The 101,144-nt window shown below is 41.7% G+C and overlaps 1 protein-coding gene across 2 annotated transcripts; it reads left to right on the top strand.

Annotated features, from left to right (window-relative positions):
- Positions 1–30,109: 30,109 nt before the first annotated feature.
- hspa12a (heat shock protein family A (Hsp70) member 12A) lies at positions 30,110–87,970 on the top strand. Of its 2 annotated transcripts, XM_022765126.1 has the most exons (12): positions 30,110–30,407; positions 47,000–47,076; positions 48,222–48,349; positions 52,860–53,046; positions 54,296–54,400; positions 54,708–54,824; positions 67,435–67,606; positions 79,436–79,522; positions 80,627–80,731; positions 80,810–81,068; positions 85,108–85,211; positions 85,590–87,970. In XM_022765126.1, exons 1-12 carry the CDS (start codon positions 30,365–30,367, stop codon positions 86,219–86,221), a joined length of 2,016 nt encoding a protein of 671 aa, XP_022620847.1. In that variant the 5' UTR covers positions 30,110–30,364; the 3' UTR covers positions 86,222–87,970. The 2 variants fall into 2 exon arrangements, with proteins under 2 accessions (XP_022620847.1, XP_022620848.1); XM_022765127.1 differs by lacking the exon at positions 79,436–79,522.
- Positions 87,971–101,144: the final 13,174 nt, after the last annotated feature.

Here is a 101,144-nt window from a genome sequence, read left to right as displayed (position 1 = left end):
ATAGTGTTTAGCCTACAGCTTGCCTCAGGGAGAGGAACAAGTAGGCTATAGCTTAGTTTTAGTTTTGTTTCTGTTTTGGACGTGGGACAGGGTCAGGGAAAGGGACACCCCCAAATATTTGCAACTTATGTTCTTCTTTAACTCTAGACAGAAAACTAATGAAGCTGTGCACTTTATCACAATCACTTCTGTGCTACTACTGGGGTTTTTTTTGTTTGTTTTTGTTTTTTTTGGTGTCTTATATTTTGTTTTAAAAAAATATATATTTTCTAGTTAAACATGAACAATAGCGTTAACGCAAATAAGGCTGCTGTACAATTCATTAGTTGGAATGTTAAAGGTTTAAATGGGCCTGTAAAAAGAGCTAGAATATTCAATCATCTTAAGTACTTAAAATGCAATATTGCATTTCTCCAGGAAACCCACCTACTGGTTAAAGATCAAGTCAGACTAAAAAAAAGGGTGGGTGGGTAATGTATTCCATTCCAATCTGAATTCCAGAACATGTGGAACAGCCATATTGATACATGAAAAAATCCAGTTCAATGCGACCACTGTCATTTCAGATCCACAAGGACGATTTGTGATGGTTTCAGGGCTCCTCTGCCACAGGCCTGTGGTTCTGGTTAATATTTATGCCCCAAATTTGGATGATGATAAATTCATTGGAAAAATAATCTCATTAATTCCAGATTTGAACTCACAACAATTTGGAGTTTCGATTTTTGGAGTAAATTTAAACTGTGTAATTAATCCAGCACTAGATCTGCAAACCTTTCAAAAAAGGCCAAGGTACTATCAGTTTTTATGGATCATATAGGAAGTGTTGACCCTTGGCGTTCTTTATTTCCATAAAGTAAGTAATTTTCTTTCCTTTCCCCCGTACATCACTCATATAGTAGAATAGACTACTTTTTTATTGACAGGACCCTTCTTCCCTTTGTCACAAAAGCTGAATACTCAACTATAACTGAATCAGATCACGCCCCTGTATTATTAGATCTTGCATTTCCTCTTTACAAATTGGAACGCCCCCCTTGGAAATTAGACAGGAATTTACTGGTTGATAATGCCTTTTGTGAACTGATATCCCAAAAAATTGATGACTTTATAGAATCGAACAAAAAAGATAACATTTCCCCTTCCCTTCTTTGGGAAACACTAAAAGCTGTAATTAGGGGTGAGATTATATCGTATTCTGCTAAAATAAATAAGAATAAAAATAAACAAGAGGAACTCATTAAATCAATAACTATAGTGGATGCTCAGTACTCTGTCTCCCCCTCCCCTGAACTCTCTAAAAAGAAGCTGGACCTTCAAACTCAGTATAATTTGTTATCAACTGAAAAGATGGAACGTCTCCTGTTAAAATCATGGGGGTATGTCTATGAACATGGCGATAAAGCTGGCCGTCTGCTAGCACACCAACTTAAATGCCGCTCAGTCTCTCAACAAATCCCACAAATATGGAAGAAGAATGGTGAACTAACTCTTGACCCAGAAGAAATTAATGAAACATTTACCTCATTTTACTCCAATCTATATATGTCAGAGATGACAAATGACAATACAGACATGTAACATTTCTTCAGTAATCTCCAGGCTCCTTCTATAAACACAACACATAGGACTGAGACTGAACTTCCATTAAAACATATAGAAATCATTAATGCAATAAAGGCAATGCAAAATGGCAAGACGCCTTGCCCTGATGGGTACCCTATAGAGTTCTTTAAAAAGTTCTCCAATAAATTATCCACAATTTTGCTTGATCAGTCCCAGGGCTCACTTCCACATACACTGACTGAAGCATCAATTATCCTCCTGCTTAAGCCAGGTAAAGTTAACACTGAATGTGGCTCATATCGAACCATCTCTCTCCTAAACAGTGATGTGAAGATCTTAGCCAAAGCTCTTGCCTTACGCCTAGAAACCACAATGCACTATGTGATCTCAGCAGATCAAACTGGTTTTATTTTAGGGCGTCATTCCTTTACAAATACCCGCCAGCTTTTGAATGTTATTCACTCTCCTGCATCCGGTGTGGTACCCCACATGGTTATTACGCTGGATGCAGAGAAAGCTTTCGATAGGATTGAATGGGGATATTTATTTGCATGTTTAAAGATATTTGGATATGGTCCTAATTTTATTTCATGGATTAAACTCTTGTATGTCTCACCCAAAGCCTCTGTAATTACAAATGGATGGGGATGCCCTATCAGTCCACTGCTATTGCCTTCGCCATGGAGCCCTTATCCATTACACTCAAATCATTGCCATCAATAAATGGAATTCATAGAGGGGGAAAGGAGCATAGAGTATCTCTATATGCAGACGATTTATTAATGTTTGTATCGGACCCTGTTTTAAGTGCACTTCATATTGTCCATGCTCTGAGGAGATTTGGCACATTTTCTGGCTACAAGCTAAACTTTAGTAAAAGTGAATGTTACCCTGTTAATGACTTGGCTCTTCAAATACAGGACAATGCCTTACCGTTCCAAATGTCCAGAAATGGCTTTAAATATTTGGGCATTAATATTACAAGGGACATGCAGAAGTTTTATCAGGAAAACTTCTGTCCACTATTTGAGAAAGTCAAATTAGATCTGAAGAAATGGAAAACACTTCACTTGTCCTTGGCAGGAAAAGTGAACTGTATTAAAATGAACGTGCTCCCCAAATTTCTTTATCTGTTTCAATGTATCCCACTTTATCTTCCTAAATCTTTCTTCAAATCTATTGATAAGGCTTTCATTTCATTTATATGGGATGGTAAAAAAAACCTAGAACACGGTTAGAACTGCTACAGAGGCCTAAATTACAGGGTGGCCTAGGTCTTCCAAATCTCTGTCATTACTATTGGGCCACAAATGTTCAAAAAATCTTATATTGGCTCCACACTCCTGATACAGACTGGTGCCACTTTGAAGCCACATCTTGCATCTCAACGTCTCTCAGAGCCCTGGTCACCTCCAGCCTTCCCCTCTCTATCTCACAATTTACTGACAATCCAATCGTCATAAATACCCTCAAGATATGGTTTCAACTTAGGCGGAACTTTGGGTTTAAAAATTTTCTCCATGCAAGTCCTATACATAATAATCACCTTTTCCCCTTGGCTAGATTAGACTCTGAATTTTCTCTTTGGTAAAAAGAAGTGGCATTTATAAATTTAAAGATATGTACATAAACTGTATTTTTGCAAGCTTTGATGACTTATCACACAAATTCGGTCTCCCTCGGTCTAGCTTATTTAGGTATTTCCAATTCCGCCACTTTCTTCAGCGTCATTACCCCAACTTTCCATACATATCTTCATTCTGGTTTAGATGATCTGTTAGAAATTCCTTTCAACCCAAAAAGACTAATTTCAAGAATCAGTGACTGTATAACTTCTTTTAAAACCACAACCCTTGCAAAGATCAGGGCAGACTGGGTGGATGAGCTGGGGGAGGACTTGGAGGAGGACACTTGGAACAGCGCTCTACAAAGAGTGAATGACAGTACTTCCTGTGCGAAACTAAGTATAATACAATTCAAGGTTTTACATCGTACTCACTATTCCAAAGCAAGACTGGCTAAAATATATAATATATATAATATATATATATAATATATACCCTAGCACAGATGCAAGCTGCGACAGGTGTCGAAACATTCCTGCCAACTTAACCCATATGTTTTGGTCATGCCCAGCCCTGACAACTTACTGGTCTGTGATCTTTAAAACACTATCAGAGGTACTGCAGCATCGGCCATATTTGGCTTCACAGATAGAAGACATACTGCAATAAGGAAAAGACATAAAAGCATCATCGCTTTCACAACACTGCTAGCATGCAGAAAAATATTACTACATTGGAAATCTAAAAATCCTCCTAATGTGTCTTTGTGGCTGAGTGACTTGATGCAGTTCATACAGTTAGAGAAGGTAAAATACACACTCAGGGGGTCCAGGGACAAATTCTTCTCTATCTGGGATCCTGTGTTGACATACTTAAGTGGTCTTAAAACCATGCCCACTTAGTACCACATAGCAACCCTTTTCCATTTATGATAATTTGTTCATGCAAACCATAGTACACAGTGTACAGCTTCAATAATGATAAAATTATGTATATGTTTTCTCTTCTCATCTGGGTGGGTGTCCTACATGTTCCGGATGGGTGGGACGGGTGGGCAGCTGAGTTGTTACTTGTGTATATACAACAAAGGAAACAAGGGTAGAAAATAATAATGAGAATAATGTGTGAGCATTGTTCCAAGGATTTTTCCTATGTTTTATTCTTGTGTACATACCTTGTATCATTGATGCTCAATGAAAATATATTGCAAAAAAAAAAAAAACTCTACAGACTGTTGTGTGTGAAAATCCAGGAGATCCGCAGTCAACACTCAAACCAAGAATCATGTCATAGTCAAAGTCACTGAGTCACATTTTTCCTCATTTGATGAACATTAACTGAAGCTCCTCACCTGTAATTGGCTGATTGCATGGATAAGCAAGTGTACAGGTCATCCTAATAAAGTGCTTGGTGAGTGTATAGGTTTGTGCAACTGTGTGCAGATTTTCTCATGATGATGAAGTCTGAGGATCTAGTATCAATCACCTCTGAATATGCCCGGAAATAAACTAAAACAAGCTGAGTAATTCAAGGAATTCTCCTTTAGCATATAGCTACAATGGTTTCACAAAGTATTCAGAGCCCTCACATTGTGTTGTAGATTTCATTTTAAATTGATAAGATTGCTGATCTTGACCATCAGTCCACAATCATTGACCCATAATGACAAAGTGAAAACTGGTTTTCAGAATTGTTCTGCAAATTTATTAAAATTCAAAAACTGAAGTCTCATTTACAGCAGTTATCAGACCATTACTTCAGTTCTTTGTAGAAGCCCCATTAGCAGTAGTTACAGCTCCCAGTCTTCTTGGGTAAGTCTCCACAAGCTTTTCTCACCTGGATTTGAGCGATTTACCTCTTCCTCCTTGCAGATCGCCTCAGGTCTGTCAGATTGGATGGGAAGAGTCTCTGGTTTAGGTCTGGGCTTTGGCTGAGCTTGTTCAGCATTGTCTTTACTGTGTGTTTTGAGTCACTGAACTGCAACAATAGGGAGTAGTGACCTATATGTAACTGACCTAGTAGTTTAACTACATTCAACAGTAACATGCTGTTTGTTCAGCTACATTCATATGTACATAGTGATTCAAGTATTTAAATTACTTGTGTAGTTAAGTACTAAAACTACAAACAATTATGGTCCATGAAATATTATTATTATTTTCTCCACTATAATCAAACCCCTTTGACCAGCCCCCACTGTTGTGAAGTCATGCAGGCAATACATTTGTCAGGCAGTCACCACCACACACTTGATCTTTTTGTAGCTCATGTGCAAAAGCCACACATCATCATCATGAATAAATCTCCTAAATCTCAGGCTGAGAGAGAATCATCATGGCCGTACTTGACCATGGTAGTCATTGTCTACAAAACCAAAGCTGACATTCAGCACTTTCCCATCAACAGTATTTTACTTTTTTGGTTTATGTTATGACCTGTGAACAAAATGGCACTTTTTACAATAAACTCAACTGAGTGGTATTTTTTGCTGACATGGAGAATCTATGACAAGAAACACTGAAGCTGTTCCTGATGCTTGTAGTAGAACACCTTACAAACACACTTAATACCATAGTTTTAATTTTAATTTCTCACCTATGTGAATATTTTGCATGTAAGATCTTTATGTGCAAAGTACCATCTAATTGTAGCTGTCAAATGCATGCAATCAAAGAACCATATTTACCTCTGAAATGTTGTTGAGTAGAAAGAAAAAGTATCATAAAATGAAAATGGAAACATTCAGGTACACAACAAATACCTGAAAATGCAGTCATGCAAAGTATTTGAGAAAATATATTGAGTTACATTTCACCAGTGTCTACTTTATTCTGTCCTTTCAATATTCTAACAAGGCCAGGTAAACCTGTGGCCCCTAGGAAAAAAATAGCAGATACCCCATTTGTCTTGCTCTGTGCATAATGTGAACAGTCTTTCTAAGCTCCAGGTTTGATTTAACATTTTTGTATTAACAAAAAAAAAGACAAAACAAAAGCAAACAAACAAATAAACAAAAAACAATACAGATCAGACCCATATAGCCCTATATTAACACAAACAACATAGTGTATATAATCAGGCATAACAACATAATTAACAAAGACATGCAGCCCTCCAAAGCTACTGCAAGGACTCCAGTTGCAAAATGCCTTTTTGTAGTCTTGCTCTTTCAGTAACACTTCTAGACTTTGCTGACTTTACTCTTGACTGAAAAGTTTCTATGTTGAAGATAACTTTATTTACAATTGCAAGTTTTATGTAGCTATGCACTAAGTTGATGGTTAGCTATAATGCTGATAATGTTACTGATGGTTCACTTTAAAGGAGCTAATTTTGTGTTGTTCTCTTCAAGTCTTTCCACATCATCTCGTCTCGTCGTCTCCCGCTTATCCGGATCTGGGTCGCGGGGGCAGCAACCTCAGCAGAGAGGTCCAGACAGCCCTCTCCCCAGCCACTTCCACCAGTTCCTCCGGGAGAATCCCGAGGCGTTCCAAGGCCAGCCGAGAGATATAATCCCTCCAACGTGTCCTTGGTCGACCTCGAGGTCTCCTCCCGGTGGGACATGCCCGAAACACCTCCCCGGGGAGGCGTCCAGGAGGCATCCTAACCAGATGCCCGAACCACCTCAACTGGCTCCTCTCGACATGGAGGAGCAGCGGCTCTACTCCGAGTCCCTCCCGGATGACCGAGCTCCTCACAAATGAGGAAACTCATTTCGGCCGCTTGTACTCGCGATCTCGTTCTTTCGGTCATTCCCCAGAGCTCATGACCATAGGTGAGGATTGGAACGTAGATCGACCGGAAAATTGAGAGCTTCACCTTCCCGCTTAGCTCCCGGACCGATTCAGCGTCCGCATCACTGCTGACGCCGCCCCAATCCGCCTGTCGATGTCCCGCTCCATCCTACCCTCACTCGTGAACAAGATCCCGAGATACTTAAACTCCTCCACCTGAGGCAAAGCCTCCCCCCCGACCTGAAGCGGGCAATCCACCCGTTTCCGGCTGAGAACCATAGCCTCAGACTTGGAGGTGCTGATTTTCATCCCAGCCGTTTCACACTCGGCCGCGAACCGCCCAAGTGAGAGCTGAAGGTCGGCGTTCGATGAAGCTAGGAGAACCACATCATCCGCAAAAAGCAGAGACGAGATCCTCCCGCCACCGAAACCAAACCCGTCCACCACCCGGCTGCGCCTAGAAATTCTGTCCATAAAAGTTATGAACAGAACCGGTGACAAAGGGCAGCCCTGGCGGAGTCCGACCCTCACCGGGAACAGGTCCGACTTACTGCCGGCTACACGAACCAGACTCACATTCCTTTGGTACAGGGATTTAATGGCCACTAACAAGGGGCCATCCACCCCATACTCCCGGAGTGCCCCCCACAGGGAGCCCCTGGGAACACGGTCGTAAGCCTTCTCCAAATCCACAAAACACATGTGGACTGGATTGGCAAACTCCCATGCTCCCTCCAGCACCCTAGCGAGGGTAAAGAGCTGGTCCACAGTTCCACGCCCAGGACGAAAACCACATTGCTCCTCCTCAATCCGAGGTTCAACTATCGATCGGACCCTCTTTTCCAGTACCCTGGCATAGACCTTACCAGGGAGGCTGGGGAGTGTAATTCCACGGTAATTGGAACACACCCTCTGGTCACCCTTCTTAAAGATGGGGACCACCACCCTGGTTTGCCACTCCAAAGGCACTGCCCCCGATGTCCACGCAATGTTGCAGAGGCGTGTCAACCAAGACAGCCCTACAACATCCAGAGCCTTGAGATACCCAGGGCGGATCTCATCAACCCCCGGGGCTCTGCCACCGCGCAGTTGTTTCACTACCTCGGCGACTTCTGGCCCGGAGATTAGATCATCCATCCCCAGGTCTCTTGGCTCTGTTTCCTCCACGGAATACGTGTTGGTGGGATTGAGGAGCTCCTCAAAGTATTCCTTCCACCGTCCTACTATATCCTCAGTTGACGTCAGCAGCTCCCCGCCCCCACTGTAAACAGTGTGAGCGAGTTGCCGCCTTCCCCCCCTGAGGCGCCGGACGGTTTGCCAGAACCTTTTTGGAGCCGATCGATAGTCTTCCTCCATTGTCTCACTGAACTCCTCCCACGTCCGAGTTTTTGCCTCAGCAACTGCCGCAGCTGCACTCCGCTTGGCCCGCCGGTACCAGTCAGCTGATTCCTGAGACGGCTTCCCGCGCCGCCGGTGTCCACCAGCGGGTACGGGGGTTACGGCCACGACTGGCACCAGCCACCTTGCGGCCGCAGTTTGCAACAGCCGCCTCAACAATAGCAGAGCAGAACAAGGCCCATTCGGACTCAATGTCCCCCACTGCCCTCGGGACGCGGTCGAAACTCTGCCGGAGGTGTGCGTTGAAAATCATCTTGAGGGGTTCTTCCGCCAGGTTTTCCCAGCAGACCCTCACAACCCGTTTGGGCCTGCCAGGTCTGCGCGGCGTCTTCCCCCGCCATCTGATCCAACTCATCACCAGGTGGTGGTCGGTTGACAACTCTGCTCCTCTCTTTACCCGAGTGTCCAAAACATGCGGCCGCAGGTCTGATGAAACGACTACAAAGTCGATCATAGACCTGCGACCTAGGGTGTCCTGGTGCCATGTGCACCTGTGGACATCCTTATGCTTGAACATGGTGTTAGTTATGGCCAAGCTGTGACTAGCACAGAAGTCCAATAACTGAACTCCGCTCGGGTTCAGATCAGGCAGGTCGTTCCTCCCCACCACACCCTTCCAGTCACGCTGTCATTGCCCACGTGAGCATTGAAGTCTCCCAGTAGGACAATCGAGTCCCCTTTCGGGGCACTTTCCAGCACCCGTCCCAAGGACTCCAAAAAGGGTGGGTAGTCTGAACTGCTGTTTGGCGCATATGCGCTGACAACAGTCAGAACCCGATCCCCGACCAGAAGGCGCAGGGACGCAACCCTTTCATCCACCGGGGTAAACTCCAACATACAGGCAGAGAGCCTGGGGGACACCAAAAAGCCCACCCCGGCCCTCCGCCTCTCACCCGGCATAACTCCAGCAAAGAGGAGAGACCAGCCCCTCTCAAGGACGTGGGTTCCGGAGCCGACGCTATGTGTTGAGGTGAGGCCGACTATATCTAGCTGGTATCGCTTGACCTCTTCCACAAGCTCCCGCTCCTTCCCCGCCAGAGAGGTGACGTTCCATGTTCCACAAACCAGTTTCCGTAACCGAGGATCGGACCGCCAAGGCCCCCGCCTTGGTCTGCTGCCCAATCCACAATGCACCAGATCCCTCTGACTCTTCCTGCAGGTGGTGAGCCCACTGGGAAACGAACCCATGTAGCCGGTTCGGGCTGGGCCCGGCCGGGCCCCATGGGCTAAGGCCCGGCTACCAGGCGCTCGTCCACGGGCCCCAACCCCAGGCCTGGCTCCAGGGCCGGGTACTCAGGTTCTTGATAGTATTTGTCATAAGGATCTTCTGAACCATTCTTCGTCTGGCCCTTCACCTAGGACCAATCTGCCTTGGGAGACCCTACCAGGGGCAAAATGCCCCCGACAACATAGCTCCTAGGGTCATTAGGGCTCTCAAACTTCTCCACCACGGTAAGGTGACGGTTCAAGGAGGAGTCTTTCCACATCATGTTGCAGCAAAACATTTTTAATCAACACATTTGTAAACATCACTTGTGACAGCACATTCAAGATGATACTATACTACAGCATATGACTTATCATATTTTAACATATCATATTAATAACACAAGAACATATATATATAAGACAGCCCTGACCAGGGCCTAGACCAGAAAAGGAATCCTGTGCTGTTTCTTTGTGATTAAAACTTCTTTGAAATTAAGGGGTTTCTCACAGTAAAATCAGTTTCTGACAAAAAACATGATGGAATGTAACATGTCATCTCTAAATAACTTCGGACTTTGACTCCACAGTGTCCTAACAATGGCTCCATTAGATAAAGATGAGGCAGAAGATTCTTCACCAGAGATTTTGTGGAAGATGGACCACAGAAGATGGTCTGAACTGAAGTCCATGTTTGAAGGTTTAGAAATAAAGAAAGATTCATTTAGTTTGAAATGTTTGCTGTGTTCACCACGACCAGACAAAATTACAAAAAATCTTGAGAAAACCTGTTGAGGTCTGTAACTTTGTTTAATTGAAGATAAACTTTTTAAAAAACAGCTTGTAGTAGTTGGCTGCTCTTTTGTTGATTCAGTTGTTTTTATGTCCATGTCTCGAGTCTTTGTATTCATATTCTACAGTCTTTATATTCTACAGATTCTACAGTCAGTCAGTCAGTCAGTAGGTTGTGTCAGTCATTAGGTTCTGTAAATGTGGAACAATATGAGTTGACATACAAAGTGTACTTTTGAATACTTAAGTATTTTAAAATCAAGTACTCCAGTACTTTTACTCAAGTAAAAATCTGACTGAACAACTCTCACTTATATTGGAGTAATATCTGAGCAGGAGGATCTATACTCTGACTCCAGTAATGGCACTGTGGACTTTGTCCACCACTGGAAACACGTCACTGACTCATTATTATCACACACCTACTGCAATCATGAAATTATCATATTCTATGTTTTTTATCAAAACATATTAGAAGTTCTGTATTTCTCAGTGTGGCTCACTCGATATGAGAGATCATTAAAACTGTATGAAAATCTTTTGAAGCTTTACACAAAATATGACAGGGAGAAAAAATCCAACCTGGTTTCTTTGTCTGTTCATGACAGAATGAATGGGACGCATAGCACTCCTATATAAATAAATAAATACACACACACATATATATATATATATATATATATATATATACTTATATGTTTATGTCACTCCATATAGATAAGACAATAGAATCGTAGAAGAAAGGACAGCTCTCTCTTCTCTCTCCCCGTCCCGCTCTTTCTCCTCTCCCCCTGTCCCGCTCTTTCTCCTCTCTCCCCCTGTCCCTCTCTTTCTTCTCTCTCCCCCTGTCCCCCTCTTTCTCCTCTCTCCCCGTCCCCCTTTGTTGACATTTAGATGCAGGTTTCTGTATGTAACCTTGCTATCATAAAAAAAAGAGTATAACGTGTAAAGCAAGAAAACAAGCACAAATGACACTCAACTAATAAAGACATTTTTAAGCTATATGCAGATACAATACACAGAAAAGACTAAAGAATAGAAAGAAAGACTATACAGTAAATTAAAAGTAATATGTTGTAAAATTGTGTACAGTCTTCTCTCACTCTCTTTATCCTTCCTGACATCTCTTTTTATCTCTCGGCTGTAGTTGCGTACTTCCTCGTCTCCTCCTCACTCTCTGCAGGTGCCCCTCAGCTGCCTGACTGACACAAGGATGAAATGAGACAACCTGAAAAATTTTTTATTTTCAGCTTCTAGTAAATACAGAAAAGCAGCAACACTGAGTCTGAAGAGTTTCAACACACAGTGACAACACTCAAGAACAGTGGGACGCTGAACTTCTCATAGCTGGGTGTATCAAAGCCAAATCAATGTGTATTCGAACTATCTGACATGAGCCATGACGTCACAACTCATATGATGATTTCTTTCTCAAACTAATCATACTTTTTAACCATTTACTCACAAAATGTTTAGTAGTTAGAATAGTTTTCTCACACCCCTAATACTAACAAACATGTATTTCAAGTCATAGTGAAGATCCTGAATATGACAGGATGAAGTGTGGAGAAATGTGTGTGAATTTATGAAATCTGTAAAATTTCCATTTATTGCCAATATTTTCTATAAAACAAATGATGGTGAGTCTTGAGTGTGACTATGAAGAAAAGATTCATTCATCATGAGCTGGATGTTAAGCCAAGCGAAATGACACAAAGCAAGCTGAAGTTAACTGTTGCTGCTAGCTGTTACCAGACTGTGGGGTTAGCATTAACTGTTTTACAATCAAGATCAACTGCAGTTGTTTGTTGTTGCATTGCATTGTTGCATTAAATGGTCAGGTGTTACAAAAACCAAGATGTGTGACGCCTGGACTTCAGGGAACCCAGGCGTCACATGGCGACCTTTCAGTCTAATTTGGTGATAAACACAACAGGACCAATGCTGTCAATGCAATCTCTCATCCTTCCTGGACTTTTTGCACCTTACCTCCATCACTTATGAACAACTGCAACAGCTTTTTGCATCATTCATCACAGCCAACCTACAGACTGTCGCACAGTATAACAACAAGTCAAGTTAAGTTAAAGGTCTTATGTGCAAGATCGTGCTACTTGCTCCACCTCCCTAGGGGGCAGCATTTCACCTCTTCACCTCTGGTGCAGTATCCAATAAACATATTAACAGGAAATAACAATACAAAAGGTAAATATTGAAACAGTCAAAAAGATAAATAAACATGGATACACGTATTTAAAAAATAAAACTATGAAAAAAACTATGTACAAAAGTGTTGACAACCCCCTGCTGAGCCGGATGTGCAAAAGATCACAGTACAGACAATATGTGTTCTGTGCAGGGATAATACTCCAAGGTGTTACTGTAATGTGGTTGTTGATGATTGATGAGGCCAGACACAGAAGAAAAGGCAGGTGCTGGTCCATCACTGGGGAGGACTGGACTGGAATTCTGGTCCTGATACAGACAAACATGTAATAGGACAATTAGTTTAGATCATACAAGTTCTTTATATTCAAACATGTTAGGTCTATTGTGTGTGTATAATAAATAGTAAGGATAGATATGAATATGCTAAAATAAATACAGTATTAGGCAGTGGATCCTGAACAGGCTGGTTCTGGATCAAACAGTCTCTTCGTCTTGTAAAACAAAAGTTACTGACGCATCTAGCTGGACAGCAGCCGCAGGAACCGACTAAATTCTACTACATCAATAAAATGTCAACATTATACATTTATGCCACTTGAAGTGTTTGTCAGTACAGTTTGTCATTTGCACTAATGATACTTTATGCTACAAACCAACATTAGATGTTACTCACCAGTCTAAAAGAAAAGTCTCATCTCTTTACTCTGTCTGAGCTGTCTTCTGTGGTGGAAAAACACACCAGCATTCACCCATGTTTTGCTTCTTTGCCGTTGAACATGGTTTCTTGTCGGAGCGGTTCTTTGGGATAGAGATAAAGATTGCTTACTAGGCAATTCAGACATCTCTGCGTTTCTGTGATGGTCGTTGGCAGCTTTTCTTTTTTTTTTTTTTGTCAGGAGCTGTGGCGGAACTTTAAGCTCAGTAGGAAGCTCTTCTTCTCCGTGGGACTGAGGGCAGACTAGACGCTACACTGACTCACACAGCATCTAGTGTGTCTAGGTGGTATTACAACACTGTCCGGGATGCGGCTAGTTGGTAAGCATGCTCATTTCAGTAGATATCTCTGAAATACAATGACTGGTGGTCTTGGTCATGACATCATCACTGTGGCTCCTTCACATACTATTGATGGTGTTAATTTGTCATTCTTTGAACATTTTAAACTAAAATTCTGTCCAGATCTTACACATTGCACCTTTAAACTTCAGGGATATCAATCTGTCCATTTAGGAAGCACAAGTGATTGTGAATCAATTTCACCTGCTTTGGTGCAAATGCAAGTGACAACAGGTGCGGAGAGGCAAAAGCAAGACAACCCCCAAAAAGGAAATGGTTTTGGATGTGGTGGCCACAGATAGTTGCTCTCTCCTGATCCTGCCTCACTGATTGAGGCTGAGGTTTGTGTTTTGCTAGTGTCCTTGTCACTACTGGTAGCATGAGGCGGTACCTGCAGCCCAATCAGGTTGCACAGGTATTCCAGCTCCTCCAGGATGGCACATCCATATCTGCAGTGCCAAGAAGGTTTGCTGTGTCTCCCAGCACAGTCTCAAGAGCATGGAGGAGGGAGGACTTCCGGTTTGGCAATGTAGGAGAGAGACGTAGGGTGAGGGGGGCTCCCGTTCAACTCTCTTATTAATTAATTAATCAAAGTTTTACACACAGCGCCGTAGCGGCTTGGACCTACTTATACGTAAAGTACTTCACTTATATAGCTGCTGAACCTTCGCGACGGCGAAATGGAAACCAGACATAGCATAGCTAGCAAGCTAGCAACAATGGCGGCTGCGTCCACCGATGCGGAAAAACCTGGCGACAGTAAGCATGGAGATCCTGTCTCCATATCTGAACTGATTACAGAACTATCTAAGCAACGGGTCAGCTTTAAGGAAGATGTGGCCACGTTAATTCAAGAGTCAGTTCAGCCTCTGCAAGCTTCAGTGAATGTGCTACGTTACAAAGTTAGCTCCTTTCAGGGTCGACTTGTGGCGGCAGAAACCCTGATGGGTGAAAACTTTCAACGGATCTGTGACGCTGAAGCTACCGTCAAATCCCTCCAGGCCCAGAACGCATCCCTGCTGGATCGTCTTGAAAACCTGGAAAATAGATCTCGCAGAGCCAACCTTCGTATCCTGAATTTGCCTGAAGGAAGTGAAGATGGCCACGACCCTACTATTTTTATTTCAAAGTTGCTGAAAGATGTCATGGGGGATGACATATTCCTGTCCCACCCAGAGCTGGACCGTGCTCACCGCGCAGCTGGACCTAAGCCTGCAGCAGGACGACCCCCACGGCCCTTCATCCTTTGTTTTCATCGGCTGTTTACCTTATTTCTAAATATCTACCCACACAGTAATATTGGATTGTGTATGGTCTTGTTTAGATCACTACCACATTATTTTAATTACCTGTTTTGTTTTATTTTCTAACCACCTTATTTAAGGCCCAGATGTTAATCATTTTAGGTTAAAGGACCATATGTTTAGTTGCTCTGTTTGATGTGCTGCATCCAGACAGCTACACCGTTAAGTTAACTTTAACCTGAATCTTGGCCGCTAATCATATTAATACGAGGTTGATTATGAGGCTCTTATGGCTAAGATGCTGCCCTGAAAAACAGAAGATTTCCATATATGACACAGTTTATAACCACTGTTACTGGTTTGGTTTATAGATTAATAGTGTAATTTCTGCACACAAAGTTGATCGGGAGCCCTCCCAAGTTAGTTAGTGAGAGGATGGTCTATCGGGAGATCTACAAGTTATATAGGGGGGGTCAGCCCTATGTTCCCACAGCCCTATATTCCCACATTTCTAAGAATGTTTTGAAAATTAGGCCCTATTTTCCCGGAGTCTTATATGTTCCCATAAGCCCATGTCCACACTAACCCGGGTAATATTTATCCGGTTAGCCCTTCCGTCCACATTAGAACGGTGAATTCCGAAACTGAAAATGATGCTTTAGAAAAAAGATCGCTGAGGTGGATAAATGTGAAGACGCCGTGGAACGTGGATGCAAAGCGTTCTGAAAACGATTAGTGTGGATGGAGATCGTTTTCATTGTGAATCTGCATTTTTATATTTACCCGGGTTAATGGACAAGGCCTAAGATTTTTCTCAAAAGGAAACCCTATGGTCCCATATTTCTTAACATAGGGCTGTGGGAACATAGGGCTGTGGGAACATAGACACGCTCCCATATAGGGAACTGCAGTTTGCTTCAGTTGGGGAAGCAAAGGCACAGTTAGGGTGGGTTCTGTTGGGGTTCAAGTTCAGTGCTGTCATATCGGTTTATGTGATTCATTTGTGTTTGTTTTTGTTTTTTATGATATTTGATTTTGTGGATAAAATGACAGGCTTTCATGTGATGGGCTTTCAGTTGAGGTCACTGGGTCACGACAACCATAAAATTGAATGACCATGACTGACTTATCAAGCAGCGATGTAGGGATGAGAAGTTCAGCAGTACGTTTTACTAGCTGGAATGTAAAAGGCATGAGAGGGCCGGTGAAACGTGCAAAATTTTTTGCCCATCTTAAAAAATTAAAAACAGAAATAGCATTTTTACAAGAAACACATTTGGTAACAGCAGACCATATGAAACTTAGGAAACCATGGGTAGGACAACTATACCATTCACAATTCAATACCAAGGCAAGGGGAACAGCGATATTAATATGCAAAAATGTACAGTTTTCTCTTAAGGAGTCCATATCAGATCCACAGGGCCGATTTGTCATAGTGACTGGCTCCCTCTTTAATATGCAAGTTGCACTTGCCTGTATATATGCTCCTAATTGGGATGATGCCAGCTTTATATCTAGGCTCATCTCTGCTTTACCTAACATGAACACTCATCGTTTGATCTTTGGCGGTGACATAAACTGTGTTATGGATCCGACCTTGGACCGATCTAGCCCCAAGTCAGTGTTTCCATCCAAGATGGCTCATGCCCTGTCTACATTTATGAATGAGGCAGGCTGTGTAGACCCTTGGCGCTTTCTTTTTCCACGTAATAAAGAGTTCTCATTCTTTTCACATGTACACCAATCATGTACAAGAATTGATTATTTTTTCATTGATAAAACATTGCTGCCCTTTATTAAGAAAAGTGAATGTTCAGCCATTGTGGAGTCAGACCACGCGCCAGTATTGCTAGATTTAGGCTTTCCCCTTAACCAAGCTCAGCGCCCCAGTTGGAGATTGGACTCAACTTTACTAGCTGATGAAAACTTTCATAAAAGAATATCCACCGCTATAGATAATTTCTTACTGGCAAATAAATCAGACTCAGTATCACCGTCTATCTTGTGGGAGACATTGAAAGTGGTAATTAGGGGCGAAATAATATCTTACACAGCAGTCTCGAGGTTTTATATACGAGCATGGTGAAAAGGCAGGCCGTCTTTTGGCCCACCAGCTTAAATGTAGATTGGCGGCCCGGCTCATACCACAGATTCAGAAGTCTCCTGATGAGCTAACAGTAGACCCTGTTGGGATAAATAAGTAAATAAATATTTTTAAGACATTTTATTCAAACATATACACATCTGAATTCCCAGAGGGTGACATGTTAAATTTTTTAGATAACTTAGCTACCCCTTCTATTAACCCTGATAGGAGGAAAGATTTGGATAAGCCCATTACACTTAATGAAGTAATCAGCTCTATTTCAGCTATGCAAAGTGGCAAGGCTCCCGGACCAGACAGCTACCCAGTCGAATTTTACAAAAGATTTTCATCCAAATTAGCCCCTCTGTTACTTGAAATGTTTAATCATTCACTGGATCAGGGATCCTTGCCACAGACCCTCACAGAAGCTAATATTACACTTCTGTTAAAACCTGGGAAGAATGCAGTTGATCGTGGCTCCTATAGGCCCATATCACTTCTAAATGGCGATGTTAAGATACTAGCCAAGCTTCTTGCTATTAGGTTGGATAATGTTATGATGGACATAATTTTGCCAGATCAGACAGGCTTTATCAGGGGTCGCCACTCTTTTTCTAATATACGAAGGCTCCTCAGTGTCGTTCACTCTCCCGCATCCTTGGAGATTCCTGAGGTGGTGGTCTCCCTGGATGCGGAAAAAGCGTTTGATCGGGTCGAGTGGCCCTATTTATTTGCGGTACTGGGAAAATTTGGATTTGGGCCCAAACTTATATCTTGGATACGGCTGTTGTATGCATCACCTAAAGCAAGTGTAATCACTAATAAATTGCGTTCTAAGTCCTTCTCACTGTCCAGGGGTACCCAGCAGAGCTGTCCTCTTAGTCCACTTCTCTTCGCTTTAGTTATCGAGCCTCTCTCCATTATGCCGAACACCTCACAACGCTTTAAGGGAATCTACAGAAAACAGTTAGAACATAGAGTATCCTTATATGCAGATGACTTATTGCTTTACATCTCAGACCCAGTGTCATCTGCCCCTGACATTGTGAATATGTTACTCCGTTTTGGCAGGTTTTCAGGATATAAATTGAACTTTTTTAAGAGTGAGTGTTTTCCAATCAATAACTTAGCCCTCCAAATTGCAGAAACAGAGTTGCCCTTCCCTCTCACTAGATCAGGATTTAAAAATTTGGGAATTAATGTTACCCGTTCGTTCTCTGGTTTGTATGACAAAAATTTTACTCCTGTAGCGGACACTGGTGGACGCCAGTGACCGGACACCAGAGTTATGGTAAGGATACTGGGGTGCTCTGGAGGATATGGGGAGCCTCCCATGTCCACTTTCCCATCATCAAACTATCACTTGGATAGAAAACAGGGACGAAATGAGTTCCCCTCACCAATAGACTAGCTTTTAAAGATACCATCGGAATTCATGGCTAGCTCATGGAACCCCCCCCGAACCAACACTCCTGCAACAAATGGGAGACAAACACAACTCTCCCCCACAGACTGACACTGTTTTCATGTTGCATCCCTGACACTCATCTGGGATTGATAGGTGGGTGCCACCTCTTATCAAATAACATCAAGGTGCTAAACCACCAGGATTCACACTCTTGACTCATTTTTCTCTCACAAGAGAAAACAACACTCTCACCTTTAACACCCTTTCTTACCCAAAGGGGGGTCTCATGAGGAATCACAGACCCCCACCATAAAACCATCCTACATTCCAAGCCGGACTGATGAACTATTCCACATCTATAAAGCATGATTGAAATGTCATTGAACCGAATGTCCTATCACCAGGTAATTCATGCAGTATTACTCTTGAAAGATTTTCATAAAGTATGATCCAAAGTTCATTTCTGTAGCCCAAAGGGAGACTGAGATAGGTTTTATTAGTTCTAAGGTACATATCCATCACGTTACAATACTGCCATCTAAGGACAATTGACATTACTGTTTCATATTGTAACTTAGCTATATATTTGTGTGGTTACAAATTGCTATCCTTTCATTAATCCATATATTCCATGTGTACTATTAACCATGATGATGTTATTAGTTTATCTTGTATAGTCCAAACTTTAGCTAGATAGTTGATATAGGCCGTTGTCAAAATGAATGGGCCATGGTGGGAGTAGAATACGCAACACTTGCGCGTAAAACCAAATTAAACAAATTAACATAAGGTTTTATTTCTCTCTTTCTTTATTGAAACAAAGAAAGAGAAGGCAGACCAAAGGGGTGGTGACAACTGTCAAGCCCCCCCGGCTACACACACCCCGAGGATAAAACAGCAGGATCCTCCAGGGTTCGACTCGCTCTTAAAACTTTTCTACACCCTTCTACGCTTCGTACTTTTTTTTCACAAGTTTCGTACAATCTTATTTTCTTACAGTCACTCTTACGTCTCGTCTTGCACACTAGCTCACGTTTGTTTCTAGCCTAAACTTTACTTGTTACTTTGGTACCAACCTCGTGTTCTTTGTCCTAAATCTATATACTTTTGTGCGCAATTTTTGTTTTGCTATTTCAGCAAGCCAAGCCTTCCAAATTGAATCACACACAGGTGTGTATAAGTAATTTTGTTGTTTCCTTTTCGACAAATCCAACTTTTGTCTAGAAAATTTTGAAGGTTTTGCGTTGTTTGGCCAACACCAACTCCTTCCAACTTATCTGGCAAATTAAATTAAATACTAGCGTTTATTCCGCCGTCAACCTCCGTCCCTCCGGCTACAGGCCACACCAGGACCGGCTGACCAGATCTCGAGAGTGCCTACGGAAGAAAGTCTACTGGCAGACTACGCGCTGTTTAGGATCTCAACAGCGCGCCGCAACTCAAAGTAGGCAACTCTATCCTTTGCTCCGAACTGGGTTAATGTCGGAATAATACTAGTCACGACTTAATAATTTCCCACCGTTACGAATAAATGCTATACACATAACTAAATCCATTCTCTTTCACCATCGCCCAAATTACTGCTAGTTCAGCTGGTAGATACAGTTATTGTTAGTTATAGATTCATGTCATTATCATTGTTCATTGTATTACTCCTGTGTCTAGTTAGTTAATAAATATTATCAACGTGACCCAGTTGTTGCCCTGTGTTTCTTTGAAGTGAAGATCGGAGATCCCTGTAATCGAGAAATCACAACTTTGGATGTGAGATTGATCAGAATAATCTGTATTTTAATCAAATTGTCCTCCCTGAGGACTGGTGCCCCATTCTTTTAACGAGAGCAAAATTCAAATTGTGGTATTCACGTTACACTCCCCTGATTAATAATCTGACTGAATCTGAAAAAATGTGACCTTCAGAAGTGGAGTGTTCTAAACCTAACCCTAGCAGGAAAAATAGCATGTATTAAAATGAACATATTGCCAAGGCTTTTATACCTCTTTCAGAGTATTCCAGTCTTCCTTCCAAAGTCATTTTTCAGACTGGTTGATAAACTGTTGTCTTCATTTCTATGGGCTAACAAGCATCCCAGGATTTGTAAGGGATTCCTTCAAAGGCATAAGTCAGAGGGGGGTATGGCTCTGCCCAATCTGATGTATTATTATTGGGCAGCAAACCTACAAAAAATAGTTTATTGGATTCACAGACCAGATGCTGATTGGTGCCAAACAGAAATTAATGCCTGTATATCATCATCACTCCCTGCATTAGTTACGTCAAAGCTCCCCCTCTCTCCCAAACAATACTCCTCATGTCCGATTGTAATCTCCACCTTAAAAATTTGGGCACAATTCCGACAAAACTTCAATCTGACAGACTTCTCTCTTTATAGTCCCATCTGCAATAATCATGTCTTTACCCCAGCCAAATTAGATCATGTCTTTGTCCAGTGGCAGAGGGCAGGCCTAAGTAAATTCAATGATCTCTATATAGATGGTACTTTTGCCACATTTGATGCTCTCTCCACCAAGTTTAATTTACAGCGCTCTAGTCTTTTCCGCTATCTCCAAATTCGCCGGTTTGTTCGTACCATCAGCCCATGTTTTCCTAATTTACCTCCAAAAAAAGGAATAGATATCATTCTGCAAATTCCCATGCGCTGCAGAGGTCTCATCTCACAAATCTATAATAGTATCACATCATTCAATAAAGTGACGCTAGATAGGATCAGAGCAGACTGGGTAGAAGAACTGGGAATAAATATCTCTGATGCAACCTGGGATGATGCTTTATATACAGTAAATGGGTCAACCTCATGTGCTCGCCTTGGCTTGATTCAATTCAAGGTGCTCCATCGAATCCATTATAGCAAAGCCAGACTCTCTAGGATCTATTCTAATGTCAGCGAAACATGTGAACGTTGTCATGTAGCTAAAGCTGATTTGGCCCATGTGTTCTGGTCCTGTAATAAACTGTATAATTTCTGGACCACGAAATTTCAAACTTTATCTGAAGCTTTTGGCAGAGATATCCAACCTAGTGCTGAAATGGCTATATTTGGAGTCCCAGGGGAGGGTTCATCTATGACAAATAAAATTAAAAACGTGCTTGCTTTTTCAACTCTCCTGGCGCCGAGGAGAATCCTGTTGGAGTGGAAATCAGGACATCCACCCAAATATTCCTCCTGGATGAAAGACCTGATTTTATTCCTAAAGTTGGAAAAGATAAAATATTGCATTAGAGGGTCAACCCAAAAATTCTTTGAAACATGGGCCCCTCTACTATCTTATTTTGAGAAACTTGAAGTCCTCCCACAAGACTGAAAATTAAGCAGGCATAATTCCATATCCACTTCTTCTGTTATTGTATTTTTATTTATTTATTTTTTAAAATTATTATTGTTATTATTATTTTGTATTTTTATTATTATATATTATTTATTTGTTTTTTATTATTCTTTTTATTTTTATTTATTTATTTTATCATTAAGTATTTAATTGAATTTTCGTGTTGGCAGCATGGGGGTGGGTGGGGGGAGAAAATAAGAAAAATTATGTACGTTGAAATCTGTGATGAATGTTCATTTCTTCAAATAAAAACATGTTTAAAAAAAAAGAGCATGGAGGAGACTGGCCATTACACAAGGAGATCTGGACAGGGCCATAGAAGGGCATCAATCCAGCAGCAGATTTTTTTTATAAAAAGAGATATGGAAAGAGAATATTACTGATCTAAATAATATCAAACAAATGACAAAAATAATGATGATAGATTAGATCACTTTAACTTACTTCATCAATGCATCCTTAATCTGGCTTTCTACTCAAACAACACAAGGATTAACTCAGGTATCTAGTATAATGAAATAAAACAATTACTCTCAGACAAGATGTTGCAACCAGCTCGTTAGGGGAAAGGGAAGTAACATAAAACCCACGATGTAAAGGGTTAAATAAGGTTATTTATTAACAAAAGTAAACAGGGTAAACAAAAAGGGAGGCGGCACACGAAAAACAAAGCCACCCAATAACGGAATTAACACAAAAGGACACAAGCAAATAACAAAAGAAAAGCAAACCAACAAAACACCAGATCGCAAACAGAGCTGCACTTAGCTTTACGCTCAAAAACCAAAAACACACACAACTCTTCACATGGTTTCACTCGGCTCTATCAATTATCGCAATCATACGAGCACTGGTACTCAGCGCGGAGGCGAGCCTGCATACGGGCAACACAGATCGCCACGAACAACCGAATGACAGTCCTTTTATACTCGGGGTGGAGACGAGAGGCGGGCCCAGCTGATCAAGGGAGATGGCTAGCAGCTGGAGCATCGAAGGCGCGGTGGAAAGGTGGAACACTCCCAGGAAATCCCGGTGACGTCATGGGTATCCCCTCTCGCAGGGTCAAACTGCAACCATAGGCCAAGACAGGACACAACAACCACACACACACACACAGGGAAAGATGAAGATCCCCCGAATACGGCCACGGCCGTAACACAAGACAAGACATGCCATATCAATCAAACAAATCAATTATTTTAGGGAAAAAAGTCTAACTCATAACTCACATCCATCCTCTCTTTGTTCTGGCTGGTGTTTGGAGGGAAATAGAGAGGAAGTTGCAGGCCTAAAGGGCTGACCTAAATAGCCTTGGGGGTAGTGGCCAACTAAGGATTGATAGGGTGTTGATACAGGAAGTGAAGAGTTGTGATTTAACAAAAGCATTGATGCCATTGACTGGCCCTCATGTTCCCCTGACCTAAATCCAATTGAAAACAGTCCAGGAGCTCACTGATACCCTGATCCATGTCTGGAAGGAGATCTCTGCAGGACACCATCCGCCAACTCATCAGGAGCATGCCCAGACATTGTCGGGAGTGCATACAGCCATGTGGGGGCCAAACACACAACTGACTCATTATGACACATTATGAGTTGCCGTGATGAAATTCACGCAAGTGGGATCAGCCTGTGATTTCAATTTTTACTTAGATTTTCGATGTGACTGTGAATCCAGCTCTCTCAACCACGGGTTGATGATTTTGGTTTCCATTGACCATTGTTGTGTCATTTTGTTCTTGACAAGTTAAACAATGTACATCAGTAAAGATTTCAACTTGAATAATTCGTTCATCAAAATCTGATGTGTGATTTAAGTGTTCCCTTAATTTTTTGGAGCTGTGTATATATGGAGTATTATTTTTATATTGTGGTTTCTCATGGCTACCATTTATATTGTTATTTATACTTGTTACTAAAAATTATGTCACTTACCTCTATCATGCAAACATGTCTCGTGACAGTGAAGTTCACCTTTACCTCTATCCACAGCTGTATTTTTTATTTGTAATTGTTAAATTAGTATTACACTACTTATTGTACGCAGTAAGTAAAGGTTTAAGTTTGTTGATGGTGAAAACACTAATTCACCAGTGTCCTGTTAGATCCATTATGAGGCAATGTTAAATTTGTAAAGACCAGGAAAATGTTCGGTAGTCTATGGAAAATGTTCTCAGTGCAATTTACACAGGAGGTTTAAAACTAATACATACTAGTACATTAGCTTTACTACACCTCCAACTACTTTGAAATGTAACTGTCAAACCTTCAGCAGACACTAAACAGTCTGTATAGCTAATACATCCATCTAAAGAGGTAAAATCAGCACACATCTGTTACAGGAGTCCCATTTTGCTCCTGGGTGTTCTGGTTGGTAAGTTCCAGCTGTTTCCTGCTGAACACTGTTTTGATGTTAATTGGTAAATACGTTCACCTGTGGAGGTGGTAACTGAGCTAAAGTTGATCCATCACTTTATCACAGTTTAATATTTATAAATTCTGTTCTTAAAAATGTCCAAACATCACCGATCAACAATAGCTGAAATTGAGTCACAGGTGAGAAACTGAATCTGTGAATACTATAGCGTCCCTCAATAATGAAGCTACGGGTCTTGAGCTTGTTTTGCCGGTACTTTAGTCGTTCACTTAACACAGGCTACTGTGGATTGTAGCCAATGCCAAAACAACAGAACTTAACTGCTCTCACCGTGTCATCTCAGCGCTTTTCACAACTTTAACAACTTCCACCATAGACTAGGTCCTGCTTCCCAACTAACAGGCACAACAACAACCTGTCCCCACACTATCAGCCAATAACAGGTACGTTGTCATCACATCAGCCCCACAACTCCACATTTCACATGTGGTTGCACTTGCTCATTGTCCTGTGCCTCTTTCCTCTTTTCCAGCGTTGCAGGGGTGAGTGCGTCAGCATTTCAATGTTGAGCTCCTGGTCTGTGGACCACAGTGAAGTCATATACCTGTAGCTCTTCGATCCAGTGTGCCAGCTGACCTTCTGGCTCTCTGAACTACATGAGCCACTGTAAGGCAGAGTGGTCTGGTCCTCACTGTGAAGTGGAGGCCCCCCACGAAATAAGGGTGGCACTGACCACAGCGAGCAGCTCCCGCTGGGTGACACAATAATGACATTGTCATAATGAATGGAGGTCTGGACCCAGAATGCAGACAAGACACTGAATGGCTGTAGCAAAAACAAATGTTTATTTTACAAAGGTTGGAGCGGCTGGAGCGGGGCAGGGGGTGCTGGGGCTTGGGAGGTGTCCAGAGGTAATCCAGGTGAGTCTGCAGAAAGCGGAGTGAGGCCAGGTCAGGTGGAGTGGCGTGCGAGGTCCAGAATGGTAGCGGCAAAAAGCAGGACCACTTAGGTAAGCTGACAATCTGGCGAAGAGCTGTGAACTGGACCAGGGTTATATGCAGAGTGGAGTGAAGGCGACTTGATTGCTGATGGCTGGCAGGTGGCTTGATTACCGACGGCTGGCAGGTGTGCAGGTGAATGGTGACTTCAGCTCCGCCCAGCTCCAGACAGAAAAACACTAGGATCCTGACAGACGTTCGGCCTTACTGAATGTCCTGCTGTGGTATGCCACCACTCTCTCTCTGCCAGGCGTCACCTGGGCCAGGACAGCACCTGAGCCACCACTGCTGGCATCTGTGTCAAGAACAAAAGGCAGAGTGGGATCAGGTGGGAAAAGAACTGGAGCCTCCACAAGGACTTTCTCCAGTGAGGTGAGTCCTGCCTGGCACTCTTCAGTCCACGAGAATGTCTCCCCCTTCTGTAGCATGCGGAAAAGAGGTGCAGTGATGCAGGAGAACCCCCTTACAAACTTCCTGTAATAGGAGTCTAGGCCCAGAAAACCTTTCAGGGGGTTGGCCAGTCCCTCACTGTTTGGTTTGCACCTTCTCATCCATGGTGCTGACACACTTAAACTGCCACAAGCCCTTGCTCGGGATGAAGGCAGTCTTGGGCCTGACATTGGGAGCGAGGGGGACCTGCCAGTATACGCTGCACAGGTCCAGAGAGGAGAACCAGGAAGACCCCGCCACTGTGTCCAGGGCCTCATCAATGTGCGGGAGGGGGTAGGGATCCTTTTTGGTCACTTTGTTGAGGGGTCTGAAATCCACACAGAACCTCCAATCGTCCTTCACCTTTTTGGGGACCATGACAACTGGTGAGGCCCAGGAGCTGGTGGAGGGTTCTATGAGTCCAGCCTGTTGCATCTCTCGCAGGGCTTTGTCTGCCGCCATCTGCCTGGCCAGGGGAAGATGTCGGGGTCGCAGGAACAGTAACAGTAGTTGCTAGCCGTTGATGGAAGTTAGCGAGCGGTGTAGGAAGCTCCGTAGGCAACATTTTTCTTCACTTCTGACACCAAATGTAGTGTCCTTCAATAATGAAGCTATGGGTCTTGAGCTTGTTTTGCCGGTACTTTAGTCGTTCACTTAACACGGGCTACTGTGGGCTGTAGCCAACGCTAAAACAACAAACCTTAACTGCTCTGACCGCTCTCAGCGCTATTCACAACTTCAACAACTCCTGCCGTAGACTAGCTCGCGCTTCCCAACTAACAGACAAAACAACAACCAGTCCCCACACAGGTACGTTGTCTCACATCAATCACTGTCGTAGGTTCTTGAGATAACTGACAGGCTTCACAGCCTCTAAGCATAACACACATTCACTGACAACCTGTAAAACTCAGTATCTGCAATTATGAGCCATCTACCTTAACTGCACTTAACATCCTTAACACAGTAACCCTAAAACAGAACAGTTACGTTAACATGTCACCCAGTCTGTTACAATACTAAAGACAGAGAGTAATACATAAACTTTAGAAGAGTTAGTCCGTCATTTCATTAGAGGAAGCTGAACTGGAAGTGGCTTTCTGGCATCATCATCATCATCATCACAGCCCATTTGAGATTTTAGGATGTTGTCCATGCAGTCTCCCCTTTCCATAACCAGATGAATGACAGTGTATGCTGCTCCATACATGACTTCATTCAGCTTTCACCTTTCAAATAACATGAAAAGACAAACCCCTGAGTTGAAACATGGTGGATCACAGTTAATCATATACATAAACCAGCTGTCAAGATAGGTGCAGGAATGTCTGCTGTAGTTGAGGACTGTTGTGAAAACTAAATGAACAAACTCTCCATTGTATATTGTACATAAGAACACACTTGTAACTTTTATGTGAAATAATTTGAATTTCTAAATAGAAATTCTGACATACTGTATATGAATTATCTTGAAACATAAGGTCTTCAGACTGAACAGCAGACACACTGAAGAACAGCATCAACAACTATGGTTCATTTCAAAATAACCATTTCCATGTACTTTAAAAAAAGAGTTGCAGTCAGTTGTAGTGTAACTACTTTGACCTTATTCTGGATGTTTAATCTTCCAGTCTACAGAACAGTAAATCAGTCCTGTAACCTGTAAATGATACCAGCCCAGCAGGGCCAGGTCTCATAGCAAATGCAAAGTTATCAGCTATTGCCAGGACTAGCTAGCTAGCTTGGTTAGGTGCTGTAGGTGCATCTGTACTTTACTGTGACTGTGATATTTATTTGGATGCTAATTTTCACTGGCGAAAAACAGGCTTCAAACAAAATGTACTTACCAAAAAAATTTTGATGAACTGAAAACACAAAGTAAGGTCAAAGCTCTGACGCTGTATCCTGATTGAGAGGCAGGTCGCTGTGCGTGTCTGTCAATCACATGGTCACCACGCCCTAATGCAGAACCTGCTTTATCGTTTAATTTACTCTAATTTACAAAATGAACATTTGAAACTAGCTGAGACCAATAACTCATTAGGAAAATGTTTACTGAGGTAATAAATCAAGTAAGAAGTAGGGTCATTTTCCCATAGACTTCTGTACAAACTGACTTCTTTTTGCAACCAGTGGAGTTGCCCCCTGCTGGTCATTGATTTTTCAGACCTAAATTCTATCTCTATTTTGTACAGACTATACTGAAGAATCAGACAAATCAATACCCTGACTTTTCTTACAGCTCTGAGCTCTAGTCAGCACATTAACAGTGAACACATCAGGATGACGTTGTGCAAGGTCATCACATTCAACTCAAGCAATGGGAACATCAACTGCCACAGGAGCAGGGTACCTGTGTGGTCATTTCCCATGATGAAATCCACACCATCAATAGGACAACAAGGGCAAAGAAACTTAGACTGAACATGAGCTTGGGGGAGTAGTACAGGCACTCATTCCAAACATTTGGTCACTGAAAAGCGGTAGCAATATGGTCAAACACACCAATGTAGGACTAAACAACGACCAAGGAAACACTTTCCCTCACATCAAACACTGCAGTAGAAATAGATGGCAAACACGCAGCAGCAGAAGAGGGAACCAAACCTGACTGCAGCTTTAACATATCTGTCTCTGCCTCTGCCTCCAGTTTCTCTCTCACTCTTGCTCTGCCACACTTTCAATCTGCTACTTTTTATACCAGGAATAAGAGCATGCCCCTCACCTGAGGATCCGATGGCCATACCCCCAGCCAGGAGATGCTGGTATGTTGAAAACCTCTTTAGTAACTAAAACCTCCAGAAGAGCCACTTTCAATTCCCTTTCAGTAAAAGTGCTAAAGACTGGAAAACCATGACATTGAGTTATTTCACCCAAATTAGCTTTTCTACACCGCAGACTCACCCAACACGCTGTGGTCATGTTCACTAAGTGACACACAGGACAGCAGCGAAACATAGTCTGGCTAAGCTAACTTAGCTAACTTTACAGCTGAAGCAAAGGCTGGGACTATGGCTACTTAGCCCAACGCAACAACCTAGCTCATTACAATAGTCCACACCTACAATGACAAACACGATAAGACTGATGTCAGAATACACACTATAAAACTACAAACTATCTTAGTTCCTGCCTGACCCAAACCTCACCTGACTGTGTTCTGGAGCATGATGGGCTCATGGCTGAACTTCAGAGACTGAGGCCCTGACAGGAAACTGGATCCTCGTCCAGGATTACTCCTGGCAAAAAAACAAAAGCAGACAGACACCATGTTATTTTTAGAGAGCACGTACTTCCTTCAAGGTAGAAAAATCCTCTGATCTGTCTTTAAATCTGATCCAGATCCACAACAAAAAACTATCACTAGTTCCTTGCCCCGTGATCTAAATTTCCACAAAATTTTACTGGAATTTGTTACAATTTTAGTTAGTTACTTACAAGATACTTACATATTTAAGTTTGGTTTCAAGATGGATTTCTGTTCATTTTTTTAAGTATATTTTTTTGGGCTTTTTATGCCTTAATTGATAGTGCAGTAGAGAGATACAGAAAATGGGGAGGCAGAGAGAGGGGGAATTACATGCAGCAAAGGCCGTCCGATGCGGGACTTAACCGGGCCAACTGCAGCGAGGACTGTAGCCTCTACACATGGGGCGCCTGCTTAGACCACTACGCCACACGACGCCCCAAGGATTTCTGTTCATTTTACAAAGAGGAAGTACAGACACATCTTTGTCCCCATGTGAGTCTTTAGAGGTTATTGGCTGTTTCTCCTGTTTGTCCCACACAGGCTGCTGTGAGGTGGGATTTGTTGCTGAGTCACTACTAAAACTGAGGCTGCCACAGGCACATTCATTTTCAGTGTGTTTTCAGTAAGATTGCTTGAATTGTCAACATGCACTTACAATTGTGTGTTCACTTTCTTGTTATGGGGCAGCTACATATTTCAGCAACTACATGTTGCTATGGTGCAGCTAGGATTTGAATTAGAGCCATTCAGCATAGGTTCTTTTAGAGATGTGTCATAAATTGATGTGTGTCATCTGGTTCTCCAGTGACCAAGAGCCACCCTCCTCAACACAGGGCCACAGAACTGGGTATTAAAGTAAGACTGTTATCATATCTGGTGATATTGTGCTTTAGTGGTGCATATTCCCAAATAGATTTTCTATTAATTAAGAGAAAGTGATCTTCTGTTTGATTGGTTGAGCAAAATTTAACCCACCCAGCCACCATAGGAATTACATATACAGTTATTGACAAAAAATAAATAATAAAATATAATAGTAAATAAAACGTTTAAACAGACGATTAACAGAAAGGTATACTGTAAATGTGAATAAAAATGACCCAGCATATATCTCATTTGGGAAACCCAGTGGAACTCAAATGGAAACCCATGTTCAAAGACTGGACTAGAGGGTTCCTGCAGGATCCCTAATTTACATGTCCTCTTTCCCAAAAATGTGAAATATAATATTTCAACACCCTGTCCTGCATATGACTTTATTGACATGGGTTAAGGTTATTGTCTTGAGTTCGTCCTCTCACACAGAGGTGTGGCTTCATGTTTATGTGGAGGGCCCAGCAGCCACAGATGTCCCGTGCAGAGCTGCAGACTGGGCAGCAGCAGGACTCCCAGCCAGGACGGCCGTGATGGGAGGGGCGGACAGAGCAACCGCCGCAGCAGCAACAGCAGCAGCAGCCGCAGTCTGGGGTCCAACATCTAGCCTACTCCTCGTTGACTCACTGACCCCCCACTTCTAAAACCTCCGGCCCCCAAATGTTCATGTGCTTTTTAACGCTGTTCCGTGAAGCAGAAAGCGGCAGAGCGAAGTGAAGTTGACGGAGTGACCGAGTCAGCGGCTGGAAGGTGTTTTTGTTGATGTTTTTCCTCTTTGGCCCGGAGTACCCGGTAAACCAGGAAAATTGCTTGGTGTAGCTGTATCGGAGAGAAGGCTCGGGAGGAGGTGAAACTGCGGGACATGATGACTGAGAAACAAACGGCGGCAGAGAAGATAATAACAGGTACAATCAGTCCGTGACCTCTAAACTGGGGCTTCGTAGTTTATAGCGGCGATTATGTGATTTCTGAATTAATGCAATTGCAGTGCGCAGATCGTGCTTTGGTGTGGCTGTCCGTGGGACGCGTTCACGGTCACTGTGGGGGGATTTGTGAGGTTAGCAGTTAAAGTAAAGGCACACAAGCTGTTGTTTCATTACGATATGATTGAATCTAAACCGTCTCTCCGACACCTCTACTGCAGTGCAGGGAGGCTGTACAAGCCATGAAGCAGCTTTCAAAGGACAGCCGCAGTGCACAGGACCTCGCCTACCGGCCTGCTCAGAGCCACGCTCTGCACACCAACGCCATCATATTACCACTTTATTAGTTTGGCCCGTTTGTTCCAGATGATCGCTGACGGTGTGTCGGCTTTGTCATTTTAAGCTGCAGTACATACAGCTGAGATCGTTCCCCTAAATCGGTGCAGAGTTGGGTCACATGGCCCGTCCCACAGGAGTTGTGACTCAATGCAGCAAAAAAGTCTGCACCATGTCCTCAGGTAACGCAGTGTTCGTCAGCCGCCCAGACCCCGGAGAACACTCACCTGCATCTCACATCACTGTCATTAATGTCCGGCCTTTCTGTAAGGAGCATGTGTCTTTAGATGAGAAGTTTCCCCTGATATCACTTTCTCCTGTCTTGAGGACATGCGGTACTGTAAGGACAGTCAGCCGAACTCCTTTGGAATTTCTCTAATTTTATTGTTGCTCAGTTGTTTCAAAGCACAAACATTTAGTAATTCCGAATCATGATGTAAAATCTTTTACAAGCACTTCCACTGTACAATTCGGCATAGACTCATTACACGGAGAAGCATTGATTTTTAGCATATTTAAACATTTATGCTTCTCCATCATTTCACGCCATAACCCTCTGCTGAGGGCGATAGTGAGCTATGTGTGCCATTCCTAGAAGCTATGAATTAAAAAAATGCTGCCAAGTGGTTCGCTTGTACCTATGCTTTGTTTCAATTGTTATACTGATTTGTATGACTTCATATTTCTTTCTTGAATAGGGTTTTAATTAGCCAAAAAAATACTGTCTGGTTGGTTTGAAGTTCTTGCCTCACAAGAGGTACTAGGACGAATCTTGGCAACACTCCAGCGTTATGTAATGAAAGTGATGGACTGCCATAGAGACCTGATGATGTCCTACAGGGATGGGAGCTAAATACCAGACTTTGTGTCACTCCTGAAGCTAAAATGCCTGCCTGTGTTGTTGAAAGCTGAACCTCTGACTGTGTTTTTAAAACCAAGTCAAATAGTTGCGGATGAGGTGCTTTTTTCCATCAGTTTCTTTGTCGTTTTTTCCTGCCTCTGTAATTCTGTCTGTCCTTCACCCATCATCAGTACGTTTCTTGCTGAAATACCTTTATTAAAGTATAACAGGAAAACCAAGCACGATAATCATAGGTCACAGCTTCCAGAGTTCAAACTGTTGATGCAGTTGCTTTGAGTGATTGTGATTTTTGCTGAGCAACATTAATGCAGTGTCACTCTGCTGATCATGCTCAAATGAAACTCCATTAGCTTGCGGGAGGCTGTCATGATAAACAACCGGCATCTCTCATGGTAAAAGACAACACTCAGCTCAGTGTAAAACTTGAGAACATACGACATCTGGCTAAGTGATTTTTCTATCTGGGGATTTGCATGACATTTCAGATTATTTAAAACCACTTCTCATTAGATCCAATATGGCTGAGTTTCAATGTCTAATATTATTTACTTTGGAACGCAAGAGCTTAATTTGTGTTTATCTTGTATTTTGCAGCAGCACTTTGAGGTGAGGATAAAACAGGCCTTTGTTCATGATTAGTTCAAGTTGATATGCTGGCTGTGTATGAAGGGAAGGCTCTTTTAATCTCATTGTCCATACAGTGAACCCTGATGCTTATAGTCTGTAGCTGTATTGTGTCCAGTTTACTTCTGCCAAATATAGACAAGTTCTTTTTAAAGTGCAAAATTACTTAATCTCAGTCCCTCTCCATTGCAGGAAGTTAAGAAGCATTACATGTATTCGTTGTCACATGTTTTGTTTTGCTTTTCTCCATGCTCTTTGGCAGCGAGTTCCTGGAACTAAATTTGGTTCTTGTTCAGGAGATGATGGTGAAGGGGGCTTTAATCCCTCCAAGCTGCTTGTTGGATGGTTGGATAACTTTGGAAATCCCTTTATGTGCTTTCTTGACGAGTTGGTTCAAATTGCTGGATACTGTTTTGATCCACCAACCAACTCATGCCTGCAACATAATCCTTTCTTCATAGTTTTCTGTGCAACAGTCACTTACTCCAGCTGCCCACTAAACAGCACATTAATATTATTGTAATATAACTGTTATATATATAAAAGCACAGTGCATTCACAAAGTCCTAAGACCCCTTCGATCTTTTTACATGTTGTTATGTTGCAGCCTTTTGCTAAAATAAAAAAACCCTCATCAGCCACAAATTTATTCAAAGGTAAAAAATGAAGTATCACATTGACAGTATTCAGTATTCAGACACTTTACTCTGACTTTCTAAATTTAGCTCAGGTTCCTCTATTTCTCTGGATCATCTCTGAGATTTTTCTACACCTTGACTGGAGACCACCTGTGGTAAAGTCAGCTGAAGACACACCCCTGTCTATATCAGGTCTCACAGCTGATGATGCAGCACAGAGCAGAACCGTGAGGAGGGGAGAAGAAGGATTGTTTGTAAAGAAGCAGCTAAATGATTCTGAGACTGAGAGAAACCAGATTCTCTGGTCTGATGAGACCATGACTGCCATGACTGAAGTGTTTGGTCTTAGCTCTAAGGGTCATGTCTGGAGAAAACCATACACCGCTCATCACCTGAACACAATCCCAACACTGAAGCATGGTGGAGGCAGCATCAGGCTGTGGGGGGACAGGCAGATTGGTTAATGAAAACCTGCTCCAGAACTCAGACTGGGCTGAAGGGTCACCTTCCAACAGGACATTGATCTGAAGCTAACAGCCAAGACAACACAGGAGTGTTTTAGAGACAACTGTGAATGGCCTTGAGTGGACTAGTCAGAGTCCTGACTGAACCCAGTCCAACGTCTGCAGAGACCTGAACATGTCCCCATCAACCTGACAGAGCCTGAGAGGATCTGCAGAGAAGAATGGCAGAAATTAACCTAACCCAGGTGTGAAAAAGCTCTAGTGCCTGGCCCCTTCAGACTGGAAGCTGTATTCACTGACAAAGCTACTTCAACTAAGAACTGAGGAAAGGGTCTGAATACTGATGTCAATGTGATATTGCAGTTTTTCCTTTTTAATACAATTGCAGAAGTAAAATGTATCATCAGTAAAATCTATGTGCACACATCCAAATAAAGCAAACAAACACCTCACCAAGGATTAAAAGGAGCTGTCAGAGAGGGAAATACAGAGCAGTGGTGGTGGTAGGATCTCATTTTTTAAAAGTAGAGAATTCTAGGTATCCTTGCTGGAAGTGGTTCATGTAACAGTGGAAAGTTTCCCAGTTTAATTTCAAATTTTTGATAACAAAATCATATAGAAAAATTATTTAAAAGTCCAAATTGCTGAAATTGTTAAATAAAGTAAATTTTAGACCCCGACTGCAGATCAAAGACCAGGAAGGTGATGTTACTACTGTTAATATGGTGGCAAGTTGATGCACATTAGTCAACGACCTGACCACTTGATCAAATGTTACACTGACTTCATGAACAGTTTCATCATGTTGAGAAGATTGCAATCCAGCTTTCAGTTCCATCAGCACAAGCTGTCCAGGTTCAACAGGCTGCCTCTGTCATGTTTCTATGTAAATGCATCACAGGTAAAGAAGCGTCAGGAGAGTGGATGATGAATGAAACTGGAAACCTTTAAGGTGGAATGTTTTCTTGTGTGTTACTCAATGCACGAGTTGATGATGTGAATCAATCAATACATCTTGAAGTTTGACAACTTTGACCATATCATCTGTTTTTATTGACTCTCTTGCAGGGGCGTTTCTAGGAATTTATAAAGTCTGGGGCTGAGGTCAGTGTGTGTGTGTGGGTGTGTGTGTGTTTGGGTGGTCCCTGCTATTCTGCCTGGCTGCTGACTTTGGTGACATGGTGTGTGACTGATGTGCATGCAGACTCATGCTCATGCAGTTTAGATGGGGAGAGTGTAACCCAAGTTACCAATATTCCCCAAACACCTCACAGGTGTCTGCACACAGAGACGCCTCTGGTCTCCACTCAGTTACTGCAGCAGCTCAGACAGGCGAGGAGCATAAATAAGGTGTTAGGTTGAAGCTGGGTGGGTTGGGCCAACTAGAGCCTCTGTGTGGGAAACAGAGCTCTCCTCTCATTCAGCATTTGAAACCAAACATTTGGACTAGGGCTGCACAATTAATGTAAATATAATCAAAGTTGAATATGGCCAAGTGCAATTTAAAAAAAGAAAAAAAAAAAGAAAAAGTTATTTCCACATATTGTATGATACATTGATGATGTAATTATGATGACAGGCCCAGATCAGAGCTCTGAGAGATTACCACTGTCTGATGTCTGTGAGCTGAGCTTGGTTTCATGTTATGACAGGTATGCAGTTTTGAAGCTTCCAGTCTGAATGAGTTTGATAGAAAACATTTACTTCATTTACACAACAGTGTCAATAAGTAAGTATTCAGACAGACATTTGCCCTATGGTAAAACAACGTGTGGGGTGTGTTTCCTGTGTGGGAGGTTCAAGTGGAGGAATGGACTTCCATGTGTGCTTGCAGATATGTGATTAGCGAGTGCAGCCAATGTTCCACTATTTTGCCTCATGACAAAGCCTCACAAAATGTTTCTTCAAATCGCTAAAGCATCACATGAAGCTGAGGGCAGTGATTCAGTGCTATGATGCTACTGCATTAGCCTCCCTCAAAATCACAGGAATCATGCTTGATTCCCGTTTTGAACACACTGGGGGTATCTATCTATCTATCGATCTATCGATCTATCGATCTATTAATCTATCTATTTGTCAGAACGGTTAGCGTATTTAGAATCTTGTATTTGTTTATGTTGTTTCTTAGCTTGTAACTGGCAGTAGCTGACACAGTGTTAGGGGTTGTGCTAATGCTAACGCTCTCTCTCTGTACTGACAAGGTTTCAGGTTTATTTAGCCCTGTCCCCCTACTGCACAAGTTGACAGGATTGGTTCCTTAGGTTTGTGACGTATGAAACCCTGGCTGTCTGAATCTGTCTTTATGAGACCGTCATTGGTTCACTGCAGTTCAAGGAGGAAACATTCAGTCATGGTGTTGATGATTATTTCACTCATCATATGTCTGTATTATATAAAAACATCATATGGATGTAACAAGGTTAAATACCTGATTTTCATCAGAGGAGGTCTTAAACATGTTAACATGCTTTAATGTCTCTTAATGACAAACAAAGTGACTCATTGACTCACTAGTTTTCAACAATTGTCAGACTGTTAGCAGTCTACTTGTGGACACCAGTGGATAGAAAAAAGCCACTGCCTGTGCACAGTTCTCAGACATTATGGATGATAAAGTACAAAAGATTGGCACCAAGTTTAAATTTCTTATGTATTTTTTTATTAGTGCCACGGGTGCTCAGCTCCGAGGCACTCCTCTACAGCTAAAATAACTGAGAGGAGTGCCCCGAGGCATCTATTAATTTTCCTTTGGGCTTATTATTATTCTTCCGCCAAATTTTGGCACGTAACTCGTCCCGCAGCTTTGAGAAAACCCCGGTAATATAAACATCAAAACGTGCGTCTTGATCCCGAAAGAGGTGCTATGACTTTTGGTGTTAAAATTCCAATTTTTCCCAAAGTTATTCCCAAAATACTGGGAATAAATAATGCATTAGGAATGCATTGGAATTTTCTTTAAAAACCCACAAAATTTCACCTTTTTTCTACAAAATTTCACCTTTTTTCTACAAAATTTCACCTTTTTTCTGAGTCACCCAGCTCTCTCATACCTGCACGTAGAAATGTGATTCAAACTATAAAACGGAGGAAAACTTCTGCTCTCTCCAAAACACAACAACTGTTTTTACATGACATGTAAACTTTTCAAACTATGAGCACTCAAAGGAGGAGTGGAAATCACTTTTTCTTCAAAGTTAGAGTGACAGCGTCAGTTGGCTAGAGTGCGTGAAGCAGTAAAAAATAACCTTTATTTTTATTTTTAACTCGAGCTCACGGCCAAACCGTAAAAAGGAGACAAATAATTCTTTCTGAAAATGTAGACATAGTTGTTGGGATTCATAAAATGTAACTTTGACAGGCAGGGTCTGCACAAAATTTAAACGGGGGTGCCGAGTCCGGCAGCAATACCTGTCTCACTCTCATTGACACCTAATGTAATCGTCTTTTTTTTTCAAAAGAATCTCACTCTGTCTTCGCACTGAGCTTACTCACTCATTTTAAGGAATATCTGAATAAAATAGAGACTGTAAGAAACTTCTGGCTTCAGTGTCTGTCACGGTGTTTTCGGTTTTTGAAAAGAAGTAACGGTTTTCTCATAATTTGCAATTGTTTTAAGCCATGTAGAAGCCAAATTCTGGGCAGATTTTCACATTGCCATGGCAACGGCAGCTCCTGACCTGTGTGCGTGTGTGCGTGCCTAGCAACCAGATAACCAACTCTCCAAGCTCCGCTAGCTTTACATTAGCCGCATGTTAGGTCTTAAATTACATTTAGTTAGGTCTTAAATATGTAAGTCCATTTACTGCTTCCTTTGTTGCTTTTCTTTTTGTTTTGTTAAATGAGTGAATGAAGTTGTGACGGTCTCCGCTGAGACAGAGGAGAGGAGAAGCTACTAGCCCTCTCTCGCTGTCACTTCTAGTCGCGTTGCTCTCCTCCCCAGTAATGTTAAATTTAGCACGGAAAAAAACATAATAGTGGTCATTTAAATAGCGGTTCATGGGATTTATTAACCCTCAGGGGTCCCTCTATCCTTTTTTGGACATTTTCTTCACTTTTCTTTTTTGATTTGCTGATCATTTTGGCTGTGTTACAGCTGAAGGTATGGATTTCTGCAAGGAAGTGTCTTTTTTGACATATTTTTAAAATCTAATGCCAGTTACTGTTACAGGTCTATTATACACTGGTAACACATTTTGTACCCTCTGGGGTTCCTCGCGTCCAAAAAAGGACACACAAAGAAAATGCTATAAAATCATCATATATCAATATTTTTTTCTGCTTTTTTTGCATACATCTCTTAAACCACTTCAGTTCTGCTCAAACCTACCAAATGTTTATTAGTTTTCAGGATTTTAACCCTTTAAATGCCAGTTTGAAGACATGTTGCCTCTTGTTTTATTAAAAAAAACAACACAGAATATGAGATATTTCCCACATAATACATGATGGAGGGATGTGACATTGTTTTATATCAGAGTCTTTTATATCAAGACATTTCTCAAAACCAGAATATGATCAGGGTGACTTTTGAACACTGGAAATAAATCATGTACTCATCCCGGCAGTAGCCCCCGTGGCACTGAAAATTTCCCTGGAATTTTCTAGTTTTTGTTTACTATTCATTCATATTGTTATTGGTAATGGTTATGATGAGTGAGTAGTTTGATTGTGTTGTATTATCTTCTTTGTTTATGTTGTATATTTCTTGTCCTCAGAGGAATAGGAGGAGACTATACACAGTTGGTCACTACAAAGGAATGTTGGAGGGAAAATGGGAGCAGGAGGCCATGTCTCAGACATGTGCCATTTGGAGGTGGAGGTCTGTGGACGAGTGGGAGTTACAGGATGTGGGAGGTGGTGCTCACAATCACATATAAGCTGAGAAGGAGGGAGGGGGAAGGGGAAGGGGGAGGGGGGATTTGGGGGGGCAGTACAAATATTTGTATGAACTGTGATCATTCTCTCTGCAGATATTGTGGAGAAATCTTTCCTTCTGTTAACCCATCAATTCTTTTGAAAACTCTTTCACTACTAACTGTTCAAGTTTTGATCTTAAATGAACTAAGCACAAGAGGCTCTGATCTGAGCACATGTAGCAAATAGATTTAAAGATCAAGAGTTTAACCTTGTTAACATTTGTTCCATTTGTATGTGGTGTATCCACTGCGTCAGGCCAGCTAATCAGCAAACAGCCTGTCCTATGTCCATCATTTTACCATGGTGTTGAGACCAAAACGCTTCCACACATGACTTTTCAGATGGCTTGTTGTCAGGATTCATTGTTAAACATGCCTTCAGCTACAGTACAAAGCAGGGTCCGTATTCACAAAGCATTTTATCTCACCACTAAGAGTCCCCTAAGTCACGCTAAAGGTTTTCTCCTAAGTCCTATTCACAAAGCTGCTGAGACCAACTTTTAGTAAGGAAAAGTGAAAACTCCTGAGCTAAGAGTGCGACTCTGTTGCTATGGCTGACGTCACTTTTCATGGACAAGCTCCCTGCAGGAACCACAGTGATTGGTTGATGAAAGACTGGTGTGTGCTGTTGAAAACGCATGCGCAACATCCCACAGTAATAATAAAATAATAAAAAAAAAACATTGAGAAATAAACAATACAGATGAAATCATAACAGATTAGGAGCTGTTTCTCCAAAATGCATCTGTATGATCAGGTTTGTGTCGACCCAGGAGAATTTACTAGAGTTTACTATAAATTCTCTCAATGGAAAAATTAAAAAAAAACTCACCTGTCCTAGATGACCACACAAAGCTAACTTGTAGCCTATTAGCCACAGCCTGCTGTAGCTGTACCTGTTGTAATGTAGCTGTGGTCCCAGCTGTGGGTTGAGGTATGAGAAGATTCCCACTGTCCCCCACCAGGTGACATCCAGCTGGAATATGATCCTTTCAAACAGCTGCCTCAGGTCACTCTCCATTAAGATCCATGAATCGTGTGTAGATCCTGGACACTGTACAACAATGTCTAGAACTACACAGGCAGCATCCAATACAACCTGTGTTGATGGTGTGATTTTCTTTTCCTGTTTACAAAATACCTCCTCGTCTCGTGATGGTGCAATCATTTTTACATTTGTTCACTCTCTGGCACCGATCACACTGGGTAGATTGGCAATTGCCATGAAGCTGCTTCTCTGAAGTTGTTGAACATCTAAAAGAAATTGTATGAATTGTCCTATGATGTCGGAGTGCATTTATTGTTTGGTGAATAGATTGGCTTTTCTCTGTTGGCAAGTAACGCAGCTTTGCCAAACACTTAATTTCACACAAACTCCACAACCATCATTATTCCCTAATGATTGAGGTGTATTTTTTAAGTAATTCAGCATCATGTAAGGTTTCCAAAACACTGCGACGTAGAATGACAGCAGCCCCTTAAGATTCTTTGTGATTTGGTCTTAGTGAGTTAGCCACTGACTTTAACTTCTCCCAGACTAAGGTGCTACTTTTAGCGCTAAGTGGCTTTGTTAATTACTCTTAGTCAGAACAATTAGGAGTCCTAAAGTTAGAACTGACACGCCCAAAAATCCTAAATTGGCAAATTTGGAAAATGCTTTGTTAATATGGGCCCAGATCATTACAGTTTGAATATTAATTATTATTTAGACATTTGAACCATTTCCATCAATGATTTTTTGTTTGTCTAACACCCACATTAATGTACCATGTTCATCTGACCTGCATGTCTTTGTACTAAGGGAGGAAACTGCATCTGTGAATGTAGACACATGCAGGGAAAATGACAGTCATGGCTCTGTGCTCCCATTCTGTGCAGAGCTAGAGCATCTATGTGCATTATTCAACTAGTCTGCATCTTACAGTCTGTAATGGAAAAATGCATAATGCATCTCCAACTAGCAAACACACCAATGTTACTGAGACAATCCAACCTTGTGTCTGTCATATAACAGTTTGAGTGAGAGGCTGCCTGTCTGAGGTGAATCTGTTGGTGGAGTGATGACAGCAAAGAGCAGCAGCCTCCTGATCAGTTATTAGTGAATGTGAAGCCAAATTAAAGGCTTCAAAAGCTGCTTCTCTTGGATAGAAATGTGAAGCTGCTCTGCTGAACTGTGAACACTCCCTCACTGTTGAATAATTCATAGGCTGTTTAAATATGCACAAAGCCCCAGAAAAGCCTGTCTGCAGAATCAGATCTGAAACACGCAACACAGGGTACATAAAATACCAAAAGATCTGTTCATCCTGCAGCTATCAGGAGGTTAGCTCAGCTGCTTAAGATATCTGAAGAATGTTTTCATGTTTGTAGCCAGAGAGGAGTTGGTAATCCAGATGTGTCAAAGATTACTACAAACAAAGATGTGTTGAAGTGGATGTCAGCACAATAGTGATCTATTTTTGTCTAGTCTGGGTGAACAGAGTTGTATTAGTAATCAGGGCCTGTTTCAGCTGAGCTTTGCTTGTTATCAGTTTTTCCATTACAGACGGCAGGAAGGAAAGCCATTGTAGCAGAGAGCATCAAGGCATTTCCTCAGTGGGACTAAAACGCTCACCCCTCTGCAGGAACCGGTCTCACTCTGTCTCTGTCTCGCTGCAGATTCATTGTTTCATATAAAACTTTTGTGTCTTTGTTGAAACAAAAACTGTCACACTTGGTTCTTTAAAACATCTGTTTCATTTACAGTCTGTCATTCTGTCTGCAAAAGAGATGCAGAAATGTGAAGCCAGTATGAAGGTAGAGAGGAAACAGCTGATTTAAAAAGCTATGTATGACTGAGTGTCTGCTTTTGATCACACTGTTCGTCAGCGACAGTGATGCATTTTTGATTAGTCAAACAGATGTGTCATTACATCATGACAAACACAACAGTGACCAACATTTTACTACTTCATCTGTACTGACCAGGACAACCAATGCTTCAAGATGACCCTCAGTAGTATTTAGAGAGGAGACCATTCAGAAGGAACCGGGACCAGCAGGTACTGACCCTAGCAGTACCCTGGACTCACATTTAAGCTTTAAAAAAATCAACAACCCATGTTGTCTGTCCCACAGCTGCTTTACTCACCACCCAAGCATGCATAAAGATGATGTCGTTCCAGTTGGTGCCTTCTGAATGAAGCAGATTTGTAAATTACAGTGGAAACACAAGGAATAACCTCAGACCAAAGTCTCACAAGGTTGTTAAAAGTTCAAGTTCTGTTACAGGTTCTGTTGTGAAATCCCTCCCTATGTTTGAAAGCTGCTGAGGCTGACTTCACTGCCCTGGTTTCTCTGGCTTTGTTCAGACCTGGTATTAACATCTGTCTTAGGTGATCAGGTCACAGACGGTCAGCTCTAAGTTCAGGTGTGAACAGTATTTCAGTGTGTGTTTAGTAGTGTGAATGCAAATGTGTCCTGGGCCACATTGACAGACCAACTACTTAGAAATGGCACAGATTACAATGATTACAGTGCCCTTGTCAGAATCACATCTCCAGCACCTAAGACATCAAAACAAAAACAAGCACCGTCATAATTTTGGCTTCGGTTCTCGTGACATCTGTAGTTAGGATGAGAGAACATTTTGTATGATGATAGAATGTCTCTAACCTTATCTTATAAAAAAACATGCATTTAACATATGGACTCACAGGCCTTGGTTCAGGAGGTCTGCAGTGCGACATTGTACTTTATTACCCCTCACCTCCACAGTCACACTGATCTGTTTACAGCATCATGAAACCACTGACTGAAATACATACCTGGATTTACTGCAATGTAGTATAGTGTGTGTAGTATCACATACATTCCACTAACTGTAGTTAAATGATGTCCCTTGTAGGATGAGACTGATGTGTGAGGCTGGTTGAATATTTTAGAACAGGTGTCTGGTCATTGAATCACCAGGCCTGTGATTAGAAAATCAGCCTCTGTCATTCACAGTATGAGTCTGAATGTCCCAGGGTTTCTCAGAGGATTTATCCACCATGACAACGATGAGGAATGTTTGCTGTGTAAATGATTATAAAGCTACTGAGTATCTACAGCTAGCAGCAGTTTAATTCTAAAATATGTTGGCATTCATCCTCAAAAACCCACATCACTGTATATTAGTGTGTTTTTGCAGATCTCTGTGTGTTTCTGACTGTGTGACTCAGTGTGTGTGTGGTGTGTGTGTGCGTGTGTGTGTGTGTGTTTGTGTGTGCGTGCTTGCGTGTGCGGTGGCTGCAGCTATTGTCAGGCTGTTTCTCTGTGTGTCTGGGCTGACAGCCAAGTGGATGTGGCTGGCTGGGGAGAGGGTCTCTCTCTCTCTGCATGGCCTGAATGAATGGGACCTCAGATGGGAAGAAGAAACAGCACATTCTCTTTTGCCTTATGAATGTGGCTCTTTGATAGTTGATTTTTTTGTTTGTGCCTCTGAGTTTGCCGCAGTGAATTTAATGAGGCTCCTCTTCTGCTATTGTAGGTAACAGTCTGTGCCTGGCTTTGTATCTGTCTCTGTGTCTTAGACACCACTCTTTTCAGAGACAGACTGCCACTGTCAGTCAAGACGTCCCACAATCCTCTAGGTTCATTAACAAGTTTATGAGCATGTTACATTTTAAATATTTAAACTAGATACAGTTTAGTGGATTAATTATAGTTAAGCTGCTCTTTGTAGCTTTGGGGCTAAACTGAGGTCAACTTGTAGAATGAGGTTGTATTTGCATGATGAACAGGCCACGGACACAATGTTCTCAACAAAACCACACAAACATTCATGATATACTGTTTGCAAACAAGAAAGGATAAATGATCAGAAAATCCAAACATACACTGTGTTGAAGTGTATATGGTCCTTGTTTCACATCACCATCTCTATCACCAAAGCAGCTCATAAAAACACCAAGAAGAGACCAAATCCATCATTTAATAACACTGTTCTATAAACCAAGTGGAGCCCGGTTGGAGCTCAGATTATACGTTCACGTCCATTTAGCCACGAGCGTCTGCGTGACTTACATTTTGTCATCTTATCTCTCACACTTCTATGTGCAGTCCACACTTGTGGCAAATTCTGAGCTAGACATGAATGAACAAGTCTGTATATCTGACGCAGGTGTTGAGCGTCTTTTTTCCTTCTTTACACAATCTCTTCTGTCACTCCTCTGTCACCCAGGGCAGCACATCAGATTGTCTCAAAGTATGCACTGTTATCCCCATATTTGAATGAATGTTGCAGCTGGCCTGTCTCTGTTATGGCCTGCTATTCACCCCACCTGTTCCAAACAGCTATATGCTTCTGTCTTCCAGTGTGGTTAGAGAGCATGTCGTATGAACCAGTAAAATTCGAGCATACCTATGTCTTAAGTCCTGCCATGCTGCACCAACCCCTGATCACTTGTGTTTCCACTGCAACCTCCTGGCAGGGATAACCGCTGGGCTGGTCATGGCCACATCTCCAACATGTCTGCATGGTGTCTGATGGACTACCTGCTGCACTGCTGTAGCTTGGCTTGAATAGCAGGAACCCAGGCACAAACATAATAAGGTAGCTGATGGTAATAGACAGATTAATACTTTATTTTACCAACATTTCAGAAAAGTGGTTGAAACTTGGACATTTTACTGGAAACATACAGAAACTCTTCTACCAGAATAGATGTTGAGTGATCAACAGTCAGACAGAGCTGTTAGTGATGTTGTTGGAAATGAAGCTCAATATAGACAGAGTCCAAAAGTCTGAGAACAAATTAGTTAAAAATAGTCTTATGGTGTTTAAAGGTGAATTGTTACATGGATTTCTCTCTGAATTGGTGTCTGGGTGACAGTGGTTGAAGAGGTGCTGCTGTTGTACTCCTTCCCTTGAGGGCAAGTTAAAAGCTGCTTTTCTCCTCAGCCTCTGTGAAACTAACCTTAGTTCAGCAGATGAAAAGATGAAACAATGTCTAAGAAAGTTAAAGACTTCCCTCATTTACTGATGTGAGTCTGTTAAACTCAAAGTGTTTGATCATTTCACTGACTGACACACACTGACTGTGGCTCAGGCCTCTGGGTAACGGTCGTTTTGGGAATAGATGGAATGTGAGGCCGAGAGGAAGTCACTGCTCCTGTCTTCACATCCCTCTCAGCTGCAGAGGAAACATTGTAATGACAACATGAGTTCAGTAGACTTTTCAAAGAAATACGTTTGCTGTTTAATTTTACCCATCAGCCTCCACTGTGTGGATCCCTGCTCTCACTTCTCCCATTCATGCTGTTCAAAGTAGTTTTTCATATGTATTTTGTGTAGGAAAATCAACTCTTACAAACAGGGGCGTAGTGTGGATGAAAAATTGGTCCAGGACTTTGACTCTGACTGGCCCCCAAACCCATCTGGAGACAACATCACACTCAGCCTGTCACACGTTATATGAAACAGTAACATGAATTATACTCCTAGTTTTGTAATGTTATAGTTAAAATGTTCTTTACACCGTTCAGTTACAGATGATTTTATTACTGTACAAACACCAACTACAACAACACAGTGACAGAAATAGTAAGTGAGGTCAGACTCTTCAGACTCTTTATGACTTAGTTAGTTAGTAACTAGAGAGTGTGGGGTTACAGTTCAGACTAGACGCTACAGCAGTAAACACAGCAGTAGACATTTTAATATTAGTGGTAGAGATGCACTGATCGGTTTTCAGTATGATCAGCTGTGATCAGACTCAGATAAACGATTCTGTGCCGCTCGCATTTACACTCATGCCACATCATGGTTCAAGTCACACACACAAAAATGACGTGAAGCCTAAGCACCATACACAGTATTCATTTGTATGAGTTCCCCTCTACTTAGTTTTTGTATTGGGTTAGAAGTGGGATTGAAAGTTGTCATTCACAGCACATTGCTGCGTGTTCAGAAAGTAATGAAATTTCTTATTACATGGAGGTAAACAAAGTCAGCTCGCACAATGGAAGAGAATGGCTTAGCCAAAGTTCTGTAATACAGCACTTAAGATACTATTTACTACAAGAGCAATCACTTTACTTCTCTAATTGTGATTAGATTTTTATGGCCATTGTGTGGAATAAAAAGTCAAGGTTGTAAAGGTGATTTTTGGAATGGGCTACTGGGGCCATGGAAAGATAGGCTGCATGGTGGTTAGATGGAGTCTAGCCACAGGTGGTCTGTAATTCTGCACCGTAATTGCCTGGCAAAGTGTATTATGGGTCTTCAGACCACTCATCCACTCCATAGGGGTGGACAAGAAAAAAGGATGAGTGAAGCGGAAAAATAGGATGGATAACATGATGTCCTGTCGTGAGACAAATCTGCCAGACACTTACAATACGTCGAGGGAGTATTATTATTGTGTGGATTCAAAGAACACTTTCTGTGAACGCTATTAAGCCTGACTAATGAAAATGATGGTAGCGAATGGAGAGATAATCTCCAATTCAACTGAAGTGTCATTGTGTTTTAAAGACAGGTGCGACAGACGCTTTCTGCTGTTTGAATAAAGTGGACGTCGTCAGTCTGCAGCTCTTCACCAGAAGAGTAGGTGTCTTCACAGGCTGCCAGTTCTCAGAGTTCAAGGACAGAACCTCTGGAATCAAGTGGTGTCCAGCCTCTGGTTCTGGGCCAATGTGGCTGTGCTAGCAGCACCCACTGTCCAACCAGCACCTCATAATAGCTCCACAGTGTTGTTTCTCTCTTGCCATTCATTCCATCCAAAAGGCTTGTTATAAAAACCTGTCAGCTTCAGGGATCAAACATGTTTAGTCACCCAACCAATCAGCTTCCATCGCATCTTGCATCTAATTTCAGAACTGATTCTATCATTTAACCATTTTTCAACCAAAAATGTCACATATTCTCTGGTTTCAGCATTAATATAGTATTTAGAAGGTAAAGAGGGTATATTTTATTTTTTAAAGACAGAATATTTTACTCCGCTTTCATCTCCTCACATCTCAACTACTGCAACAGCCTCTTCACCTGCCTCAACCTACAAACTATGAATCAGCTCCAGCTGTACAGAACTCAACAAGATCCAAGAGAAATGAAGTAGCCTCCTTGCACTGGCTCCCAGAATGTTTTAAAGCTCTCGAGGCCTCTCTCCATGTTATATATCTAAACTCTTAATTGCATATGAACCAGTTGGTAGGCTGAGATCCTCTGGCAGAGGCCTTCTAGTTGTTCCTGAGAGCTAGAGGTGACAGAGCGTTCACAGTCAGAGCCCAACTCTAGAACGAATTGCCTGAGGAAATGAGCTCAGCAGAGTCAGAGCTTTCTTTTAAATCTCTAAAACAGACTTTTCTCAAAGAGCTTTTCCTGATTTGAGTTTATTTCATTGACTGTCCTCATGACTGGATTCTAATAGATTTTTACTAGTGACAGTGTTATTAGTTCTGTCTTTATTGACTGTGCTGGTTGCTTGACTCTTAGAGTGTTATTGATTCATTGATTGTTTTTGATTGCCCTCTCTCTGGTGACACTGCATTTGGTTGTATTTGTACTCTAGTGTAAAAATACAGCAACTGTTTCAATGATCTGCCTGTTTCAACTCTGTTGCCTTGTTGGACCTGTATGTCTCATTCTGCGTAAAATAAAGATTATTGTAATTATTATTATTATTATCATTATTCAAGCTGAAAATCCTTTAAAGGCAGAGTGTGTGACGCTGACTTGAATATGTTTGTTTGTCTTTCTCTACAGATGCGATGGCCAATCCTTCTCCAGCAAAGAGCATGGGTGACCCTGGAATCACTCCACTGTCTCCTTCACACATTCAGGTGACTCAGCTCTTTCATACACACACTCATTTCTGTACCTATTGTTAGTCTGTATTGTGTTGTCTTTGTGTGTATGACATGTGTAATCTGCTGTCAGAGTGGGTGTAGATCCTTACCCTTATTAGTAGTTATCTCACCCGTCTGGTTCCATCTCTAGTTAGTGACTGAGAGGTCAATAACAGGACAGTCACTATGTCCATATATTATAGTTTATCTACGCTGCAGAATTAGTTCTTTTCCCTCCATGGTGTGAAAAATCAGAGTCAACTCAAGTCAATTTTTATTTGTATAGCGCCAATCTCAAGGCACTTTCCAAATAGAGCAGGTCTAGACCTTCTCTTTATAATATTATTTACAGAAACTCAACAATTCCCACCAAGAGCAAGCACTAGGCAACAGTGGCAGGGAAAGACTTCCTTTTAAGAGGCAGAAACCTCAAGCAGAACCAGACTCAGGGTTTGCGGCCATCTGCCTCGACTGGTTGGGTTGGAGAGAGAGAGAGAGAGAGAGAGAGAGAGAGAGAGACAGAGAGAGAGAGAGAGAACAGAGGAGGCTGCTCAGTGCTCATTATGCCTCTCATTGTTCCCTCTTCCTTACTCTTCTATTTTACATAACAGTGTTCAGAGGATCACAGCAGAAACCTGCAGAGTAGAACTACAGAAGAAACCTACTGTCTGTACCAGTGACTTCTCCACCACTATGTTACAACATGGTTTAGATCATGATTATGTTTCTCATACTGTACAGCTGACCAGGGCCAGACATGCAGGAACCAGCTGTACATATTATCTCAGTGTATCTCATATTATCTCAGTATTATCTCAGTTGCTGTGTGTGTGTCTGTCTTTGTGTTAAGTTGTATGAAATGTTTGATGTTATTGATCTGTTCGATTGTTCTTCTGTTTTCGCTTTGGAACTGTTGCTGATGTGAATGAAATTGTTCCAGTTTAGATTGAATGTGTGTGTGTAAGAGAGAGAGAGCTAGTTTACCATTTTCATAGGGTCAGGGTGAGTCATTCAGCTGTCCCCACACATATAGTAAGATGAGGATATTTGTGTGTGTGTGTGTGCGTGCATGTGTGTGAGAGGGAGATAATATGTGACCACGTGTCCTGACCCTCTCACACTGTGTGCTCTCTCTGCAGCAGACTGACACTGACCAGGTCGAGTCACAGCTGTCCTTTGTGGTGGTGGTTGCTATTGACTTTGGCACCACGTCCAGTGGTTATGCTTACGCCTTCACCAAGGAGCCAGAGTGCATCCACACCATGAGGTGAGCCAGACACTTAGTGAGGAGAGGTGTGGGGTGATGTTATTTTGCTGATAGTGGTCTACCTGGAAGGTGTTTTGCTTTGCTTAAGACATTTGTTGGTATGTCAAACTATTCCCTCTTCATGTCGGTCACAGTCTGACTCTATGATCTCATCGTGGTACCAGCTGTACTAATATATTTTATGTACCACTACTGACACTACTACATTCATCTGCTGAGGTGTTGATTGCACACTTGAGCCTCTGAAATTCTTGGTTGACATTTTTGTGAATATTACTTGGCCTTGTAAATTCAGAATCATAATTTATATACATGTACATTCGCTTGGTTCCACTTTATAAATCTCACTCATTGAGAAATTGGACGGGTGTGCATCAGCCTCATTTCACTCCCACAATAACTGGATGAAGACTCTCCCTTAATCAATCAGTTTGTATAAAAAACACTGTCTCCACCAAAAGTGATCAGACACAGAGAAGAACAACGAGGATGAAGAACAATCTCACTGATTGTGAAACTGGGGTAAAAACCTGCGTCAGTTTACTTTAGTACAATCACTCTAATGTAAAGTCCTGTTTTACTCTGAACTTCATTTATTGGAACTAAAGAGTCTTAATGAGGCTCCACAGGCTCTAACACTGTGATCAGTATATATTAGCTGACTCCACTTAACTTCTGTTCATGTCATTAGACATGATTGTGAATGAACAGATTGTGTCTGTTCATTATTTTAAGTTGGACAAGGATCAGATCATGTTTTGAGATATGTTTTGAGAAATTTATACATAGTCAGTCAGCACAGACTAGCTAAGTTGTTCTACAGTTGCTTGTGTGTAGACTAAACTAACATTTGAAGACTTTGGCTTTTTTTGTTAAATAAAAAACATTTGTGGGAAATTATGTTAATATTGCTTGGAAATAAGTTATGGAAAAAAGTATTGTTTTGGTACTGTTTTAGTATCAGGTGTCATATTGAGCACAGAAACCCCTGTAGTGAGACAGGCCGATATAAAAACACTACATTTTGATTTAGTATGGAAGATATGGATACATTGTGTCTGAAGTGATAAATGTGGTGAGGGTGTTTTAGTCTTTACTCTTTGGCATAATAATAATATATGCTAATATATGACATTATAATTAATTGAAAGTATTGAGCTTTCGTCTGTCTGGTGCTGATATTGCTGAGTTTGTTGTAATTCAGGACTATAAGCCTGAGAGTGGTGTAACCCCTCAGGTTGACTCTGTTGCCCTCAGTACCAGGCTCCACAGGGGTTAACTACTTCCATCCCACCACAGGCTGACAGGTGTTTAAGTTGACCTGCTCGTGTGTGATGCTTCACATTCCTGGAAATGCTGTTAAAGCTGCACCATCATGTTACCATCATGACTTCATGTTACAATCCATTTGTCTAGAACTGCACGATATGCAAAAAAATCATATTGCGATTATTTTGGCAGATTTCAATTAGAATGGTTGTTTTTTCATTTCATTTTCATTTTTAAAAAATGATTATGTAAATTTTATTGGGTCTTATACCAAACAAACATGTTCCTTTATGTCTGGAGAATATGATATGTAGGCTGAGGCGTCTTTGTAGCACCACAACACTGATGGTGCTAACAATGCACAACAATGTGACACATTTTACCTTTATCAAAGAAATTGCGCCTCCTGTGAGTTTTTGCAGCTCCTGTGATTTGGATATTGCACTTGACCACATTGTGATTTCGATTATATTTCAATCCTCTTGGGGCTAACCTATAGCATGCATGTCCCACAAATAAAGCTAAAGCTGTATTGTCAAACACATTCAGTGAACACACACTGATGATGTGAAACCACCAGTAGACCTTTAACATACGCACACAACTCCTGTACTTTACTTCCAACCCACCTGTTAGGTGAGGGTTTCTCTCTCTGGTCATCACTACATACTGTATGGCACTTTTGCGCCAGATTACCAGGGCAACAAAATGCATAGTTTATTTATTTATTTTTTTACAATCAGTGTGTTTAAGATCAACGTCACTCTCTATTTCATCTTGAACATGACCCCTACCCCTGCAGTGACCCAATATGCCTTAGTATTATGGCTTTAGTATGACAGAGGCAGGTCAGTCCAGTCATGACAGGCATAGTAGGACACAGGTGAAGCACATCAGAGCCGGGCAGATAAGCACAAAGCGAGAAAGCTAAACAAAGACAGGAAGTAAATCTTCAACAGACACACAAGGTAAGCAATATCAAAATAAAACAGGAAATAATAAACACAGAGTGCAAACAAATAATCACTAACAGGACAGGTCAAAGCCATACTTCTCAAGCACCTTCCATAAACACTGTAATTATTCTGCATCTAGTAACAGCACAGGGTGTAACACAGGAAGTAATCTGTAATCAGTGTTTTCCCTCGCCAAACAGGACTTTATAAAACTGGTTTTATGCGTCTAGATCCTGGGGGCCAAGACTGTGGCGTACACCTTCACCTCACGTAAAACTCTTCAGGAATCTATAGCTACTACATAGAGTGGTGTTCTGTATAGTGTACTGCTACTACAGACTAAAAACACTGGATCACACAGAAACACACACTGAACCGAGAGAAAACTGATAGCAGAATCAGAACAGTTATAAGGATCTAGCAAGTACAGCGTCAAGATCAATAAAACATGGAGTTTCGGGATTGTCTAACCCTTACCACTACAACAACGACATAAAGTTTGTTGTGAAATTGTACACAGGACAGGATTTTAGATGGAAATGTAGCCACTAAGTCCATAATGTTCATTAGCTAAAAGCTGTCACATCGAGTTTCTACCAGATCTCCAGAATTAGTCCTTTACTCATCAGGTGCTCTCAGTGAGATGACCTCCATAATCCCATCATGCACTTCTCCCAAGGAACAGAGATAACACCAAATATAGCTGCAAGTGGCAAGGAGGGGTTTCTAACCTTGTTGCGTTCAACAGCAGCAACAAGCAGGTTTCAGGTTTCAGGCAAAGTCACTGCAGCTGGTTGAATTTTCTTTAAAGAAGGAGTCACACATTTACTCCCCCTTTGAGCTTAGAGCCCTAAGAATAGCTGACCTCCATTTGTCCAGAAATACTGTGGTAGCACAATTAGCCTAGAAGCTGAGTTCACACGGCTTTCCTCAGAGAACTGAGGGACTCGGTTGAACCCAATCAAAGTGTTTAATAGATGCAGTACTTAGTGCTTACACCAAGGTCTCCTACTGCTCTGAAGCTGCAGTGATGTCCCTCACTGTCAGTCACTTTAGATAAAAGCATCTGACAGATGAGTTAATGTAAATGTGTTTTCAGCTTATATGAGAATATCACAAATTAGAATGAACTGAAATGAGTTCTGACTCTGCATATATCTCTGAGCAGCACACAGGAGACAGATGTGCCTGAGGAATTCCAGGCAACCATCCCCCACCCCCTCTTAAGGACCAGTTCCTCTCTCACAGCTGTAAGTTAGCTGTGAGGACATTTGTTGCTCTGAGCAGGACACCAGACCTGGCCCCTTGTTTATTTAAAGATAGATCAAAGCTTCTTGGAAAAGGCAGAAGAAAAGATCAAATTAACAAATAACTGCTAATGGCCCTGGAGGGTCACACTGGAGATTCCACAGGCCCCTCCAACAGCAGGGGGCTGCTGCCCTGCCTTGACCAGAACCCCCCTTCAGTTCACATGGACTTTTATAGAAGAGTATTTTAGCAAAGGTTTTCAGCAAACCAGTCCCATATCACTGCTGGATGGACATAATGAAGGATCTGTCTGGGACTGGACATATGTTCACTCTGAGCTACTCTTTTAGACACATCTCCCCTTGACAGTGAAGCTCCCCCTCCCCGTGACTCCCCCTCCTCACCTCCTCCAGAAAACATGTGTGATCTAATGCCATGACTTTATCATTGTTCTTATTGTTTTTATATGTACACTTGTTTTCTTACTTGTATTAAATATTTTCTATCATTTGTAGTTGAATGTCTGAACATTTGTTAATGTTTCCATGACCATTAGAGATAAATATGTTATGTTTGATCTCATTGGAATCACCTGATCATCAGGACGACATCTTTATTCCTTTCAATTGATCAATAGCAAAATACAGTTACAGTTAGTTACAGAATCTTCATCTACATCATCATCATCATCTTGTGCCATGCTGAATCAGCTGTCACACAAGTCTCTCCCTTTCTGCTAACCAGGTGGAAACCTGATTCTAAATTGACCACCACTGTTACCAGCTGGTCGCATCAGTTTGGTTCACTCACCTGTTGCATATTTCCCCTGTAACTCTGGATTTGTGTTGTTGTTGTGTCAGTCATTCTGTAACTTACTGTCAGTCACTTTATGTATCTGATCTTTTGTTGTGTTGTCTTAAAGTTAGTTTGTGTATTAGACACACTCTGGACCCACTGCCTCAGCTTGGATAACACAAAAGCAGAAATCACACATGTATTGTTCATGTATTGATATTGACTGACTTGCCTCCTCCTAGGCGTTGGGAAGGTGGAGACCCTGGTGTGTCCAATCAGAAGACTCCAACCACAATTCTGCTGACTCCAGACAGGAAGTTCCACAGTTTTGGCTACGCAGCTCGTGACTTCTACCACGACTTAGACCCCAGCGAGTCCAAACACTGGCTCTACCTAGAAAAATTCAAAATGAAACTCCACACCACTGCAGTAAGGACACAGACACACACACAGTGAATACATGCACAACACTTCTTCTTCCTCTTGCACATATGCTGACTCTCTCTATTCTTTGCCTTGGTGGGGGCATCTCTGCCAGTGGCTGTGGCTTTACTGTTTCATCAGCACTTCTTCTGTGTCTGCTCTGGTGTTTAATTAGACACGTGGCCTCAGTATGATAACACTATGTTACCCTGTAAAACTCAGGGCTTGCCCAGTTACCAGTTTTCATCCAACCACAATAAACATGTTATAGTAGTAGTAATTATAGCAACATATTTTGCATAAAGCTGATGATAATGTTGTAAATGCTGTTCATTTCATGACTCACTGAGTATTCTAAGTTTAAAATTACCAAATTAATAATCTGAAGCCTCTTGTTGGCCCCTAGTTTCCCCCATGGTTTTTATAACCCATAATATGAACGTGTTGGAAAAAAGGAACAAAATGTATGTTTTTCCTTGAGGGTTGGGCAGGTGAGGGGCTTATCTGGTCACTGTCTATGTGGGAACAAATTTCATAACAGTTGCATTATGAAATGTTTTGTGAGCGAAGTTGACACTGAAAGGTTAAGGCTGACAACAATCTATATTTTATATTCTATATTAATATCAAATATTAAACATTTAAAAAATCTTATATTTAGATTAGGGATGCCCTGATTGATCGGCCGCCGGATTGGACGATTTTCATTAAAAATACGTGATCTGTAGATAGATCTGAATTAATGTGAATGTCACCGATCATCTTAATACCGATCACCTGTGGTTAATACTCCGATGTCTGCGGCTGAGAGAAGCACTGTGTGCTGTGTTGTGTAGTCCCGCCTCCAACCTTGTCCGCGACGGGTGACCAAAACAAAACAACATGTCGGCCGTGTGGAACGTGTGGAAGTGTGTGAGACTAATAGAACATACGCCATCTGCAATGAGTCATACTGTTGCACTAGATGACATGTTCCTTCAGTAACATGAACACACATTGTAGTTTATTTTGACTCGTTTGCTCTTTAGCAGGATGATGGGGGTAGAGCAAAGGTCGAGGGGGCCACAAAAGCCATTAGGAATGGCTTTGACCATGAATGACCATGCCACTAAAAAATACAAATAATAATATACTGAGTAGAGTATCACATATCTACAGTTTGTCAGATACCCCCACTGTAATGAATGAATCTTGTGTACTTTTCTTCTTCACCAGTCGTTTTATTCAACTCAGTGTCTTTTATCTGTGCAATCAGAATTTGTCCATTGACACTGACCTCCACGCAGCCAATGGGAAGCGAGTGAAAGCTCTGGATATCTTTGCGTATGCATTGGCCTTCTTTAAGGAGCAAGCTCTCAAGGTAACATACCTGTGTCAGCACTACATTTTCTGTTGTATTACATATGCAGTATATTTTCATATTTGGTTTATATTCTATAACTTTTTTTTTTTGGCCCAATCTGAAGCCAGTCTATCTATTTACATCATTTTAATAAAGCATATGAATTGCTCAACAAACATTTAATCCATAAAAAGGCGACTGGTAGCACTGACCCAGTAATTACTTGTTCTGACTCTAAAACCACTTTACCATGATAGTCTGAGCCCCAAGTGTGACACTTACCTGCCAATGAGTGTAAAAAACAGTCTGAATGTTCACTCTACAGGAGCTGAGTGATCAGACAGGTGGGGAGTTTGACAACAATGATGTGAGATGGGTGATCACGGTTCCTGCCATCTGGAAAATGCCTGCAAAGCAGTTCATGAGGGAAGCTGCCTATAAGGTAGGCTGAGACGCTTCAGTCACATCTACACTCTCACAGTCATTTCCTGTTTCCAGCATCTGTAGTTTGCAAACCACTGATTTCTAAGTCTTGAAGGAGGAGAGAGAGATGGATGGTGAGTGCCACTCACACATATAAAGTCAGTGACCTCCAGACTGTGTAGGAGGACACTGAGAGGGAGTCAGACAGAGATCAACATAGAGACACTTTGGTCCTGTTCAGACCTGTTCAGACCTGTTTATACAGAATATTTTACTATTTCAAATGAATAAAACTATATTTCACTGTAGAGCTGTGAGCAAAGCAATAATTCACTCAAACCCTTGCCCCATGCTCTTTAGCCCCTTTTCCACTGGTCAAAAAACTCACTGATAAGGCTTTTATCTGCAGTGTAAAAGGGTTCAATCAGCATTCACACCTGGGTCAAATGACTCAGCAGTAGAAGCAGGTATTTATCGGTTCTGGCTCCAATCGACATTGATGTAAACACAACACCTGGTTGAACTCGCTGATTCTCATCCCCTTTTCCGCTGTAACGTCTTCAGCGCTCAGACGTTGTTGACAGATCTGTCACCCTAGTTTAAGGCTAAGATGAATTTGTCTCCACTGGGGCTCCTCTATGTCACTCATTACAGATTACAGTAAAGAACACATTGGTTGTGGAGGGGTCCATGTCAGTGAATGTATAGTCTACCACAGTATATGCAAGAGCTGAGGAGTAAATCTTCATAAAGAACCCCCTCTGAGCCTACCATTAACTATGTACAGGCCTAAGGTAGAGACGACAGAGACGCACCAACTCCCTGCAACTGTGATGGTAATGGTTGGTGTGGTAAACAGGGGGGACTGACTAAACACGTGATTGTTGCCTTGTGGGTCAATGACATCAGGTTGAGTGCCTGTTCTTCAATTCAGCTCTCCTGTTAGAAGAACATTTCCCTGGGCCTGGAAGCAGGTGATTTCTGAATGGAGAGTTTCTTCAAAGGAGAGAAGCTTGTTTGTGTCTGAGAATCTCTAATTGCAGTCAGTCAACAGGACCACCCGTGGGCCCTGCTTTCAGGCTGTGTGGAAGGAAGCTGTGATGGGCAGAGCTGTTGGCAGCTGGCTGTATGGATGTATCAGGAGGTGCCAGGATTTTGTCATTTTGTGTGCAGAGCAGGGAGAGTGGGGTTTGGGACACTTTCATTGTGGGGACTTAGGAGAGCAGGTGTGTCAGGTGTTGGACTTGCCTGGTGAATCTTTCTCTGTTCTCAGCATTCTTTTGTACTTTGGCCAACTGAGCACAGAGCACACAGACATTTCTTCCAACTATGGTAATGATCTTTGCTGTATTATTCCAAACAAAGGGCTCGTGCAGCCTAAGTGAGAATCATACCCTTAGACCAACGATGCACTTGTATAGATTATAGACTGTAAATAAAGATGGACATAGCCTCAGTGACTGCTCAGAGTGAGGTGCTCATCATTGTCAAAGAGGTCTCTCTCTCTCTCTCTCTCTCTCTCTCTCTCGCTCTCTCTCTCTCTAGTTTTATTCTTCTTATAATTATCTTACCTGTTTAGGACTCAATAGCTGCCATTTTTAAATACTCTGAGGCTCCTATCTTGGTGACAACAGTTTTCTGGTGGTCCAGTACCCTGCACGCAGTAACTCTTCCAATCCCTTATCTGCAGTTGTCTCTCTTTTTTTAAGGAATCAGAATCAGGTGGTCCAAAAATGCTCTTTTACTGGGGTCAAAAAAGATTCTAAAAATAAGTCACTGGAGATGGTCAGAGTCCAATGCAATAGAAATTATTCTTTCAAAAGAACAAAAGCGAGATCAGATCCAGATCCAAACTGAAGACAGAGTGCCTGTGCAGCATTATATGTAGTTCCTTCTATGTGGATTCTCCACCTATTTTCTAAAGCCAACCTATCAACCTGGGAACCTGAGGATAGATATCCTCAACCTGGGCCTTGCTACACCATTACTCCCAGGGCCTTCAGACCATTTTTTTTTACTTTATTTCCTCCAGGTTCCATTCTATAACAATCCTACTTCAGTAAAGGCTGGTCCACTTACATATCTGACCTCAGTTGTGAATATAGTTATTTCATTGTATTATATAAGTTTAACATCCAGTATATTAATAATGCATAGTATATTTTATTGAACATTAACTACAACATTTCCCCCCTTTGGGACTAACTAGTCACACATTCACACATTATCAAGACATACATAATGACAGGTTCAAACATAAACATATAAAGGATTGCAAATGGATCCTGTATTATCATTCTTACTTGTTACAAAACCTCACACATTGTGACATAGTTAAGGGTTATGCAGTAGGCTTGCCAAACACATTTGGCAAACTTGGATAATTTAAATTGTCATTTAAATTATCTACACTCCCAGATCTGACTCGGTACACATCACAGCAAATGGTTATTTTAGATCCAGAGAGAATATAAATTTAACAGCCAGTGCAAATTCAAAAACATGCATAATACTTAGTGTGTATACTCTCAGTTCAAACATAGTGTTCATTAAACATTGTGCTCTTTATGTGCTTTTCAAACATACTACTCTATGTAATTTTCAAACATAACACTCTTTATGTGCTCACTAATCTATTGTTGGAAGTGGTGGTTCTGGCTGTTGGACTGGCATCTTGCCTTGGAGCAACTGGTACAGTACTGAAGGCTTTGGTGGAGGTGATGTCGATGGGAGTGTAGTGGGTCCTCCTTGGACTGGAACTGCATATCCTGAGGCAGTTGGTTGCTTCCCCAACTGAGTCCTGGGCCTTCTGACCATGTCATTAGTACACTTTGTTTTACCAAACAACCTTCAGTATAGTCCATATAATGTGAAATTGCATGACTTTCCCTGCTAATGCATAGTTATTCAACTGTCCTTGTTTTCTGATTGATTTAAGTCTCCATAATTTTGTATTAAGACCCCGTATATTAGCAAAACTATAATCTGTGTTCCTAATCTCCATAATGTCTTTCCTCCTGTTACTCTGTCTCTATGTTCCTGCTGGTCCTGCTGAGTCTGATTCTGCGGGGCTCGTGAGTTCATCCTCTGTGTCTGATCCACTCCTCTGCCTTGCTGCTAATGATCCACCCCTTGGTGTTTTGTATGCGTTTGATAATCTTCACCCTTGCACAATGGTCAGTGCCATTCGCATTTCTTATAGCAAAACACAACAACGAAACAGGCAACGCAAAATGGCCATGAGAACTTCTCCACAAACTCTTTTGAGGACCATCTCTTGTGACCTTGATAGCCCCCTTTTTCAACCACACCAACTTCTCCAGCTACCAACAATGGGCCTGTAGTTGTGCTAACTGCTGCACATTTTGCAGCTTCATCTGCTAAATTATTGCCCTCTGCAATTAAAAAGTCTGTCCTTTGATGTGCTGGACACTTAATGATAGCGACAGCTGTAGGGAGGTGCATTGTGTCTAACAGAGCAGAGACAGCTTACCCGTGCTTTACTGGGGTGTCATCAGCTCTAAGAAAATTTCTGTTTCTGAATGTTTCCATGTATGTGACACACACCATATGCATAAGTTGAGTCTGTGTATACATTAAGATGCTTTCTTTGTGCTAACTTAAATGCAGCTGTTAACACTTTGATCTCTGCAAGTTGTGCAGAACATGGTTGTGCAGCCTTGGATGCTTGAATTTCTGTAAAGATATTATCCTTATCTAATTGTACAATGGCATAACCAGCATGGTTTTGTGTAGCATCCCTGAAACAGGAGCCATCTACAAACAATGTGAGATCCACTGTGATTGGTTGTTTATACAGATCATCAAATGCTTGCATGAAGGTGTCTGTTGTTTGGACACAGTCTTGCGGCGTGCCATCCTCAGGCAACACTACCCTGGTTGCAAGATTCACTGTGTTGCATCTTGGGATGGTGAGTTCAGGTGCTGAAAGTATAACTTCATAACCGGTTTTTCTAGCTTGAGTTAGAATGAACCGTAGGCCTGTGATCAAGGCATGTAATTGGTGAGATGGGTATAAGACAACCTTGTGTCCCATGGTTAACGCTGAGGCCTCTTGAAAAGCAAAGGCTGCTGCTGCCAATCCTCGATAACAGGTTGGCCAGCCTGATTCAGTGTTATCCAATTTGGTGTGTAGTAGGCTAATGGCTGTTTACATGTTGGTGTATCTTGCAACAATACTGCACTTGCATATCCAAATTTTTTTCTGCAACATATAAATGAAACAGCTTGGAATAGTCAGGGTTTTCCAGTGCTGGGGCAGATTGCAGGTCTCCTTTTAGTGCATGGAAGGTATCTTTTGCCTCCTCTGTGGAGTGGACAGAGGAGGAGTTGTTTGTTTATCCTGCTGCCCATATTAGGGCTCGCAGTGGCGCTGTTTTGATAGCATAGTCACAAAGCCACGGACAACTGATCCCCAGAGAGCATTTGTCCCACTGTTTGTGGTTTTGGAGCTTTAGCAATAGCTTCTAACTGTGAGGGATCAATTAACCTGTTATATCCACACATTGTTCTGTCCAAATATTCAACTTCTTTTTGACAAAATTGAAGTTTCTCTTTGATGACTTTATGTCATCCAGCGCTGTTAGCACTGCAATCAAGTCTTTTTCACACTGTTGTTTGGTGGGACTACAAATTAGCAAACCATCCACATACTGGATTACAGCACTTGGAACGTCTAAGTGTTGCAGATCTTGAGCCAGCACTCTGTTAAAAATTGATGGGCTTTCTCCATAGCCCTGTGCTAGGTGCTGTCCTTGATAAGTGAATGCAAACAGGTGTTGTGAATCTAGATGCAGTGGTACACTGAAAAAGGCTGAACATAAATCAATAACTATACCAGTGTGTATCAATTGGAATGTTTGAGAGCAGCGTGTGGGGGTCTGGAACAACAGGTGTCTCAGCAACAACAATGGAATTGATAGCTCTAAGGTCATGCACTGATCGATAATCATTAGAGTGTGGCTTCTTGATTGGGAAAACGGGAGTATTGCAGGGGCTTTTTGTTTTTACCAAAACCCCTGCCTCTGTCAGGCCTTCAATTGTGCTTGATTCCTTCTATAGCATGCTGCTTCAGTGGATATTGTTTTCTATATGGCAACCTAGCTCCTGGTTTAAGCTTAATATGTATAGGTTGCACTACTTTAATCCTACCTACATCAGTTTTGTGTTTTGACCACACTTCTTGTGTCAACTGTTCTAACAGGATTTTATGTTCTGGTATTAATGGCATAAGTGTAGGTGTTCTTTCGTTTACTATGAGCTTTTCTGCTGTCCCTTCATCACATGCTCTTAATGATATTCTGATGTATGGTTGTCCTGGTGAGATGTGAATGTACTTATTCTCTGTAGGTTTCCACTCTTGTATTCGTAATGCTGTGTTCACCATTGGGCCAATTCATGGGTTCATGTCTTATGTCACTAGCAGTGAGACATTTGGGGTGGAGCAAACCAGGAACCGGTCTTGTAATTCAAGACTACCAGTACAAGATGTCCTATATACACATCTTGGCTGACCACATAATATGTTTTTTTATTTTTTAGTTCTTCCCAGCATTCCTCATAATCTTTATGCTTTTGTTGTTCATCGTACAGAAGAGTGCAATGAGGTGGCAGTTGTGGTTCATCAGCATTTCCTAACTGAGCTTGTGCCCATGGTTTCCATGTTTTCCACTCCTGGAGCAGTTGAGATTGTGGCATCAGTCTGGGCTAGTACATTAGGGGTTGGACCAGGTTGATGGCTTCCTGTTGTGTCAGTAATGGCATTATTCCAGCTGGTGGAGCCTCAGGGAAATCTATATAGAGGCCATCTTGTGTGAACATGATGTTAGCTTTAAGAGGGCACAAAATGTCTCTCCCTAGGAAGTTGACAGGTGTGTTGTCTGAATATAGCAGAGGTGCAACTATAGTTTTTCCTGCTATTAACATTGGGACTGGCTGAGTTAGGGGTGTCACTTGAATTTTCCCAGAGAAGCCTACAGTCTTGATAGATGAGTTGGAGAGGGGGGGGGTTTGAGCCAGTCTTTCCAGTACATGAATGTGTGGCTCTCATCCCTGATTATATCTGCAGCAACTTCAAAATAGTAAAAACAAACAGAATACATTTTCTACTTTTAGATGATTTATTCACTGTATGTCAACAAATAAAAATACTTTTCTCCTGTTTTCATAGGAAAATATATGCAGCTAATTTTGTCCCATAGCACAGCAGATGCAACAATAATTACAAATTTTAACATATAAGAAAATACATAAGTTATTTTGGTGGAGAATGAAATGGAGAAATCTAACCTATTTTGAACTAAATATGTTGAGAAATACTGTTGTGTGGTCTTGCAACCATCCCCACCCTATCATCCATGATTCAAACTAAGTAAGTTTTGATGAATTCAAACAAAAGCTTGGGATAGTTTGACAAAAATACAGCTGATGAAACGTATTACTTTCATTGCTCCAAAATAACAAAGCAATGAGCATATGTAGTATATATGTAGAGTGTCATCACTCTAGTGTGTTTTAGTGTCTCCGCATTAGATCCTGTTGTGTTAGGATATCTGACCAGACAGCTCATACAGAACATTTTTCATCTAATTTGTAACAAAGGGCTTGTCCAGGATTTTACAAACCTAAGCGAGAATCATACCCGTAGACCAATGAGCCTCTTGCATTAGATTTATCTCAAGAGAAATCTCAGCTGAGCTTTTCAAATACAACACAAACGGCTTACAAAAACCAAATCAGATACTCATGTAGTACACTGTGTACATAGTACACTCACATGTAGTGCACTGTATACTCACTGGCGCAGTGTAGTGTTGTCCCAAATCAAGCACTGTAGTGCACTTACTGGAAATGATGATCACAACACGTGACCACGGTTGTCTCCCGCCTGCTAGCTGCTTTGCTCGCTTAACTTGAAAATGACAGTTTTACCAAAGAGATAAAACTCTTCAGTACTTGACAAAAAAAACATAAAAAATAAAGATCCTTCCAGTAGAGTCCAGACACCACGGCACATTGAAGCTATTCTGGTCCTTACTGAGAAGGTTTCTGTTGGTTCTTCCTTTAATTGTCACCCACTGGTTTATGATAGCATATGTTATGTCATAGCATCAAAATAACACAACCAAATAGCTTGTCTGGTAGGTCTGCTCTGACACTGACCAACTATTCTGATTTCCTTTGTTAATTGCCTTTTTTCTCACCATTATAAATATATCTAATATATACTACTATACTTATGCGGTGTATATAGTCAGAGGACAGCTTTGATGGGTGAGGGGGACCAGGGCTCTGCATGTGAATGTGTGTGTGATTGTGGGCTCTTTTTGGACTAAAGTGCACAGTGCAAGTGCATTTAGAGCGTGTCCAAATCCACTTTTTGTGTTTTCGGCATAACATGCAATAAACCAATCAGAATGCCAACTTTCCCTTTAAAAGCCAGGTACGCTTGTACCTTGGCAGATCACTATTATAATAGTGCAGTCTTCAACACGTGTATGCATGCTGCAATACTTGTTGATCACAAGCTGGTATATGATAGTATATACTAGCATTGAAATAACACAACCAACTTTCTCATCAGTTGTAAGCAGTTTCACATTTCCACTCCAAATACCTCAGACTGTTTCCTTTAAATATGTGAGACACACAATTAGGCCTCAGTGAACAAATCGCTGAGCAGTTAGACAGAGACTCATACTTTACGAATCATAGAAACATTTGGGTTTGCCAATGACCATCACTGTATTTTTCCAAACAATTGGCTCCTCTGGGATTTGAACCCGAGACCTCTTGCAAGCTAACTGACATACCCCTAGACCAACGAGCCACTTTTCTTAAATGGTTTATGTGAAGAATGATGTGACAGAGTCTGTTTATTGACAGTGTTTATTTTTTATTGTGGCCACAAACATAATTATAGCATCAAGGGTGGCACTGCATTTATATATATACTGTATATATATTTATACTATATATATATGTATATATATATATATATATATTTATACTTATGTATTTAGTCAATTTCTCAGGAAATAATGTTTGGATCTTGATGTAAAAAATCTGACTTATTTATTGTTTTGAGATTTAGGACTTGTCTGCTGTGTGCTGCTCTAGTTGTATTTTTCTTTTTAACACAGAGATTGATAATAATATTAGATTCCAATAAAAAAGAAAACTGCTCAAACCTCTTCACAGACATTATGAATACCCCCTGTTCAAGCAGATGTGCTGACAATGATAATTTCTGAAGCCCCAACATGTATTGTACCTCATGTCTGTCATGAAAATCATCCAGAACAAAGACTTTAGAACTTTACCAGTCTGGAGATGATTTATCAGTGATAAACTGTATAAACAAAAGCTGAACCATATATAACTGCAACAAGATGGCTTTACATTGGCTCTGTTGTAGCATTTTGGTTTTTCCAGGTAGAATGTGATTCACATCCACAGCTAACTCACTGTAGATTTGAGTCTCCCTCATTTAACCACCGTGTGTGGCCTGAGATGTGAGTGCATCAATTATTAACTCAGCCACAAAAAGCTTTAGGGAAAGCCTAGCACACTAAAATGTACTTAGATGGTCCTGCAAAATTAAAATTGTTGCCAGACATCATCCACATCTGCCTAGGAGACTAAAAGAAAGGAATGCAAATGTCAGTTGATCTGGAAAAACATTGAAAAATAAAAATTAAAAGACCTAAAAAAAGTCACTCAAGAGCGTCAATGAATCTCTGAGTTTTAAAGGTAAACTGCTTCATAGGTGTTTCTACTGGTTTTAATCCCCTGGTGTGTTTGTTATGGAGAGGAGGACACCTCTGTGGATAATTCAGCTGCTGGTAAAAACCTGCTGAACGTCTGGTTCATAAGTTATCAGAGAAACAATCACAATAAAGCTTAGCATCAATCTCAGCTCCAACTCTTCCCTGAGTCTCTGTCCTCCGTACAGCGTCGCTCAAACACTGACTGTAAATGTCAAACTGCTTTATTCAGTGTTTTTAATGGTTGAAATCACCGGGTCTGTTTGATTTCCTGAACCACTGACACAGAAGGAATCCAAACCGGGAGGAGCTTACGGTAATGGTGATGAAGACAAGAACTCCCATGATCCCACGCTATTTCATGACATCAACCAATGCTGTGTTTTGTTATTGTTTTGATTGAGAGAGCCCTAGAGACAGAAGGTGCACACTGTGCATTTAAATTCAGGCAACAAACATTGACTCATCATGTTTTCACTTGTCACTTATCAAATAATGTCATGATTTCCTTTTGCCTTGATACTAAATTGTGATAATCCACCTTCTCTCTGCAAAGTTAAAAAGTACACCTACATACCAACAACTGGACAGAAATGTAAAAATGACAAATTGTGATTCATGATGTGTCATGTCATGATGTGACTATTTTGCTGAAAAACAGTTTACCTGCCTCTGACTTCTGTGCAAAGTCTTTGGCTGTCGGTGGGTGCAGGTTTTTGGTTTTGCCTATGGGACCAAACCTGGCAACCTCCCTGTGACAAGATGTCATGAAGCTGTCAAACTATCTCTCTGTCTGTCAAAACCAGCAATCCAGGAATTTTTTTTTATCACTTTCTGAAACTTTTTGAGATGTGGCTAACATGTTAGCAAATAAGTGCCTATTTACATATCCACCACACTCAAAGCAACAGCATCATTCAGTGGGAATCATATTGCCAATATTCTTTCTGCTTTGACCAAAGTTTTGGTTTCCACCAACTTGTGAGAAAAAGCTGCTAACTGCTCCACCACGGTCACCAGTTTGTCTCTGATTGTGGTTCTGGGCAGGTTGTGGAGCTGCAGAGTTACTGTTAGTTCTCTGTGACACCCTGCACATTACACATAGATATATGATCTATTGATTACGTAAAAACTATGGACTATAGACATTAAATGAATACCTATCCTCTCATGTAACTGGACAGTAAGAAAATCTTTTCCCTCAAAGATTCCAGTTGTAGAAATGATATCAAAGTAACAGTAAAAATCACCTGAACCTGAAACCAAATTCACACTTTCAGTCTTATGAACAGTGGTTCTAGACTGATCCAGATTCCTGTCCTCTCCAATGATGTCATTCTTTTGTCCCGATCATATCCCTCGTGTGCATGCTAAAGGAGTAAGGATGGTGTGGGGGAGGGTGGGGATGTTTATTTGCAGTGGGGCTGGAGCTAGGAATGGAGGGATGAGCTGACAGAGAGAGGGAGGGGATGTGATTAAAACACAGAGGTAGAGAGAAAGGGGGAGCAGAGTGGAAGCTGGGTATCTACAGTGATTTAGCGTCCAGCAGTGCAAGCACTGTTACCACTCCTCTGATCACATCATCCGTCCGTTCTCCAGGGACCATGACACAACCCATAGTCCTTTCTCTTCTGACCCATCCCTAACACCACGCACCAAGCACTGGGTCCTGTTCTCAAACAGCAGTTTTATTTTGTAGTTAGTTTCCTTGTGTGTCTTGATGTTTTTACTTCCTGTCTTTGTCCTGTTTCCCTGCTTGTTGATTGACTGCCCCGCCCTAATGTGTTTCACCTGTGTTCAATCACCCTTGCCTCCCTTGTGTCTATTTAGTCTCTGTGCTCCCGTTCGTCTGTAAGTGTCCTTGGTGTTATCTTTTGTTGTCCCCTGTGGTTCCTCGTGCTTTGGCTGTCTGTAATTGTTGTTGGTGTTACCTGTTGTAGTTCCTTGTGTAACCTCGTCCTTCGGTTTCCTGTTCAGTTGGTTCACCAGTTTTTTGGAAGTTCTAAGGTTCGTTAAACATTTTTCACTTCTCCCTCGTGTTGGTTGCATTTTGGGTCCAGCATTACCACAAACTGTGACACAGAGGTCACATGTAAAATAAGAGTGTGATATATAACTGTTGTAATTTTCAGTTTCTTCACCAGCAGCTGTTAATCGGAAAACTAAATGACATCTTCCTCATATCATGAATAATGTTTTGCATTTGTCAGGACACAGACTGGGCTCCTGAGTTCATGGTTGTATCAACTATACAAACACTGCTTCCTGCTGCAGACTTCATATGAACCTGACAGGGCTTTAATGATAAATCAAAGTAGTCTAACTTTTTAACATAACCACGCTTCAACATAACAAGTCTTAATGAACTTAATGAGTTTATATATATGAACTAAAGTTACAGTAGTAACTAGGTTGCGTTTCCCAGCATGTTGAACAACACCTTCTTAAACTAATTAAATGCTGTTTCTCAAACAGAATCACTTGTTCTCTTCAAAAATGAAAGTCTTCTCTATGGGCTCCAGGTTTAACCACATTCTCCGTCACAGCTCTTTACTGCACTTCTGCCTCTAGGAGTCTCTTCATTAATACAATAACAATAGATGGCATTGGTCGTCGTTATGAAATAGCGTGAGATCATGGGAGTTCTTGTCTTCACCATTACTGTAAGCTCCTCCTGGTTTGGATTCCTTCAGTGTCAGTGGTTCAGGAAATCAAACAGACCTGGTGATTAGAACTGTTAAACACTGAATAAAGCAGTTTGACATTTACAGTCAGTGTTTGAGCGACGCTGTACGGAGGACAGAGACTCAGGGAAGAGCTGGAGCTGAGATTGATGCTAAGCTTTATTGTGATTGTTTCTCTGATAACTTATGAACCAGACATTCAGCAGGTTTTTACCAGCAGCTGAATTATCCACAGAGGTGTCCTCCTCTCCATAACAAACACACCAGGGGATTCAAACCAGTAGAAACACCTATAAAGCAGTTTCACTTTAAAAATCAGAGATTCACCAATGCTCTTCAGTGGACACAGGACAGGACGTCTCCAGCAGCTGGGAGCTGAGCTGTCTAACATTTCCGCAGCTTGTTTCTCTGATAACTTCAGATCCAGACGTCCGACGACTAAAATCCTTCATCTGGTTCAAATATAGAGCTGAAAACCACCAAGGTGTCAAAAGTGTATGTGGATTAAAACTAGATAAAAGTTAATGGTGAGCTTCTGTCAGACAAACACAATAATGACACATGATCATAGAGGATATGATGTCACTGACAGGTGACCAATGAAAAGTTACCATGATTAAAATCACAGATTTCTCTTGTTTGAGAATTGATGGAAGCATTTGGGATAGTGCAAAAACACAACTCATCAACATATAGAACATATAGTACATATAGTTTGTTTTTAGAGATTTTAAAAATTACAGATTATAACTTTAACTGCAGATAACCATTAATATTGGTTTGGTTCTTCTTCTTTGGTTTGTGCAGGTTTTTGTGTGTGTCATAATTAATTTGTGATCTCAGACATTAGTATTACTGTATTTATAGCAGCTAGTGTAGTGACTGTGACTGCAGGACCTCAACAGCAAGAGCAGTATTACTTTTCATATACACAACTCTGAGCATGTTGTGACCCAAACAATATCACTGTGTTCAGAAGTCATGAGCTCTTCTACGGCTGTTTAAAGTTTAGACCTGGACATGAAGAACAACTAGCGTGTGGTTGCCGTAGACAGTTTCAGACACAGCCTGCTGTAGCATTATGGACATTTTGAGCATGTCATCATTATGACACTTATGTTTGAGAGAAGCTGAAAACAACTTTTCTGCCCCTGTGTAGTCTGGTCTGGTGTCCCGGGAAAACCCAGAGCAGCTGATCATTGCCTTAGAACCCGAAGCAGCATCAATTTACTGCCGCAAGCTCCGCCTCCACCAGATGGTGGACCTGGGGACCCAGACCTCCCAGAATGGCTTCAACGCTACTGACAATGTGGGGAGTGGAATGACCCAAGGTAAGTCAAGTAGTGCTGATTGTTTTTATCATGACGATGCTCTCACAGTATTTATCACCTCTGACTCCACACTGTGTCCACTACTAATTATGCACACCATCACACCACTACACTGAGGAGAGGTTTCTGAGTGTTTCAATTTTGTCTTCCAATATTTCCTACAGCAGTGCTCACACCGTAACAAACTGTGAATGTTGTCTCTTCAGGTTGTAGAAAACATGTTTTCTTCTTCAAGTCAAACTCATTGACTTTTCATTTTTTTTTCCAACCATCACAGTTTATTTTGCCCCTGCTTCATTTCTGAGATTCTGTCCTGCACATTAACAATTAACATTATTCACATCAGTGGTTTTATTAGAGACTTCCTCCCAGCTCACCACTGATGTTTTCAACTGTGTTGAGTTTCATGACATCAGAGCAGAGCAAAGCTCTGGGACTTTTATATCACATCCATGAATGCAGTAACTACCTATCCTAAAAAACACAATCAATCAGCCAAACTTTTCACACAAACAATATAGTTCTTTACATAATAAAAGGAATAAAAAAATACCCCCACCTACACACAGAGCAATAATTGACTATGTTATAAATAAAAACAATAAAAAATACAACAATAATAACATGAAGACTGGAAATCAAAGATAAAGATAAAATAAAACAGAGGAGATATATTGAAGTGAATAAAAGCAGAAATAAAGGGTGGAATGTTAGAAGGAAAACAATCCATAAAATACACATACAGTAAAGGACATGTCAGTAAAGCAGCTTGAAATGTAGAAATTAGTTTGCTCCCATCAGGTCTTTAGGGAGGCTGGACCACAGTAATAACAGGACCCCTCACTGTGGGTTTGTGTTTAATTAAAAGATCACAACCAGACAACCTGAGGGCCCCCGGGTCCAGAGGGTAAAAGTACCGGGACCATTAAGAGCTTTATAAACCAATGAAATAAAAATCAAATGCATCTTTAGGGCCTGAGCACCGAACGGTTTACCTCGCTGTTTATTAGGGCCCGAGCAGTGTGCAAGGCCCCAACAGTCCTTGGCACCAGAGGTGCCAGGAACCTATTGTTTTTGGAAAGATTATTGTTATTATTAGGGCCCAAGCACCAAGGGTGTGAAGATGCTATTTAAACTATAGTGATCATCATTATTCCGACCGGAAGATAAATCACCTTTTTGAGGGCCTTCCCATGTCCAAAAACTCATGAAACTTTGCACATCCATCAGGCCTGGTGAAAATTTTAATATTTTATGGGTTTTGTACATGGGCGTGGCAAAATGGCTCACTAGCACCACCTGTTTCACCTACAAGTATGAAATTCAGTAGATATATAAAACATGCCAAGACCTACAAAAAAGTCTATGGCACTTATACTCTTATATGCAACAAGAAGTCAGCCATTTTGAATTTCCTGGCACATTTTTGCAAATTAAGGGTCACGTATTTTAACAAACTCTTCCTACAGATTTGATGAGATCTACATAATATTTGGTCAGTCTCATCTTAAGACCTTTGCCATGTTAAATTGTGAAGCTTTTGACTTTTCGTTGGAGGACCCACCCATGGTGGCGCAGCAAAGTTTTATTCTTCACCATGAAAAATCAACTCGTTCTCATTCCAACACAAATTGTCCAAACTGCCTCAAGCTTTCTGTGTTTGATAAGAGTCCTGCCCTGAATACACCTATATGCCCATATTCATTGATGGTCATAGGGCCTCCTTGTGACAACAGGCAACAGGAAATGTCATGTTTTACCATTTAATTTGTGTCTCCTACAGGGTTGATCATAACCATCTCAAATTTGGTGACCAAATGCTTAAGACCTTCCTGATGCTTCATTGTGAAAACTGTGAGTTTTTGATGAACGGCGTGTCCTGAATAAATTACTCACTATAACTCCAGCATGCATTGTCCAAACTGCCCCAAACTTTATATGTTTGATAAGTGTCCCGCCCTGAAGACATCTACATGCCCTTATCTAATAATACTCATAGTGCCACCTCATGGCAACATGTGACATTATGTTTTACTGTTTAATTTACTAGCAGGTTGAACTGGCCCTCTTTAACAGGGTCAGAAAATACTATGCAAATCCTGATGATGCTTTATTGTAAAAATTGTGAGTTTTCATTCAAGGGCGGGGCTCTGGCAGTGAGGTGAATATGAACCAGGAAGTGGCTTTATGTCTATGACATATTGTCCAAATTGAAACCTCGGTTTATTATTTGTCTTGATTCATAAAAGCAAAATTTCCTTTTTGAGGGCCTTCCCATGCTCAAAAACTCATGAAACAATGCACATGCATCAGGCCTCGTGAAAACTTACATTTGATATGGGTCTTGCACATGGGTGTGACAAAATGGCTCGACAGCACCACCTAGAATATTTCAACAAGGCCCTTCCTATACCCTTGGTTTAACCTACATGTACGAAAATCGGTAGGCACATGCACTATGCCATGATGCACAAAAAAACCTCTTGCATCCATAGACAACAGGAAGTCCGCCATTTTGAATTTGCAATTTTGGTGCCGTTTTTTGCGATTTAAGGGTCATGTACTTTAATAAACTCCTCCTAGGGGATTTATCCGATACATACCATATTTTGTCACACTTATCTTAAGACCTTTGCAACGTAAATTGTGAAGCTTTTGAGTTTTCATTGGAGGAATTTTGATGATTTGCCATAAAAATTCAACTTGCTCTTATTCCAACACAAATTGTCCAAACTGCCCCAAACTTTCTGGTTCTGATAATAGTCCCGCTCTGAATACATTCATGTGCTCATATTCAGTGATACCCATAGCGCCCCCTTGTGGCAATAGGAGATTTAATTTTTTTCACTTTGATATACTGCTCCTAAAAGTTTAACCACACCCACCTCACAGTTGGTCAGGAAATGCTTAAGAACTTGATGATGCCTTGTAGTGAAAACTGAGCTTTCGTGGAACAGCCTGCCTGTGGTGGCACAGCTAATTTTGATCCTTCGCCATGAAAAATCAACACGCTATAACTCCAGCATGCATTGTCCAAACTGCCCCAAACTTAATATGTTTGATAATTGTCCCGGCCTCAACAGATCCATATATTCATATTTAGTAATGCTCATAGCGCCACCTCATGGATACGTGTAACATTATGTTTTACTTTTTCATTTACTCTTCCTAGCAGGTTAACCTGCTGGGCGTGACTGGGCGAGGTTAATATGAACCACACAGTGGCTATATGTCCCTGACATATTGTCCAATTCCAATATCATTGTCGGTTTAATCTCAACTTCAGACCAACGCAATGCTTAATTGCGGAGCTTTTGAATTTTTGTCAGAGGGACCACCCGTGGTGCCATGGCGAAATTCGATACTTTGCCGTGAAAACATCAACTTGCTATAACTCAAGCAAACATTTTCCAAACTAGCCCAAACCTTATAGCTCTGATAAGAGTCCCACCCTGGAGACATCTACATGCTCATATTTAACAATACTCATAGCGCCACCTAATGGTAATATGACATATAATATTTTACAATTTCATGTACTAGGAGGTGGACCACATCCTCATCAAAGGTGTTCAAAAAAGAACGGCAAATTCACAACAAGAAGTGGTTCTAAATCCATTATGCATTTTCTAATGTGCGGCAAACATGTCCAACCAATCCTTCTCACCCTGGTGATCCTACAGTGTAAACAAGGTGAGTTTTCACTTAAGGGCGTGGCTTTAGTGGTGGCGGTGAATTATGAAAGAGGAAGTGGTTATAACTGTAAGATACTTTGTCCAATCTTTTCCAAACGTGCTCAGAGCATGCTTTACACCTAGATGATGTTTCCCTGTGAATATTGTGAGTTTGTAGAGCACATTCAATTTTGATGTATGATGTGCTCTGATCCGACTCTGATCTGACACAAAGCCACATGTGTGCTTATTGTATGGTCTCTGGCTCCACCTGGTGGACCCAATTAAGAATGACAGCAAACATTCAATATCTTCAGTGGCTTTAACTCTATTGTATATTGTCAAATCTTACCCAAATTTCACATGTTTGATGACAGTCTCACACTGTAGACATCTAGTAATATTAATATTCACAACGCTACCTACTGGAATTATCTCCTGTGCGACAATTATTTAATTTACGTGACATTTTCATTGTAAGGTCTGATACAGAGCCTCATGTGTGCCTATTGTGTGGTCTGTGGCTCCACCTAGTTGTCACAATTAAGAATGCATATAAAAATGTTTTAAATCTTTTTTGCTGCCACATGGTCTGTGCAATAAATCTTAACCAGTGAGCGCAGTGTCCAGCAGTCGTTATGATGTACAACTGCTTCAAATGGCGTGCTGCAAGTCCCCCTTAGGTGCGCAGGAGTGCAAGGGCCCAATCAACGCTGCTTGCAGCTTTAATTAAACTGTGGGTCTGTGTGGGTAATTTCTGCTGCACATGACCCTCGACTGTCCACACAGCACATGCACAAACTGCATGTGCTCTACTGAAGTGAACTGGAGGCTCATCTTTACTGTAATTTCCGTCCTTGAGTTTTCACACACTGTTTTCATGTTGTTCAGCCAAATAGAAAATAACAGAGGAGCTTTCTTTGTGTTGCCACCATCATGTCCACATGCAGCTCCTCATCCTCCCTGGACCACGATCACGCCTTCATAATGAAAATCAACAATTTCACTGTTTGCTTTGTTTCAAAAACTTACCCACACTGAAACCTAATTATACAATAATTATACGGGATACAGGATCTGGAGAAAGTTACTGTAGGTTACTGACATGCATTACTTTAACAAAGTCCAGCTTACGACCTGGTTACTGATAAACCATAATAAACCACATTACATTTCTAGTTATAGCATCTTTGTCATTAGTTTGTCTTTGGTTCTTGTGTGTAAATTAAAAATCACATTGAGGCCTCGAGGCCGACCAAGGACACGCTGGAGGGATTATATCTCTCGGCTGGCCTTGGAACGCCTCGGGATTCTCCCAGAGGAACTGGTGGAAGTGGCTGGGGAGAGGGCTGTCTGGACCTCTTTGCTGAGGCTACTGCCCCCGCGTCCCGGATCTGGATAAGCGGGAGACGACCAGACGAGATTATTTATATGAAAATAACTATTTTACAATGTCAAACATGCAGATATAGATAAAGACAGAAGCTGAAACCAAGCTGACAGCTATTATTTACCAGCATGTCAAGCAGAAACAGTAAACTCCCCACCTCCCCCTCCTTTTTTTAGACCTCTATTTGAACAGTAGGGTCAAATAAATGAAGATTCTCCTCTGTAAAGACAAGTTGAACATCATCTCCCTGTGAACATCATGTGCCCTCACAAACTCTGTAGATGTGTCTAATCATTTTAGAGTTTAGTAAGAAGCATTCATCTTGTATCTGATTCATTAACATCTTCTTCTTTCTCTCCCTATAATACGCTGCACATTTTATTTTAGCTGTTTCAAGGTTTAAAAACTCTTAAACTGCTTCAGTGTTCCATAAGACTGTTGTCCTTCATCATCTAAAGGAAACAGATCAGAAAGAGAAGAAGAAACACAAGACTAAGCTACACTGAGTGTGAAACATTGACATTGTCTGATGAAGAGCAGGTGTGAGGAACAGTCTCATATATTAAATGGAGAAACTCTGAGGGAAGAGAACTAACAGTTGTGGTTTTGCAGTGAACTGGATTCACAATTTCTTCATATATGAAACAGTGTATGATAATGTTTCACTACATGGTACAAAAGACATATGTAGTTAGTTTAGAGAACAGACATGAGTCGTAGCAGTAACTAATCAGCATCACTGAACACTGAGACATCACATCCTGTCTCATTACTTCATTACCTCACCATTCGTTAGTGTTTCATTATGAACTGAACAACATTCTGTATCACACTCTCCTCATGTTTGTATCTGGAACAGCGGGCTGCCCCATTTTTGACCAAATACCTCAGTCACCATGACAACCTAGGAACCAAATCAGGAGCTAAAATTCCCTTTTTCCCTATTTATTTCTGTGCTCATTTCAAATGCACCTGAAGAGCGAAGAGTGGAGGCAAAATTGTTTGATACTGCATAAAAAACAACATAACAATATATCAAAGCAACTTTCATAAATGATGTGATGTGTCTGACACCTAGCAGCACCCTAATGACTATTTAACACTAAACCTAGGCACCTCCCATGAGTTTGTGTACGTCGACAAACCATGCACATCTGGGCGAGGTGGTGGTCTTGCAGTGCTCTACCGCTCAACACAAGGTTTCAACTATGCCTGTACAGCAGACTACGTCATTTGAATGTCTTGCCCTGAAATATACTGGCTTGCAGCCTCTGTTACTTGCTTATTTACCGTCCTCCCAGAACATCCTCTGTGTTCATTAGTGAACTGTCTGAGCTACTCACATCTGTCTGTTCTATGTATCATTCCATTTTGTTAGTTGGTGACCTGAACATTCACCTAGGACTCTAAAGAATGTTCATTTGCTGCAGAATTCATAATCCTACTTCATTCCCTCGAATTTTTCTCACACGTCAACTTCCCCGCACATACTAAAAGTCATACACTGGACCTTGTCGCTCCTCTGGGAAGGCTGTCCTTTTCAATGTTGGTATCCCTGTCCCCTCATATCGACTTCATTCCTCTCACACTATTACAGGAACATCACAAGCATTAGCACACCTGTTCTTATGGACATGTTGGAGGCTGAGCTCACCCAAAATTACACAAACTCCTCTCAGATACCTTAAGTCATCTTGCTCCTCTAAAATCACGCACTGTATCCTTCCATCATACTGCCCCATGGTTTACACCAGAGCTGCAAAAAATGAAGGTAGCTGGTTGCCAACTAGGGCGTCTCAGCAAGAAAATTGGTTTAAATGTACATACACTAGCATACACAGAGCATATCAGAGATTATAAGGAGGCACTAAGCAAGGCAAAAAACACTTACTAGTCAACCATTATTTCAAAAGGACAAGGCAACCCCAGAGCTCATTTTCTCACTGTCAACAAGCTACTTCAATCAGCAAAACAATTTCCTCTAGCCACCTCTACAAAACTGCTTTGATTTCATGGACTTTTTCCAGAACAAAATCATTTCCATCTATCAGCAGCTACATAGTATGTCCATGAAATCAAATGTTGTCAACCCCTCCCTCCCTCCCCTCCCTGTCAGCTGTTTTTCGGTTTTCTCCCCTGTTGATGAGCAATATGTAACCAACCTTGTCAGAAACTCAAGGTCTACCATGTGCCTTCTTGACCCCATACACACTCCTCTGATAAAATCATACCTGCCTGTCCTCTGACCCCTGCCGACACAAATCATTAATACATCTCTTCTGTCTGACTTTGTTCCTCCATGTCTAAAAAAGGCTGCTATCACCTGCAGTCCTAAAAAAAACCTGGAAGTGACCTGGATGACCTCAACAACTACAGACCCATCTCCAACCTCCCATTGCTAGAAAAACTCCCTGAGCGCACTCTGGCCAGCCAGCCCCTGGCTCATATATCTGACAACAACCTGTGGGAAGAGTTCCAATCTTGGTTTAGGACAAAACATAGTACAGGAACGGTCCTCACCAAAGTGACAAATGACCTACTCATAGCCTTGGATTCTGGTTATCTCAACATACTCATCCTGTTAGATCTCTCTGCCGCTTTTGATACAGTCAGCCACAAACTTCTTCTGGATCGATTAGAACATTTACTTGGTGTCACCGGCACCCCATTATCCTGGTTCAGGCCCTACCTCACAGCAAGAAAACAATGTGTCCATCAGCAACCTCAGGTCTCCCACATCCCCCCTTTCCCATGGTGTTCTCCAAAGCTCAGTTCTATGGCCTCTACTTTTACTTCTTGGACACATAATTCGTTGACATGGCCTCAATTTCCACTGCTATGCTGACGACACACAAATCTACATCCACACCAAGCCCCCAGACACTTTGCCACCATCTAACCTGACAGACTGCTTAAATGATATCAGTGATCGGATGACCTGCAATTATCTCAAACTCAACCAAGATAAATCTGAAGCCATCCTCAATGCTTCCCCAGCCACACTTTGCAAAGTTCCCCAGTTAAATCTCAACATCCCTGGGTCCATTACATCATCTGTAGCTGAAGTCATAAATCTCGATATACCTCTGGATTCCACCCTCTTTTTTGACACACATATTAAAAATATCACCAAAACAGCCTTTTTCCATCTCAAGAACTTTTCCAAATTATGCCCTTCTCTTTACAATTCTGTTGCAGAGACCCCCATCCATGCTTTCATTACAACCTGACTCAACTACTGTAACGCTCTTCTCTTCAGTGTACCCTCACAGGCTTTAAATAGACTCCAGATTGTTCATAATTCAGCTGCAAGAATACTCAGTCACACACGGTCCTGGGAGCACATCACCTCCACACTTCAGCAACTACACTGGCTCCCAGTTAAATACCGCATTCACTTAAAAAAAACTCCTACTTGTCTATAAATTTCTCCATGATCCGGCACATCAATACCTAACCAGTCTTCTCCACCCCTACAAACCCTCAAGGTCCCTACGTTCCTCTGATGCCCAATTAGTCCACACTCTCCCCTCCAGACTGTGCACCATGGGCGACAGGGCCTTTAGTATAGCTGGCCCTAACCTTTGGAATGCTCACTCCCAGAGTCTGCGCCAATGCAAAGCTGTTTCTTCTTTTAAGTCTCAATTCAAAATGCATTTATTTAGACTGGCCTTTCCTGGTGCCCTGTGAGATGTACTCATTGCGATTGTTGAATTGTTGCTTTTTTATTTGTGATTATGAGTACGCACATGTGTATGTTTGTGTGTATGCATGTGCATGTATGCAAATAAAAACAAGATAGACAATGTATAAAAATGAAATATACACATTATATATATATATATATATATATATATATATATAATATCTATTATGGTTCCTAAAATATTTCCTGGGCCCCTGAGCTAATACAGAGTGTTTTCCCCTCTACTGTCTCTCCACTGGTTCCAGTCATGTCAGAGAACGGACATGTAGGTTTTACTGTCTGTTTCATCTCTGACCTCCTGCACCGCCACATTTTCTCCTCGTCTCTGAGATCATCAGACCAAGGGCTCAGGGCTTAGGGCTCAGGGGAGGATCCCTGCATCACTTCTATACTGAACATCTTCACATCTTTTTGCTTTGATTCATCTGCCGTTGGTTTAGTGTGGCTGTGTAACTGTTGTTTTGTTTTCTGTTGTCCACAGTATCTCACTCAGCAGCTTCACTGTACTTCATCAATATGTTCATCTGATCTAACACTTTCTACACAGCAGAGCTGGGGTAAAATCCACAGCATCTTTCTGCTGTGTTCACTGATGAAAAGACAGAGATCAGGTTTCAGGGAATTTGGTATAAACGTTCACTTGGACTCAAGGATGAACTGATGAGAGGTCACTGTGACTGCACAAAACATGTCAAGAATGTACACACTGATGAAGTGCAGCTGGACTGGATTGTAGTTACTCTAATTCATTTCATTGTGATAGATTTGCAGTGATTTGAGGTTTTTATTACAATATTACAAAAACAGATTCAACACAACATGTTGGAAGAAAACGTCTCCACTAAGACTCATCTCTTGAGATGATAGTTTAAGTGATGTTGTTGGATGATCAGTGTGGTGTCAACTTAACTGGAGACCTCTCTCATGCCCTCCGCATGCGAGTTGGAGAGTTTTATTTCCGTCTTTATTGTTTCCTTTGTGTCAGAGGAAATGTCCCTCTGACAGGTCTTCCTGTTATCATCCAGTCAACTCCGGGTCACATGACCTTACGATCCTACAGGTTAAAAAGAGGTACATTTTACATTTTAGACTTTTCTTTTTATAAAAACAGAAAATATTCACCTGTTAAATAGACTGTTTGTTTATTCTTGTGTCATTTAAGATGAAAACTAACTAACTCTTCTGCAAATGAAGAATTATGAATCTCCTGTGTTGATGTTGGATGGGTTGGTCTGGACTTTCACTTATAGTCAGGGTAGTTATTTGTTTATCTTTAACTGAATGTGTTTGACTTGGTTCTTGTCATGCTGCCTCTTATGAAAGTCAGATGTTTTATTTCAGTGAGTCTTACAAGGTTAAATAAAAGTTTGATAAAACATAATGATAGTCTTGAACCTGCCAGGGTGTTGGTAGCTTTTTAAAAAATTTTCAAATGTGGATACAAATGCTAAACCTGGAATAAATCTCCCTTGGGTATTACTCTTTTGATAATTTAAATAATAATATGAATGAATGAATGAATAATAAATGAAAATTCAAGATGGCTGACATTTCTGGCAAGTAAATGTTATTTTTTGCAAGTAGTACATCCAGTATTTTTTCATATGATATAATCCAGGTTTCAGATCAAACATTTTAACAATGTAGAGGGAGAAACTTAGTACACTGTAAAAAATGAAATGAATATAGTAAAAGTTTTCAGCAAAACTCTTACTCTTACTCACAAAAAAGCTTACTAACTAGCCTAGTGCTAGCAAGTTAGCCTAGCAAGCTAATATTAAGACAAGTAAACAAGCAGACTGTCAACTCTTACAGAACTTTTGGTTAATCACTCATAATAAATGGTTTGCAAATAGATTGTGTTTTATGCAGAGTTTTTCACATTAAATATTAGATATTTCACAAATAAAGCTCTGAGGAAATGTAAGAGATAATTTGACATCCTCATAGTCTAAAACATAAGATTACATTACATAATCATTGAAATCTGTCCTGTAAAATTCTGTGGTAAAGTATACTGTATGTTTCCTATGACAGAAATGGCGGTCATCTTGAAATTTAGAAAATTTCAAGTGGCTAATGGGATTTTTCAATTGAATGATCCCAGGGGGATAAACATACCAATTATGATGCTTGTGTCCACATTTGAAAGATTATTGCAGTTATATGCTGCACTGTGACATAATCTCCTCAAGGCCTTTTTATAGTGGTAAATACTCTGCAGAATATGTGTATGTAGGGGTGGGCGATATGACGATATTAGATCGTGAAGGATTACAACGTGAAGACGATCTTTCAAACTGCAGAGATCGTGGGATCGTCTAGGGCACATTCTATAAATTGCAGTTCTATGCTGATGCACCGACGCACCAGACGTATTGACGTCGTCAATGTGACCGACCAATCATAGCGAATTACAGGCAGTGACGCACTTTCCTACCCGCCTCCTTGTTTGTGTGTGTAGCGGTAGCACATGGAGAGCGATGGCTGAAAGCCAAACGGAGTCGGTCACTAAAAAAAATTCCACCTCCATTATATGGAATTGGTTTGGATTTTCCGCAACTGATCAAGCGCAAGCAAATGTAATCTGCAAAGTTTGCACAGAAACTGTTCGCACGTCGGGTGGTAACACAACGAACCAGAATGTTGTTGTTGTTTACCTTAAACTTTACGTTGTTTGCACATGCAGGCAAAACTGCGACTATTTGAAATAAAATCTGTTTAGAAAGGTTATTTGGTCTAAATTGTCTGTTTTTCTTTTTCCAATTTAAGATCGTGATAAAATCGAAATCGTGATTTTATTTTTAAAAAATCGTGATATGATATTTTTGCCATATCGCCCACCCCTATGTGTATGTGTTGATGGACAAATTATGTTTATTATTTAAATGTAGCGTTTCTTGACTGTGATCAGAATCAGACTAGCTCTCAGTGTGGTGATACATCTCAGCCTGCTGCTTGCCTCACACACCACTGTACATATGGCACACAGCTTCACACAGCAGAGCTTCACGCCTTCATCACACTCACAAGAACATTCTTTCTCTGTTAACAACCAGCCAAGGAGCATGTTCGGCGCAACCGGCAGAGCCGCACCTTTTTGGTGGAAAATGTCATAGGGGAGCTTTGGTCGGAGCTGGAAGAAGGTAGAGTCTTTATCTTCTTTTACTCATCTCTAATGATTTCCTTGTCCTCTTCGGAGGGTAACTGCTCTTGCCTTACCTGTGCTGCAAATCTTTAGATATTAGAACACAGAGCATGTTGTAACCCAGAGATAATAGAAAATCTAACATTTACAGAAATAATGTGTATATTTTCACATAATCTTTTATTTTTTCATATTTTATCTCACTGTGTGACCAAAAGTAGTTCCACTTAATTCAATGTACAGATGCCTGCATGTGTCTGTTTTATCTCCTGCTCTGGGGTTTACTTCTAAGGTCCTTGAAGAAAAATATTATAACAATGTGGGTTTTGTTTGGGTTTGTCACTGCCTCTGTCAGCTTTGATGACATGACTGACTTCACTAATTGGTAAGACCTGGGTCAGGTAGCAACAGGCAGGTGACCAACTGCTCAGTCAGAAAATGAAGGTGAACAGTTGACACACTGATGTCCTGACTCACTGTAGTGGTGCACACAGAGTTTTCCTGTGCAGTGAGGAATTACAGGTAACACTTCAGCTGTTCTCACTTTCAGTTTGACCTCAAATTAGCATCCAGTGAATTGTACAAATAACCAGGATGTCTCAACGACTTGGTTTGTAACCTGTTGGATCGTGTGTATGGATTATGTGTAATGGCTGGAGCCCAATTAGTCTTAGAGTCCAGTTGAAAGTAACTGCTCTGTAAATCATAGGTCCAGTGCTCATCTCATTTTCCCCAGAAAGGAAGAAATTACTGTTTTATATTTGTGTAGAAAGTCTTCAGATGTCATCTTGAATGTGTTTCAGTGTGTGAATCATCTGTCCACAAGCTCGTCTTTGCCCTGAATCCAACCATTTACCTCATCCAGTTTTCCTCTGTCATCACACCAATGAGCTTCTGACTCTCCAGCCACAGACAGCTGATCTCTCTGTGTGGTTCAGTACACTGAAGAGTCACGTCCGACCTCCTGTGGGAGTGTAAAACAACAGGCTGTGGTAGATAAGAGGAGTGGATGCAGGTCAGAGCAGTGAGTCCTGTCAGGAAGGAAGCTGTTAGATAACTCACTGCACACACACTGCTCCATCTCTGTGTGTTCTCTGTGCAGGTGACCGTTATGTGGTGGTTGACTGTGGTGGAGGAACAGTAGACCTGACTGTTCACCAGATCCGGCTTCCAGAGGGACATCTGAAGGAGCTCTACAAAGCCTCAGGTAAAAAGAAGCATAACATGATATTTCTTCATCCTGCTGTCCACTCATCGTCTAAGTCACAGTACCTTTTTTACCCAGGTGGCCCCTATGGCTCTATCGGGATTGACTATGAGTTTGAGAAGCTGCTGTGTAAGATCTTTGGCCAGGATTTCATCGACCAATTTAAGATCAAGAGGCCGGCCGCCTGGGTGGATCTGATGATAGCATTTGAGTCTCGGAAAAGAGCAGCAGCTCCTGATAGAACCAACCCCCTCAACATCAACCTGCCGTTCTCCTTCATCGACTACTACAAGAAGTTCAGGGGCCACAGTGTGGAACACGCCCTGCGCAAGAGCAAGTGAGTACATTCAGAAAACCAGCAACCACACCCTGAACCAGGGACTACACCCTGAACCAGGGACCACACCCTGAACTAGGGATGCCCAGATTAATCATGATCGGCCGAATTTCATTAAAAATACCTGACCGGTAGATATGAACTAGAAAATTCCAGGGAAATTTTGAGTGCCACGGGGGCTACTGCCGGGATGAGTACATGATTTATTTCCAGTGTTCAAAAGTCACCCTGATCATATTCTGGTTTTGAGAAATGTCTTGATATAAAAGACTCTGATATAAAACAATGTCACATCCCTCCATCATGTATTATGTGGGAAATATCTCATATTCTGTGTTGTTTTTTTTAATAAAACCAGAGGCAACATGTCTTCAAACTGGCATTTAAAGGGTTAAAATCCTGAAAACTAATAAACATTTGGTAGGTTTGAGCAGAACTGAAGTGGTTTAAGAGATGTATGCAAAAAAAGCAGAAAAAAATATTGATAAATGATGATTTTATAGCATTTTCTTTGTGTGTCCTTTTTTGGACGCGAGGAACCCCAGAGGGTACAAAATGTGTTACCAGTGTATAATAGACCTGTAACAGTAACTGGCATTAGATTTTAAAAATATGTCAAAAAAGACACTTTCTTGCAGAAATCCATACCTTCAGCTGTAACACAGCCAAAATGATCAGCAAATCAAAAAGAAAAGTGAAGAAAATGTCCAAAAAAGGACAGAGGGACCCCTGAGGGTTAATAAATCCCATGAACCGCTATTTAAATGACCACTATTATGTTTTTTTCTGTGCTAAATTTAACATTACTGGGGAGGAGAGCAACGCGACTAGAAGTGACAGCTTTTAGTTGACTTGATAACAAGTTTAGAGTTGTTTGCAATGAACGGGCCACATTGCTTACACTATGCACACAACATGGCTATCATACTGCAACCACGGGTACTGAATTAGTTCGGTGTATCTGTCTATCCCTGTCTGCACCTACATTCTGATGAAAGGTCAGGTGGTCTGACCGACTGCACCACCAAAACAGCCTAATGACTAATGATCATGCAACGACCATGTGTCATTTTAACTCACAAAAAATAGTCGCATATGCGTCACGGTTTGATGCCCTGCAATGTCTGCTAAAAATGATCGGTATCAGCCATGGATCTGCCGATCTCACTCATAGATTATCAGTATCGATATAGGTGTTTAGGAAACAAAACCTTTTTTCTGAGAGTGAGATGAGAAAATGGAAATCTGTATCACATCTGTGCATGAAGTAGAAGTGGGGTCCAGACCTGGTTGGCCTAGCTTAGCATAAAGACTGGAAGTAAGGGGAAACAGCTGTCCAGTCTGTCCAAGTCCAAAAATACACCTGTCAACATATCTAAAGATCGTTAATTAACATTCTGTGTGTTGTTTGTTCAATGTGTAGCACAGTCATCTGCATTGGCACTATGACTCACTGTAGTAAGTTTATCATGTCCTGACTCCAGTGTCATACTGAACACACATACATGAGACTAACAGACTGAGCGTGTTTACCAACATGTTGAACTGTTCGTACTTTTATACTCATATAACTCACTAGTTTTTCATTCTTAATCTCACAGAGGTGAATAAATAGAAACCTTAAATTAAATAAAGATCTCCATCTTAGCTCAGTAGCTGCAGTGCACAACAGTCTCCAGCTGGTTCCATATTATTGTAATGTGACATATTACAGCTTTTTTTTTCAATACAACCTTCTTCTTCATGACTTTATTGAACTGTTTCCTGATGAAAACGTTTCCTCCACTGGGATCTATACATTTTTACTGGATATCATATAGTGAATGAAGTTGGTGCGCTCTTCCACTGGAGAGACATGGATCCTATAATCCACCACAGGCCAGACATATAACACAATACAGTTTATTTCTACGTCCATGCATCTTTCACATTGTATGACATGTGAGCTTCATTTTAGCATATAGCTCACAAGGTGAACCTTTAACTGAGGGAAGAGCAGAACCACTAACTATGAAACACAACATTAGAGTCCAGTGACAGACAGAGTTGATATTAATGATGACATCACTTTTCACTTTCAGCTATTAGGGTAGTAAAAGGACTGAGGTCTCGGACCAGCATGCAGTCTAGACTTTAATGGCCCTGTCTCATTGTCTGTGCGGATGTTCATAATCCCACTGTGAGTGACATTAAATACATTTATATGGCTAACACTGGAGCCTCAGTGGCCTCAGAGCTCCTCTGACGCCTGACTGAAGTACTCAGTCTGTCTCCATGTGCTGGAGAGCCTTGGGTGGGGCCACATTAACATTACACACTTAAAGGTGCACATATTTCAATGAACCACACACATGGGATCATAGCAGATGGAGACTATGGATTCTATGGATGATTTAGCAGACAGCGTCAGACAGAGAGAGGTGTGTTTGTTGGCCTCCAAAGACAGGACTGAGACAGAGCAGGAAAAAATTAATGACCTTGTCCACCCAGAGCCTGGGCTGCCTCTGCTCACTGCCTCTGCAATTCAAGCTGGGACAAACAGTTCAGTGGCTGATGAGAAAATATTCCAATAGAATGTTTCAAGCATGATTCCGATTCATTTTATTATCCCAAGCAGGAACTTGAATTGTAGAGCTATAAGTTGCTAATATTTTTCAATTTTCATATTTTTCACTGGAACAGTATCATGGTCACTGAATATTGTGTTATCATTTTACAAACTAACGTAAAAGATTGTGAGTAATTTGTAACTGATGTGTGAGTCCGGCAGCAATACCTGTCTCACTCTCATTGACACCTAATGTAATCGTCTTTTTTTTTCAAAAGAATCTCACTCTGTCTTCGCACTGAGCTTACTCACTCATTTTAAGGAATATCTGAATAAAATAGAGACTGTAAGAAACTTCTGGCTTCAGTGTCTGTCACGGTGTTTTCGGTTTTTGAAAAGAAGTAATGGTTTTCTCATAATTTGCAATTGTTTTAAGCCATGTAGAAGCCAAATTCTGGGCAGATTTTCACATTGCCATGGCAACGGCAGCTCCTGACCTGTGTGCGTGTGTGCGTGCCTAGCAACCAGATAACCAACTCTCCAAGCTCCGCTAGCTTTACATTAGCCGCATGTTAGGTCTTAAATTACATTTAGTTAGGTCTTAAATATGTAAGTCCATTTACTGCTTCCTTTGTTGCTTTTCTTTTTGTTTTGTTAAATGAGTGAATGAAGTTGTGACGGTCTCCGCTGAGACAGAGGAGAGGAGAAGCTACTAGCCCTCTCTCGCTGTCACTTCTAGTCGCGTTGCTCTCCTCCCCAGTAATGTTAAATTTAGCACCGAAAAAAACATAATAGTGGTAATTTAAATAGCGGTTCATGGGATTTATTAACCCTCAGGGGTCCCTCTGTCCTTTTTTGGACATTTTCTTCACTTTTCTTTTTTGATTTGCTGATCATTTTGGCTGTGTTACAGCTGAAGGTATGGATTTCTGCAAGGAAGTGTCTTTTTTGACATATTTTTAAAATCTAATGTCAGTTACTGTTACAGGTCTATTATACACTGGTAACACATTTTGTACCCTCTGGGGTTCCTCGCGTCCAAAAAAGGACACACAAAGAAAAGGCTATAAAATCATCATATATCAATATTTTTTTCTGCTTTTTTTTGCATACATCTCTTAAACCACTTCAGTTCTGCTCAAACCTACCAAATGTTTATTAGTTTTCAGGCTTTTAACCCTTTAAATGCCAGTTTGAAGACATGTTGCCTCTTGTTTTATTAAAAAAAACAACACAGAATATGAGATATTTCCCACATAATACATGATGGAGGGATGTGACATTGTTTTATATCAGAGTGTTTTATATCAAGACATTTCTCAAAACCAGAATATGATCAGGGTGACTTTTGAACACTGGAAATAAATCATGTACTCATCCCGGCAGTAGCCCCCGTGGCACTGAAAATTTCCCTGGAATTTTCTAGTTCTCATTACTGTTGTGATGTCAGTTTGATCATATCACCTCTAACTGATCCTCTCTCCTCTCCAGTGTGGATTTTGTTAAATGGTCATCTCAGGGCATGCTGAGGATGAGTCCAGATGCTATGAACTCCCTCTTCAAGCCCACCATAGATCACATCATCCAACACCTCAGTAAGCTACACTGATAACTGCAGCACCTCCACACACACACACTCACACACATCTCTCAGCTTTGTGTAGCTGCAGAGTGATGTGAACAAAATGTCTAATGGTAAAACTGCAGACTTAACTTGTGATAGTAACTAATGCAAACTACACATCATACACTGTGTACCATACAATTTACCTGGTTTTAGGAAGATACAATTCCACCACTGTGACAAGTGGCTGTGGGTACTCACAGTAATAAAAGTTAAAATTTCTCTGAACAACAATAGAAACTTAAACACATCACTAAGTAGATCATTCATCCTCAGTGTATGTTCCCCCTTCCTGTGACACAGTTACAGTCACTGGTTTTATTCACTGAGATTCTGTTTTCTCCTCCAGCTGAGCTCTTTGAGAAGCCGGAGGTGAGCGACATTAAGTTCCTGTTCTTGGTGGGAGGTTTTGCTGAGTCGCCCCTGCTGCAGCACGCTGTCCAGAATATGCTGCAGGGCCGTAGCCGCATCATCATCCCCCATGATGTTGGCCTCACCATCCTTAAAGGCGCCGTGCTGTTCGGCCTGGACCCCAGCGTCATCAAAGTCCGCCGCTCACCCCTCACATATGGTGTAGGCGTGCTCAATCGCTTTGTGGAGGGCAAGCACCCGCCGGAGAAGCTGCTGGTGAAGGACGGCACTCGATGGTGCACTGACGTTTTCGACACCTTTATCACTGCCGACCAGTCTGTGGCGCTGGGTGAGATGGTAAAACGGAGCTACACGCCGGCCAAGCCATCCCAGCAGGTTATTGTCATCCACGTCTACTGCTCCGAGAAAGAGAGCGTGGGGTTCATCAGTGAGTCTGGTGTCAGGAAGTGTGGGACACTTCGTCTGGATGTGAGCGGAACAGAAAGCACAGCTCCACGTCGCGAGATCCAGACACTCATGCAGTTTGGTGACACAGAGATTCGAGCCATGGCGGTGGATGTGTCCACTGGACGCACCGTCAAAGCTAGCATTGACTTCCTGAGCCATTAAGTAGGCCATGAGAGAGCTAATGTAACAGAAAGGTTGGAGGGAATCAAAATGGAAAGACCAGGGAAAGAAAAGGTGTGTGTTAGGATCATCACTTCACCTCATCCCAGTAGTTTATTTACTGACAAGCTCTGTAGTGTTCACTCTCTCATAACCAACCCAGACACCCCCGCTGAGGCTGTAGCTTTGTTGAGTCAGGTTTAAGAGCTTGATCACTTCCAAGCCATAATGTATTACAGGCCAGCTTTTCAAACCTTCTCTGTGCACTCCAGTCATACAGTAAATTGTTCCTACATAACCACAGTGGATACACATTGAGAGTACATCTCTACATGCTTCAGTTTGTTTTAATGTTGCAGCAGATCATTGTATTTCAATCATGATGCTTGTGGTTGCTCCACATTGTAAATGTGCACCATAATACATGTTGTGTGACAAAAGTCTATAAAGGTCATAATAATAACATGCCATCAGTTCTGATGGAAGCTCAGCTCCACCTCACCACAGTTCTAAGGGCCATTCCAGTGGTTTTGCATGATTCAGCCCTTTAATCAGTGTAAAGTGTTAATACATTAAAACACACTGCCAGTTTATTTCGGATTGATCCACAGGTTCCACTAAGCCTTTAGTAATAGTGATCCTCTGCAGTGAACAACTTATGGTATTGCAACCTAGTACTCTGTGAAACAAGTTGTAAACAACACTGACATATTATCACCTTGATATGGTTAAAATCAGTATTCATTTGAAGTTGTTTTGAATCTTCCTCGATTCACTCTCAGTTTAGCTCTGGTTTGGTCTCCACCAGCCCTTTACCAAGTGGTCCCCACCTACACCTGGACAGGAGGTGTACAGTGGTTCACCAGAGGCTGCAGGCTGACGAGGACAGTGAGGCTGAACCAGACTGTAAAACTACGAGCCATGAAACCAAAACAATGAGCTGAAAGATGCTTAAGTCCACTGTAGATTTGAGTGACACCTCTCTGCGTTCTTAATACAAATGAAATTGAGTATTAAGATACCTGATAATTAGTAATCAGTTACATACAGATGTTTGAGCCCCATCATGGCTGCCTAAACAGCTGGAGATAGAGATGGGCCTGGGATTTGAAGACACTGCTTTTCTACAAATTTATATTATCCATATTCAATAGATAAATGCCCTTGTTCAGTTTTTTTGTTGCCCTCATGGCAATGAACACTGCAGACAATAGAACAGATCTGATTTAGAGACAGTCTCCATTCAGAACAGGCGATAATGGGCCTTCATACTTGACACTGATAAGATAACCTACGTAAATATTGACACATGCTTAAGCATAGCAGTTGGTACCATAAAGGTACAGAATTTTTAAATCCACCCATACCTGGAGGACAGGAAATCAATCTAAACCCTGATGTCATGCCTTGGAGAATATCTCCTGATGATCTCAAGTATCTTATTTTTTAATCAATGGGCCAAATCATGCAAAGCTGCCAGTATGGTCCTTTAAGATTATCCACACATTCCAAGAATGTGGAACGTGCTGCGAGTCCAATCTGACGAGTACAGCCATCAAATGTGCTTAATTGTTGCCTTTATTTGTTTATGCTTCTGATTATCACTTGAATATTTTGAAGCTAGGTGTGAGACAAACAATGAAGTATGTTTATTTCTGTAAATACAGTATTTAAATTTTGTACAGATTACAGATTTGTACAGATTTTAGCATTGTTTCTGCAGCTTTAGAGCCAAGAGTATGTGTGTGTGTGTGTGTGTGTGTGTGTGGGGGGGGGGGCAGCGTGTTTGTGTGTGTGCATGAACATCTTTCAACATTTGTTTTTTCTCACCAGCCATAGCATGAGAGGCCAAGGCAGCTTTGATTGCCTTGTTCATTCAAAATGAGAGACTGGCTGTGTCGCCTGTTTTTTTTTGTTTGTTTTGTTTATTTTGCAAACACAAAAGACACTTGAATACCTCCATCCTTTAAAAAGCATTTCAATCAATAAGTCTGCTGTTACTTAGTTTTGAAATGACAGCAGTGTCTGAATGTGTCCAGTCCCCTTCTCCATCCACCCTGCAGTACAAGTTTATAATAATTGATGACATATTTAATAAAAAATATGAAGACGTTTCCACCCCACTGCAAAGAACTTGAGCCACTGAGTTTATTAGAAATGGTTGTTTCTGTGTTAAAATCAAGGCAAAGTCAGCAATAATCATACAACAGCCACATTTAAGTTTTAGCTCTTCATTAACAGAGTGCCTAGTACGAATAAAATGTGATGTCAAGATTCACTCATCTCATCAGAGCATCCCTTCACCCTCCTAATGATGTATTTAGCTTTATACATGTGTGCCCTCAGACATAATCACTGAGAATCACACATCTCAACGCATGTTCATCTGACATCATGGTGAAGTGAACAGGTTGAGTTACAGGGGCCTTACTGTGAGTCATCTCTTACCCTGATCAATCTCTGCTGGCAGCAACAATACGTCCTCATTCAAGCTCTGTCATTTGGTCACTGAATATGATTACCGTTGTGCAGTTTGGTCCATGGCAAAATGTTTGTGTTGATTCTCACTCAACAGAGCAGGATTACATAACATTATAGAAGTGTGATAATATGACAGCTTCCTTCAAAGGTCAACACTGTCAAAATGATTTGCTGTTGTCACAAGTTTGTGAGTCTGCCTCAAAGTAACTTAAGTAGGTCATTGCATTCCACACACTCTGTCTGTCTGTAGTCTCAATACAAGGCAATAATGTGTACTTCCAGAGACAGTCCTGGCTGACAGTCTGTCCCTGAAGTTCTTCATGGTGTCACCAAAGTAAATGATACACACCAGAGCATGATTGTCAGATTATCTGTTTTGGAAAGTAACTAAAGTTGCTCTTAGGGCACTGCCCAAATGCCCCTTGCCTCCATAAGTGAATCCACTGTTTGAAATAAATCAATGTCATGTATAAATGCTGGTGTGACCAGGGCCCTTACACCTGCTTCAGCATGTTAGCTTGCACTGAAACTTTCATTTCTGTCATATGGAACGATGCACTTCCTTCCTGTCTGGCAGTTACAGATGGAGACTGTACATCCTGACCACATGTGTCACCATATCCTAACACAACTCAAGGAAACATATGATGTTTACATTTTACACAGGTCTCTAAGCTAGCTAAGTAAAGAAGACCATGAAACATCACATAAAGAGGCAACATATCCCCATGATAAATCCTGGAAAAACTATGAGCCTTTTTTTGTCATTAGCTTGTTTGGCTGAAGGAAGAGGCCAAATCATCATTGAGCCATTGATACTGACACAGCCCCCACAGATATATTAGTAACTCTAGTAAGATCTTAATTATAACCATTTTAAAATCCATTTTCTTAGACTCTTTATTTGAACTGTGAATTGAAGCTCGTCTCACTCAGCGTCCATGTACAATGTTGCACAAGCTTCAGTGCCCTCTGCTGTTTTCGGCACTCTTTCTGCAATGCACGTTTTGCATGTTACATAGAAATGACTGAACGAGACTGCTATTACTAGTTCACAAGGTTTACGACTCACGATGATGATGATGATAGTGTTTTCTGGAGGAACCTCACAGTGTTGGAGACTGGTTTGGCTGTGTGTGTGTTAATACTCTGCTGCTTTCTGAGCTGATGTAGTTAATGTTAATGCTCATAACTGATGGCAGCTCATAACCATAGCAAGGCAGCACTTGACATACTTTACTGATAAATAACCTAGTAACCTTTTATTCCTTCTGCATATTTCTGTGCTCACTAATGATGGATATCCAGAGGAATGATTTAATAACACAGCAGTCTTGTTTCCTTGGTTACATAATTACATAATGACCTTGAGTATTATATGATGCACAGGACAATGTTATGTAGCAGCTTTATACTTAAAGCGATGATAAAATTACATGAAGATATGTTTAGCTGACATTAGCTTTCTCTTCTCAGCACGTGAGGCACATTGACATTTTGGCTGCAATGTCAAACTCCTGGTCAATCAGTCTGAGGTCCAGTCATTCAGTGGAAGTGATTTGAGGTAGCAGTCTAGCCAGCTTGCATTATGTACAACTATCTGCTTAACACTATTTAGAAAAAATAATAGACAATAGAAAAAAATTACTGCTAAAAGGACTGAGCTTGTAGTTAGGATCCTCTCAGCCACTCTGGAACGCAACACAATGTACACTTTGTTCTTTTAGTCCTTAACTGATGATTCAAACAAGTTTTGTCTTTCTTGTTTTTTTTTATCTTGAGTTAATTAAATGTCTTGTTCTCTTGCAATTTTCACACAGTAATGGGTGTTTTTTTTTTTTTTTTATCTATATCACTGTCAGACTGTCACCAATAAAATGTATGTGTATTTCAAAGAACATTCCTTTGTGCTGTGTTTTCTGCTCAGTTCGTTGTGTTTACGTTTTCCCGTTCCCTGCCGTCAATATAAATAAAGCATACATGTGTATCCAGCCAAACAACAGCAATTTAGCTAGCTTACACAGCCTACTTTACAATGTCACTGTAAAACCATAAAAACACACTGAAATGTCATATAAACATGAAATGAAACAAACACCAACCTTGTGCCTCTCTCAACCAGGCGCTAACCGAACAAAAGTGCTTTTAGGAAGCACCATGTTACCAGGTCTACCTTGTCACATTCTTTCATTACTTTCGTTTTTCTCGCTACCGTTATTGCACTACTGCAAAATAAAAGCATGGCTTTCACAATAAAACCAGCGGAACTAACAAAAACCATGGGCTTCAATAAATGTTTATAAAATGATCCAACATAATGTTAATGTCACGGGTGTGACTAAGAGGTAAAACATTTTTAAATCTACTGGGGAGCATATTGACCAAAAAACAGCAAGCAAGTGTGTGGTTATAAAAAAAAATGTATTACAGATTAAAAGTTAATTAATTAATTAATTAATTAATAAGTAAGTTAAGAACATTTTTTAAAGACAATAAAAAAGAGTCCCAAATGCCCCGACCACCAGCAAGAGTCCCAGTGTTAAAGAGTCCAGGGTCCAGCAGTGTTCAGCAGCGTTCTTATCGGCTCCTTTGTAGCACCCACATGGACCTTGTGACCTTAATAATCAAATAATCATGCAATTAGATCAATATTCCAAGGGAAATATAGGCAAAACACAAATTACTGCCAGGGCGAAACATTCAATTCATGAAAAGGGAAAGAAACGGGTCTTAACTGGAGTACCTATCCCATGAAGCGTGTCCCTCTCTGATGCGGTGGCTTGTTGCTGCACTGTGCATGTGATTAGCTTGTTCAGCTTTGCCTCACTCGTGGCTCCTGCAGGCTGTCTCAAAACTCTGCCGTTGCTCGTCTCCTCTCTGCCGTCAATGTCTGCTCCGTTCCTCTGCCGCTCTCAGCGCGCACGTCCTGCACACCTGTGCTGCATTAGCTGTGGAGGCAGGTAGAAGACACCGCTGTGGAGCCCAATGCACCAATCAGTGCTTCCCGCACCCAGGTGTCATCTTGGGTTAAATGAACCCCACGAAAGCACAGGAAGTCTCCACCAAAAAAACAGCACCGCCGCCAGGATCAGATGAGCACACACACACACAGTCACCCTGTGACACTCCCCCCAACTCAAAATGTTCTAGTCCCTAGAGCTACTCCCGATATCTCAGGGGTCTACATCTGTTTACCCTTTGGGAACATCTTAGTTCAGGGGCCTGAGCTTCCTTAACAGCTCCCCCTGGGTGGAAAGGGAGCCCAAAACTCCACACTGTTAAACCTTCATTGGTCCCACTGGCCTGAGGTTCAGTGGTCTCAGCTGCTCTTGGGCCCAAACAGGGGAGGCAAGGGCGTAAACTGTTGTGGTGCAGGACACGGTCTGGGCCATCTTTACCTTGAGGTCTAATTTTATACACAGGGCGGTCTGTATAAGGCCCTGCTACTACAACATGGTGCTGGCTTTCTCACCTATCACTCAATTTTCCCTTTCCCTGTCTCCTCTCGTCTAAAACCAGCACTCTCCTGGAAGAAGTGGGACATCCTGAGCTGTCCTGTCATATATTCTCTTGTTTTTCTCTGCAGCTTTGTTCAGGTGAGCTGTGGCCTTACTGTAAGAATAGCTTAGCTGCCTATGGTGTTTACCAACCCACTCAGTGGTTGTAGAGGTAACTTCTAGGCCTGTAAAGCTCCATTCAAAATGTCCATGGGGGTCCTAAGGTGGCAGCCAAACATCAGGAAGGCAGGTGCATAATTGGTGGAGCTGTGGATGGTATTGTTGTTGGACTGTACTAGCCCTGGCAAATATCCCACCCAGTTACGGTGCTGCTCAACCTCTAGTCTCCCTAGCAGGTTCAAGAGTGTCTGATTAAATCTCTCACAGGCTCAATTACCATGTGGGTGGTATGGAGTAGTGTGGGTCTTGTGGCAACCATCTACCTGGTACAGTTCTTTTATCAACTTAGACTTGAAATTTGGGCCTTGGTCCACATGTAGGATTTCTGGACAACCAAAGGGCTGTATGACGTCCACAATGCACGCACTGTAACTGCAGCAGTTTGGTCTGGGGTAGGGACAGCCCATGCATACTTGGTAAACAGATCAGTTATCACGAGAATGTTTTGGTATCTGTCTGTTGGCCAGTTGAGTGTCAGAAAATCCATGGCTAAAATGTGCATGGGAGCCTTGGCAGTCAAGGGGACAAGAGGGGCACTAGCATTAGCTTTAGTATTGTGTAGTACACAGTGAGGGCAACTTTGAATGTAAGCTTGTACAACCTGTTCCATTTGGGGCAAGTAAAAGTTCCTCTGTAGCAGAGAGAGCATCCGGTCCGTCCCTGGATGTCCTGCAAGTTTGTGGCAAGCTTCTAGCAGGGCCTGGGTTTTGGACTCAGGAACTACCACCTGTTTTAAAGTCTCAAGAGTCAATGCATCTTGTATTCTCCTGCACAAAAAAACCCTCTACAAGCTCCAGGCATCTCCATTGGATTAACAGTCTCTTTACAGGCTGTGAAAGCAACAGTCTCTGAGCGGCATCAGGCAACCCACCTCATTCAAAGTACCTCCGAACTCGACAGAGGACAGGATCTTCCTCTTGCTCCAACCTCCAACGCACAGGGTCCCATCCCCAGCTGACAAATTAGCCCCTTCCAGTGTCCAGGGTTCCACTGCTAACACTAGCAAGTCATCCTCACACTCCTGGTCAGTTGCTGTGGTGTCTGTGGGGGCAACTGGAAACCTAGATAAAACATCAGCATTAGTATGGTCTCTTCCAGGGCAGTACTTGATGGTATAGTCAAAGTTGGCAAGTTGAGCAACCCACCTTTGTTCCACAGCCCTCAACTTTGCATTCTGCAGAAGCTCAAGAGGGTTACTGTCTGTCACAACAGTGATCTTTACACCCCACAGATAATCTTTAAATTTCTCCACTATTGCCCATTTCATTCTCCTTCTTGAGAGAGTCCTTTTTATACTTTTATAAAGAAGGTGGAGAGAAAAGTTGGGAAATCAAACATAATTATATTTGGGAATCCCTCTTCTTCCGGTATCGTAATCATCTGTTTTTTATCCAGCAGAGGGAAGAGTTCCCCATTTCCAGTTCCTTTAAGCCGAGCTTAAAGGAACTGTAATTGGCATCATTACACTCAGATGGGTGGAGGCTTCTGCTGGCATATGCAATTACTTGTTCTAAACCATCCTTCTTGGGCCAAAACAGCTCCTAAACCACAGTTTCTTGCATCTGTGTAAACAATAAAAGGTTGTGTGTAGTCTGCATTCGCTAAAATGGGGGCTTGAACCAGGTTTTGTTTTAGCTGTGAATAGTGAATAGGGAGTGATTGTCTCCCCCTACTCTGGCCTATGCCTCGCAAAAATTCATTCAGTGGCTTAGCAATTTTGGAAAAGTCTTCGATGAACTGTCTGTAATATCCCACAAACCCCAAGAAGGATCTTACTTGCCTGACTGTTGTGGGAGGGTTCCAACTTTGGACAGCTACCACTTTCTCCAGGTTAGGTGCAACTTCCTGGCTGCTTACCTCATGTCCCAGGAACTTGACTTTCTTTTGAAACAGCTTACACTTTTCAAGGCAAGGTTTGAGGCCATAATGACCAAGGGCCTCGAACACCTTCTCAAGGTGGTCCAGGTGGGCTTTATATACAATTACATCATCCAAGTACACGTCATCCAAGAGCAGATTCAGTGAGTTGATTCCCTAAATCCCGCTGCATTAGCTTCTGAAACGTTGCAGGGGCATTACAAAGGCCGAATGACATCCTCTCAAACTCAAATAAGCTGAAAAGGGTGGTAAGGGCAGTTTTCTCCCTTTCACTGTCCTCAACCTCAACCTGCCAGTACCCATTAGCCAAGTTGAGAGTCGAGTACCACATAGCTTGTGTGACACTGGTTAGTGAGTCTTCAGTGTGGGGGGGGTGCAGCATCTTTGTGTATAGTGCTATTAAGTTTGCGGTAGTCAACACAAAATCACTTAGCAGCCCAGGGGTTACTGATTTCCCTGATGACTCCTCCTTCCAGCATCCCCTGCAGTAAACTGTGAATCTGCCTGTAAAGGGTAGGGGGTACCGGCCTATACCTTTCTTTAGTGGGTTCTGCAGTAGCTGTTGGGATCCTGTATTTGATGATGTCAGTGCATCCATAGTCTTCCTCCTGCTTGGAGAAGACATGCTCCCATCTCTGGACTAGCTGGTCCAGCCGAAGCTGTTGCTCCTCCATCAGGCCATCGTCTTTAATGAAGGGGAAACCCAAGTTCTCACTAACTGCTTTGTTCAGCTCCTTGCCAACGTCCATGAGGTCAACTTCAACAACACCTTGACTCACTTCCGTAAGGGAAACATCTCTGCTTTCTTTAATGTTCTCTGGGGAGACAGAACAGATGTTAGCTACTCTCTAAAATTGATTAAGGACCATGAGAAAGGGGTTAATGTTCCTCACCCGAATGGGGAATCTACCCTTTTTCACTGTTACCAAAGCCCTAGTCACTTCAATGCTATCCTCTTCTGCCAAGGGCTCTACCAAGGCACACTCTTTGGGCCTGCAGGAGGAAGATGGAATTTTCGCCCATAACAGGACCTCACTGTGTGCTGGGACAGTCACTGCTGAATGGTAGGCTAATCGGGCTTTGCTTTTCCAGTTCTCCCTGGCAGAAGCAGCTTGGATGCATTGACAGTCAATAAAAACATCATCCCACTCCTTCCCGAGACACAAATTTCTGGAGTGGGGGGAATCAGGCCTTGCGCCTGTGAAAGAGTACCTCCCAACAGTCCATAATCACATTCATCCCCAGAATTGCCTTTTTGTCACCCATAAAGTCATCTTTGACTGTCAACTATGTACCCTTTGTAAGGGATACTTAGTCCATTTGCTGCTCGGAGCCTAAGCCAGGACAAAACTCCACCTTGTTCTTTGTCCTTAAAGACTTCATTGCAAAGGCTCTCACTGAAAAGCGTGACCTTGGAAGCAGTATCAAGAAGGCACTGTACACTTTTATCGTCTACTTTTACAGTCACTTCGAGGCAGACTCCAGTGAGTTTTACATTGTGCTGGCAGCTAGGTGGGTCAGTTATGGGGGGTCCAGACACCTGACCTACGGTGGCTGGAGAAACTATAAATCCTGGGTGGCTAATCCAGAGAGGCAGTTATGACTAAAATGTCCCGCTTCATTACAGGAATTACAAATTGGGCATCCCTGCTAGTCCCATCTGTACTTAGAAGGACCACCTACCGCTCTATCTCTGTAATTGTTTCTGTTCGGGGTGTTGGAATGCGGCCTCTGGTGTGGGATCTGTAGGGGATTATGGTTGTGTCTACCATCATTGCTCAGTTCAGACAAAATTGTCTTTGTCATTTCAGCCATTTGTTCCTTTATCTCTTTGAGAATATCATTCCTGAACTTGTCTCCAGTCTGTTACTGTGGGTAGAAGGCAGACATTGTTCCTGTTGTTCTTCCTCCAGCACTAGTGCCTCCATTTTTACCTCATCAAATAACAGTTTAGGGGTCTTCCTTACGAGGTGGCGCAGATCCTGATGAATGGGGCCCTCCCTTAGACTCATGATGAACTGCACTGCAAAAACTCAAAATCTTACCAAGTATATTTTTCTAATTTCTAGTCAAAATATCTCATCACACTTAATATAAGACAAAATCACCTAAAGAGTAAGATTTAAGTGAGATAAAGGAGCTTGTTTTTAGACAGTGCATCTTGAATATCTTGTTAAGTGAAACAGTCTTGAAAACATCTTGTTTTGAGTCATATCTCGTCATAAGGTTTTTAAGCTGCTGTGTTATTTGTAAAAGATGAATCGTCTTGTTTCAAGAAATTTTTCTGTCTTATAAGAAGTAGTTAATGTCTTGAATCTAGTAGGTGAATGTCTTGAATCTAGAACAGTATTACTTTTGTAGAGTTTACAATAAGGTAAATGCACTTGAGATGATGACAGGATGGTAAATTATGGCTTATTATGGCAAAAGAACACTGCCTAATACAAGTCAGGAATGCTAACTTCAAGACATTTTGTCTCAAAATGCCAGTTTCTAATCTTATTTCAAGTAGGTGGTGGACTTAAATCTAGAACAGTGTCACAATTATAGAACTAAAAATTAGTTAAATACACTTGAAACAAACAGGATGGCAAAAACCTTTGAGGGGAAAATACTATTTTTGCGCATCACAAGCTTATTATGAGACACAAAACATCAGAATACTAGTAAAATATAGCTAAAAGTGAGTTTTCCCAGCTAATTTCAAGATCACTCTTATCCTGTAAGGATTAAATATAATGTCTTATTTCAAGAAATCTTAGAGAATTTTCACTTGTTCCATTGGCAGATTTTTTTGCTTATTACAAGCAAAAAAATATCTTATATTAATTTTTTTTTGCTTATTTTTGGAGTGGCCTCTTTTCCAGTGTGGTCCCACAGCAGAACATTGCCCTCGCCCAGCCCTGTGGAATCTCTCTGCTTTAACTTTATTGGGACTCATTCAAGAGACCAGATGTTTCTTTGCTCTACAGACAAAGGAACTCACTTACCCACAGTTCCTCACTGTTCACACCTTGGAACGACCCTCCCCCAGGGACCTCACTGACCAGTCAGTGTTGGTCAATGTGTGGCATGTGACCCCCAAGGGTGTCACCAAACAAAACCAGATCTCCTTCTCTGTTCTTGTCTATCCTCTCTTCTCGGCTTGCTCTGGAGAGCAGCTCCTGCTCTCCCCTCTTGGCTCTTCAAAGGGCAACAAGGCCCCAGCCCAGGTCAGCCCTGCTACCTGAGAAACCAGCTCTCTTACCGGCCTGCTCACAGCAGACTGCAACACTCTTCTCCTCAACAGCAGCGACCTGCTTTGGATTAACTGAGAGTGAGCCAAGTTCTCTTCAGAATCAGCGGCTACAACACAATGTCAGCCAGCTGATTTTCCAAGCAACAGGAGTCACAGCAGAGTTAGCGTGGAACAGCTAACCTCTGTGAGGAGAACAAAGGAGATAACAGCGGAAGTCACGCAGCCAGACAGGACTTTACTCCAGAAGGAAGTCACCCAACTCACTGGACTTAACAATTACACTGGAAAGGATCTCTTTGTTTTGTTCCAAGGACTGGGTAATGTTAACTGACTGTGCCTAACCTCTCCTAGCACAGCATAGCACAGCACTACTAAGCAGCAGAAGTCTTAACTTTAATGTACATGTTGATTAATGTCTTGTTGTTGAAATGTTTGCTTAGGTTGTGGTCAGCCATACAATTAATCATGTACTTGTATCTTCATACACATACCTGTAGTACATCTCAGTTCTATGACCTGCATGCAGCTAACCTTCTCCCTCTAACCTGGTACCTTCAGACTACATGAGCTAGGCTAACAAAGAAACTCACACCTTCCCTCCTCCACACATTAGGTGGTCTCAGCAGCCATTTTGAGTAGTTTCTTAATTTACCGCCATCTTGGGTAGTCTTCTTTGTTCAGGTCATGTGGCCACTTTGAATCAGCCATCTTGCCTTTGTCTGTGTCCCCACAGACACATCCCCATGCACATACACACACCTGTATATACTAGATTAGACATTGTATTTTTATTCTGTTCCATTGAAAATAAATGTCTTTAAGTATAACTACTGGTGTGTGCATGAATTATTAAATTTTGATTACAGATTTTTTTATCCAGTGATTTTAGAGTACCATAAGGGTACAAAAACATGCTGAGAAACAATTTTTTTTCTATCTCCATCCCCTAAGGAGATATTTTTTTGTACACTACAGTGTACTCTGTGCATTTTCCTTAAAACAAAAAATTATATGGTAATTTGTTGAAATACTGTGCAAATCATGAAATAATATCCCAGTATACCTGTATAATCACACTACATACATTACTAGTCTTTCCTGCCTGTAGTATACCTCATTCTGCCTGGCAAAGGGTGCTTTGCATTCTTTATTGCTGACTATTCACTCAAACAGACTCGATTTCTTTCAAATCACTTTATTGTCAATTCCGATCACTTTATAAACACACACACACACCATCCCTTATCACCATGTAAATAGTCATTGTACACATACTCTCACCCAGTAAGAGGCTACAGAACTCTCATTCTGTAGTCACATCCTCTCACCCTGAAAACAGTCACTGAACATACTCTCAACCAAAGTAACAGGAGTAATGGACTGGTGGAGGGGATAAATCAGGGTATGGAGAAGAGATGGATTGATTGATGAATGGATGAGAGGATGGAAAGGGGCATCTCTTCTTTCAATTATCTCCTGAAATGAAAGTTGGTGAAGCAATCAGGGCACACAAACACATCACACTGCAAGCAAGTGTACTTGGTTCTCCGGTGACAGCTCTCATCACTGCACCTCATGGCATTTGTCACGTTGAGCTTGGGCCAGTGGTTTCCAGGTGCATACCGGACCTCAGGAGGGACCTTGACAACAGCTCTTCGCTTCACCAGTGGTGGAGTGGCACTGGGTCTGCCTCAGGAGCAAATCGTTACAGAACCTGCATTGATCAGAGCACGAGCTGTTGATGCCTTGAAGTGCAGGAGGTCTTTTGCTTCATTCCCAGACATCCTGTACAGGAACCAGGCATTCACTACTGCAATGTCCACCAAGTGAAAGAAGACTCTGATGTACCACCTCTTGTTTCGTCGTCTGTGGGGATACGTTGCCACCATCTGATCCATCTGGTCGACTCCTCCCATGTGCTGATTATAGAGCTTTACAGCAAATTGGTCTTTGGACCTTCAGCATCTTCTTCTCCTTTTTGCTCCATCTTTTTGCTTCATCGGTTGGAGACACATCAGTGCAGGAAGAGGCCACATGGATAACTGAACTGTCCATCCAGCGTGTGACGGTTATGTTTTGGGCACTCGTCACAACAGAGACAGACCCTCTTCCCTCTTTCTTCAGCTGCTTTTCTGTTTTTAGCTTTTCCTGTGCTCCATGGAGCCTGTTCTTCCGGCATGTGCCAGTGCCAAAGATGCCTTGATGCTTCAAAGCCTGGAGGAGGGGAATGGTACAAAAGAAGTTATCGAAAAACACCTTGTGGTTTTGGTCCTGCAGGTCCTCACAGAGGCGCATCACGACATCTCCAGCCATTCCAAGTTGGCTTATTTCTCCTCGTCCTCCAGATGGACCCTGGTATGGTTCGAAGCTATACATGTAGCCAGAGGACCCAGCTCTCACCCAAACCTTCACTCCCCAGGGCTTCGGCTTTTTGGGGACATATTGCTTTATGGACAGACGTCCCTTGAAGGGTATCATCATCTCGTCCACAGACTGATACTCCTCTGGATCAAGCGATGCACTGAATGTACCCTGGAGAGCATTCAGGAATGGTCTGATCTTCACAAACTTGTCTGCATTCTCGGGGTCGATGGAGTAATTGTCCACAAAGTGAACATATCGCATGATCTTCTCAAACCTGTTGACTGGCATGGCATCGGCAACCAAATCAAGGCGAAGTCCTTGCTCTGACGACCAGTACATCCTTGCTCTTGGGTACCTTATGTAGGACATTACCATGTTCATTCCCAGGAATGTTTTGAACTCTTCAGAGGTCAGTCCCAGATTCTCATTTCCTTTTTGAACAGCATACAGGTTGGTATTGAAGACAATGTCGTCGATCATCTCCTGTGTGAAAAGATGTGAGAAGAAGTCTATTGGATCCCTTCCCTCTACATTCATCTGGCTCTCTCCTAAGAAAGTGGGCAGATCTCCTCCAAACTCATTATCCTTAGCTTTCCATCTATTTCTGACACTCTTTCCTTTTGCTTTCTTCCCCTGAGCTCTGGGCGGTGGTGAATTCTCAGCTTCCTCAGCTTCATCTTCCTCTTGACTCTCATCTTCTGCCTCATGTGCCTCACTTTCTTCTTCCTGACCCTCATATTCTTCCTCCTGTGCCTCATCTCCCTCATCACTGTCACTGCTGGATCCGGCTACTTCTCTGCTTGCACCTTTCTGTTCTGGTGTCCAATCCTCATCACTGCCACCATCACCACACTCTTCCTCACTTGATTCAGGAAACTCCTCTATAGCTGTGTACTCCTGTGTCTTGAAGCTCTATAAAATATATTGATTTGCATTGAAAGTGCAAACATTTAGTGATGGCTAGCTAGAACACAGTGGAAATAGCAAATGCACATGGCATGTAGATGACATGGCCAGTGCATAATGGTCACTACAGTGTACACATGGAAAATTAGTATTTTCACCAAATGTAAAATCAAAACTGAGATATTTCTTGGATATTATGTTACCTAAGATGCTCATTGATCTTATTTTATTTCCGCTGCTGCCAAGCAGGTGTAGTTCTCCTCGTTTCCCCAATTTGATGCACATCGCTGGGACGCAGCATCCTCAAATCTCGGATCTCGGGAGTGATTCCGCTGCTGGTTAAACCTCCGTGGTTTTTCGGTTCCTCTGCCTAGCTGGTTCG

This window comes from Seriola dumerili, unplaced genomic scaffold (genome assembly GCF_002260705.1).
Source record: "Seriola dumerili isolate Sdu_G_001 unplaced genomic scaffold, Sdu_1.0 BDQW01000665.1, whole genome shotgun sequence".
NCBI lineage: Eukaryota > Metazoa > Chordata > Actinopteri > Carangiformes > Carangidae > Seriola > Seriola dumerili.
The sequence above is the reverse complement of the archived record's forward strand: the minus strand, read 5'-3'. Positions and strand labels throughout refer to the sequence as shown.

Bases quoted from the DNA above. Each gene is read 5' to 3' on its own strand.
- hspa12a (XM_022765126.1), top strand. From the start codon at position 30,365: ATGATGACTGAGAAACAAACGGCGGCAGAGAAGATAATAACAG. The intron at 54,825-67,434 runs GTAGGCTGAGAC...GCCCCTGTGTAG, and splicing joins TGAGGGAAGCTGCCTATAAG to TCTGGTCTGGTGTCCCGGGA. The intron at 81,069-85,107 runs GTGAGTACATTC...TCTCCTCTCCAG, and splicing joins CACGCCCTGCGCAAGAGCAA to TGTGGATTTTGTTAAATGGT.